This window comes from Rutilus rutilus (genome assembly GCF_951802725.1).
Source record: "Rutilus rutilus genome assembly, chromosome: 19".
Taxonomy (NCBI): domain Eukaryota; kingdom Metazoa; phylum Chordata; class Actinopteri; order Cypriniformes; family Leuciscidae; genus Rutilus; species Rutilus rutilus.
Genome location: NC_140232.1, coordinates 17316455 through 17437840, shown reverse-complemented (window position 1 = coordinate 17437840; position 121386 = coordinate 17316455). Strand labels below are relative to the sequence as shown.

At 37.8% G+C, this 121386-nt stretch overlaps 2 protein-coding genes and 1 long non-coding RNA gene across 5 annotated transcripts in view; 1 reads left to right on the top strand and 2 right to left on the bottom strand.

Annotated features, from left to right (window-relative positions):
• Positions 1 to 491: 491 nt before the first annotated feature.
• lmx1bb (LIM homeobox transcription factor 1, beta b) lies at positions 492 to 70160 on the bottom strand. The gene is made up of 9 exons (XM_084389165.1): positions 69905 to 70160; positions 69548 to 69672; positions 68345 to 68531; positions 11348 to 11580; positions 9344 to 9519; positions 8486 to 8563; positions 7964 to 8030; positions 4155 to 4313; positions 492 to 1758 (listed from the first exon to the last, which is right to left on the bottom strand). Exons 2-9 carry the CDS (start codon positions 69615 to 69617, stop codon positions 1601 to 1603), a joined length of 1128 nt encoding a protein of 375 aa, XP_084245291.1. The 5' UTR covers positions 69618 to 69672; positions 69905 to 70160; the 3' UTR covers positions 492 to 1600.
• A 22327-nt stretch (positions 70161 to 92487) lies between these two features.
• The window catches only part of mvb12bb (multivesicular body subunit 12Bb), a 56817-nt gene continuing 27918 nt past the window's right edge, over positions 92488 to 121386 (bottom strand). For 2 of the 3 annotated variants that reach the window (XM_084388478.1, XM_084388479.1), the window contains exons 7-10: positions 120912 to 121003; positions 102054 to 102112; positions 101548 to 101607; positions 92497 to 93158 (exon numbers count right to left, since the gene is read on the bottom strand). In XM_084388478.1, coding sequence (XP_084244604.1) covers positions 93111 to 93158; positions 101548 to 101607; positions 102054 to 102112; positions 120912 to 121003 — 259 coding nt within the window. In that variant the 3' untranslated portion in view covers positions 92497 to 93110. Of the gene's footprint in view, positions 93159 to 101547; positions 101608 to 102053; positions 102113 to 120911; positions 121004 to 121386 lie in introns of all 3 variants that reach the window. The other variant, XM_084388477.1, reaches the window with a different exon arrangement.
• LOC311277971 lies at positions 93776 to 97948 on the top strand. The gene is made up of 5 exons (XR_014625363.1): positions 93776 to 94293; positions 94526 to 94557; positions 94712 to 94953; positions 95358 to 95521; positions 97462 to 97948. It is a non-coding gene; the product is annotated as an uncharacterized lncRNA (long non-coding RNA).

Genomic DNA, 121386 nt, shown 5'->3' with positions numbered 1-121386 from the left:
TTATTATATTTGAAGGGATGTTTTAAACTTAACATCAATTAACTACATTTCCATTAATTAAACAGTTATTTATAATTATAATATTAATATTAATTAATTAATAAATTCATTCTAAAGTGACACATTTATCACCTAATATATACTAATTAATTAATAAATAAATATTATTAAATAATTGTTACAACTATAAATAAGAATAACATTTCTGAAAAATCAGAATAGTAAATTTACCAGGCATTGTTTCCATTCTGTTGTTTTAGTACCATTGATATACTATAGATTTTGTCAATATTCTTTTTTCATTTTAATTTCAGTAAAATGTTTAATAATTGTTTTAGTTTCTAGTTCATTAAGTTCCATCACAAAACAAAATCAAAATCATCCGGTAAATATTAAAATAAAAATAAAATGTTAATAACAAAAATAGAAGTAAAAGAAAAAAAAAACATTATTAATAATGTACACAAATAGCCTTGTGGACACTAGAAAATCAAGGAGAAAAGGACTTTATTCATTCTACCAACAGACTTTGGCAAATTAGCGATCTTCGCATTTGGAAATGTATTTTTCGGCAATGTCAGGGCTGAAACAAATAAATAGCAAATTTTTTTTGTACATTTCTGGAATAAAGATACATTGTTTTTTCTAATTAAAACACATACAAGAATGACGTGAAATTAATGTATCAGCTACTTAAACATGATTTTCTCCTTTTTAAATAAAGCTTTTCAGTTTCTTAAGTACCTTCAAAAGCATGTTTTAGTTAAATAAATAGAATGATCTCCATTTTTAACATGCACAACAGATTTGTTTGGGAAAAGTATATATACACATGGTTCTAGCTTTCAATGACAGTACCTTACCATTTCACACACACACACACACACACACGCACACACGCACACACACACACAGGCCGAGTTGACTGGAACACACACATACACGCACTCACACTCACACTCACACACACTAACATACTTACAAATGCAGATACACTATACATATCACCCCTCTAAGCTTTTCTAAATTGTCTTTCAGAGGGCTAACCTATTAAAGTGATAAAAATGCAATGCTGAACATAATGAAAATAAGGAAATTATGAGTCCGAACATCACATTTTAACATCTGAACAACACAATATTTTTTTTCTCCATTTTTTTTTAAAACGTAACAATCACAAAGATATGGATTCATGCATTATGAGCTTTGTGTCTTGATCTTCTGCCTCTCCTGGCAGGAAATCATGAGTCGAGGCTTGATGCTTCAGTGACGTCAAACTGTACATCAATACTCTTTTTCAATGAGGATAAGGTGAAATGCTACTTCTGAGAAAGTCATGTACAAACAATCTACAAGTAACTAGAAAAAAAATCTCAGCCTCAGGCGCCCGGGCGTCCAGAGCTGGCACTTCACTGCAGAGAAATATGGACCGTAAGTCTTCAAGTTCACTTGTCTTTTCTGTTTTTGCCTGCTTGTCTATCTTAGATGTCTCGTCTTTAAGCTTTGTTGACGATTCCGTTGTATTTCCTTGATAGGTGGCGTCTGACTAGTGAGCTGCAGCGAGTGACCCACTCTTGCATTTCCTTGTCTGTTTAGGTTTTCATGAAGCAAAGTAGGAGCTCTGCATGGAATAGAGTCGGTCGATGGGGTTCCCCACTCTCGCTTGCATTGAGCCCGCCTCGGATGAGGCCAAGAAGCAGTCACTAAGGCTGGTCAACGAAGTGTCACTGTCAATGTCGTGGAATATCGAGTCATTTCCTGTGGTAAGAGGAAAGAGAAAACGGGTCAATGTTTATCTGTATTAAAAAAATGCGTAATAAAATCAGACATACAATGACCTGAATACCTCTTCTATAATGAGAATGTTAAATTAAATAATATTAACAATTATTATTATTATTAAATATTTTAATGTGGTGCAACCAACTGTGCAGTACCTTATGAGCAAGTGATTTTATGAAGGAAAGGTTAGTTCAGGTTGTAAAATGTCATATGGTGTGACTTTCCAAAAAACATTTGTATTTATGAGAAAATATGTACACACACATGGTGCGAGCTTTCAATGACAGTACCTTACCATCGTGCGCGCACACACACATACACACACACACACACACGCACAATGTACATTTGAAAGAAGTAAATTTGAACTTCTTTGGAAAGTTAATGATCATAGACCCTTACATTAAAAGTCTCTTTTCAAATAAACAACATTAAATTTATGACTGTTCAATTATGTATTTGTTATGGGATTCCATTCCAGACAATCGGATATTGCTAAACTGAATGGTTTCTCTCTAACAACCGAGCTAATAGCAAATGTTTACTTCTGAGCTAATCTTCCCGCTCTATCATTTTCCTTGTGGGCACAGTTAGCTGTAATACGCTTTGCAGTACTTAATGACACCATTCCGCAAGACAGTGACAGGTTGATGGCCTATGGTTTTTTAATGAGCTGGCAATGTTGTCTGTCCCTGCTGTTCTCCCATAAAACCCAAGCTGGAGTGTGATGAGACCGGGGATTTGGGCCTTGCCATTCAGGAGAATGAATGACAAGACACTTGGGACCTGTTTTTAGGCTGGCTGTGACCGATGTCTCCAGATTTATGTGGCTAATGCTTGAAGTTAATGTCAATAATACCGAGAACAATTGTAGTTGTCCAGAAACCGCCTCACTCTGAGGAATTAATGTTCGCTTCCTACCCAAACGTTATACCAGATTTCGACGACTGCGAATGTCACTGGTTTTGCTCATTGTGTTGTTTTGCTAGCAGACCCATGGATGCTGACCCATGGTACAGTGATATAACAGTCCTGATAACATAATGAAATAAAAAAGCTTCATTAAAATGAATGAAAAATTTAATTATTGAAAAGAAAACTTAGACAGTTTAACAGAATAATGTTTTTTTTTAAATGAATATGGTGCAACTAACATGCAAAAAAAGAGATAAAAAAGTTATAAAAGTATACCTTAAGAGAGGACCCTTGAAGTCCCCCAAAAGCCTATGCTAAGGTGCCTTTTTTCACAGAAAAATCTGATAATTTAAAGTTTTTAAGAAGGAACCTGAACGTTCAGGTTTTAAAATGTCATGGGGTTCAATTCTCCAAAAACATAATGGCATTTATGAATTAATAATTGATGCTATTTGTTTTCTGACAAATGTGGCTAGCTAGCTCTCAATGGTTTTGCTCATTTTGTTGTTTTGCTAGCAGACCCATGCTTTGACCGATGTCTCCAGATTTATGTGGCTAATGCTTGAAGGTAATGTCAATAATACAGAGAACAATTGTAGTTGTCCAGAAACCGCCTCACTCTGAGGAATTAATGTTCGCTTCCTAAACAAACGTTATACCAGATTTTGACGGAGGCGAATGTCACTGGTTTTGCTCATTGTGTTGTTTTGCTAGCAGACAGAAAACTTAGGCAGTTTAACATAATAATGTTTTTTTTTTATTAATATGGTGCAACTAACATGCAAAAAAAAGAGATAAAAAGGTAAAAAAGGAAGTGATACCTTAAGAGAGGACCCTTGACGTCCCCCAAAAGCCTATGCTAAGGTGCCTTTTTTCACAAAAAAATTCGATAATTTAAGGTTTTTAAGAAGGAACCTGAACGTTTAGGTTTTAAAATGTCATGGGGTTCAATTCTCCAAAAAACATAATGGCATTTATAAATTACTAATTGATGCTATTTGTTTTTTGACAAATGCGCATGTGGCTAGCTAGCTCTCAATGGTCTTGCTCATTTTGTTGTTTTGCTAGCAGACCCATGCTTTCCCATGGTACTTTAAACGTCAGTCATCATGGTTAACCATTGTTGTTTTTACATGCCGCACCACAGATCATCGTTCGGCTCTTTACCAAACATCCAATAGACAGTGTCACACAGCATAACAGACTACACCATTAATCCCTACGAGACCCAGAGCGAATAAACCGAACGGGTAGCTCTGGGAACAGTGGATAGGGCGAGTATGGTTTTGAAACATGCTGAATTCATTTGGAAGGAATACTTCAAAATAAAGGGGTGTGCTTGCGTAATCTCATGAGGAAAGAAGGGTGGTGTGGTCGCATTCTGTGAACCTTGTGGTCCAAACACATGCCCCAGCTTCAGGGAGCAAACATGACAGAGCTCATGGGTTGATGCTCACCATATGGGTTCATGTGGTCACCGGGCATTTGAGGAGGGGTGAGGCCCTGCTGGAATGGATCGGTGCTGTAACCGTTCTCCATGGCAACCATCTGTTGCTGGGCTGGAGCCAATGGTGTGTAGGAGTTCATCATTCCCTCCATCCGATTGGACATCACCTCTGGAAGGGGAGAAAAATAAGACATTGATCAGCCCTTGCGACATTCTCACGGTAGAGATGACTGACATCATCTCTGCAAACTGGAGGCCGTAGTTAGTTTAACAACTGTACATAATGCAAAACATTAATGTTTCGTTTTGTAAGCATTGTACTTTCTGTGGATTGGGTTTCTCCAAAAATCAAGGCTGGGTCTGGTATCTGGCCTCAAAATCAAGTTGAATTTCATGAAAACCAACAAACAAGAAACACTCTCGTTCTGTAGTGGGAGAAGACGCTGTGACACCAGCCCTGTAGGGCAGTTCTCTATGAGTCACACACAATGCCGAGGGTTAGGAATGACTCTTGTGGCTTCCAGTCTGGAGCCCACCATCTCAGCCCTCTGCTTTTGAGTGGTGAGCTCTCGCAAGAAAGATGTCTGCAGTTCATTTCTACAGGCTTCCACAAGTTTCCATTACATCTTCTACTCTGATGCAAAGACATCTGATGCTGAGTTTCACCACACTGACACTTTTCTAACCCATAATCCAGGATTTTTCTGAGTATCATAAAATAAAAATAAAATACTGTGATGCTTTTTTCTTTTTGGCCCTTTCTAAAAACAATATTGAAAAAAAATATGAAAACTGCTTCACAGCTTATAAACATAAAAATTGTCCACCAAATCAAACGTGGTCCAACCAACATGCAGGGGAAAAAACAGACTCTCATGACTGTATCAATAAGGTCAATAAGTCTCCTATGTGGTGTTTTTAATAGGCTTTAAGCAAACCATGCACAAATTCATCAGTCAACACAGTTGAGTATTTTCTTCTTAAAATGGCGGTGATCTAAAGACAGTCTCAAAAACGCGGTTTGAAATCGCTGGTGTTTCTTACGTCACAAACCTTATAACCAATCATGTCAAAATTTGGGGCGTGCTTTAGCATTTCATTACCAGCTGCAAAGCAGGGGAGTCTCAAGAGAAGCTAGGTTATCCCGCTATGTTTCTGTTGATTTGAAAATTGGGTACATTTAGCAATATAGCATGTGACTTCTGTATATGATGTATATTTCTATGTTATGATGAACTATATGCCTTTCTCCTCTGACATCCTAAGTTGTTCAAAGCGTTTCTAAGAATGCTGATTTTTAGAAGGCGGCTCTCTGACTCTGAGATGGCGAACGGGAACATGGTTTGTGTTACATTAGCTGTTTGATAACGCAGTTAAGCAAAAGGCTGATCATAATAATTACCATTATGTGTCCGACATTGCAGAGAGCGATATATAAAACGCATTACCATTCCGATACATCAATTTGTAGAAGAGCCAGTATAATTCAATTTAAACCTTTTTTAAATGGTTTTAAAGGTTTCATGACCATCCACAAAGTATTTTCAAAGAAAAACTTTTATTTTTAATGTACGATTTTTTTAATCACATTTTTTTCCCTCCTTTTCTTTCTGTCTGTGACCTACATAAAGTTGTAAGATGTCAGGAAATCTTATAAATGCCCTTGAACCACAAAATGACACAGCACAGTCTTTTCTAGAATGTTTTCACACCAATCACTGGCCCCACAGCTGAAGCTATTGGAAAGCTGACACTTATAACCAAGACAGATAGGATTTACGATAACAAATATAACGATGTATTAACCATGGGGCTCCATCGGATGACATATTCCAGCCCAATTCCATGATTCATGACATCATGGCCTCGCTTTGGTATTTCCCAAAGGGGAGTCTGACTTCACAAAACTTCTCAGTATCTCAGACCACCAGAATAGTTCATCTACACCTAGCTGTCTCTCTCTCCCCATCACCCTATCATTTTCTTTTGTTTCTCTGAGAAAAGATTTCTATTGGTTCATGAGGGTAGGGTTCATGACCAAAGATGGATCACTATCTGACTTGAATTATCCCATTAAATGTGACACAGCCAAAGACCACAAAAGTGCTGAAGCAAACGCAGAGAAACTAGTGTCAATGTGATGACTTTACACTTCTGATGTTCGGCAGTGATCTTTTTGCTCTACACAGCAGAGTCAAAGCTCCATAAATGAATGCATCATGAGAATAGTCCAACATCGGTCTATAAAATAAAAGTATTATTGCTTGTGGTTTATCACTGAAGATGATTCAATGATCGTCTGGATTATGGCTTTGCAGGGGAGCAGGCATAAGGGAGTTTGTTCAGCAATAAAATGTCAATATAAACCCTCAGTTTTCCAGAAAATTAAGACAGGAAGACAAGCTCTTATCTCAAAGAACAAAACTCATGTTTATATGTCTCTTTAAGGATCTAAAATGCAAATAAAATGTGTTAAGGTCTTAAGCAATATTATTAGGCACATACATTCAGTAGAATTAACATGTTTGATTATTAAAATGTAGTCTTCCTAAGTACCAATAAAAATGTATTGCTATAAGGATATAGAATGTAAACAGACTTTGTGTAAACATTAAATTAAAGGTCTTAAATTTATTAAGCAATGTTTTTAGCCATAAACCTACAGTCAAGTTGGCTTTAAATGTTTTGATTATTAAAATTTAAGCCTTAAGTACAATAAGGTGTATATTTTATCCAACACAGCCATAAGAGGGAAATGTGTTCTCTGTATTCAAACTTTATCTCTAAAATAAAACTGCATTATGATGATTTCCACAGTCTCTAAAGAGAAACGCAGAAAGAGCGAATAAATAAATATGACTGATGGAGGAATGGACTCCACTGCCTTACAACAAATATTTGTACAGGAATTAAGACTCTTGAGCTGTAGAGGAAACATTTGTCCTCCTCCGTAGAGCTTGGAATAATATTCTTCACGTTTCCATTTTCCAGACAGTCTCATCCAAACTCATCTGTTACAGAAGCCCAGTTGGATAGTCACAGCAACATATTAACTGTCGAAAAGACACTACTTAACGGATTAGATCTTTAACACTCGAAAATGAAAAATTAGCCTTGTTGCATTGCTGAAAAATGGTATTAATACATGGAATGTTGCCAAGCATGATCAGCAACTTAAAAACATGAAGGCCGTGAATTTGTGAAGATCACAGACGCACAGTGGCTCATCCTTTGCCCCCGGCTGCATGGCAACTTGAGACAACCGTTTTACTAAAACTAGGATGCTGGGTCACTTCCAGCAGGGGAGGGAACGGGAAAGTGGAGGCAACTTCAATGCGCTTATGCCGTAAATTAATTCATCCACCTCCACACTTCCATCCACACACAAGGGTTGCACTCGTTTTTCGACCTAATCTACAGCGACCAGTGGTCAGCGTCAGGGTGGACACAACTCACACTGCAAGGGATGATGTGGAAGGAGGTCAGATGGGATACCTCACTTTCTACCCTTGGATATTCTTTCAAACCAGTTACAGCTAGATGGAGTAAAACTCCCTGTAAGACGCCCGCACTGAATCTGCGCTCACTGAAATCAGCAGAAAATTCTACAGTTAAAATTCTACAAATGTGTTCTTTATTAAATGCTTTGGCTAATCTGATTTCCAGATGCATTTAAAACATTTCAATTACAAAAACGCAACAAAACGTCTGGAGATTGGAGATAAATGCTATTTATGTTTGTTGATTTTCAACAAATCAACTTAGAGTTGTATTTCGGACCAATCTGGTTGCCTTCGGGTTCATATTAGGACATTTTACCTTGGCCCAGCCTTTGGGAGTTCTGCTGCTCCTGTTGCTGCTGCTGTCTCCGCGCCAACTTCTTCATCTGAAAAAATAACGATAAAAGCACAATCAGAAAACTTCGCGACTCCCCAGACCAACTCTCGGCTATCTAAAGAGAGATGCTCCTTGTTGTTCACCTCTGCTTGAACTACGCCAAGCTTGATCTGGCTGCATTATATTATCCGCAGCCTTTTGAAGATAAAATCAGTGCTCTGAGGTGGGTTTCAGACGCTAACGTAAGAGCAGGATGGATGTGAATACATCTCTCTCGAACTCTTGGGGAGTTTTTTGTGGAATGCGTCGAGAGGTTAAGCTTCAGGCAGATAGCGACTGAGATTTGCTGTCTCGAGCCTCACTCGCTCTTTCCCTTTTGGCAGCGGTTGCGAGGACTTTAGTGCGTTGTTGGAGGATTATTTGCAAATTGTTGTGTTATCTGGTCCTTGGATGTACATTATCAGGTTTGTGCGGGTAATACTGGATGATTAATAAGGTAGTCACCTTAGCTCTTTGGTTCTGGAACCACACTTGAACCACGCGCACGCTCAGGCCTGTCTCCGCAGCCAGCGTCTCTCTTACCTAGATTACACACACACAAAAAATCATTTATGTCTTTAGTGAAGAGTCTGTATATTATATATGGACACCCATTTCAGAGAGCTCAGAATTATCTCTCACTATTGAGACTTTATCTCAAACAATGTGACTGTGCAATTGCAACTTTTTTGGTTAGTGCAACTTGACCTTACAATTGCAACTTCATATCTAACAATAGCATCTTGATATTTCACAATTGCAACATTTTCTTGTTAATTTCACTATTTATTGCAATGTGACTTGACATCTCACAATTGCAACTTCATTTATCACAATTGTAACTATTTTAAGGTTACTATATATTACAAGTGCGACTCAATTGCAACTTCATGTCTTAAAATTACTACGTTAAATAAAAACTATTTCATGCAATTGCGACTACATTGCAACTGCATGTTTTGTCATTGCAACTCTTTCTCATAAATGTGACTTCATGTCTTACAATTGCAATTTTATTTCACATAATTGCGACTTGATATCTCATAATAGTGACTTCATATCCCACAACTGATTTCATTTGTTGAAATTTTGACTATTTTGACTAACTTTATGTGACTACATGTTACAGTGTGACCATATATCACAACTACGAGTAAAACATTTTAACTTCATATATTGTTAACAAAACGTTATTTCACGTAATTGTGACTATCACAACTGCAACTTTATATCTCACAATGAGACTATTTCCTATATTAAACTTTATCTCATAATATGACTTCCATAGAAAGAGAAAGGAAAGTCATATCTAGAGGAACTCACCTTCCGGCAGGGTTTGGAAGACACCTCAAACGATGCCTTGAATGCGCGTCTCTGCTGCGTGGTGAGGATGGTACGTGGTCGCTTGGGTCTTCTTGGGTCTTTCCCATCATCTCCTTTCCCAGTGCCTCCTGAGCCCTTTTCCGGCTTGATATCCAGTTCCTCATCTTCGCTTTTCTCTGGAAGGAAATCCATCATTCAGAAGAATCAGTATTTACTTTTAAAACTCTGCAACTTTTTGACAACCTACTGATAAATAGATGTTTTTGTTCTTTTCAATTTTCGGAGATTCAGTCACAGTGCATCCATAATGAAAGGAGACACATGTGGTTTTAATTCTTTTGTTATCAATTTATTAGTGCACGAGTGGGCCACATCCACTGCAAGACTGCAACTCTGACTGTGAAGTATGTGAATTTGTCATTGGACTGGACATTGTGTCATTTCAAATTAATAGCGCACAGCTTTGGCTGTATTACACTATATAAATCTTTGATAAGAATCCAACACACAGCGGATACAACGTTTTGGGGGAAGGTATGAAAGTGGAGTACTTATGGGAAATGAGGTCTAATATCCAGGGGAAGTGAAACAGATAGCAAAACCACAAATTCAAACAGTGTACATGCTCACAGAACATAGGGCAAAAAAAGTCAAATCAAACTATACAAGCACAATTTAAGCTCACAGATCCAATAAGTTCAATTTGATATCTCGCCTCATATCACAAAATGTACACTGCCTGTTCATATGAACTAATCAAAGTGTCTCAATTAGTCTTAGGTGATCCTCGGGCGGGTTAATCAAGCCTGCCCTGTGTCGTGGTAATCTCTCTCAGTAGGTCCAGCTAATGTGCCATATTCACAAAATGGCTCCTGGCTTTCATACTGTAATTATTATAGTCAAACGGGGGATTGTCTTTATTGTTCAGTGGGTGGAGGTTTCATCCAATAAGCCACATCAGCTTGTGTTTTATTGAATAATAATAGTAATTAAAAAAAAAAGGTGCCAAACTCCATAACGTGGCCCAGTTCAAAAGATAAAAACCCAAATGGGCACGTTCCCAGCGTGACTCTTTTTCGAGATTAAGGGCTTCTGCAATTTGGCACCAGTGGCTTTTGTGGCATCAGCAGTGAACATCTCTGGCGATTAGGTCTGCAAATGGTTTGGCCTTTTTAAGTAATCAGTGGGAGATACAAACATGATGGGCCGATTTGGTCCTCTCTCGCATCTGTTTCTGATCTCTTTTTTTGTCAGTAGTGTGGTGTGCTGCAAACCAAATGAATTCCTTGCAATTGCACTTCACTTCTTGTGTTCAGGTCAACTTAAAACCCAAACACACATACAAAAAAAAATAAAAAAAAAATCTAACATTATAAATGAAGAATAGAAAAGATACAAACGTCATAGAAAGTCAACACAGTCTTGGTGAAGCATCTAGCAAATTTCTCTGCGTTTAAGAGAGTTTGCTGCGTGCTTGCGCACGTTTAAATGAAATCCACATGGGGATGTTAAAAGTGAGGCTTGGCGAGATGCATCATTACGGTGAAGTGAGGGAAAGGGCATCCGATAAGGAGTGAGGGGATGTTGGTGAGCAGGGCCTGATATCCCTCTTGTCACTCAGAGATTCAAGCTCATCTTTTTCCAGCAACTTAACTTGCCAACATCAGACAGCACAGTGTGGCTTCTCTCTGTCAGAACTGCTCTTCCTCCACTTATAGTTGTTTAAAGGGGCCATATTCTACACTTTTTGCACACATTTCCCCCCTTTCTTTTTCTTCTGTAGAACGTTTTTATTGCCCATACAATGAAAGTCAATTGAAATAACAGTCAGCTGTCTTGAACCCCACTGGCTTTCATTGTAAAAAAAAATTCTTCAGAATATCATCTTCTGTATTTGCAAAAGAAAGAAAGTCTTCGGATGAGAATGATATCTCCCCTAATAATAATGTTTATGAATACATTGACATCATGGTCTATGGTGTATAGAACAGCCTTTATTTCTACCTGAATCTGAGTCATCAGGACTGACGGAGCCGAGCAGGTCTTTCTCCCTCTCATAGTCGCTCTTGCACAGCAGCTGTCCGTCCTTCAGGACAAACTCATCCCCTTTCCGTAGCTGTCGGTCACACACACAGCAGCAGAAGCAGTTGAGGTGGTACACGCACTCCAGCGCCCGCATCACAAACTCTGTGGGGGCGATCTTCTCCAGACACCCGTTGCATTTGGTCGCAAATAACCTGAGAAAGTGACAGACAAAAAATTATAAAAACTCAAAAAAACAAATAAAGTAAATACAAGGTCAATACTTTCTTTTGAACCCATCGATCAAACATTTGGGGTCGGTAAGATTTTTTAAATGCTTTCGAAAGAAGTTTCTTATGCTCATCAAAGCTGCATTTATTTGATAAAAAAAAATACAGTAAAACTGTACTACTTCAAATAACTGTTTGCTATTTAAAAATTATAAAATGTAACCAATTCTTGTGATGGCAAAGCTGAATTTTGAGCAGTTATTACTCCAGTCTTCAGTGTCACACTGTCAGAAATCATGCTAATATGCTGATTCGGTGAAGAAACGTCCTATTATTATGATCAATGTTGAAAACAATATATTTTTGTAGAAAGTAGGACAGCATTTATTTGAATTTAAATTATAGATAAATTACAATAAGGTTTCATCTGTTAACATTAGTTAACTTCATTAGTTAATGTTAAGCTCATCATTTACTAATACATGTATCTGTTAACATTAGTTAATGCACTGTGATCTATCATGAACATTTTATTAGATTAATATATGGTGTAGGAATATATTGTTCATAGTTAGTTCATGTAAACTAATGTATTAACTAATGTTAATAAAATGATACCTTATTGTAAAGTGTTACCAAAATAGAACTTCATAAATGTCTTAACTGTCAATTTTGATCTATTTAGTTACACTTTATTGTGTCATTGTTACAATGTAATTATATATTTAAGTAATGAGTAATATTAATTATAAACATGTACTTACAGTGCTATAGAGTTAGGGTATGATTAGGATTTGGTTGAGGGTTAGTTGCATGTAATTATGCATAATCTACAGGTATTGCAATGGTAAGTATACATGTAACATATGTAACAAGGACACTGTAAAATAAAGTGTGTTTTTTTTTATCTCACTGACAACTTTTGGGAGTAATACCTGTACACGTAGCAAACAAACAAATAAATATATATTTAGACTACTTTTATGGTGAAAAAATAACCACATACAGGTTTGAAACGACATGACGTGACGCGAGTAAATAATGACTTCTAACATAAGAGTAAAGAGTCAGAAGGCATCACAGCACTGTGAATGTCTTTACATATGCTTGTCCATCATAGTTTGGTGATTAAGGGGGCAGGGGGCATGAGGCTGAGCCCCTGAGCGATCTGCTTTGACACTGGCTCATCTGTTAATGCAGCCTGCATAACCCCTCAACGCTTCAGCAGAACCCAATGGGAGGAAATACGGGATCACCTCTCGACCCAACGCACCAGCAAACCTCAATCAGCGGCGTGGGCCCTCAGCTCCACTGGCTTTACCCCACTCACTGCAGTGATTAGACAGGCTCCACCCAGGGGCGGATCTACTGGGGTGGCACGGGGTGGCAGCTGCCACCCCTAGTAAAGGTCTTGCCACCCCAGCTGCCACCCCATTGATGTCAGCCAGGCCGGCTGAAAATAAGACGGCATTTACGGTAAAAACCTTTGTTTCCTGGGCGCCCCTAAACGCATCATCACTTGAGTAGAAAATACTTAACGTCCCTGATTCAAACGTGCAGAGCGGCGTTCGCTCAGTCTGGCTCACACACAGCGAGTCTGCTGCGGTGCGGTGGCCCTGCAACCCGACTGGAGAGACTGAGCTGCACCAGAGCCTCTGAAGGTGAAGTGAGTTTCCCCAGGTGTAGTTTAAACACACGTTTAACTTAAAGTTACTTTTGTATTGAATGTATTGTATGCTAAAGACGATTCAGCATCAGCAAAAACAGCGAGTCTATTACGTTAGCCAAAATCAGCGGTCAAATCGCTCCCTCGTGATTTGTAAGATAATAATAATAAAAAAAAATATATAAAATATTGTTTGTGTTTACTGATGGTCGCCGTTACGTTACAACACACCGTGTCAGTTAGGAGATCGATCATTTGATTAGCTAAGCAGTCCTATTAATTTCAGTTCCTCTCAGATATCACAGCAATGAAACCAGGTTACAACTGGGGAAATAACAAATACAATAGGATTAGTCTAAACATAGCCTAACTGGTGTGTGCATGTGATCTGTCTGATTTTATATTTGTTATTGAGGACAGAACTAAACATTTAAATGGTTACACTTTCTGTGATATTAAACAAATTTTATTTTAGATTTAGATTTTGGCTTCCAATGATTATAAAAAATAATATATTTGTGGTATAGCTGCATTCTGTCTAGCGCAACTTCCTTCCCTTCACAGCGGTGCGCTGTCATCTCCCTAAAACCCAAACATAACATCACAATTTGCATGATCGGTGATTGTTGTAAAATGTAGTCTATACTGTTGCCAAACTGCGGGACGCGTTTGATAATAAAAGGCTATTAAAAGTACCAAAATTGACGCAATAGACGCTGTTCCAAATGCGGCGCGCGCTCCAAAACACAGCGCAACGAGAAGTAACGTATATTTTGGGCTTCGTGTGCACATCTAAACGATCAAATATGTCAAAATGGCTGTCTTGGAGATTCACTTAAACAGTTTATTCACTTAAATACAGTTTATGTCTTTAATGGGCGTTAATAGTTGGGAGAAAATATGATGCGTAATAATGATTAGATCTGCATTTGGTCTTAAAGAGGCAGCAGTCTAATAAACCTGCGGACGATTGCTCCATTAATGTGAATCAAACAACAAAAGGCAAAGAGAAAATCAGTCGCAGCTCTTGAATGAATAATTTTGGCTTTTATAACTTTAATCTATCTATGAATGCAGTGCTATTTTAAATCTGACTTTATTAGATGTCTTTTTAGCCCATATTACTCCTGAACAGTAATGTCAGTAGACATTACTGAAATTAAAGCACTGGGTATATAATTTGTATATTTGTTTAATTGTATACTTTTTTTGTTTGACCATATGTTTGTACTTTGTTTTTGGTGTCCTATGTCTTCTGAATATAAAACAGAAAACCCTGCACCCTTCTGCATAACATGCATGTTTTATTTGTTTTGTTAAAGCATTGCTTTTTCTTTTGCTATATATATTAATTTTACATTTCAAAATATAAAGCAATATTAATTGTGTTCTAAATAAGTGGGTGGTCAAAGGCAACAGGTAGGATTTAAAGTGTGACGTCCACGCATGTAGGCTAGATTCCCGGTGGGTCGCGTGCTTTTTGGGCCGATACATCTAATAGACGTTTTTTTTTTAAAGGCCCATAAAACTCGTACATCTGTGGCCCATTCGTTTTGTTTTGTTTTGCTTAATTGGCGACGCTGGGTTTGTGCCGTTGTTATGCATTGGCCAAAAAAAAAGTCAGCGTTAGGTTTTTTTGACATTATTAATTAAACACGTAGATCAGCGGCCCATTGGTTCTTTTATTGATTGACACTGGGCTTGCCCAATCACATCTTTAATGTGAAGTATAGAAATTAGTACAAAACTAATTATGAAAGTTTCCTTTATTTTTCAGTGCATTTGTTTTGCAATATATGGCGATTACTATCATGGGATTAATATTATAACTATTATTATGTAGGCTAGTAGTGTAATCTAGACTGTTACTGTTACTAAAAAAAGGTTTGAATTTTTCTTTGTTTAATTTGCACACTGAATATGGGTTGGAGCTTTTAATTTTGAACTCTCAAAGTGCACCAGATTGATGAATTCAACATTAAAAAGCACAAAATTTTCTTATGGGGGAGCATGCCCCCGAACCCCCCTAGAGGGGACAGAGGTACACTCAACAGGGAATTCATCACTGTGAAGTATAGTTCACAGATATTATGAAATTACAATTTTGTACTGTCTGTTAACTATCACATTACAAGGCACAGTTATTTATTTCTTTTGTTGTTGTTGTTGTTGTTGTTTTTTTGGGTGGGGGGAGCAATTCATTTTTGCTGCATACCCCTCTGACACTGGGTGGTTGCGCCACTGAGTATCGGTAAGAGTAGTAATAGGCCTACCGTTAAAACCTTAACGATACCCATACCTATTGGCAGCAATGAATTACAAGTTATGGCCAATTTAACTGTGATTAAATTCAGTATACGTCTGCCATATGTTGCCACCCCTCAAAAATTCCTGCCCCCCTCTCGCCACCCCATAAATATTTTTCTAGATCCGCCCCTGGCTCCACCGCCACTCACACAATGATACTGAATCGGGAAGTTATTTCTTAGAGAAGATGGCTTAAAAAGTGTTTGCATTTTATTTCACGAGATATCGGCTAGTAATCAAACAACAACCCTATTGATCTGAGAAAAAATACTATAATAAAATTGTATGCAAATTTACACTATATCGTTGTGAACCTGCATCTTCATCTCCCGTCAGATATACTCTAAAATCATACGCCGTGCCACAATACATGTCTGTTTACATAACAGACCACGGCCGCCCCCGCAGCCTTCATTTCCTCCTAAGGGTGTCGATAAAATCATTTTGCTTTCATTACAGGCAGAGATATTGCCATCTCGCTCTCATCTTCTGAGGTTCAGCGGGAGCCCACCTCTACAGGAAGCGGGTGTGTGTGACAGTGTCCAGCCCATAAAAGCTGATTTATTAGCCTTGGTTCTTTTGTTTGATCTGGCTGGTAGGACAGCTGCCCCGGCGCTTGTGCGTATCTCTACGTTTCATCTGTGGCATTGTTCATCGGGGAGGGAGAGACAGGGAGAATGCCCATCATCATATTCTGTTGATGGTGGACAGGGTTGGTTGACAGTGATGAATATGTGTTAATATGAGTCCAGATGAATATGTGTAAATATGGTGGGTTTTGTGATGGTAATTTCATTGTGAGATGGTGATGGGGGACTGATAATGACAGCCCGCTGGACACACGACCAGCTGCATCGCTGTTTGTTGGAGTTTGTATAGCTGGGTACTTTTTTTTTTGTCGCTACTGTTGTTGTGCACGTCAGAGATTCTACGGGCGTCCTTTGAGCTGTCACGAGAATAAACCGACGTAGCATATAGTGGAAATGCCTTGTCATTTATGGAGCTGCATCATTATTAATGTAGGGAAAATCACTGGCAAATGCTCATTGGAGGATACTGTAGGTATTATAAACTTATGCTTTATGATTATTTCAGTTTCTGTTAAACTTGTATTTCAGAGATATGGGAATTTTCAAATTGGTGTCCACTAGATTTCTATGAAAACATCCCAAATCCCACAGATGTATTTACATGACAGATTTAGATACTATACATAGTAACTATACAATACTTTACAATATACTATACAAGTTAGTAACTATTTTCCAGATTACAATATAAATGTGTATAATTTTTCCCACCATAAATGGGTCTTTATACATCAACATACACAGCTGCCATGAGATTTTAGCTTTTAGCTTAGTTGGTCATCATATTTAGGGGGTTTTGGCATCAAAAAGTTTAACAACCTCTTTTTTTTTGGAGTATAACAATATGGAGCAGGCTGTACATAAGCTTATAATCTTTTATTTATTGTTGGACAATAAGAAGATTAGAAGATTTTGATTTGCCAGAGGAAAACTATTAATCCTAACCAAACTGTTGGCATGTCGACAATTCTCTTGTGCTCATGGGATATTCGTCTACCTGGCTCCGTTTCTCCAATCTGAGCGAAGGAAGCAAATGAATATTTCTAAGGAATACACCTTCATCATTGTGTGTTTAAACACAGCCTGATCTGTTGTGGTTACTCCCTATTGTTAAAGCAATTATGTCCATACAGATTTCATTAATCACATGAAAATACATATATTTTTTTTCCACAACAAATCATGTATTGAGCAAGTACTGAAGATTAGCATGGTTGTCATTTTTGGCATGAAGACCACAGCACTATGATATGATCTTCTGAAACATCTGTAAAGAACATTAAAAAAAGATGAGTGGGTAACAATAACAAGATGATTTTGCATATTCCATCATATTTATGGAATCTCTGCTATCTAAACACATCCAAACACACACAACTTTCATATTAACCGATGGCTGACACAGTATTTTGACTAGATTAACCAGTTACATGCCAGATCTGTCAAACAAGTCAAACAGAATAATGGATCTGTCATGACTCAGTCCCAATCAAATGTTTATTCAACAATGTGAATCCGTGTCAAAGATTCCAGGGCGATAAAGGCCGGAAAGCACAGGAAATGAACCCTATTGAGCAGTGGTGACACTTTCTAGTTTCGCCCGCTCACCTCGACGCCGCCCCGCTCTCAGGATCCTTCTCATCCAAATGAAAACATTCCCTTTCATCCGCCTCTTTTCTTCTCACCTCCTTTTCCCCCACCCGTCCTAATCTTGTAAGCCATTATTTTTCTATTTCCCCTCTCTGTCACTTTGCATTATTTTTGCTGCTGTAATTCCCATTTGTTCCTTCTGGAATCTTCCTGTCCTGGCTTTGTCCCGACATCTAATCCGGACTTTTTGGCTGTCGTCAGCCCCCCTGACCCGTTCCCCATTCTCAGCGGGACCTCTGATGGAATAGCCATGCATGACGCCCCTGCTATAGCAACCACACCTCCGCAGGAAGGCGACGGCTAACTTTTCGGATGGGCAGAGAAAGCCTTTCACAAGCTGGCAGCAGAAGTAAATCCTTCTTGGAGGAACAAGGGGAATTAGCAGGGAGCAGTGGAGTAGGGATTTAACCCTACCCCTTTTTTTTCCTTTTGAAAGGCACAGTCACTTCAACTCCCACTGATCGCCACAATCAAACAGGGCAGAGGAGGGGGTAAAAGAAAAAGAGAGAGAGGGGGTGAAAGAGAGCAGCCCAGTGAATGACACAAGCACTGGATTGTGGAGGAGCCCCTAATCCCACTTTAATACCTTTCCAAGTTCAGCGCCGAAAGAATGCGCTTTAAAACAACACCGCAGTGTGAGCAGGCGAAGGCCAACCAGGTTGGGGGGTGGAGGGGTTTGCTTTCAATCCCCCGTAACATTACCTGATTAGCCTGGGCGAGCAACAGAGTATGGCCGCGGAGGGGAACACCAGACCGGACAGATAGGATGGACATACTAGGATGCTACGCGTCCTCTGGAGGGGATTTCTGTCCTGTGGTCTGAGATGAAAGCACAAGAGAGACTAGAGTGTAGAATACGCAGTTGAGACACATCTGGGCCTTTTTAAACGATCTGCCTCTACAAACTCAATGAGGAAAAGTACTACCATCGGACACAAAACACAAGATCGTGTTTGTCTGTAGGGCTACAGATCTCCCCTTTCCTACTCTTGGTCTTGAGTAGCAAAACGATTCCGAAGAGTCATTTACATTACGTATTAGCGGACACTACTGCTCAGTTCCTAAATCGAATCGGCTGCTTGTTAAGACTGTTAAGATGCCTTCTAAAATACCTCAATAATAATAATTTTGTATAGCACCTTCTAACAAATCAATTTGAAATCAATCAGGAGTCGAGTCACCAGTGCAGAGCGCTAGAGCAAATCAGTTTTCATTCTATAGGAAGGTAATGTACAGCAAGGCGGCTGACTAGGTTAATAAACAGAGCTTATTGTGAATCCTATGATGAGAGTGAATGTGTGTATGATGAATCATTAAGGTGAAATTACAGTGCCAAGACTATGTCAAGTCTATTGAGTTACTAATTCAAATTACAACGAAAAAAGACTCAGACTAAACAGGATTGGGGAGGGGGAGACTTTAAAGTCCTTTAGACACCCAATTTGTTTGTCTTGAGGATGTCCGCTCCCCACCAAACACCTGAGCGCACAGATTAGCAGATAAGACCCTCACATTTGGATCAACAGGCACAATTCATGCAGCGCGGTGCCAATATTGATTCAGACCCTCCCAGACCAAGACCCCACAAGTCAAATCAGAGATAATCCACACAGATGACTTTGGGAAAGATCATTATGTGCTTCCAGACTCTCATACTTCAGTGTAGTCGCTGGTTGATCATGGATTAAGACTGCATGTTCAGCCAGAAGAAATGTCCACCATTGGAATCTCAGTGCAACAGGTGCTCTATCACCAGAAATCACAATGAAGTAAACTACATTTATATGTATAGTCAAACCAAAATTTATTCAGACACCTTCAACATTTCTCACATTTTCACAGTTTATTCGCTATAGTTTAGATAATGGCAATAAAATATGACAAGAACTCAGTTGATATTTCACTGGTTTTGGCCATCCTTCTGTTAGACTGTCTCACAAATGAATTAGGTTGAATAGCTGTAAGTTGTTAGCTGTTAAATTTAAGTACACAATTAAATAATACCAATTTAGATCAACCAATTATCAAGCAATGCTTAATTGTGTTCAGTCTGTGGTGTAAAAAGGTCGCATTAGCAATTAAAGAGTAAACACTTGGTCAGGTCAAAGTGTCTGAATAATTTTTGTTCCCAAATTTGCATACATTTTTCTGATAGTCCACGGTGTGAAGAATTTTTGGGTATTATATGTCACAGTTTACTTTATTTTGCTATCCTCACTTACATAAATTAACTATAATGTCCTGCACCCACTAGTAAACAAAAATATACAAAATTATGTCAGAATAAATTTTCAATAAAAAATAATCAATAAAAAATAATTATGGGCACTGTGCCTACAGCATGTGCTCATTGGGACGCAGGTTCGAATCTGGCTTGCGTTAAGTGCCGACCTCATTCCCCCGTTAAAGGCAAAGTATCCCCAAAATACTGCATACTGATCTTTACATTCCCTGTTTTCTGGCATGATATTTTCCCTGCAGGCTTTCTGCGTCTTGCACGGACAGAGCGTTTGACAGCTCATCAGAGGAAGAAATTTCTGTGAGAAGAAAAAAAAACGAAACAGGCCCAGAGTCTAGGCCCTCTTCTTCCAATTCCTCACAGAGCGGTTGCCGTCGGAGTACGCATATTCTCTTTGAACAGCTTATGAGCAACTTAAAGTGTGACAACATCTCAAAGCTTTCACCACATGTTGCCAATGATTTCCCGACCACTAAAGACCTTTCCCTCATTGCCTCTAACTCGCTGATAAGGATCACATACCCAGAGGAGATTAAAGATGAGTCTAGAGAAGGGAGAGAGGTGTGGGGGAGTGTGCGGCTCGATAATCGTCGTACATTTAGCAACACATGCTCTCATCCCCACCTATCCTCTTGTCGGTACTGAACATGCAGGGGAACGAGAAAAAAAAGAAGAAGCCTGTAACGATTTCGGAAAGGATTCTTATATCACCACATTTCCATCAAAGGCTCTGTCTAACAGCTGTAAACAATCACTTTGAAGACAGTGAGTCCCCCCCAGGCTTCTTCAACCGAGCCCCCCAGGCCTGCGATGTGTTCTGGTCGTGTCAATCATGAAGACACAAACGCTGAGGTGTTGAAGAAGGGGGCCGGTTGAAGGAGACTTGTCAGACTCTGCGTCAGGGAGCTACCTGGTTACAGGCAATATGGCTTTCATGAGCTTTAAAAAAAAAAAAAAAAAATGTGACATAGATCCCAGGCTATTTTGTCTCCTGGATACCAACACAGAAAGAGAGAGACAAAGAAAAAGAGTAAAAGAGAGCAATTTAGGGCAGCTTCACAGTTACAGATTCAATTTGAAAGACGTGTGAAGTGGTACAATCATTTTGGGATGCTAAAAATCCTTTGGGAAATATTATTCTCATGCTGTACCTTGTATTTTTGAAAATTCAAGAATTAGATATAAGGTGAAGCAATGTTGTGTAACATTTTATAGACTGTTTTTGTGTCTCATTGTCCTATTTACAAAAAAAAAAAAAAAAAAAAAAAAACCAAGAGATGCATTCTGGGAAATGTAGTGTTCTTTCATCCAAAATTGAAATATGATAAAATATGTACACTAAATACAAACATCTAGAGAGGGCCTTTCAGCCATCCATTTACCTACACCATCCATCCATCCATCCATCCATCCATCCATCCATCCATCCATTTACCTACACAATCCATCCATCCATCCATCCATCCATCCATCCATCCATCCATCCATCCATCCATCCATCCATTCATCCATCCATCCATCCATCCATCCATCCATCCATGGATATACTGCACATTTTTGTAATTTATAATCTAAAAGAGCATAACATTTAAATACATTTATATTACTTAAGTAAATATGAGCACAAAAAAATGCAGCATGTGAAACTGAGTACAACTCCAAGCCAAAACCATGACTTGGTTGTGAACGACCAACATAGATAAAGTTTCTACTGGTTTAGAGTGCCATAAAATCATTGCTCTTTAATATTCTTTAAGAATAACTGCAACACTTTTAGCAATTCGGGGGCAGAGATTAAATGCAATTGATCATAATTCAAGTCCTTAAACTTTAAACACAGACTAAAAAATGCTGTTTCATTAGACAAATACCATAATCATTAAAGTAAAACTTCTCTTTAATAATCCATGAGGAAATGGGCCTCTATTACTGCTTAGTATCAGCGTTTCTTTTCGGCGTGGAGAGATTACAGTGTGAACTAATGAAGGCAAATAAAGAGTGTCTTCTCGATACTCCCCTGGGCAAGCTCAAGTCAACGCTAAGAGCTGCTTAATCACCTCCCTCTCTATACTAAATTAGCATAGTAATGGGCTTTAAATTGAGGCTCTTTGTTTTTTAATTAAACTCCCAGCAGGTAAAAGTAAAACACATTAGACAAGAATCTGCACCTTCATTACTGGCCCAGAGGTGTTTTCCTCCATCAAACAATCTTTGGGCTCTCCCTCTCTCTCTTGAAGAACACTGTGGGAAGATCTCAGAAGACACGTTTCATCTCTCATTTTGTCCCCTGTACGTTTAAAATATCTATCAAATTAGAAGCAAACCGTTTTTGAAGCTTGTGGGGTGTTGATGATATGCCTTGTGGCTAACAAATGGCTCGTAAGCCGCTGTATGAGTCACCATATCGGCAAAGAACGTTCTGTGATCATCTACCTCGTCGTGATGGATAAGCGGATTTGTCTAGACAGGTTCTCCTTTGGTCTATGACACCATTGTCTTATGCATCTAAGAATGCTGGGAGGTTTTTAGCGCAGGTAGGTGGCTGGCTGGCTGCAGGGATTGTTATTCATATTTGTTTTGCAACAGCTGATTTATTACTCTTCAGAATTCAACACCTGAATTGCTATATGCGGTACAAAGGAGCTCACATGAATTCCCACAATCATGAATCTGCCATTTAAGACTATTGAAACAATCAATGAGGTTCACAACACATACTACAACTAATCACTGCAATCAATGTGAAAAAGAATAAACATCGATGTCGCTTTACGCATGCCAAAATCAGCTTTACGGCTATCAGCATTATCATCATACGCATTACACTGGAAACTCTCATATATAACATATTTCATGACCAATCTGTGTTTTCGAGTGTGCTTTAGATCTAAAAATCTATGTGATGTTTGAGGAGGACTTCAGTGAAATTACTGCCTCAGGGTTCTGTCCTATTCCTTTGGAAAGTGATTGTGTGACATGTTAAATTTTCTCTTTCTGTTCACAGAAACACATGTTTTGTGCGGCTCCTGTTATACATCTGACAGGATAATATTCCACGCATGGCTGAAACTCCTTTATTGATCTGACAAACTGAGCGGTATCACACAACAGGAGGAGATATATTCAAATATACGGCGCATTTTCTACCTGGTTGAGCGGTTAAATTATTCTCAGGCGCGATCATCAAAAATGTCCATGAGTAATGTTATGCTTTCTGCTCCGATGAACTGAAAGACGAAGAAACTCGAGGGGTCATTCGCAAAGGTGGGAGGCACGGCTGAGGGAAAGTATCAGTGTCCAAACACGTCTACACGCTTACCTCAATGCCTCTCAGCGAAACACAGGGCCAAGTGCAACATTCACAGACTCAAGCTGTCTTAACATATTTTTGTCAGAAAAGTCCATTTATTACTCCATCTATAAATTCCTGTAGTTCCTTTATAAGTTCCCATAAATAGCTCTGTTTCAAGACCTAGAGAGCCAGCTTGTTGCCTGTATAGGCAGCTGCCTTCTAAGGTGGCATCAGACACATAATGGGACACCACAAATGACTGATTTATTAAAGTTTTTTCCTCTAAGCTTGTCACAAATATTATATACAATATATTATATATATATATAATTACAATAATAGTATTTTCACACAATATAAACAAGGTCAAAAGTGGAAAACAATGATCAAAAACACACATTTACACAGAAACTGACCACCAACCGCAACTTTCTTTATGTTTTAGCTCAACTTTTACAGAATGGAACACACAGGATTGTGGGAAGGATACATCTATGCTCTATCAGAAATTCTATCAGATAAAGGTATATGTCAGAAGACAGGAAGTGAAGCTAACATTGGATTCGGACATGTCTTGATGCCTTACTTCCTTGCTTTTGTCCTCCGAAGGCAGCATTTGTCAGCTTTTGGACGCAGCCAACATGCAGATGCCGCCTATACTTTCTGGAACAGCTTTTACTTTTATCATGCTTTAAATGCTGCCTATACTATACTAGCATACTAGGTTTCAAGTGGCACACTATTCAAAGAAATAAGAAATCTGACCACATAGTTTAGTATTTGCATGATAACGTGTGGTACAAAAGTTTCGGGTCAGTTTTGAATATTGTATCCCTATGCTCACCAAGGCTGCAATTATTCGATAAAAAATACAGTAAAACTGTAATATTGTGAAATGTAATTTATTCCTGTGATGGCAAAGCTACATTTTCAGCATCATTACTCCAGTCTTCAGTGTCACATGATCCTTCAGAAATCATTATAATATGTTGATTTGGTGCTTAGAAAATATTTCTTATTATTATCAATATTGAAAACAGTTGTGCTGCTTAACATTTTTTGTGGAAACTGTAATACATTTTTTTTTCAGGATTATTTGATGAATAGAAAGTTCAAAAGAACAGCATTTATTTGAAATAATCTTTTGTAACTTTAAAAATGTCTTTACTGTCACTTTTAATATGGAAGATTGTTTCCGCCATGGAATAAAAAAAAAAATTATTGAGTTTTTCTTTTATCTCACAATTCTGACTTTATATGTCAAAATGTTGACTTTTATTCAAATTAATGCAGTTCCAATTTATATTTTCACAACTCAAACCACAAAAGTCAGAATTATAATAATTGTAATTTATAAATGATTTTAAACGATAATTATAAACAAGTCAACGGAACTGTGAGATATAATTTCAGAATTGTGAGATATGAAATTGCAATTGAGGGGGAAAAGTAGGAATTGTGAGACAAACAGTCGCAAGTACCCTTTTAACCTATTTATTTCATGGCAGAAACAAGCTTCCAAACATTTCATGTGTTCTTGCTAAATAAAGTATTCATTGGAAAAATCAGAGAGAAGGATGAGTGTGGAAAGATGGCCACACTGATATGAAAAGGATATGTGAGCGTTGGAGGTTGAGTACACAGCTAAGCCTGGGCATCAGGCAGACAGGTACACAGTGTGTGTTTGGACAGCTGTAGATCTCAAGTGAGCATGCTCAATGCAGAACCACATCTCCTGTGTACAAACAGACAGTGCTGCTTCTTACAAAACATGAAAGAAAAGAGGGATTGAGTGGGCGCGAGCACGAGGAAACTTATGCAAGAACTGACCTGAGTCAGATTTACAATAAGTCAAATAGTCAAAAGAGTTTTGAGACTTTCTGATTACAATATTAGATGATCAAACAGCATTCATAACCTTTCTAGAAAGTAAAGAAAGATTAAAGAAGCCTAAAGTTGTTAACCGGTCTATTTTGATGGTTTTAGAGGGACACTAGCCTGGTTATTGGTCTTAAAGGGATAGTTGACCCAAAAATGAAAATTAGCCCAAGATTTACTCACCCCCAAGTCATCCTAGGTGTGTATGACATTCTTCTTTCAGACAAATACAATCGGAGTTATATTAAAAAAAAGTCCTGGCTCTTCCAAGCTTTATAATGGCAGTGAATGGCCGCTTCTGATCTATCCATCATAAAAGTAATCCATACGGCTCCGGGGGGGTTAATAAAGGCCTTCTGAAGCAAAGGGATGCGTTTGTATAAGAAAAATATATTTAAAACTTTATAAAGTAAAATAACTAGCTTCCGGCCAAACGAACATACCATGTAAGTCTAAAGCGCAACCTATGCGAGTCATGCGACGTACTGCTGATATTTACGCTACGCCTTGACGTACTACGCTACTTCCGACGTCACAAGTTGCGTAAGTTGCATTTTAGGCGTAAGTGGCCGTATGGCCGTTTGACCGGAAGCTAGAATTGTACTTTGTAACGTGATAAATATGAATATTTTTCTTACACAAACTCATCGTTTCGCTTCAGAAGGCCTTTATTAACCCCCGGAGCAGTGTGGATCACTTTTATGATGGATAGATGCACTTTTATGAATTTCAAAATAGAAACAGCCATTCACTGCCATTATAAAGCCTGGAAGAGCCAGGACATTAACTCCAATTGTATTCGTCTGAAAGGAGAACCTAGGATAACTTGAGGGCGAGTAAATCATGGGCTAATTTTCATTTTTGGGTGAACTGTCCCTTTAAATGGTATAAGCTGGTCTCTTAACCCAATAGAGCTGATGTTTAGCTAATTTAACTGGCTGGATTCTCAGCCTGGACATCTAAAAATGTGCTCCTGTAAAAACCATCAATACAGACCAACCTAATGAGCTTGGCTAGGCTGGGAGACCATCCTAAACAACTTATGACCAGATTTTAAGAGGTCTCTTTCAGCATGGAAAAGAAGAGATTCATAGATATAAAGATCAGTGAATTTCCCCCCTTTTAGCATCTCCCAGACCCTTTGTCATTGTGCTACAGCGTGTTCCCTTGTAAAGGAGGCAGAAGGGCGTGAGTTATGGGCAGAGCTCTGCAGACTGCTCTGCTTCTCATCACAGTGTTCTGCTCTGTAACTCTAGCCTGCAGTAATGCTCATCTCCTCTCTGGCCCCGTTGGAGACCTGACATCTTTACAGCACATGCACTGCAAATGAGAGAGCATCTGAAAGAGAGAGAAAGGGGGGAAGCGAGGACTCTTGATTCAACTCTATATTTGAAAAAGTATACGGGTAAAAAAAAAAACACTCAATGAGGGGAAAAAATGGAAGGAACAAAAGAAAAATGACAGAGGAAAGAGATTTTGTAAAGCAAACAGACAAAGGACTCCCTGTAAAGTTTTCTGTACCCATTTAATAATGCTAATAACTCAGTGGTTCACCCTTCCAAGCCACTTTAAATGAGGTCTAACAGGCCTTCTTGCTGTGCAGGCCACTGCAGACAATCTGCTTATAGTGGGACTAATAACTCTCAGATGGCATAACGTATGCTATGAGCCATAACTTCCTATAGATAGCCTATAATGAAAGGAATATTGGTCAGACCAAATCCTCGGTATTAGCGCCAGTCCCTGGTGGATGCCTTTAGATGAGGAGCATGGACAATGATTGACCACCATTTAATTATGACACTTACAGACTGGACATATGGTGAAATATTATTTTAAAAAAATATTAATAATAATATTATTAAATATTATATAATCAAAAGTCAAATTGGAATATATATATATATATATATATATATAATTATTATTATTATGATTAATGTTTTTGAAATAAGTGTTATGCTCACCGAGCCTGCATTTATTTGATCAAAAATACAGAAAAATCTGTAATACCATGAAATAGTATTACAATTTAAAATAATGGTTTTCAATTGTAACATATTTTAAAATATCATTTATTTCTGTAACGCAAATCTGAATTTTCACTAGCCATTACTCCTGTCTTCAGTGCCACATGATCCTTCAAAAATCCTAAAAATACTTTTATTCAGCAAGGATGTGTTAAATTGATAAAAAGTGATCAAAGTGGCAATGTGACTATATATATATATATATATATATATATTTTTTTTATGTGATTTTATATATGTCCATCTAATATTTAGGGGCCAAGCCCCGAAGGGGCAAGGCACCTATTGTTACTACTATATTTGTAGTTAACTTAAACTATTAAATTCAATTAAATATATGAATAATATATAAATAAATATATTATACCTAAACATACATTTAAATACATACAACATCTAACAAAAATGCATTCTGGCATTCACATGTTTTATAAAAATGTATCATGAGGTATATCAAAGTACCACTTTATATCACCAATGATATGGTGCACAGATCTGAAATACTGATCTAGCATACTGTTCCCATCCGTTCCAGAGACGCACTTGAGAAGGAAAACAAAGAGTGGAATTCTTCAGCGCTGAAGTGGTTAAAAAGCAACATTTGGAGTAGAGGGCTTCATAATTACTATTGACCCTGGAGGGCCTTCTTCTGAGAAATAAAACAAACAGTAATATAAGGTGTTCTGAAGCGAGGGCTCTGCAAATATGCAAAGGCAGGATTCGGTGGAGAACGTCACGCGTTGGCTCCTTTTCAGGGCAGCCTAATCTGTGGGCCTACACAATATTAAGATGGCTTTGGAGCCACTTGTGACCCAGCTGTTCACTAATGAAAAATTCCTTAGCTCCATACAGAGGCTGGAGAAGCTTGTCTGCTAACTCACCCCAACCCCCTACTCTTCCATGGAGAACCATGCCCTGTCCATCTTGAGGAGTTTACCCGGAATGAATAAATAGTGGATTACCAAAAGCAGAGTCTGGAAAGATGCTTGTGTGCGTATGTGTGTCCTCCCCTCCCCTCCCTTCTCTCCGACCCCCTAACTCCCAAAAAAAGTGAAAAAGAAGGAGTGTTTACCTTGGTTTTAATTAGCAGGAATGACCCTGTCATTATTTGGATGCTAGCACGCTGAGGTGGGGGGTCTGTTTACGTGACAGAGACTTAGTTTAAGCTGGAAATCAAGAGAATGCGTGGTGACAAGGGCTTAGTCGACGTGGAGATGAACCCGGACTCGTTTGTTTGCACTGTCACTTATTTCTTTATTCCTATAGATTTCTTCTCCTGTTTCAAATGGGGGAAATTCTCCACACCCGCTAAGTCAACTGTGACTGTGAAAAAGAATATCACTGTTTATTTCTTTATTATGCCCACTTTTTAATTAAAAACACTTTCATTTGGTAAACTGGTCATGCTGATTGGAATATTATTCACTGTTTTAATAAAGCCGAAAAAAAAAAAAAAAACGTTCTCTTCATGTTCCCACCATCATTTGAAACCAATATGACATTCATTCATAAAAAAAAGAGAAGATATTTCAAGAAAGTTGACTGTTTTTGTCAAGTCAAAGGTTGTTGTTTTTTCGACCCTATTGACTATCATTGTATGGACAAACACTTTATTTCTCAAAATGTACAGAAAGAAGAAAGAAAGTCACACAGGTTTGGAAGCACATGACGGTAAGTAAATTACAACAGAATTTTCATTTTTGGGTGAAACACTGAAATCAAGCTTCACGCGGTTTCTTCTGTGATTTAAGATTGCACTTATCCAATGTGACAAGGAAAAATCATTGATAGGCTTATCTTCAGTTTTGTCTTTTACAACTGACATTCAATGAATAATACAATCTTAATGTAACTGTAATATTACATGTGCTTTTACAATCTTGCATAGGACTGTAAGGATAAAGAATAAAAAGAGAAAGAATATGTGACTGTAAAAGTCAATTTAGTCCCTCTTCCCTATTCTTCAACTCTATAATGACACTTAGCGAGATATATTTCAGCGGACTTGACAAGAGCATTCCAAACTTGTGTACCCCCTTCCCTGGCTGTCTTGTCACTGTCTGGCTGAGATGTGGCGAATGCACATTTAATAGACCTGTTTAAAGTCGGTAGCTAGCTGTGAAACGGCAGGCTCTGCAGAGTTATAAAGTCAACAGCTGCTCTCTTGACCCCATGAAAAGCTGCTGAAGAGGCCCATGTCAGTTCACGGGGCAGCGGAAGAGATAGGAGCCGTGGAAAAATGCACGATTTACTGACAGATCGCCACTGGACGATTTTGTAAGGATAATCTCTACTGTGTTCTGAAGGTGCACTTGCAAGGTTTTTAAGGTTTTAACCATTTTGTCACAAGCACTGCTAACAAAAGTGCTTAAACTAGCCTGACCTGGTTTGCCGGTGACAAGTCAAGATTACCCTGGCTAAAAAAAACCCTGCTCAAATCAGTCTAATCTGGTTTGCTGGTTTGAGAGGTGAAATATTATAAATTAATAACTTTAAATTTGTAAACTGGTCATGCAGATGGAATATTATCCACTGTTTTAAAGACATAGTTCACAGAAAACTTTTCTTTTGTCAAGTCAACTTTGATAATTAATGTGGTTCAGATAACATAATATTTTGAGTTTCTATTTATTAAACCAATCTCCTTCATTGTATCAACTCAAATTTTTAATTTCAATGAACTCAAACTTACTTTTTTAAGTCAAACCAACAGTATTTTTTTAATTACATTTTGATAATAATTTAAAAATATATATTTCATTTGTAATAATATTTCAGGTCTGGGAAACCAGCTAAAACATCTTAAACCATTAATCCACCTAAAACCAAGTTATTTCAGAATGGTTGTTGTATTGTGGCCATTTAGGTTCGGGTTGGTTAGCAGTTCATTACTGTCACATTCATATTGTACATTTACAATGTACTCTGCCATTCAAATTGTACTTAACAGCTCCGTAGCTGATACAACGACGTTGTAAATGTTGCCCTGGCTTCTATAGCTCAACAAAAGAGGCCAAAATGCCTCGAGAACTTAACCTGAGAGTAACACTCTTAGGTTAGAGATTGTTTTGTACAGAGCCTTGTTGCCATGGCATCACTGGCAGGCTCACTAACATTAAAGCCACCAGTGATGAATGAGGAAAAGAAGCTCGGTGTGCGAGAAAGAGCCGGGAGGGTATAGTCAGCGCAAGGAGAGAGCACACATCCTCCATGATGGATATGTTAGTAGTTGCGGGCACATATTAACCAAGGCAGTGTCTGGGCGGCTTGATGGCTAAAAGTACATGCTAAGACCAGCTGCTACAGGGGAGTAGAGGGCAAAGTTCATGAAGGGATCCTAGTCTTGGTGCATTGCTGCGTTTCACTATGGGAACACAGGTCTGATGGAAATTTGGTGGTGGAAGAAAAATCGGTTTCTGCTGGTAAAGAATGCTACTTTTGAGGGGGAAGTGCTTGAGAAAATGAAAAACAAACAAGGTTTTTTTTTGTGTTTTCTTGACAGGATGTTTCGGGACCCAAAGGCTGGAGGATTACCAGCCAGATTAGCATAGAGAAACTATATTTGAATTTGTGCTCAGCAGGCCCCTTCAAAAAGCTCAATTCCAGATTAGGAGGTGTTATGCTGAAAAGCGTCTTTCATTGTGGGGCCGAGTTACACTAGCCAAACAAATATGTCTGCAGTGTGTGGGGCTGGCATGAAATGTGTAGATGTCGCCATGGCAACGATGGCAAAACTGGGAGCGCATGCAGCGGAGTGAAGAGCGATGGTGGAATGCGGGAAAAAGACACACAAACACACACAAGAGACAATCGGAGACCACCAATGAACAAAGGATGTTTTCCTCTCTTGCTTTTGTTGCATTTTGATGATTTTCTTTGCTGTTCTTCTGACTTATATGACAAACATATACTTGTATTGTTGAGGAGGACCCTGGCTATAGTTGTCACATGGAGATAATGTCACAATGGCTATATCTCAGTAAATATAAGGCTTTGAGTCAAAAATGTAAAAACATTATAAAACCAGTATGTGGCATTTATATAAAACAATTAGAACAGCGTTTTAATGACAATATTTTTGCACGCTATCTTTTGTCTTTTTTTATTTTTCTGCTTGGTGAATTGTTTTACCATTTAAATTGAACTGGAAAGTCTTATAATAGGCAGGTTCCCAATGTGACAACTTACCCCACATATAGTGTGACAACCACAGTTGCCAGGTTTGTGTAACAAAACCGGCACAATTGTTCTTCAAAATTTGTGATAATGGTGGAAATGTATGGATAATGGCTACTTTGTAGCCATGACTTTAAGGCATGTGTCTATACTATATTATAATAATAAATAAATAATAATAATATAAGTTAACTTTCAAAAATAAACCTACCCTGAGCAAAAGTATTCAGACTCTGAGACCCCAAAACCTAGAATGAAATATGAAAAGAATGAATTATTTTTGGCTACTTAAGTCTTATTATTTTCACGATAATAAATTTGAGATTTAGTGCTTAAAAATAATCAGCGCTGCATGTTTTTAAAAGTGAGAGAAATGCTCACAGGGTCTGCTCTGGATACTTTTGTGAAGGACTGTATCTGTAAAACAGCAGGTGTGTGTGATAGGAGGCATCCAACAATTGTTACGACTGGCCAGAATAATGTCCAGAAAGGAGGAGTCAGTCTCTCTTCTGCTCTCTCTGCCCTGAGTCTGGGCCAGTTGGAGAGGCTCCAGGCGTGACGGGGAGCTGGCTGGGTTTGAAAGCCCATCCTCGAGCTGCAGAGGACAGGGTCAGATGTGGAGATGCCCCTGAACTCCTCTGGTATGTGAGGGAGAAAGCAGGAAGAGCACAGTGGTAAAGGATCCACCTGGACGCAGAGCAAGGCAAGAGGCAACGGCAGGTCTTCACGCTGAAAGATCCTCATGCCATAACATTCTGATAATGATACCGTAGCACCTATAGTAAATGATTATGTAAAGTCTCTTTCCTCTAAAACAGAAAAAAAAAAAAAACCAGTAATGTCACCATATTCAATTCATCTGAAATCAAGCAGAACAATACTTCTGAAGGCCGTCATGCATGACCTTTTGTTTGAAAAGAGCCAGGCCTTCAGATCTTTGTTAAAGAAATTCCACATGGCTGGCACAGGCAGGATGAAATGAAATCCCCTGCTGGCACAGACTGGCGCTGGTGCGTGGGCACCGGGCTATCACATGTCCCATGGGACAAGGCACGTGCCAAACCGACAGACTTCCCCTCCAATCAGCCACTTACTAAAGGATCTCCATTTCAGCCCACAAAGCCACTCTGAACACACACACACTCTCGCACACAAATTCGCATACACAGATGGAGTTGGCCGCAGCTGACTGAATTACAGTTACAAATGCAATTGGAGAAGACTTTCCAGTTTGATTCAGAAAGAATTTCCCTGGTAGTAAACTCACTCCTCATGCTCAGCTATTCTATATACTGTGTGTTCTGATGCAATATGGTATATTTTTAACGACACCAGAGTTTTTGGAAACTAACATTGATAATATGATTTTGATAATAAACATTTTTTTATATTAATAAAATACCTTAAACAGCAAACAAATTGCTTAGCCGGAATATATAAGATAAAATGCTGCACTGATACCAATAAGCCGAAGTTTATATTTAACCAATAAATGTCTGATGCAAAAATTCTATATTATTTTGTCATAAAATAAATAAATAACAAACATCTAGACACCACAACATTGCAGTAATTGCATAATCAGAATGAAAATGGATTTCTTATGAGTTTTGATAAAGATTACAGTGTTATTAAAATTATTAGTAGCTTCGCTTTAGGTCAGCATTAGATGATGAAAAAGTAATCTAATTGTTAAAAACAGAGAAAATGAAAATGAAGTTAAATATCCAACTAATACCGCTACAAAAAAACAATAACAATCCAGAACCGATATATTGTGCAACCCTAATGAAATATTGTGATTTGAACAAAATAAATGACAACAAAAGCAACATCGTGATTGTCTTTTGTTCGCCACTAATAAACTGTTGACCAAAATTTTATTTAACATCATTTAATCAAAATAAACTTACATTCCCATATCTGATTGCCACTGATTATAACGTTTCAAACCCAGTCGAATTCCTCAGCTCCCTGATCCTACGTGAGATCATTGCGTCATTGCGGCAACAAAACAACAACACACCGGTTCAGATGAGTTCATATCAAAAAATCCTTTTCATCTTAGAGGTGGTAGAGCAGCGAACCCAACACATCGTAACGTCTAGACATTACACCATAAATACTAAAGCAGAAAAACAACAGGCCAAAAAGAACAATAAATTAATTGTATAAAACCTTGCTTGCTTAAACACGTCCAGTGTATCTGATCTGGAGGGATGCTTTATCTCTATCATCGCAATGGGGATTTCACCCGTACCATCTAACGTTACTATTCTAGTCTTCTCATCCCTGTGTGTTCAACTATGTATTTTGCCTCAAGTGATCTGGCAGTGAATGTGACAGGAAACCCTCCATTTCCAAAGTGCACTGTTTAACTGAATGTGGGAATTTCTACCTCAGCCCTTATATAACAGCGCTGAGATTCAATACAAATATATCATTGAACTGAAATAACAATTACAAGCCCAAAAGAGCTGACAATGTATGACGGACACATGTTGATCCGCGCACAGCTGAGTTCTGTCCCGCCAGCTGTCTGAAGCACAGCTCATGCAAGCCCACAGGAGGGGCGGCTCCGTCAACTCCCTACACGGTGCGAATCCTCGTGTTGATCAGATATGCCGTCTCTTTATATTGTTACACACAGACAACACACTCCCTTTAACAAATGCCTGGTGGCGGAGGGAGTGTATGCGTATTCATGAGCCAATTGGACACCCTTTGACTTTGGGAGTGTGCGTGGTGTATTCATGGGCTGATTTTACACAGTCTTGGCCTGTTTTGTTCATTTCGGCGTGGGCCATTGTTTACTCACATAGCCTGTCGAAAAGCAGCTGCTTCTATAGTGCAAAGGCAGCACTTTATGCCACATAGTGACTAATGGCTGGCAGTGAGAATGATTGGCACGCACAAACACACAGCAAGGCTTCGGGGATAAGAAGAATCAATGACATAAGAGTGTGCATGATGAATAAAAGGAAACACTTTTTAAAATCCTAGAAGTATATATTTTTTTGTTTTTATATATGTTTCATAGATAAATGTTTCAACAGCTGAAATGGCACGTGATTATCAATCAAGTGAAAACTAACACATTTTCCTTACACAATGAAAGCACATCTTAAACATTATTTTCTAAAAAGGCTTTTAAAGTTAAAAAGTATATTTTACAAATATCATGAAATATTAATTCATAAATATCAGAAAATTACATTGACATTGACTGTTCTATAAGATAAGTATGGAGGCTTGTTCCCGCCATGGGAAAAAATACAAATAAAAAAGGTAATCACAACGTTTTATCTCGCAATTATGAGTTTATATCTCTCAATTCTGACTTTATATCTCACAATTGTGCATTTATATATCACAATTCTGAGAAAATATGCCAAAATTTAAGGTATTTAAACTCTGCGAGTATGTAAAAATTTCAACTTTTTTATTTTCTATATATATATTTTTTTTGGCATAAACAAGCTTACATAAGGGTCTGCAGGGATCCTGTCTATTACATTTTTTTTTTTTTTTTTGCATTAGTTGGGTTTTGCTAGGGTTAATTATTCTAAAATAATAAAGTAATTTATTAAAAAAAATTATAATAAAATTATAAAAAATAAAAATAAATCATTTTAATCATAGAAGACATGTATTTGAAATTATCTATTTTTTGTATAAATTAACATTTAAGATAAAATTAGGATAAATTATTATCATTGACTCACAAACAATAACAGAAAGTGGCAAATAAATAAAAAAATACAGCAGCATGCATAGTGTTTGAATGGAACTAGCGAACACCAGCAAGTCAAAAAGTCAGATGTGTGATTGATTCTACTAACATGTCCCACCAACCCTGGGCTGGTCTCTGGTGTCCCTCGACCCCACTGTGGCTCTTTGGTACCCAATGACCCGAGGGCTGTCATCAACCTCCAACCCTTGTCGAATGACAGCGCCTCCGGGCCCCGTCCAAACCCCCGACCCCTCTCCCCTTCCTCCAGGTGTCTGTCAGTGGGGTCCCCTGCTCCGTGACAGTACCGTCACCCGTCCTATGAAAGCCCTCCCCCTGTGCAGTGTCTCCCCGGCCCTCAGGCCAGCCTTTGATATGACCTGCCTCGGTGTCATTGTGTGAGGGCCGCTTGAATAAGCCTATTATTTCAACTCAATTTAGTGTGAGTAAACTCTGAATGATGAGGCTATCCCTCACACGCTCATTCTTACCCTCTACCCCTCCTCTCTCGCTCTCTCAGGCTGACCGTAGCGCTATAATACACACAGACGACAAATCGCCTCTCTTATACCCTCTCTCTATCATTCTCTCCACAGTCTCACTCTCGGATTCAAGCCCAAAGTGGAGGACAAGTGCCAAGAGGACAAGTGAGGAGGCAAGACTATAATTAACGGTAAACAATAAAATAAAAAATAAGGATACACTGAATTTTTTTTAGCAACAATTTTCAATCAGAAATTCCTAGTAAATTTCAGAAAATCAGAAAAAAATGAAATAGTGCTTTTCAGTTCCATATTATTGCTCCAATGTTCAATGTTTTTTTTTTTTTTTTTTTTTTTGTGGAGTAAAACAAAGCAAAATCAATGTAATTGGTCATTCAAGGGATAGTTCGCCCCCCCAAAAATAAAAAAATTATGTCATTATTAATCACCCTCATGTTGTTTCAAAACATGTAGGACTCTCTTTCATCTGTGGAACACAAAAGATGTTGCGAAGAATGTTTAACAGTATTTCTGTCCAAACAATGAAAGTCAGTGGGGTCCAAAACAACATTGATTCAAAATATCTTCTTTTGTGTTTCACAAAGGAAAGACATTCATACAGGTTTTAAAAACCACATGATGTTGAGTAAATGATGACAGAATTTTAATTTTTGGTTTATCTATCTCTTTTAAGGGATAGATTATTTATAGAAGGGAAAGTCCAAAATCTTGATAGCAAACAATTAAAAATTCTGTTTCAACCTGTTCAGTTTGCCACTTAACCTGCCAAATTTACCTCAGCATAAAAACACAAACCCCTGAACTGTGATAAACATGAGGCACAAATCCTAAAAGCATAAATGTGCTGTCTGATCCATTTTATAAGAAAAAGTTCCCATTTAAAGAGTGTTAAAGAGCCTTTATTTGCAAAAGGCTGCAGTAGTATGTCTTAATTACAGCGAATTAGAGGCTCGCTTTAAGTGGCGGCCGTTTGTACTGTAAGTCTATGGAGTGTGTGTGTGTGTGTGTGTGTGTGTGTAGTAACATGATTACCGGCTATGTGCTTTATCTTGGGCCGAAAGAGGCTGACACAGTGCTAGAAACTAATGTGATAAACGCCAACGCTATCAGGGCTCCACTCACGGATCTTAAAGCTAACTGTTTATGACAAGCTAATAACGTGGCATGCAAAAGTCAGGCCCGTAAATTGGTTAGTTAGGAGCATGATGGATGAGGGCTAGCCTAACCTTATTTCCAATAGTGCCGCTTGATTTCCAGACCTGCGGATAATGAATTTGATTTAATTAGCCTGTCCCTCATCTAATTAAGAAGGTAAAAAATCTGACCCCGATTGTAGTCGCAGCACACTCTGCAAAACCAACATAACATACTCTCTCTGGCAAGAGAAAGTTTTGAATGACTGTACAGGCCAGACATATTTCTATCTGATGATTGGCAGTATCTGAACCCTTGGGCAAAAATTCTCTCTTTTGCTTGACTGCACTGTTTATTTCATTAGGCACACATAATGGCAGGGGACTTTTCTTTGGTGGTTCTCATGCTATGTGGTAAAAGTGAGCTATTTTTTTAAGACATTTCTTGAGAAGATCTGACACAATATCCAGTGCACGCAATTTCTTTTCTTTCAAGCTTCCAAGCCATCCTGATGCTGCGTTTTACAGATGAAAATTAGCATTAAATCAAGGTTATGCCCTATTAGTATAATAGTAGCCTGTGCAGTGGATCAATACAGTAGTGCCAAATACAAATTCAGCACCATGAGCAATTTACAGAAGTTCATTTTTTCCTGAACGTGCAGGATCCAGACCACAGAAAAAGTTACAATAACTTACAATTATTTAAAATATAATCATTATTTAGTTTTCACATTTTGATATTCACTCTATTAACTGTACTCAGCGCAGTTTTTACTTACTGTATAAACTGGTTCTTTTCAATTAATAAAAAAAAAAAAAAAAAAAAACGTACCACTCCTTCCAGTGATAATTTCAATACTGGACATATGTGCTGTGCTGTGAAAATCAGTAACGCCACTTACAGCAGTGAAAAACGCACTTGTATTGCAACTGAGAAATTAATTTGGTTCCTTTGGTTTATTTTAGGAGCCAGTAGATCATCTTGATCATCAGTAGATCATCCTCACCTGGTCATCTTTTTTTAGTCTGAAGCCCTGTAATAAGTGCTTGATTTCAACAAACGACTAGTAGCTAAACAAACAATCAATCAATCTTCAATTCTATGACAAACACTTAAGCTGACAATGATTGATGGGTTCCATGACTATAGGAACTGTGGAGACCTGCCGTTTTACCTGGCTGTTTCCCCCCCCCCCCGCTCTTGTGAAATGATTTATTTTCAGAGTTTATTCACTTGGAGTCATGCTGAACCCCTCAAACTGTTTTTGTGTTCTCCACTACTGTACATGAGAATTCATAGTTCCATTCAAACACTATGCATGCTGCTGTATTTCTTTGTTTGATTTGCCACTTTCTCTTATTGTTTTTGAGTCAACTAACCCTCATCAAATGTCATGACATTCTGACACTGGAGGTCCACAGTAGAAAAAAAACACATAGTCTTTTGGTCTTTACCTGAAGTTAGCTCTGCAGCTTTGTAAATCTAATTACCTCCAATGCACACTTCAGTTTATCTCTTTGCAGGTCATTATCTAAATTGACGACATATCATTAGAGTGCTCGGTTGTGAAGTGCCCCTTTGTGTGAATGTTGCACGCGTGTCGATGTGTACTTGTGAGTGTGTTTACGTTTTCTCTATCTCCTAATAGGGCCCAAAGGGAGGGTGTAGTTTGGTAATTAATCCTCTGTAGGCCATATAGGAATGGCTTCGTAACTGTTTTAAAGACTGCAAGCATAGAGCTGAACACGGCCTTTATGCAGTGAACGCAAACGCCGCTATCATGAGACACAGAATAGCCTCTTGTTGCCTGACTTGTGAGAAGCATTCATTAAGCGATATTCTGAGGGAAAGCAGCTTAGACTTTAGTCGGTACGCTCATTACATTAGAAAATGTTCAAGAGAAAGACATGACTGATGTTGCTCAGGGTTTTTTATAGTGGAAGATAAAGCAGCTGAATGACTGAGCAATCTTATGTTTTAGCTATTTCAATCAAATTAGCATTAAATATTTAAATCTTTGCCAATTAAAAAAAGTTTTATACATGAAGAAAGAAAAAAAAAACATAAAAAATGAGGTGAAGACCCCAGCTGTTTAATTCTAAACGAGCTGTGTCCCAATTCAGAGGCTGCATCCTTCGAAAGCTGCATTAGAAGACTGAATGCGTCATACCAACGCAACCAAGGCTGTCCCAATTCGAAGGCTCCTTCAAATGCATCTTTCATTTCCCAGGCCATGAATGATACAACAGATGGATCCTTCACGGCCCAGACTATCACAAGATCACGAGAGAACGTCAGCTTACATAGTTGCAAGATGACGAGAGCAATCCTCTGTAGGCAAGAGAGTCCCATTAAACAACGCCCAGTCCTTCGAAGGATGCAGCCTCTGAATTGGGACACACCTATGGAGTGGGTCGCCCCGTCATGGGTGCTGCCATTTTGGCAACACATTAATTTCACATGGCATCTACTAAATTTAACATAAATCATAAAAACAGAGCAAACGATTTGGAATAAATGCAGGGCATCAAGCGCTGAGCATTAACTCAAAATAGTCACAGCTGTTGCACCACAAAACAAGTGGAAAGCATCCAATAAACTTCATACATCCAAACCAATAGGTGTCAGTATAGAGCACAAAAACAGTGCTACTTTTGGAACGATACAAGCCAGCCTGGCACAAGCAAAAACTTACTGAGTGCATCAATAAGTTACACATAATATAATAAGCGAACTGTAAACTGTACATAAATCAATCTATATTTTGTACAGTTTACAGTTCCTCAATGATTGAACGGGAGAACAGGAGTTTTTTAATATATATATTAAAAAAGTTAAATACATTTTTTATCTCAATGATACTAAAATAACTGCATGATATTGTCATATTTTGCTAATTGAACCAGTGTGATAAAATCTGTAACTAGTGGGGAAATAATACATTTTTCAAATGGCCTCAGCCTCATTTAAAAAAAACATTTACCCTGAAACCCAACACAGCTCAGTTGAATTGTGATAAAAGGAAATACACCATAAACACTCCAACACAACGGCAATATCACAAATCAAATCTGAAATGGACAAAATACCAGAAATCCATACATATAATAATTCAGAGAATAAATCAAAAAACCTGAAACATCTGATCGCTACCCAGCATCGTTTTTCTTTTTTCTTTTTTACAAACCCTGGATATGGGAGTGAAATTATTGCTGTCCTCTGAGCCAACTGGCCCCAATGACTCAGTATATCATGTAGAGAGATAAAGGCTTCATGTCAGTCCCACTCTTAAAAACAAAACCACTATGGTGTTGGCGCTCCGCAGCATTCCCACTTTGAGGTTGTTTTCGCTCTTTGCCTTATGTAACCCCATGCCAAGCAACCCTACGGGAACTACGGCATGAACTACAGCTACTGCTGTTACAATAAGATCAGGCCTGGCTGGGATTTGTACACGTCATTCAGGAATTTCGGAGTGATCCTTGTCCTGAGACATTAGATTAAATTTCACTGAAGGAACGCTTGCGAAAGGGCCTTGTGTACCGTTTTTGTGTACGCACGGACGGATTGTCGCCACTGGTGTGTTTATTGGTAACATAATCACAAGGGCGAAGCGTGGAAGGGGGAGCGGCCTCGTGTCCACAGAGAGGTCCGTGGGCAATAACACTCTCGTCTGACAGATAGACAGCTAGATTAGAAGGAGTGACAGGCAAACAGACAGAGATCAAGCCGTATTCCCCTTGCCCGTCATCCGGCTATGCTTTTCTTAGGTCAGTAAAGCTAATTTAATTCCATCGGTCCTCCTCCAAAAGGCAAGTGCCACTCAGGAGAAGCGACGAAGGTGAGAGTGGGAAGGATGAAGAGAGCGCGAGAGAGAGAGAGGGCATTGAATAATTATGAATCAAGGGAGCTTAACCTTCTGGAGAGTTAATTTGAAGAGTGTCAGTGATGGGTAGTTTGAGTGTGTGTGTGAAAGAGAGAGAGAGAGCGAGAGAGAGAGAGAGAGAGAGAGAGAGAGAGAGAGAGAGACAGAGAGAGAGAGAGAGAGAGAGACAGCTTATTTCCCATGGGTGTCCCTATAGCCTTTTGTGTGAGTATGAAGAGATCAGAGCGCACAGCAATATTATGTCTGTTAGCAACCATATGACGAGCTGACCCCGGCAACCTGCCCTGGCGACCGCACCTGCCATCATCATGGCTAATTTGTTAAACAAATCAATAGCGCTCTATTGGCCCGTTTACACCCGCCCCCGTCTCTTCCCCGCCTGATTTCATCCCTCTGTTCAGACCAGTATCGAGTGCCAGTCAGTCTGTCAAGAGCAATCCACAGGTTCAGTTTCATGCAGATACAAAACCACATTTGGCTAGCCGTAACTTATTTAAAGCAAATCGTTCTAGCATTTTCAAATATCATATTTACACACAACAAAACCTGAAGGCAAAATATGCCTCCAGAAAATTCTCGCAAAGCAAATCAGATTGAATATTTATAATTACAGACGACTGAACTGGTGCTGATTGGAGCTGGTAAATAATAGCTGTAAAAACATAATGGTAGATTTACAGGATATTTCTGGCTACTAATTGCAGTGCTTTCTATGGAAGCTTGTTTCCGCCAATGAATAATAAATAAATAATAATAATTGCGACTTTTTATCTCACAATTCTGACTTTTTTCCTCACAATTGCGAGATATGAAGTCAGAATTGCACGATATAAAGTCGCAATTGCGTGTTATAAAGTCAGAATTGTGAGATATAAACTATTCCGAGGTAAAAAAAAAAGTCTGTCTTTTTTTTCTTAGAACTGGACTTTATATCTCACAATTCTGAGAAAATATGTCAGAATTGCGAGATATAAACTCGCAATTGCGTGTTATAAAGTCGCAATTATTTTTTTTTAAGTTTTATTTTGTGGCGGAAACAAGCTTCCATAGCTTTCACTGCAGTTTACATCTACATTTTTTTCACAATTAAATGACAACCGCAAATGGAAATGACTGATCATGAAACACTGATTAACTGTGACTAATTGACATAGTGATGACTTCAAACCAAACTATTTAAGCAACACCTTTTTTTTTCTTTTTTTTTTTACTAACAGTAGTTAATTTTCACAGTAAATGACCTGCAGACATTAATTTCACAGAATACATTATATTTGCTATATTTACATTAGCTATTAATGCTGCCATCAAGGTTTTCAAACACCAATTCAAACATCAATGCACACTGACTAAGCACTTCTGGTTATGAAGACCTATGTTTGCTAGAAAAGAGATTAAAATATTGCCTATATCCATCACTGGTTCTGAGATTATTTCGTGATAAATGTTCTAAATGTTAAGAAGGATAATCATTTTGCAAACTGGCTTTTCATAACCTAATAATAATAATAAAGTCAAAATTAATTTACTTTCAACATCTTTGTGGCCCTAAAACATTTGCCGCTATCCAAAAAAAAAAAAAAAAAAAAAAAAAAAAATCATGATTACAGCCCCTTCAGCCCAGGTCTAGCGACACATCTGGTGCTACACCTCAGTCAGAGCGGATAAATCAGAATGTATTTCTTTTCTCTTTTTTTTTTTCCACCACACTCTCTCCCGCAAATTCAATCACATTCCTCTGATCTGCCACAAAGATCGAATTAGGGCAGAAAGTCGCTTTGGGGAGCGAAGGAGGGATAGAGCTGAACAGAAAGGCGGAGATGAGGAGAAAAGAGGGGGAGAAGGATGAGACGAGACAGATGGGAAAGCAGAAAGAGAGAAAGAAAGTACTAGAACTGAAAGCAAGAGAAAAGGGAGATACAGAGGAACAAAGTGATAAAACAAGGCAACTTCAGCACTGGTTAGCCCACCTTATGACTCGACCACAGCTCTGGGCTTTGACATTACTGAAACGAGTCGGAGAGTTCTTCTGGTTTATTGTGGCGACTTGGCTCGGCAGCACCGCTGGGCTCCAGCACGTCTCACGGTGATGTGTGTGGTGCTGTGCGGGCTGAGACAGGGGCAGGAGGGAACGGAGGCCCTGCTGAGAGACACTCTAGCAGTCTGGTCAGGGCCCTGTGGCAGCCCACATCTGCTTCCAGTTTGGCACAAACCGGCTAAAAAGAGGGCCCGCTCTGCCAAGGGGAATCACAGGCCTTTGATTGTGCAGCTCTTTTGACTTAGTCTAATTGTCATCTCCCATTATACAGTCAAAAGGTGCAAAGACAGAGCAGCATGATGGGGAGGCAGCAATGTTTTCAAAGTCTTGGGATGGATGGATGGATGGATGGATAGATAGATCCTCTTACCCTACAAAGTTACACCAAATACTGCAAGAGACAAGACAGAAAAACTCTTCACTGTGTTATTTGTTCTAGAACATATATTCATCAAAAGCAAAACATTCAATGAATTAACAAGGGCGTGAGAATTAGTGGAAGAGACACATCAATTGTGAAAGACATCGCTGAATGAATTCTATTGGGAGTGGTGAAGTTTCATACCAGTAGCAACTGCTGGAATGACTGACAATCAAAACAATATGTTTACAGTATTTAAATGACACTCTGGCCTGTCATAAAGACTTATTTTGACAAGATGTGCATTTACACTGGCTTTTAACACTCAAGTATGCAAGAACCATTTCCCGACAGCCAAGAGAAAAATCAGCTGATGCAGCCAATCACCACTTAATGTCTGAACAGACTTTGTCTATTAGTCCAGAGCTTCTCATCTTTTTATGTTGTTCCACAAAAAAAACATGTAGAACTGTTACCGTATTCCTTCACAGTCAATTTGAACCACATTCCCAAGAGCATCATACTACAATGAATCACTGTCACCAACATCTGATATCCTTTTTGAATTATTTGCCATTGGAAGAGACAATGGTATGAAGATATAAGAGTCGAAAATGGATTAGAAAAGGAAGAGTCTCTGGCTCCACATGAGACCTCCTTTGTTTTGGCCCCCATGGCTCTGCGGTTTCTCCTTACTCTTCTTAAACTCTTAATTTATTATGCTGTAATTGCAATACAAAGAAGCCACATTAAGTGGAGCACTTCTGAAAAGTCTTCTCAGGTGTTCGCAAAGACTACGTGCTCAGTGCTTAATGAGTCCAAAGGTTGGCTCTTACCTCAAGGTGTTAAAATAACCATCAACACAGAAGCCTTCAATTACAGCCGGGTAATCCCTCCAGCGATGGCAGGTATGTATCAGGTGAGAACAGGTTAAGTTGCACACACACACACACACACACGGCTGACAGGCTAGGGTGTTGCCCTTCTTTGAAGTGTAGCCAGTTTGTTTGAGAAACACACTTGAGCTGCTGTGACGTGCCCGAGAGATCACCCCACAGATGATATGTCCCTTGTCTGCACCACCTTGACATCCTGGGAATCTTACACACACGCACGCACACACGCACACACACATATATATATATATATATATACACACACACACACACACACACACACATGTTGTGTTTTCATGTTTAATGGGGACTTTCCATTGATATGATGATTTTTATACCTTACAAACTGTATATATTCTATCATCTACCCATCACAGAAAACTTTCTGCATTTTTACATTTTCAAAAAAAAAACATCACTTAGTATGATTTATAAGCTGTTTTCCTCAAGGGGACCAAAACATGTCAAGGATTTTCGAAATTGCTATCTTTTTTGGGTACATCACACACACCAATACACTGTTGTTTGACTGCCAGCTTTGACCTGTATTACCAATATTTTAGACTGTTTACAAAAAACTAAATGCATGTACTGTTTCTGTGCCTGCAACAGAAGTAGAGAGACAATTTCTTCAACAACGGGCACTTTTGGACCTGTGGACTTTAAGAAAATAAACTCATTCAAAACACATCTTTGGAGTCAGTGGAACAAAATGGCCAATTTTATACTATGGAGCTCTATGGAACAAAATTGCCAATTTTTGCTAGGCTAATTAAGGGTAATTTAATAGCTAGCATTTCATGTATCCTAAAAGCACAATACAATTAAATAACAATTTTTTTGCACTTTTGCATAATTATTGCAGGACATTTCCAATCAAGCAGCAATTTTCTTTACACATTACACCTAATTTTTAACCGACAGGGTGTTGTGAGGTTTTGAGCCAGCTTCTTCTTCAGCTCCGACTTCGCGTGCAGCCGTGCATGAGCACAAAACCTCACAATACCCACCCCTGTCGGTGATTGGTTGGAACACTATTTGTTTTGGTTTTGAGTGGTTGGTGAAATCAATTGTTTTTGTGTGCAGATCTCAGAGCCTAGGCTGCCTACAGAGCCGCGTTTTTTTGACGGCATGCTTATGGGGTGGGCAGCTAGCGGATCGTTAGGAAAGATTAGATGAATGTGATCTTTTTTTTTTTGGGCCTGAAATCACTGATACAACCTTTAATCGATTCACTGACACTACTGTTGCTAAAACTTCATTAGACAAAATTGTTGGTTGTGGTGAAAATTACACGATCACGGAGAGAAAATCTATATGTTTTAAGTGTATATATATATACACACTAATTATATTTATCATTATATAATCTGTTAGTTTCAATAAAAATCAACCCCATGAATATCAACATCCAGTGCCCACAGTTGAAGAAACACCCAATTATGCTTATCCATCCCTGGCATTCTCAGTCATAGTTGACAGGAACTATTGCTCTAATCTCTTTTCAGGTTGGTTGCAAAGAGCACATTTCTTTTTTTCCCCTCTCTCTGCCTCTCTGTTTGTCAAGCGTGCCATCAGATTAGCCTGCGCTCTGGTTTCAGTGCTAATTGTGCTCGTCCACTTAAAAAGCTGACAGACTCTCGAGTGTGGAAAATCGCAGGCCTTGGGTGGCTTACCGCTCATCCATCATCAGCAAATAGATCCCTCACAAGAGCTGCACACCATCACCATTAGCACGCGGCACACCATCACTATTAACCTGCAGTGTGCTCCCCATCAGCTAGCGCTCAAACACGTCCAGCGTGGCTTGCGTACGAGACATAGATGGGAAGATTTATGCATGTTTAAGAATAAAAACGAACAAATGAACTGGTAAAAATGTTAACGTTGAGAATGTTTGGAGATTTGAAGCTGAAGTAACCTTGTTTTCATGCAAATCCTAACTGTAGACGTTCAGTGGCATGAATAATTCCCTCCTTTATTTTAACGGTATCTTTAGAAAAGAAAAAAGGTTCTTCATGGTATTCCAATCAATAATTTCTTTATTTTCCTTATGTGATGTTTTCACCATTTTGTCTGTGTTGCTATACATCCTATCGGAGGCTTAGCTTCCTGTTTCTTACTCTGAAATACAATACAACTGTAATTTCATATTTCACAATGACAGAAAACCAAGGCAAGGATTTTTAATTAAAAACCGAATGAGTGAAATGAAAGTGGGAGGAGAGACAATAAAAGCAGGAATGTGCACATCCGCGGACAGATTCCCAACGTTTAGGTTTTTTTTATTTTTTTTTATTTAAGACCCGTGCCTGTGCGCTAACAGCATTAATGACATTATAAAGAATTATGAGCAGAAATCGAATTTGCTTCGCCACTTGAGCGCCACTAAAATGCCAAACAATAAACTACCAGATTGCAAATTAGATCAGTAAAAATATCAAACACATTGCGGTGGTGGGGGAGAGATCGAAAAGGAAGAGGGAGGGGAAAAAAAAATCCATAATTGTGTTTAGCGTCTGGACCCCAGGGAGCACAGACACTAAAGATCATCAGGGCCCGGCGTGCGAGCCTGCTATTGACAGTGTGCTAAAAATCGACAGGCTAACTAAATAAACACTGCAGGCTCCATTAAATATTCAACAGCTGAGATTTGACTAAATCGGTTGTTTCGCTTCTGTGCGTCCCCCTTGGAATCGCTACTCTCTCCTGTTTTGCCTCTCCTTCTCGCTCTCTCTCCCCATCTCTCGCACTCTCAACTCATCACCCCGTCTTTTTTCTTTCCCTGACTCTTGACAGCAATAAATGATGTGGAGCCTGAGGGCCTGACTCCAAGGGGAGAGAGCCGAGGCCTCAGCCTGCTCAGAAAAAGCAATAGAGGAGAAACAGCCAATGACCAATGCTCATCACGCCAGCACTGAGGCGAAGATCAGTGACATTAAATAAAGGCTCCGAACACCTCCCGCTACCAAGATGGAGGACCTGTCATGGGCGCACACATCCACAAAATCTACCCAGCATGCACTCTGTGCAGGGAAGACTGGATGGATGCACACCGTCAAAGAAACCGGGAACCATTTTGGCAATGCAGATGTTTATGATGGCTGCCATACAAGGTCTTATATTCAGGTTAAACAAATAGAGTTGTTAACCGTTTGAGAGAACGTGTTTGATCATACCAGCAGTAGCTGGTTGGGTTCAAAGTGTGTGAACGGAATGGAGTGATTGCAATTTTCTGTGATCACTCCAGTTTTAGCTCCCTTCCAGGTTTTCTCACTCGCTGAATAGAGCACTGCTCTGAGTTCACTCAAACTCACTCTAAATTGGGCTCAGTAACAACCAAATCGTAAAGTTCTTTCAACGCATTTTACATAATACACCTGAGTACAAAGGAGTGAAATCGTGTTTGTGCAATTTCTGTACAGTTACGATGGATGGATCATTAGTATGAATCATTTTGAAAACCGTGAAATTTTGAAGAAAGACTAAAATAGTATATTTTGGTAAAATGTATTCCAATAATCTTTATTTGCAACTTAAATATTTTGACAACTGACATATATATATATTTGTGTAATATTCCACTATTTCCATCTTTCTTTTATTTGAACTGCTATAAACAACATGGGTAGCCTAAGGTTTAGCTTGTGGTTGTACATTTTGGAAAAACCCAACGATTTCGCCATCGCGCACAAATCATGACTTTTAATGCGACTAGGTTGACTAAATCTATTAACACTGTGACATAGTGAAGTCTTGTGTAAATGTTATTGCATTATGGGCTATTAACCTGTTATGCTCATGATAGAGTGGTATTAGAGCGAGAGAGTACACAGACGGTCGCATACTATGGTTGAGAACTAATACATCAGAATTTCAATGAAGCCACATGATCTCAATTGACATTCAAGGGCAGCTGCATTGCACCATGACAGACCACTTGAAGACCATCACCTCACATACGTTATAATCATATCAGCATCCTACTCGATCTCCTGTCCCTCTCCTAACATCCTAGCATTCAACTGCTGCCCACAGCATTATATCTCTGTATATTTCTAGGGGAATACATCAGGACAGATGACGGCCTGAGCCGAACCCGTTAATCTGAACTGAAAACCAAACTCCTCCAGGTTTCTCCTCCTCTGTCTGTGCTCATCTGCTCCCGCGAGAGTGGAGAAGCACTTATGCAAATGAGCAGTGACAGCATTATTGTGGAAGGAATATCAATGGAGTAATTACAGCACAGCCAGCACTCCTTTCCCCACCACCCCTGCCCGACTTCATCTCGCAGCCCATGCTATGGCTCTCCCCGAGGGGGGAGGAGGAGACAGCAGCCACACTCTCTGGATCCAGAGCTAATAATCGAGGCACAGGTACAGGCACTGAGGGAGTCAGCCCGGGGGTCCTGAGACACAGACGTGGCTAAACGTGGCCCGAGGTCCCAGAGAGTGATGATCACAACACCAGTCTAATGATTAATGTGCAGTGAGCTGTGTTTAAAAGCTCGAAATAGGAAATTGTGTATGTGTTTCTCTCCATGTGTATGTAAATCTATGTATTCTTGAGTGGATTGAGGTGGTGAGTTTTGAAGGCACTTGCGCTTCTGAAGGATGTCAAGTCACAATTGTAAACACAATTGTTAACTTTGTAATTGCAAACATTAGTTAATGTGTAAGGCATTTCATATCTGTTGAGGTCATCTATAGGGATATATGATGTCGATATCATCGGTTATTTAAGAATTTTTTAATTGATATCGTTTTTTTTTTTTCGTTTTTTTTTTTTTTCAGATTACCAATGCCCACAAAAAGTTAATATTTAACACTAATAAATGAATACAACTATTAAGTGTAATCTTTAGAAAATCTCAAAATGAATGTCCATTTTTTATACAGTAAATTATAATGCATTGATGCATAAATGGCCTTTTTATCATCAGTGCATCCCTACAACTTCTAGAAAATGTAACTTTTAGCAGATATACTCATTCATAATAATATATAAATTCTCTTCAATATAAAAAGAGTCCAAAAATATCAGTGACTCATCTTGCACTTACCAACGTTTCCAAGTTTGTGTCCAATAAATTGTAGCATGCGAATGTCCATCCCACTAATGCCAATTAGTAAATAATGGTTTACTACTGACATATACAAGTAAGGCTATTTTGAGGCTAAAAAAGGGACAAGCCCTTCAATTTGTGGAATGTCCCATCCCGACTTCCTGTTTCAATACATCAGCACAATAAAACTGTGCTCGTAAAGCCATTTCACAGGCTTCTCAAAAGAGTGTTGATAGTTACATGAGCAATCTGCAACTGCACATGTCACAAATAATCAGGACTTCACGTTGGCGTGAGTGAATTACATCCAACATTAAGCTTCTGCAGTGAACTCCAAGGGATAGGAGAAAAGTCTTCGTAACTATCCATGAAATGTCAAAGCATTCCCGCAGACTGAAAATATACAGCTCAAAACAAGATTTACTCTAGCCTAAAAGAGAATATAACAGGGTCTAGATCTTAGCATACTTATGCTTGCTTACAGGATTAGCGTTCATCAGTGAATCTAAGGTGATTTACTCTGACAGGCTCTGGAAACAAGCTGGCGATTGTCCAATGAGCAAACACTTTTGGCATGTAAGAGTTGTCTAATTTAATGCTCAAATTTGTCTCTTTGTGCTTAGGGAAAGCACTCCTAGCCCCATTAATCCATGTGAAACAAAAGTCATGCACGCCTGAAAACCAGTAATCTTTCATCCTCACCATCTATTCACAGGTGAAGGATGGGTATGGCTATAAATAACGAGGGGGAGAAGAAAAGAGGAGGAAGGAGGGATCAGACGAAAGCTGGGAAACGAGACCAGAAAAAGCAAGGGAGAGAAAACTAAGGGGAAAGAGGCGATAGCTTCAAAGCCGCCACATTCTTTAATACCCCCCTAAGGCTGAGCATTAACACGGCCAGGGCTGGAATGCTCCCGTGGTTCTATCACTAGCATGAGCGATACCCCCAAAAACACAACAGTAAACACTCGATTGCAGGTAAAGCTTCACGAAAGTGTCAAAAGTTACCGGGAGTTTCACAAATCTGCTCGATAAATAAGAGAAGGGATGAGGAATTAATAAATGTGCAAGAGATCAGGAGACATCTTCAGAGGGCAAGAGGAGTGGAGTAAGGGTCACGCCCAAGACCCCGAACACATTCTGTTACTGCACGGCACTGGCGATGTCCAAGCACCTCATAGATCAGAGCAAGCTTATCCACACACTTATCTCACCAGCAATAACTCCCAATTAAAACTCAGAGAGAGTAAAACAGATGAAGTGAGAGACAGGAACCAGAGGTTTCTGAGGCCATTCGCCCCTTCCGTCCGCGCCAGCCTCTTCATTCACGTGTTCGCACTCCAACGGACAGCCAAAACAAATCGCTCGCGACCCCACTGGCATATAAATTTTGATTATAGGGGTGAAATGTGCTTGAGGATTCCCTACCACACATTTCTGAGGTCTGTGTGGCCTTAATAAATCAGAGAATCATGCCTAGTAGTTTTGCTCGATCCTTCCATAAAAAAAAAATGCTTTCTAGCAAAAACCAATGTTTTGCTTCAGATGGGAATCGGTTTACTGGCCTAGTGGTAAATGTGTTGGAAGATGCCATGGGGATACAAAAAAACAGTTGTGTTTTTTATAATGATAATGATTTGAGAACAGATATACGATTGCATAGCAATCAGGTCAATTAAGGCTCAGTGAAAATGAAAGGATTGGCATTATTGCGAATACCAGCCTGACACACATCATATCATTTATACAGCAGATTGATGAATGTTTCCATGCAGAGCTAACCTGAAAAATAAACAAATATTATGGTGAACGTAGGAAAGAAATAAGCAGCTGTCAAGTGTGATCTTCATTCGCTCACTGGCCTTTCAGAGTTCACAATAAAAAAAACTATGCAGAAATAGGATATAGGTCTGTGGTGTGAAGTTTCGTGTTTCTTTTTTCATGTTCATTTTTAACTGCCATTGTTCTTATGTTTAAGAGGTCTGTTTTGCATTCTCTCAGTTTTATTTTTCTTCACGGCAATAAAAATAACGAATTAAAATAACGGGCAACTCTCCACAGCATGAGCCCCCGCCGTGGGAGGAGCCGTAAAGTCGATGCTAACATGATTAACAGTGTTGACAATGAAAAAATAAAGAGTAAGAAAAAACGTGCCCTCTCTATTTATTTTTCCTGTTCCCTTCTATGGTGCTCTTTCCTGCTTTTCTTTGATCCTGCGGGTCTTATGAACCTTCCACATAAACTGCTACGTGCGAAGGACACTTTAAGTGCAGCCTGGATTTGATGCAATGCATCTGCATGGATGTCGCCAGAATCACAAATCTCGAGGATGAAACGGACATCTACACTCATGCAACCACTGGAAAATGACATCTCTTTCTATCTGAAATATCTTAAGAATAGGTTACAAGCTCCCAGTCTAGCACCTAAATGCATTTGGAGTATAGCAAGTGAGCGCAGGCTTTGAAATATCAACCACTTGCGCAATTACCTACAGGCCTCTGGTGGTTTGCAGCCACAGGGCGATGTCCATCTCGAGGAGGACAGCCTAGACACGAAAACCGAGATAAAGAATGTGCACCTTGCAGAAATCAGTCTCTGATGTTCACATCCCACCATACAATACCCTGGAATATAATCAAATATAGCATTAAAAGAACCAAGGACTAATAATGACGTGGTACTGATTTATAGGTAAGCGGGGAATTGCACACGTAGGACATTTTTGAAACACATAAAAGTTCTTTAAAGTCCCCCTGTAGTCAATAACTGTCTCACTTAAAACTTATCTTTGATCACCAAAATGACATATTTAAATTTCTTGAAAAAATAATCGTCATGCCTTAAAAATAGCTTGAATGTAACTCTACACCATTTAGTATATGAGGTTCTATGAATATGCAAATTAGCCCCGCCTCCACTCACTCGCACCAGCTCAGAGATCCACTCATTGACGATCACACGTTGATCTGATTGGCTACAAGGTATTTTGTGACGTCAGAAACACCATCGATTTCAAACCGCGTTTTTGAGACTGTCTTTGGTACACTGCATTTTTAAAGAGAAAATACTCAGCAATGGTGTTGAATTATGCATTTGCACATGGTTTGTCTTAAAGCATATTAAAAACACCACATAGACATATAAACAACATTAAAAGCATGATTTTCACTCTATTGATGTTTTTGTCTATATAATGAAAGACAAAACGATTTAAAACAACTTTGGACCCCACTGACTTGTATGAACAAAACACTGAGATATTCTTCAAAATATCTTCTTTTGTGTGCCACATAAGTAAGAAAGACAAACAGGTTTGAAATGATGTTTGGTGAGTAAATAGGTTTGTTCTATTATTATCTATCAACCCTCTATGGACACACTGAAGCTCGAGTCGCCATTGGCTAGCAATTTTATTTTTATTTACTCGGCAGATTTTTTTAGATGGAATGCAAGGATGCTAATAAAAAAATATATTATATACATTTTAAACACTATTAAAGTCAAGTAAACATTTCGTAATAAAATAAGGACAACTAACCAAACTATAAACAATAGCACAAATAAACAATATGACAAAGATGCAAATTAAATAAACACTGCATAGTCTTTGTTTGATTAACATTAAAAACACAGGCAGTAGTAGGAATATTAGGCTACTGTCACTTTAAGACACAATGCACAGATCCAATATACTGATACTGTACACATGCATTTTCTTTCTCAACTGTTTATGTTCACGTAAGACATAGCCGACTGTTTACTAGAATACTCGCCAAGGACAGTCATTTTGACAATTTTGTGTGAAATTGCGAGAAGACGTAAAAGAGAGCTCAATTCAGTATTTACGTCACATGCTGTCAGATGCGGCTTTCTGGGTGCATGCTTCGGATGTATTTGGTGACACATTTAACTGTGTTTGGTGAAACTTATTTTTTGCCTCTGACTCAATTACATGTGACTGTAATCATACAATTTAGAAGCCATTGGCTAATTAATGACATTTTAGTCGCCTCTTGTGAAATTTGGTTGCAAATGCGAGTGATTTACTCGCATTTTAGAGGATTGTCTATGCACATTGGACTAATTGGGCTTGCCATTGTGCATGTGCACCAAATGTCTACTGTAAAGCAAAACTATACCATTAAACCAGTTTATACACACAAACACACACATAAAAAAACCCTGCAAATACTTTGACTTTCCACTTATACTACCGTCAAAAGACACCTCTGGACAAGCTATTGCTCCGACAAGCACCCATTAGAGATGACTTAACTTTCTCCATCAAATTTCCATGTCTTTGACATCACAGATATGAAAGACTCAGGGTTAAATAACTAATTAAATAAAAACGAAGGAAACAAAAATACAGATTCAACCAGAGAAGAAATGAACACTGATTGCAGAGGCCAAATAAGAGTTTCCATTCGGGGTTGCCAAAGCACCGTTAAATATTATGGGCACATCAGAGTGCAAAGAGAGCCTGTTGGTCAGCTCAGAGGGGAGTATGACATCTGACACAGAGCAGAGGCGTTCTGGACCACGCAGACCCCATGCTTCAAAAGAACTGCATGGGAAACAGACAACACTGCTACATTTGGGTCACAAATGGGCCTCCAGCAGAAAACGTGAAGAACAGGTATCATGAGGAGCACAATCACAAGTTATACAATCCTAGTCTTCGCTGAACTCAAGCAAAAACACATCCTAACGAAGTCACATGAAACCTTAGAGCAAGCGTATACTTATTTATCTTGCTTTGACTTTCAACAACTGCGGTTGAACTCAAACCCACGGGCCCCAAGAGTTGTCGGGTCTTAGATGCAGTATGGCTTGAGGGGCCGATCTCCAATGCTGTGTCAGGGCTTTTTCTCCAGTTGTCGTTTCACTTTTATAGCTTCCTTGAAATATCTTTAAAAGAGGAGCTATGAGCTAAAGAAAACTGCTTTAAAACATTAGGGTGTAAATCTCTTTTAATACTACAGAACCCTGTGTTAATGCTGCCTTCAGAAACCACTCACCATATTTCTCTCCTTCTCTTTCCCTGTTTTTTTTTCCTCGCAGCTCTCCGCTCATTACATATGATGTGGAACTGAAAGACCACATCTTCAAATTCTGCACAACTAAAAGTGTTTTTCAGATACACCACGTGAACTCGGGCCAAAAGGCCAAAAAGTCTTCCTGTTTGGCTCTCAAGCTGCTCGTTTGTCTTTCTCTCACCGGTCAGAAAGACGTAACATTTCAATTACGAAAAACAGAAATACTTCTTTTATAATCTTTGACGAATGTCCACTGAGGTTCATCCGATGGCTGGCAAAAGAGTTTCTTCGCAGCTGCTCGCATGTCTCCCACGGAGGGGAAAAAAAACCCTACATGGGTGGGAGATACTTGGAGTTCTCAAAAAATGATGACGCTTGAGCCTTTTGATTGATCATACATCTCTCCCTGGAGAATGATACAGTTTTTGGGAGACATTAAAAACCTGACAGAGAAAAAAATACAGATTCAGTGCAGAGACAGCAGAGGATGGGCCCGTGGTCGGCATCGTGAAAATGTGCTGGAGGAATGCAAGGCCTGTTGGAGCAACAGACGGTGTGTGAAAAGAAATAAAACTTCATGTTTTACCTGTGCTGATGACATCACTAGAAAAGAACAATCGAGCAAAAAAGGAACGTTGGGACGTAGCAAGCAAAAACTTGGTGGAAAAATCAAGGCCAGTTTTTCCTTTTCTTAAACTCTCAGGGCTGCGGTGAGCTTCAACCCTATAATAAAATAATGCACAGCAGTGTGTGTAGTGGATCTCTGTTTGAAAAATACTTGTGGAGCAAAAGAAAAACACATGGTGCGTAGTGTGGCACAAAACATATTTCATGCATGACTTTGGAGAATGTTAATAAGGATTAGAAACATACTTCAACTAATGTTCGGGTTCCCTCGTGGGGCCATGACTGATTTTTACTCATGTTTTTCAAATGGGGGAGACATAACATCTGAGGTAAAAGTTAACATTTTTAAAAACAAAAAAAGGTAGAAAACACTTTTAGGGGTATCATTTGTGAGCACGGTACAGAGAAAAGGAATCATTCTTCTCTCTTAATAGCTAATTCTGAGCGGTTCTCTTGCATTCGCTCTCTTTCTGCAGTCTTTATTTCATTAGGATGTCATGTCAGGGGCCCTCAAGTCTCCCTCTGACCCCACACTCCGAGCACGGCTTCTGGTTAATGTTACATCGATATGGCTCTTGTAAAAAAAATGCTTTAACGTAAAATGTATCTTAGGTTTCCAAGGAAAGATGGACCAATTAATCTGATTATAGTCTCAAATCCGACAACATGTGTACGCGTGTATCTAAGCATGTGGGATGCAGATGTGCGGCGCGTATGCGTGCCTGCAAGCGTGTAACCGGCGGATCAGGCCAAAATGTTGAGAGGATACAGCAGCTGCCCTTCCATTGCGAACAGACCGAATGTCAGCTCTGCAAAAAAAAAAAAAAAAAAAAAAACTCTACAGCCTGTCAGATACAGAAACATCAGCACTACTTGAAAACCACGAAGCAAATACGCCACCAGGCTCAGCCACTTTGTTAAAAAGGCAAACACCCACACCACAATGACAGAGAGGGTGTCTTTTTTACAGCGCATGTGTCCGTGTGAGAGCATCATATGGCTTGTGGGAGTATTTTTCAAAATTAGGTTGCAGATTTGTTGCGGGCAAAACAATGCTAAATGTAAATAATTTACCGCAACCAACCATGTAATCATGTATAGTAATGACAGAACAATAGGGTTTAAATGAGAGGATGAACCTTTCCCCATAGGATATACGTACAATCAAACTAATATTTTGATAAAGCCATCATTTTAATTTTGGCCTGTGCAGTTCAATATTGATACATTTTAATGACTGACTTTTGTTCCATTTTGTACAATAAAGAATTTCGCTACAAATCTGCATCCCAAAGCAAAGCCAGTTGAGATGGTTCATTGTGACTGAATCCACTCTTGTTCGTCACATGTACTCAGCAACTATATGCAAATACAGCCCACATGTGAGTGACAGACAGCTGCCCTGAGACTGGGAAATAACGACAGGAAAAAGCCATGAAAGGGATACAGAAGTGAAATCATAAACCTCTGTCTGAGCCTTCATGCTCCATTTGATATCATAACACTAAAGCACTTAACACTTCAGAGCAGATCATTTGTTCTTCTCCGCTTACATCACTGGGTCCAACGTTACGGATGATGTGTTTGCTGAGCTCTCTTTTTGAAAACTATGACACATTACTGACCTTGCTTTGATTGTGCTTTGCTAATAGTATGTAAATTGGTTGGGAGAGCATCTTATCTAGACCAGTCATTCTCAAGTGGTGTTTTGTGACCCATGTCTATTCGGATGTATTAGAATGAAGGGGAACAAACAATGCTAAAATACAAATTAATGATGAATGACAAAATGGGAGAACAGAACAGAAAACAGCAAAATAAGAAGGTGGCACACACTCTCTAAATCAGTGGTTCCCAATTCCAGTCCTCGTGACCCACTGCTCTGCACATTTTGTAGGTCTCTCTTATCTGACACACTCAGTTCAGTTCATGGAGTCTCTCCTAATGAGCTGATGATCTGGTTCAGGTGTGTTAAATAAGGGAGACATACAAAATGTGCAGAGCAGTGGGTCACGAGGACTGGAATTGGGAACCACTGCTCTAAAGCATTTCCAAAAGATGTATTCACATGACACTGCACTAAATTGTTGTAGCAGAATCAAATGCTAAATGTAATGTTGCCAACCTACAGCGCCATCTTTTAAACAGCGTCCATCTTTTAAGCAGAATCTTTTAAGCAAGCCATTTTCAGGATTCGTTGAACAACTTGCTCGGTTTTAGCATAAGTCCCAGTACAAATTTACTGATAAATCCTTGTTTTACCTTGTTTATTCGCCGCCGAATTAAAACAAATAATAATAATTGCGACTTTTATCTTGCAATTCTGACTTTTTTTTTCGGAGAATTGCATGATATAAACTCGCAATTGTGAGTTATAAAGTCAGATTTGCGTGATATAAACTCGCAATTGCGAGTTATAGAGAATTCAGTCAGAATTGTGAGATAGAAACTCGCAATTTTGAGAAAAGAAGTCAAAATTCCGAGATATCACGCAATTCTTTGGTTTAGCTCCTGGGTATTTAACGGAACTTCTATCGCCCAACAATCCATCGCGCTCTTTAAGATCACTAAATTCGAGGCTTCTGGTCATTCCTAGGATATCTAAGTCCACTAAAGGAGGGAGGGCGTTTTCACATTTAGCTCCTAAACTCTGGAATGGCCTTCCTGATATTGTTCGAGGCTCAGACTCGCTGTCCCAGTTTAAAACTAGATTAAAGACGCATCTCTTTAGCCAAACATTCACATAATACTTACCTTTTATACTACAGTTGAATCAGATTGAATGCATTAATATTATGAACAGCAGCTACGCTAATTTTTTCCCATCGCCAGTCCCGAGGTAAATACAGATCGTCAGCTCCAGTTTGTATCCAGCCTCCCATGGAAACTACAGATGCCCCAACACCCGTGCAGAGACGACTCGACGCCTGTGAAGAGACGACTCGACGCTGGCGATATGTTTATGCCCTAAATTAATACATGATTAACTAACTGTATGTACATTTCTGAAATGCACTTTCTGTAAAGCTGCTTTGAAACAATATGTATTGTGAAAAGCGCTATACAAATAAATTTGAATTGAATTGAATTCTGACTTTATAACTCGCAATTGCATGTTTATATCTCGGAATTCTGAGATTGAGTTTCTGAGAGAATGGAGAAAAGAGTGCTGGATTGAGTAGAATATTTATCAACAAACCACTGGAAATGCTCTCATTTGACAGCGATGAAGAAGGTCGTTAGAAAGTTTGGCACATGCATGTGAAACTTGAACGACCAAAACAGTATCAAAGCATTAACAGAGCAAAAAAAGCATTTAAGATGTTGAGTTATTGGACATGTACCTTGGAGTACTTTGGAGTATTAAATACTATGGTATCAATGGATTGAATGCCCTGGATATAATATTTGAGAAATAAATCATTAAATCATTATTTTGTCACAGATACCAAACCCTCTGTATACTAATAAATCCGCCAACCCATAGCCTCAAAACTAATAGGAATGCTCTATAAAATGAAATCTCATTTCTGTATTTGAATACAGTCTGCTTTTATTCCACACCATATTTGAATGTGTATTATTTTAGATATTATGTAACCTAATGTATAACACTATATTTTAATCCTTTAACTCGAGTACTTATGCAAACGAGGATGAATGTGACAGTAAATTGTTTGGATTGTAGCAGACTGTTCATCTCACAGATGGAGATGTTTTTGGGTGCGTGGGGTGTTCAGGCTTTGCCCTCAGGTGGTTTGGCACCGTGTCCCACCACTACAGAGCAGAAGAAGGAGGGCAGAGAGGAGTCTGGCGCACGGTGTGATGTGGAGCTGGAGGTCAGGGCTCTGCCGCCTCTCCAGCTGAGCACCAAGCGCCACACACCGGCTCTGGTTTCATGTTCTGGGCCGGGGGTCAGGATCGCTTTCCCCCTGCTAACTGCAGGGGCAGGGGCCGCTCCTCACGCCTGACAACAGACAGACGCCCACCTCGGGAGGGGGGAATGGACTTATTCACTCACTCCCGAGAAAAAACAACAGAAGCAGGGAAGCCAGGAGAAGAGATGGATTGGTCTGAGATGGAGAACAAGTTTGAGGCCATAACAGAAATGTTTGACTCCAAAGCCAATCTTTTTAGGGGCAAAAAATGCAAAAGTCAGGTCTATCTATTTTCCATATGTGACTCAAGTGAGTTTAGCTATGTTTCTCAACCAGTCCTTACTGCTGAATAAGCAATTCTAAGGTTCAGTGTTTCTTCGAAAACACTATTATGTCTGAACAGCATGTTTGTGTTTGTGGTTATGAATCCTGCCAAAAAAAGATGGGCATCGGGGGGACTGGTAAAAAGTGTACAGTCAAAACAACAGCATTCTCAAGGTAAAACAATAAAGTGAATGCATTGTTTGACACTAAAACAAAGAACATGTAATATCTCAATATTAATCAGACAATATATTAGGTTTTTTGGTATCGCTCGTAAGTAAACAAAGACACATGAGTCTTCATTAAAATGGCACTATGGAATAAATCATTTTCCTTTATTCGATTTTCAGAAATCCTCAATATTTCATTCCCTCATCCACCTTTTTTTAGACTAGCAGATCATTTTGCTGCACTTGTGAGTCGTGGAAATTTCCAGGAAGATGTATTATGGCTCTTTTCAGAGAAATATTAGCATCCAGAAGGATAGCGGAGAGAGGGGGGTGGGGGTTAGGGTGGGTGAGGAGGAAAAAGGCACAGACGATCAGTATTATACTTTTAGGAATCTTTTTTCTTTCTTTTTTTGGGCTCACAAAGGTTGCATCCCTGCATAAAAAAGCAAGAAGAGACCTGACCTAAATATGACATCACAACGTCCTCGGCTGAAACCTTCTCTAAAACAAAACTGTTAAAATTATAAAAAGAAAACTATTTTTATCTGTTCTGCTTCATATAAAATTGGTTCAATACAATATATATAATCATTTTTACAATGCAAGTGAATAGGGCCAATTCTCACAGGATAAAAAAAAAAAAAAAAAATGTAAAGCATATCATTTTACAAAAGCTTTTATATAAATTGTTCTGTTGATATACTAGTCTTGTATTTTATTTTAGCTGTAGTTGATCTTGAATTTGTTCTTGTCATTATTAAGGTTTACTGGCTATACTTTTGAAACAGAGAGAGCTTTTACAATGCTTAAACATTGGCCCTATTTAATTTCCTTGGCAAGTGCCTCACTACGATTTTTCTCCCGTTTATTTGTTCTTTTTTAAGAAAAGGAGGGACAAGCAGCTTTGTAGATCTCAACATCATGCCGCAAATATTGTCAACCAATCTCAACTTGCACTGAACCCAGAATATTCCTTTAATTCCAATGAGTGTGAAATTAAAACTGTGTGTTTAACTCCTCGGAATCTTCTGACAGAGGATTATTAAAATTTTGAAACATCTGCAATCCAGTTAGCTGCTTTTTCCTGTCATTCCATTCTCTATCACTGTGCCTCTCATTGACTCCGCCTAACATCCAAATATTTCCACTCTCCACTTTTTGAAGCCGCCATGGGTCTTTTGACCTCCAGCACAAATCATTTTAGCTGCTTGCGGGGGGCTCGCAGTCCCATGGAGGTATGGAAATACGATCCCCCCCATCTCCTGCTCACGTTTGTTTTCCTTGGTCCAGTCAGCGATGGGCCGATCAGCGGTGATCCCCATCGCAACAGAAGATCAGGACCGTGGGTGGGGAAACAGGAGGTCTTGCTGGTTGGAACGCTGTTTTGTTCAGTTTACTTTAACCTGCCTCCTACTTCAGCTTCCCCACAACCCTGAGAGGGAGATTAGGAATATTTAGACCGCTACATTTAGGATTCAGGATTTCGTCCCGGATACACACACACACACACTGAGCAATGACACTCCTTCTCTGATGCACAGCTTATTTCTTTTACTTCAAGCAAACTTTCTGAATAACAGTTTAGACATTGTAGTACAATTCTGAATTCTTCTCTAAAATCTTCAGTGATAAGTGAGCGATCTTGAGCATTTTGTCACATAACTTAAAAATGTCCTTCATACATAAACAGATCTCAATAGGTCCAGAAAAATATTTCATAGACTCAATTAACGAAATACATTTTTAAGGGTCAAATCAGTTAGAAAAAGCTTCTTAAAGTAACAACGACACCTTTTTTATATATATTTTTTTATTAGTTAAGATAGATAAGATCATTTTTGTTCTTTTGTTCAATTTCTGGGGAAAACACCTCCTAATAGGATAAAGCCATTTAATTTTCATGCACCAATGAAAGACACATATAAACCACGACTCATATTTTCATATACAAGAGGTCAATGAGGTTTTAGAAATCAGCTTCTGTTTTCATGGTTTTGAGCAGAAGCTTACAATGAGGCATTTAATGGGGCATTCAATGAGTTAATGGGGCCAATATCTGAAGGATTTAAAAGCATACATTTAAAGCTTATAATTTTTATAAAAGCACTGACTGCCTGTAAAAAATTATATGATCAATAAGTTATGATAACATGTTTTTACATTGCTTTAACTTATCAAATTAAGTTAAGCAATTTTCAACTTTATACAAGATTCAACCCATTTTTTAAAAGTCAGTTTAATGTAATTTAAGTTGAATGACTTAAACATCCAAGTTGATTGTACTTAAATATTTAAAGTGGGAGAGAGGCCGCACTATGCTTAAATATATTTTTATTTTTATTTGCACAGACGCGTTTAGAAGGCACGCGCCGAAGCGCGTCTGTGAAAATAAAAATAAATATATATTTAAGCACATTGCGGCCTCTCACCCACTTTATGTATTATAATTATCTAGGCCAGCACTCTTAAAGTTGACAAGTATACACATCGAGTGAAGCCTGCTCCTATCCACATTTACTTAAATATTTAAGGCATCAACCTTTTTCCAGTGTGTATAACTTGTATTTTATTTTATTTAACTGTAGAACAAGCAGAACAACTTTACGCTTCTGCTCAAAACCATTGTTTGATCAAAAAAAAAAAAAAAAAAAAAAATTATGATTCCATCAATAATGTTTATTGTTTCAACCACACAAAGCATTTTAGCCAACCAAAACGCAAACTGTCATGTTCACCTTCAAACATCAGTAGTGCTGTATGGTAGGGATTCAATTGCTAGCCAGAGTGACGTTTCCAATATTTATGTTTAATTTTCCTGAAAAGTCCGTCCAAGTACCTTGGTGGTATGACAGCATTCAAGATCGTTCTAACTGCTACTCTTCTCTTTCCCTTTGTAACGAAAATGAAGAAATATCACAATCTGGCTTTAGAACTGTGGTCGCAAGGAGGAAGGTAATTGGCTGGTTGAGGTAATCAGATCGTTTCAGAGCATCTGATCTGCAGTCTAACAGACTTCCAACTAGTTGAATGAGTAAATAAAGAACTGTGGGAGCTCCATCCGAAGACAGATTACCTCTAGCTCCAGGAGGGTCCGACCCAGAGAAAGCTTATTCCACGTGAAGGAAAACTGAGCGGGCGCAAAAGACCACAAAGCATCCAGCAAGAACCAGCAAAAGTCATTCTTTCAAATGACCCCTAAAACACCCTGAAATGGGGCCCATACATGGCGAGGCGAGTTTTGACATTTAAAGATTAAAATCTGTCATCATTTACTCACCCTCATGTCGTTCCAAAACTGTGTGACTTTCTTTTGTCTGTGGAACACAAAAGAAGATGTTTTGTAGAATGTTAAAGTCCAAACAAAGTTCTTCAAAGAACACTGAGACAGTCTTTTGTGTTCCACAGAAGAAAGAGCGTCACACGTTTGTATGCACGAGAGGGCAAGTAAAAGTTTGCCATTTTTGGTGAGCATCCTTTGGTACATGAACACCTGCCAGAATTCTTTAATTTGTGCTGAAATGCTACTGAGATATGTTCTATTTATAAACCATCAAGAGCTTTGTACTTTATGAAAATGCATTCCGAACAAGGGTTAAATGGAGGGAGCAAACTGCTTAATGCATGTGCGACTGTGCCTGTCTGCGAGCCTGAGCCCCATAAGATCCCTCTCATGCTCACTTGGCTGTGAGAGAGGGCTCAGAGGGAGGAAGTGGCAGTGGTCCCATTCCAAAGCACTGTCCCATTCCACCTCATTCTTCCCTCTTTTCTCCCTCTGACACAAATAAGAGGATTAGGGCACACAGCTTCCGTCAGTCCCTCCATTCAAGACAATGCGGCAAAGAGCTTAGTAAGATAGCCTTGGATAGCGGAGCAGACCTGTCATTCAAATCAGCTAGTACTATGGCTGTTGGGAGGCTAATCTCATTAGGATATGAAAAAAGAAAGAGAGGGAGAGACAGAGTCTGAAAGTCCAAGATGAGATTTGATTATCATCCTCATAACTCGCATCTAAGACATGCGCCAAGCTTAAATCTTCTTGTCTATGACAAGACAGTTGAAACACTCTCGCAAGACAACTTAATAGTCCAGGATTATTTTGGAGGATGCGGAGACTTTGAAAGACACCAATAATTGTTATATCACTGGATTATGTCGCTGCTGGTTTTGCATTCATGAATTCTAGTTTATTTCCAGCTTTATTTTAATGATGTAGGTTATTTCGCGAACTCAAGATTCAAAACCCACTTGCGTAATGTCTTCATGGATAGGTAGAATGTGTTAGGTGGAGATAGTGATGCCCCGTGGCACCACTTACCACCCCAGTGCTAGTGTTTTCTAGCGTATACCTGTGAAAAGCCTGTTTTTAGGAATAACACTGTGGAGACACTGAGCTTCATCACTATGTTGAGAACACTGTGGAATAATGAGCCTATAGCAACATTGAAGAGAAATTATGGAAAGGTGTCATGATTTTGGCTTCTTAGTATTTTTCTTACTAAGATATCCGTTTATTCCCATGAAAAAACACTGTGGCTCAGCATCCCAACCAGTCCAACACAAACACATCTTAAATGCAGCCTTATCTGTTTGTCTGACCAATGGTTGACGAGGGGAGTGTTCCTGACATTATTTCTGCAATTTTGTTTGGTGATGTTATAGTGGTGATAAAAAATTACACACAGATTGATTATTCAATTCGGGATAATGAACCAATGTTTAAAATTGTACGTTAGAAATGTCTTAATAAATTAGTGGGTAACACTTTACAATAAGGTTCATTAGTTACCATTATGTATTAACTAACATGAACTAACCATGAGCAATACATTTGTTACAGTATTTATTAATCTTTGTTAACATTAGTTAATAAAAATAAAGCTGTTCATTGTTTGCTCATGTTAGTTCACGGTGCATTAACTAATGTTAACAAGATTTTAATAAGGTATTAGTAAATGTTGAAATTAACATTAACAAATATTAATAAATGCTGTATAAGTGCAGTTTGTTATTAGTTCATGCAAACTAATGTAGTTAACTAACGTAAACGAACCTTACTGTAAAGTGTTTATTGTAAAATATTTAATTTAGTTTTAGTAGTTTCATGAGATGAATAATATATCCTCATTATGATGCTATAGTAACATCCATCAAAAATGTTAGCTTATTTGTACCAATTATTATATAAATATATATATATATATAAATAATAAGGCAAATTTGAAATATGTATGTAAATACATAAATATAAACATTAATATATGCAGTTGAAGTATTTAATAATTTGATCAAATGGATTAATAATTCAGTTTAGGTAAAAACACAACTTTTAAAAATCATAGTCAAGCTTTAAAAATCCTTAAGTGTGTCAACAAAACATCAGTGTTTCGAGGTCAGTTCAAATAAATGATAACTAGTGTTCGAGACGACATTTTCATATTATCACATAATGCAAAGAATGGCTCAAGAAATATAGCTTCTGCTTGAACTGTATTTATAATAGCAAAATAAATATCCTTTAAAGTTGTCTCTGGCTGGCACATTAAACATAGACATATAGCACACATCGTTTCTATGGTTAAATACTATCACAGCTGTGGAGTTACATGTCAAGGACATTTACTAACACATCTAAAAGAGAAGAGACCTGTATAGAGAAAACTAAATAATCTATTCCATGAATGAATTTAAAAGCAAAACCCAGCCATCTAACGCTCCCCTCTACACCAGAATAACATCCCGTTAGGTCAAAGCGTTAAACGTCTGGTGGTGGGGTATGTGTGTGGCACAAGTCGAGATGACAGATGATTGCATCATTCTAATGCTGCCAGGAGAGGCTGGGCTAATGTTGACACAAAACCTAATACTTCCTTGCAGAGGAACAGGCTGGCTCAGGCTCGGCCTCATCCCAGAGCAGGGCGCTATACAAGGGCCTTCAATACTGCAAGCAAAAAAAAAAACCTGAACGCTGCAGGATTAGGACCCGGCGTCCTCGCTTCTCTAAACGTGCGATACCTTTTCTCACACTTTCATTAAAGCAGCTTTCATTTTTATATTTATACAACTAGCGAAACAAGTATTCAAGAACATTACAAATCATTTGAAACAATGATAATATGGGAGAGTAAAGGCATTCTGGGTTAAAACACGATGTCAGGGTGTATTGGGAGGGTGTATACGGCTCCAGTCATGTAGAAAACACACTGCAAGGACCAAAATCCACTCATGTCAGCGGGAATATGGCATCCTGCTCGCAAAGCAGAGCTAATTAAAAAACAACACATCGCAGGAGGATGCCCCCACGGTGCTAAAATAGAACTATCAGCACACCAGGGGATCGTCCACAACTTCCTACTTTGAGCAAATTATCCCTGGACCAAGACTAACAACAGACTTGAGCCAGGTTCCACTGACAAGGGCCAAAGGGGAACATTCAAACAATTCAGCATTCAAATAATGCAGTATACTGTTAAATAACAGTCTAGCCTATCTTGCACACACACTGAGTGCACACACATCCTACTCCCCTTGCATGTGGTACAGAAATCCTAATGTCTATTTGAGAATAATTCAATTCACGAGTTATACAGCCACAAAAGCCATCTTTGCCGAAAACTTCTTCTGCCTACATGCGTTTTAAACAACATTAAAATAAAACTTAGCCTAATTAAAAAAGTGTTTACAGTTTTTCTGATTTTAAAAGTTAATGTTCTGATAACAAAAGATAAAAGATTCCAAACTTTGGAATGAGAGATTGAATAGTCTGTATTATAGTCTAATTTAGAGAATTAATAATAGTCTATTGAGGTTATTTAACATTTATTTTCCTGTCTCATTTGAGCAAGCAAGCAAAAAAAAAAAAAAAAAAAAAAAAAAAGAGAAGGAAATGTAAACAATAGTGCAGGCTGCTGGCTATATATTGTAGACTAGTGGCGTTGCAATTCAAATGAATTCCGATGAATTTACAATACAGTAGCCTAACGAGAATTCCCAATAATAGCTTGAAAACACAATTATATTTCCATAACCTGTGCCTTTAATTGGCACTAACGCAAAGGTCTGCTGAGCCATTTAAAGAACATTATATGCAGATCGTAATTCCAAAGCTAATCCTCTAATAACGAAAGGCTGTTATTCCAAGTTACTCTTGAGCTACAGCGAGGTGAAATTTCCGCGCCAAAACAAGCTATAAATTCCCGCCGGTAAGCTTGTGCTGTAAATAGCTGACAGAGAGGTGTGAATATGAACGTTTGCCCAACGTCGTGATTTACGGTTCCAATGATTATAGGGCATGAATCAATTGATGCTAGCATGTCATTAGGCGGAGTTCCACCAGTAACGGCCAAAGGCTTCAACTTGGAGCCACGGGCGCTTTGCGGGGTTGACAAGTACAACCTAAATGAACGTCATAAAAGTCAAAAAGGTGCCAATTACATCTACTAAGTGGCCTGCCATTGAGAAATAAATAAACAAATATTACTGCTAGCTACCTTTGTAGCACGCGCGTGAAAGGACCTCCATTGCAGGTGAATATGCCGGAACGAAACTGCTGTTTGTGAAATGGCAGGTTTTGTAATGCGGGCAAAAAGAGATCAGACAGGAAAATATGATTTACACTAACCTAACATCTGACTGACATCCAGTCTTAGAAATCATAACAGAGTTAAGATTACAAAAAGAAAAAGAATTAAAAAAAGGAGAGAACTCCAAAGACAAGCAGCCTATAGGCTGAATCTAAACAGCCCTTCTATAGATAATATACTCAGAAAACCTCTTTCCCATGTTTGGCATGTCTTGCGCTAGCTGCCGTCTCCAGGGTAATGGAATATAAGACCAAAGCTATGAAATTAATTTGGTTAACACTAACTCTTCACGGTCAACCTGGAAAAATCGGCGACTATTAAAGTCAGGCGGTAGATATGGCCTTTTAATTGTTGCTTGGTGTCCGATAGGGACCTCCCAGTTATCACCATGAGAGAGGGAGCGATATTTCAAAACCCCATGACACAAAAGCTATATAGAGTAGAGACAAACACGGGAAGAAGAAGACATGCAACATAAGGAGCCCTGCGGTCGGTCCACACTCACAGCTTCAGGACCGGGTGAAGATCAACACAGCACTCACACACTGAGCACATTCAAACTATCCCATATCATGACCAGGCCTTCATCATTTTATAGAAAAGATGAATAAGAAGTCCGATTCGAGCAGAATGTAATGGTTGTACACGATGTTAAAATATAGGCCTTTTTTTTTTCTTTTTTTTTTTTAACATTCATGATGGTAGCCTCATGGTTCAAACGCATTCTGTAATAGAACAATAGAAACAACCACGAGTGCATAACACAACAACAACAACAACAACAATAGCCTAATAATACTAATACTAATATATATATATATATATATATATATAATGCTATTATAGGCTACTTATTATTAATAGGCCTAACAACAATTATAAATTACCTTAATAAATTAATGAAAAAATTTGATGAATTAATAAATAAGTAAATAAGTAGGAAAAATAATAGTGCGTTTATTTTCTGCGAGCAGACAAGAAATTAAAGAATATATATATATTCCAGAAATATATAACGCGGAATGTCTCATTTAGGCCTAAATATTTTCTGGCGATTTACCATTGGCATGTAAATAAAGGTAAAATAAAGATAGGCCTACATTAATAATCTGTGGTGACCATCAGCATTAATCTGCGTTAAACAAACCTACTGTGTGAACGACAGGTGATCAAATAATTATGTCGGCCTGGATTAATCGAAATAAACGAAGAAACGACCACTTTAAATGAAATCGCTTAATTTTCATTCCCATTGCGTTGCAAAATATCACAGCCCAGAAGTTCCTTCAAAATCACAGGAGTGACTTGGCCGATCTCAGTTTAGAAATAAGAAAAAAGAACAAGACAACGCAGGAAATACAAACTAAATTCATTAGGCTATTTATAACTATATCTTAAAGGTCTAAAAATATAAGGACTAATCTTCACTGCTCCACAGTACACTTGGTGGCTCAATTGTAAAACTAACACCATTTTAAGACGTTGACAAGTTCAACAAAATCATACCACCAACTCCACCATACAGTCCAACTTTACGAACGGAAAGACTAGAAGAATTAGCTCGTGCGTAAAAAGGAAAATTGTGTCATGTCTTTGCTTGATCACAGTTGAATAAAAAACTAAAGCAATGAACCTGCGCGCGTGTTACACACAGAAAAAAAAAAAAAAAAATCCATGCCCTTACTGTTGGTAGTCATGTTTGCAGTAAAGTTTCCTCTCCCGGAAGTAGCAGCTGGTGGTGAGCGGTTGTTGACACACGGCGCATTGCAAACACTCCTCGTGCCATGAAGACTCGTTGACGCGCATCAGAAAGCGGTCAGATATCGGCCGCTGGCACCCCTCACACACCGCCTGGTGATGGCACTCCGTCCCTGGAGGGCAAAAGCATCATTTTAATAATAACACACTGACTGCATCTGAATTTTTAAAATAAGGATTTATAAATGGGCTACTGAATAGGGGGCTATGAAATATTTTCTAATAGGTTACTATTGCCATATTAAATAATATGTCACGGTAAGAAAACAAAACAAAACAAATGGTGTGTGAATAACTATCAATTTACCACCATACTGTATGTACGATGGGATTTACTATTATTATTATTATAATTATTAATCATCATTATTATATACGCTCGAAATTCAAATAACTTTCAGCCAAAACTAAATATTAAAAAAGTATAGCCCAGGTCTACATGATTGCGACGATTATAGCCATGTGTGATGCAAAATAATTGACAATATAATATTTGTACTTTTTGTTTATATAGCCTACATACAAAAACATTTGGAACAAAAAAACAACAACTATAGAATTATGTAGCAGGTTTTTGTTGTAGTTGTTGCTTGTCTGTCTGTTTGCTTGCTTGTGTGTGTGTGTGTGGGTGTGTGTGTGTGTGTGTGTGTGTGTGTGTGTGTCAATTTAATTAGGCCTGTTTTTATTTTTTACCATAAGCTTTTTATTTATTCGCCAGGATTTAGACGTTCAATTTGTAGTTCAAATGAAGCAGTTATAATAAGATATATTCTATAGGTGTGAGAGTGAGAAATAAGTAACCGTTTGTATCATGAAACTGCCCATTTTGAAGCATGGAAATAAATGCATTACGTTGTGCATAATGTAAGAGAAATGGATGTTTTACATCAGTTGTGTACATGGGGTTATTTTATCTGGGAAATAACTTTGATAATTGGACAGATATGCGGCCGGCCGGTAAAATGCACGACACATGAGGAGGATGCATCCCAGCCGCTTGCATAGCTCGACTGCCACAGTTCCAGTTGTAGTTCTCTTCAACATCTTGTTTTAAAAAAGCATTATACAATTCTCAGAAATGATCTTTTCGTATCCTCCGAATATATACTGAAGACACTGAATCACTTACCCAGCATAACTCCAAGTGTTGCCTGTCCCGACCGCAGCGGATGGTCTTCGATTTTTATACCGTCCAACATCTTTAAATATTCCCACTGTTACGTGCAAGGAAACTCCGTCCTAGTGACTCGGGACCTGTTGTAATATCCATAACAACACATTTGTCAGAGTTGTCCACGCTTTAAATCCCCAAACTACAGCACACAACATCAGTTGATATTACAGAAATCTCAATCTAAGATGGCCAGCTCAAGAAAACTTTTCATTGCAATTGCCACTTGCAAGATTACTATATGCTCTTGATCAAACCTTGGTACAGAAGCACAACAACACATAACTATAAAACTTAAAACACGCACTAAATCACCTGTTAATTACCGGCCGAGTCAGTCTAGACGTTTTCTGCACGAAGCGTAAAGTTTGTATCCCGGCAGTGCGCGCTATCACGAGCTGCAAGGGAAGATCCTCCCTTTCCTACACCGTGCACAAGTCGCCTCGACCCGCAAAACTTTTCAGGAAATTAGTACAAATCCACGAAAATATAAAGGAGATGTCTAAACGTTAACTCTTAAATTAGTGCGCCATTCGGCTCCCTGCAGCTTGAGAAATCTCAAAACTGAGATAGGCTTGAGAGAAAGCACCCTCCCCTTTTGGTCGCGTCACTTTGCAGACTATTGACTGACATAAGGATGCTATTGGTGCGCCAGTGTTCGTGCACTCTGCCGAGTGGAACTAAATGCGTTCCGCCTTCCAAATCGCATTGCCTTCCAAACTAGAGGCGCACAAGGATGGTAAACAACGTTACGAAAACTGTGGTGAAAACAAACGAGTCTGAAAACACAGTCTAATTCAAACTAAAGCTTTGCCTAAAGAAAGAAAGAAAGAAAGAAAGAAAGAAAGAAAGAAAGAAAGAAAGAAAGAAAGAAAGAAAGAAAGAAAGAAAGAAAGAAAGAAAGAAAGAAAGATGTGAAATGCGCGCGACTGTTCTGTCTATAAATGTATTACTTAAAAAAGAAAAATGTTGAGGGCTCAAAATGCTACATTTATACATCTGTGGGAATCAACATCCATATCTGAAGTGATAAAAAAGAGAGAAAGAAAGAGCTGTTAAGTCAATATAGTGTATGTTGAAACAATTTTATGTAGATTCATATTTATAACTTCAAATATGGATGTTGATGCCCCACAGACTATATATAGGCTATGTAGAATATATATATATATATATTTTAAAAGCGGGAATACATTTAGCCTATAGGACAGTCGCGCCTTTTTTTTTTTTTTTTTTTTGACAATATATGATTTGCGTGAACAACTCCTATCAATTTAACGAAATTACGACGCAAAAAAATAAAACAGAAGAAAAAAGCAACATGTATTTTATCTGTTAACAAAACAACATCAATAATAGGCTAACTGTTATTTTTATTGTTCATTATTTTAGTAGCAGAAGTATCCCACACTTTGCATCGCAGCAATGTTCCAATGTGATTCCGATGAATACAGAAGAAAACAAGTCATTTGTATAATCTGTGGCTCTGTTTGCAATTAGCCTACGCGTTATTTCTTTTGTAATTAATCACAATAACGGCAAATTTGTAACATGCGTATTGTAATGTAAAATGTTACTGTTATTGTTGTTGTCGTAAATAGAGCTCTTTGGTTTCCCCCCCTCTCCTCTCCTCTCATGCAGAGGCTGCTGGCTTTGATATCAGGTAGCGGAGCATCACGCCTGCCCCGTCCGCGTGCTTTGTGCTTTTGTGTCCATTATGAAGCCTCGAACCTTCTGACCCTCGTCCACGATGCACCTGGAGATCAGGGCCGATAACCACAGACAGCGGATGACAGAGTCAGATCAAATAAAATGCAGTCCTATTGGATGTCTGGGATAGAGTAATAATACTACCGATTAAACAGAAAAGATAAAAATCGAGCTAATTTTATTTAGTGCGCTTTGTTTGTTTCGTTCCGGCGGGACCGCTCTGGATAGATCTATTCTCATCCAAGACCAATAAACCAATCAAAAGAGGACGCATCTGAACAAATGAAATGATGCAACAGATAAGTGATGAATCTTTTATACATTTATTAAAATGTGTAGCTTCTTTGATTATTCTGTTACCCTGGCAATTTATTTAGGGGAGTAAATTCCAGTAACTCTAACCATTAAGGCATTTCGTTCTTATTAAAAACAACGAAGAATCGTTTAACTCAATTTTGCACAGCATAATTTATAGCGGTATTGTAAAGAAACTTTTTTTTTTTGCTCACCGTTTTGATCATGAGGGAAAACAATAAATCAGCTGTATTTATGGCAGCCCAATGCTTCACAAATGTTTGAGACAGACTAACGATAGCCATGACTACCAATGATATACATTGACTACCTATTGAGAGCAATTGTTAGGATCCCAGTGCTGGATATTTTGGTTGAGACCCACTAATGGTTGCGCCTTTCATCTTCAGGTCTTTATTAATTGCACGTGTCCTCAGTTGTTGCTGAGATAAACTACATAGTCAAGTTGTCGTTCTCCCTCTATTTATTTGAAAATTAAAAATAAATTAAAAATACACTCTCTAAGTATAGAAAGCCTCTGTTAAAATGTTCACAAAAATTGATTTAGCTCATTGCATAGGCTAATAGGATTTGGCCAGTCAAACGTCAGTTTTTAATATAACTAAAAACAACGACTTGCCTCCAACGCCTCAAGTCATGTAGGCTACTCAAGCATGGGAGTTAACACGCTCTTTTCCAAACATCATATAGCCTACACTGAGAGGGAGGAATGCACGCGCTTAACTCCTCGCGCTATACATAATTCGTCACGCTCCCCTGTTACCGCCTCACTCCCGGGATTCCGTACTACCTCCGAGCCATTTAGGAGACTTCAAGCAGTCGCCAAGTGAGATACCTATGACGACCCCTCATTATAGAGTAGCCTAACCCCCACCAGCCCAACACCTTTAAAAATAAATGTCTTCAGTTGACACTCGGAAAACCATAGGCCACGGCGGCCAGTTCATTACAGTCCTCTAAACGGTTTATTCTCGGTCGAACTCATCTGATAATGAATTTTTAGTACTTTCTCCATTACACTGCAGAATGCCGATCAAATCACCGATCAAATACTCAATCAATCTAAAGACAGGAGGAGAGTCAAAGGACGAACTGTATATAATAACAATGATAAATGGGCTGAGATTACAGGAAAACAATGAAATAGTCATTACACCATCGTACACCAACAACTGGATACTAGTGACCTATTTAAAGCTTAAAATAAATAATAACAAATAATAATAATAATAATAACAACAACAATAATAGCTATCAATGTAAAAAAAAAAAGTTGCTGTCTTAATTTTTTTAAGTAGCCTACAATCAACGTGTATGTTTAAGTCATTTCAACTTAAATTAGGCCTGCATTAAATTGACTTTAAAAATGAGTTTACAAAAAGTTGACAATTGCTTAATTTATTTTGATGCGTTAAAGCAATGTAAAAACTTATTGATCATATTATTTTTTACAGTAATAACAAAAAATAGGCTAATTTTCTTTAATGCTGTTGTTAAAGATGTAGCTACTGTAAAATATGTAGGCTACTGTATAAAAACCAACCGAACAAACAACTTTTACAACCAAATAAACGATTTTTTTTTCTGAAAATGTGTTTAAAATAATCAAGTGGAAGATTTCATTATTTTACATTTACATATTTGCTGCCATAATGCGATCACATTACCTGCAAAACATCATTATTTAACATCTATTATTCAACATTTCAGGTTTCAGAATAAAATAATTCGCTATTCGGTCGCAGGAAATTCGAAAATGTTCACGTTTATGCTGCATCCTTGCAGATATAGGTCTAATTTCATGTAATCGAGTACAGTTGGAACAGAGGGACAGATGAAACACCTTAAATAACTTGCGTGCGCATCACTTCTTACCCGTGATTTTTTTTCCCTCCATACTTGCATGGTAATTTTCCACGATCAAAAAGGATGCTATACGCATGTGTGGAGGAGAAAAATCACGGGTAAGAAGAGATGCGCACGCTAGTTATTTAAGGTGCTTCAACTCCCTCTGTTACTCAGTCTACATGAGTGCATTTCTAATGAAATAAAAATAAAATAACGATTTCACTATTTTCAAATTTAATGTTAAAAAACCTTGTGACTCACCATCATTAGAAAAGATCGATGCATCATTTACCTTGATTGAGGTTCACTGAACATCCTTTGTAATGAAACTAGAGCCCGAGGGTCGTTTTTGTGCCTAAACAAGATTTGTGAAAGGCTCCCCCTTGCGTTTCAATAATGATCTGCAGAGAAACGGCTAGGCCTAATGACAGACAGATTGCAGAGACAATCTTTAGAAAATCAAACTTATTATTATAAAGACGATTGTATAAAGATGTCTGGTTTAAGAGCAATTAATATAGAGATTGCATAACATGTTTGATGCTCTTGATATATTGGAAATTCACAAATATCTGCTCTTGCATCACAGTTTAAACACAAGACATGTCTGTTAAAAATCAGCTTGCGAACCAGCTAAGTCCAGGAAACTAACTTAGGCTTGGTTAAGATGTTTTCTTTCCCCAGCAGGGATGTGCTGCTATGAAGAAAGTAATTGCCGCAGAGAGGAATGAACTGTGTCCAAGGCCGTCAGCAATGAGCTGGTGGCGTGACTTGTGTGTTTTAGGGACTTGGCCTTTTGTTTGGAACTCTGGTTTACGAAGTGTTTCATAAAGACGGATCTCATTGGACAAGCATGAAAGGCAATCAGAGCGAACGCCTTACATGTTTCGAGTCCCTTAAAAGTCGTTCGACTTCCGCCACTGGTGGCGCAAAGGCCCAAATTTTGTGCCCACAAAAGTTGAAAGGGTTTTAGTGTGCGCACGAGATGGGTTCTGAACTTTGGTCTCTAAAGAATTTTGACAAGGAGGCCCAAAGCAAAGAAACGCAAATACATGTGATTTATGCAATGTTGCTTGAGAAACTCTCTTTAATTGTTTTCTTTTAGACACCCCTCCCTCTCTCTCTCTCTCTGAGCAGCAGGTGTGTGGCACGTGCACCACAGTGAGTGAGAGAGAGGGTGAAAAAGCCAATCTAAACTCAATAAATGTTTGCAAGCTTTGCTACACTGTTTTAGTTAAACAACGCGGATAATTCGACCACAAGGTAAGAACAACGCAACATGCATTAAGAGGACTTAAACTGCTTGTTTATAAAAGAAACGAAAAGAATGAAAAAAAAGAACAGAAAAAAAGAACGTTATTACAGTTTCCTATAGTAGCCTACTGTTTATTTGTAAATATGTACAGCGGCAATGCAAATATTTATTATATAATATTATTTATTTATTATTACTTGTAAATATGTAGCCTATATGTATATGAAATAACTGATCACAGGACAATTAAGAAACATATCAGGGTTTGGTTATTGTGCCCGGTCGCAATAATGTTTTGTATGAAAAACAGGTAAAAAGCTCGTAATGTAGGCTCTCTCTATCCATCCAATCAATGATTACTGACAGGTTAAAAATTTAAATTTTACGCCCAAGAAACGAAATGATAAAATACAAACGAAGGATATAGGCCCTATTTTGTTAATTGCAGTGTTTCCATTTCAAAATAAATAAAATCAGATTGAGATTCCCTCAAGTAATGCGACATCGAATTAACGGCGAGTTAATAATATTAATCATATAGAACGTTTTACAACAAATAGCCTAATAAATGTTCCTGATGTAAACAAAACCAAAAGCAACAACATCAATATAACAAAATTACGCCATCAGCAACAACAATAATATCCCTAATAATAATAGTAATAATAATAATAATAATATAGTAGGCCTACTCTGTATATGAATGTGCACAAAACTAGTGTCAATTATGAATCTGTAAATGAATGTATGAACTGAAGTATTGTCATCTAAGATCTCCTTTTAAATGATAGCAGTGTGGTGTTCAGAGTTGAGGCGATGAGACGCGCTCTGAGAGCATCACTGCCATCTAACGATGCTTCGCTTTTGATCGCAACGAAGGAACGTCATCGAAATAGATTTATATATTTATTATTGTAGTATCAATCGACAAATTTAGCTAAATGCATTTAAAAGGATTTGCAAAAGAAAAAAAAATAATAAAAACAAAAATAAATGCTGGACTACTTCTGGACAGCGTTCTTTACTTACGAGATGACAATATAATCAATAATAATAATAATAATAACAATATAAAAAAACAATTCGTTTAATATCGGAAATGTACATAGAGAGGCTGATTTTGAAGAAGTAAAAAAAAAAAACATTGTCAAACTCGTACTACAATTCTTTATAATAGCCTACCGTGTTATCTATCCGATTCTGCGCTTTTAACATAGCCTAGCCTATAGCTAATTATGTCTTAAAGTGAAAATTATAAAAAATAAATAAAAAAAAGTCTGGTTTTAATCTCCCTATTCTTTATTTTAAAGTAGCCTATATTTTTCTTTAAGTCTCACAATTTGCGCATATATGTTAATATAGCAAGGCTACTGCACATTAAGAACGTTGTCAAGAAACATACCTTATGCTACACACAATTTGAGTTTCGTATCGGATAAATCTTAGAGCTGTTTGGAGCTTACAGGTTAATCCTTCACTTATCTTAACAAATCCTGAAAAATAAAGCAACCCCTGCTAATGGCAGTGAGAAGCAGACATACAGTAAATTGTACGTGGCAGTGAACTTTCATGTTTGGTTCCACTTTGATCTTTTAATGAGTGTTTGCTATAATGAACCTTTCAGAGACATAAGATAAAAGGCAGCTTTACGTTATTTTCACTCATTTGAAAATATGCATGACAAAAGCCAATGAACAAGAATTAAATACTAATTAATAATTGAACAATAATCAATTCTACCATTCGGCGCAGCTTGTAATAATTGTAATACATTTTTCTTTACAAAGTTCTTTTACAGAAATATTCGTTATAATGTACACACATTGTTGTGTAAGATTATTTTAGGCTAACAATAAATAATACAATAAAATAGGCCTAATATTAATGAACAATTTACATTACAACGAATGCAACACATGTGCGTGTTGTGATGAACAGATACTTTAGCCTACTTTAATGTAGCCCTTGTCATGACTCGTCATAAAACTTTTATTAGGCCTAATATATTTTCTATATTTCAAGTTTTGAAATATTAAACACATTAATATTGATGAATGACTTGTATACTGTAGGTCTTATTTCTTAAGCGCCGAGAGCAGTTCAGTATAACCTACCGTTTACCCTCGATGGACTCTTGATGGTATCTCAATTTTCAGTGTTATAAAGAGGGTCAATATCGCCCTCCAGTGGCCACTTGACTTACTCAGGATGAAACAAATCTATTTTTGAGCCGTCTAGTTCAGATTTATTAATTACGGCACTAAACATATTTAACTTACGGTAGCGGTAAGTTACCGTCAATAGTGTTAACAGTCACGTGGTCTGAGTTTGCAAGGTTTTTTTTGTTGTTGTTGTTGCATAATCAGTATGCACTAGTGCAAAGAATCACATTCTGTGTTTTAAACAGAAAATAACAGATAGGTAACAACATCTTTGTATTTAAAAAAAAAATAAATAAATTACAACCAATTTGTTTGTAATATGAAAAAATATAGATAGATAGATAGATAGATAGATAGATAGATAGATAGATAGATAGATAGATAGATAGATAGATAGATAGATAGATAGATAGATAGATAGATAGATAGATAGATAGATATGAAATATAAACACATATTAAATCCATGAAACATATAATTTACATTTAACTTATAATAACATATAGCCTAAGTTACTTTAAAGTTAGGATAGAGACAATGGGACAGAGCTTTTTCTCTGGTCAAATTTACATGCTAATGGTAAAACATGGAACAATAAAATACAACAATAATCTAAAATAAAGCTAAACTGACAAGTAATAGTCTCTATTGAGACGAGGACTAAGCAAGAGTTCATTGCAGCTACTTTTATAAGAACTTTAAATAAAGTTAGCACATCATGTCCATTCCAACTGTCTAAAATTGACTGTGCCTTTAAAAGTTGATGAACTTTCTAAAAGTGCCAGAGTCCTCTTATCAAAGGTCAGGATCTGAAGCAGATCAAAGTTAGCTTAAGATGAAACAGACTATTTTTAGGTAAAGCTAACAAAGGCACTATGTTGAGAGAAGATGTGTTTGATTTCTCCATTGAATCTGGAAAATGTCACATGAAAACGCTTGCGGATTCATTCCAACATTTTTATCCTTTTAATGCTAAAGAAATACTCGCACACACAGGTTTGATATAACAGAGAGGCAATGGTAATGCACTCAGAATAATGATAATAATAACACAATTAATCTATTAGCATTTGCAGTGCTGTTATGGAAAAGAGTGCTACGATTTTTGTGAGGCCTGCAACTCCTTATAGAGCAACTGAAGGGATGGTAACGTTTCCCAAACCAGAAGAGATTTATGATGCTTTTCAGCAGATGGTTGTCTTGTTCATTCGGTTCTTCTCCAGACTGATTTATTCATCCCATGGCAAAGCAGGCTCAGTGGCGGCTCCGAGTCTGATTTTAGGATGCGTGCCATTTACAACATACATCCCCTGTTTCTCTTTTGTGGGAGGAATAACTTCAGTAAGAGCTCTTGAAATGAAAAGTGTGTAACCAGTTTTGCGGCGTGAAAATTGAGATGTTCTAAATAGATTTCGAGTTGCGACACTGAGGGGAGCTGATGTCTGAAAATGTGTCACTGGTTTGTAATTATGGCAGTGTGCTGTGAAGATTAAAGGGGAAACGTGGGGATCAAGGTAATGGCTTAATGGTTCACATCAAGACTTCAAGTAAAAATTTCAGGTGCTTTGATGAATGACAGCCCTTTGGTCTCTTTCTTTTTATTTTCAACCTATAGTTAGTACAACTCTCACACAGATAATAATAATAATAATAATATTAATAAAGATAGCTGACGCATGTCTGTGAACCATACTAATGTATGAAGGTATATCTTATATTATCATCATTATTATTATCTTACTTTAGATACCGTGGATGGTGCGGTATGGATGGTTTTGATTTTTGCCAATAGCTAATTTTAGATTTTGGTCTTGTGGTGTGACAAATTCATTTTTAGAAATACTAATATTCCATGTAGTCTGTCAATGAACATGAAGTTATAAATCAATATGAATAACAATTTGGTTACACTTTATTTTAAGGTGAGGGATAGTTACTTTTTAGTTACAGTTAATTAACTATAGTGTACTTACTATAGAGTTACGGTTAGAGTTTGGTTTAGGGTTAATTATGCATAATTTACTGTTATTACAATAGTAAGTACATGTAGTAACGTGTAACTACGTTAACTTAAAATAAAGTGTTTCCCAATTTATTTATTTTTTTTATTTTTAATTTAACAGTTTTAGATGGAATATTGCATGTCATACCTCAGGACATACAACATTTCTTCTTCTTCTTCTAATAATAATAATAATGATAATAACAAATATTATTAATATTTAGTGCTGTCAAATTGATGAATCACATCTAACTAAGTTTTTGTATGTATTATGTATGTATATATATATATATATATATATATATATATATATATATATACACACACACACACGTACATACAGTATATATATGAAGAGTTCAGATGCAAAAGCCTCTAAGTGCCATCTGAAATTTTCTTCTAGAATGATCATTTTTATCAAGCTCGTATATTTAAATTCAGTAATTTCACTTAAATGGCAATGAAAATGACCTATTTATTGTAATTTAAGTGAAATTACTGAACTTAAATACAAGCTTGATAAAAATGATCATTCCAGAAGAAAATTTCAGATGGCACTTAGAGGCTTTTGCATCTGAACTCTTCATATATATATATATATATATATATATAAACTTTTATCTTAGATGCGATTAATCGATTTGACAGCACTATTATTAATATGTAATTGTAACAAATTCATAGACCGCATTCGCCGTTGCCGTGCTATAAATGCAACTCAGAACACATCTCTCAGGGTCTGCGTCTGAGTGGGGATCCCTCCAGATGTTCCTCAGCTGGCTGGATCTGGAGATGAAGATCTGTGCAGCGTCTGTCAAAAGCTGGCGTTTCGAATCTATCCAGCACCCCCTCATCTCTATCAACACGTTCAATGCTCCCTGCATGTGCTGACCCGGGGGTCTCCATGCATCCCATGAGAGCAAAAAATTACTTTCAGAGCACTGAAACAGGTCCAAACACTGAACCTTTTCCCCGTGTGTATAAGATCACGGATAAATAATGACCTGGAGTGGAGCTGTTGATCTCTGTTTTATGTTGTAACCAAAAATGTTACAGACATTTTTTTTGAATTCAGCTGAAATCAAAAATATGCCAAGATGTGGAAGACATAATACAAAAACAAGCATATAAGCAAATCATAGTCCAAATTTCACTTCACATCAGAAGTGTAAGGGTAGAAAAAAGCCTTTCCAGCGAGCTATGTTTCATCTCATGAGCACTTAAACTCTTCAGATTTGTAGCCGTGTCTTGGCCATCATTTACTGGTCCATGTGCTCGGCTATTAGAGCCTGCAGTTTTGAACCCTCTGAATGGTCAAATGTAGTTACCGGGCTGAAACATGAAGGTGTGAGTGGATTCTGCCCAGGATTTATTGCTGTGGTCTCCCTCATCAAAGGTCAGCGTGGAAGATGGGTTACAGCCTAGAAAAGAACAGACCTGCGGCATTAGAGCTGTGAAGTTCTCAGTCTTATGTAGTTACCAGCTGTCTAATTAACTATTTGAAATAGTGTAGCTCAGTCAGAATCAAGACTTTGGGTAACCGAAGTTATATAATATTTATATATTACATATTATATTATACATAGTATATATAATTGAGTTTTATTATTTATACATAATATATATATCAAGTATACATATATACATATTAGTGATGTCAAATCGATTAATTGCGATTAATCGAATCTAACATAAAAGTTTGTTAACAAAATATATATATTATATATATATTATTTATATATATAAAATATATGTCTGTGTATGTATACTGTATGTGTGTGTATATATATATATATATACACTGTACACACACACACACACACACACACACACACAAACACACACACACATATATATTAGTGCTGTCAAATCGATTAATCATGATTACATAATATATATTTGTGTGTGTATATATATATATATGTGTGTGTGTGTGTGTCTGTTTATACTGTATATATATATATATATATATACACACATACACACACATATATTTATACATATATTTACGTATATATATATATATATATATATAGCTTATATATATATATATATATATAGCCTATATATATTCAAAGATTTATATATTCAAAGATTGAAAAAAAATATGTCTAATGTCTAAGATGTATAGATATTTGGTTTATTTCAGTGCAAAATTATTATGTAATTTAAAAGATAATAATTGTCTTTGCCATTAAATGTATGATTTAAGCTACAAGGTCTGACCAGAGACCTATATATCAATGAACAGGAAGTATGTCAATACTAATGAAGTTATTAGAGCACCCCCACCTGGATCTGGACACAAGGGGCTTTGACCCGCTGCACTTTAATTTACAAACTTTTAATGGCATTTAGCTGATTCATTTCTTGAACAAGATCTCACAAATATGATTCCCGTATACAAAATTAAACCTAAAACCATACTGACCGGTCATCAAATCAGCTTGAACCATCAACCAACCATAATTAAGCACAGTTTAAAAAACATCTAAATCAGTCCTGTTCTCTGTGTGGGTTTTAGTCAGGGAAAGAGGAGGGAAAACAGCTCTCTGGGGGAGTGTTGGGAGTAACAAGAAAACAAGCTCCCTCTACAAAATCCCTCTCTGTAGTTGTCAGTGTTTTCCCCCTGGACCACTTTCTGAATCATAAACATCTTAACAGGGCCTGCCTCCCCCGGGAGCCTCTGAGAGTTTCCTACAAGCAGGCTCAGGAGCTGCGCTCTTATTGCATCCAGGTGGCCATGGTAAAAAGCGCTGGTCTACCATAAATGTCCCATAAAATGCAAGTGGCACCTCCAGAGGTGGATAGGGTCACTGCACCTGTCTGTGGACTGAGACTCGATGTTTCCTCTTCCGACTCCACTCTCACGCTCCCTCACTCCTGTTCTGACACTTTGTTTCTCTCTTTTACTGCCTCGTATCGGCTATCATAATTCCATTATATAATCAAAGTATTTACCTGAAATAATATAATAATATATAACCTCTATTACCCAAAGTTTTCATTCTAAAAGAGCAAAACTATTATAATATAATAAATATATATATTAATATAATAACGTTATTTAAAATTAATTTCAGGTTAAGAACATTCAAATTCAATAGTCTAAATTTAGATGTGGACGAATATACAATTTATTTTGATAACACTTTACTTCTTACTATCGGTGTTGGGTAAGTTACTCTATAAAAGTAACTCATTACAGCTACAGTGCTGGTCAGAATTATTTGCCCCTTGGTAAATATGATCAAAGATGGCTGTAAAAAATTAATTTGCATTGTTTATCCTTTTGATCTTTCATTCAAAAAATGTGCACAAATCTAACCTTTCATTGAAGTAAAATAATTGAAAGTTGGGGGTAAATCACATTATGAAATAAATGTTTTTCTCCAAAATACGTTGGGAACAATTATTTGCCCCCTTTTATTAAATACTTTTTGCAACTTCCTTTAAGATAACAGCTCTGAGTCTTCTCCTATAATGCCTGATGAGTTTGGAGAACATCTGACAAGAGATCAGAGACCATTTCTTCATACAGAATCTCTCCAGATCCTCCAGATTCCCAGATCCATGTTGTGCTGCTTCTCCTCAGTTCAGCCCACTCATCTTCTATGTCAGGGACTGGGATCAGTGGGATGTCCATTGCAGATGCTTGGTTTTGTACTCAGTGACCCATTTTTGTTTTGATTTTAACGTTTGTTTTTGGATCACTGTCCCGTTGAAAGATCCGAACATGGCCCGTTATAAGATTTCTAGCAGAGGTTGTCAGGATTTGATTTTTTATCTGTTGGTATTTGATCTAATCCATGATGCCATGTATCTGAACAAGATGTCCAGGACCTCAGGCAGAAAATTAGGCCCACAGCATTAAAGATACAGCAGAGTATTTCATTTTACACATGGGGTACTTTTTTATCCCTGTATGAACCAAACCCGTGTTTGCTGCCAAAAAAGCTTCTTTTTTTTTTTTATCGGCATTTATTATATTTGTACTTTTATATTTGGCTAAATAAATATACACAGGAACCTGCATTTCTCATGATATACAGTACAACAACTATGACTCCCAATAGGTATTGAGAAGTTTTGTGTTGCTGGCCTCTAAAATAACACTATTCATTGTATCAAACGATCAGTATACAAATTTGTGGCGTTTTTATAGCATATTGCTAAATCCGTAGCATGTGTCCAGTGGTGATTGGTCCATGGGGACCAGCATCCTTCTGGTCAGGTTTAATTGGCCCTCATGTCTGGACATGGGGCCACGTTGCTTTGATCTCACTTAAAAGGAGCTAATTGATCTCTGTGTTCAAACCACTTTGTGGTGTCCCAAGGGGGAGAAAAGAACGGACAAAAGAATCAAAGCTTCTTTTTTTAAGGAGATGAAAATTATGACTTTTCTAGAGGAGAATGAAGAAAAAGAATGGGTAAAAACATCAAATACCATGTCTTGAAAGTTAAACTTCCAGACTTAGACAAAGGTGGGATGGTAAAGTGTGTGGGACAGTGAACAAAAAGCGAGAGAGGGAGAGAGGGAGAGAGAGAGAGAAAGATCACCTCACGCCTGGGCCCATTGCTCCTCAATTACTCTAATGTGACTCATATGGCCGAGGTATTCTGACAGAGAGCGATAAAGAACCCTTGCACTTGCCTTGCTCTTTGATATCACTCTTTGCTCTGTGCCAGATCCAGACGTGATGGTTTACGTTCCCCCCTTGAGTCCAGTTTGAGCTTGTTAAAGGAGAAGTGCAGCGAAGACCACACGTTTCAATCTCCCTCCACGCTTCTCCTGCAACGGCATGCTGCTCTCTTAACCTTAGATGATGTCATCAACACGGAAAAGCATGGAAATAAATGTACAGATGCTTTATGGCTTTTCACAATAACCCTTGTTAAAGGTGATTGGTAAATGAGGAGTCTATGGATGTGTGTGTTGAGCAACGAAGTCCACGGCAATCATTCAGTGCTCGATCCTTACATATATAACTTTCTGGCGAATCTACGCCATTCAATGTTATTTTAAACACTTTTTTTTTGGAGGGGAGAGGACAGGCAATAATAGGGGGGTTGGTTAACTAAACGCAATTTGAACTCTTGCACCATACATATAGGCCTATACACAACAAAACACTAAGCCACGCCTCCAATATCAGAAATATTAAAGGGGGCATATCATGAAAATCTGACTATTTCCGTGTTTAAGTGCATAATCGGGTGCAAACCCAGAAAACGTGAAAAGTGACAACCCAGTAACTTTGTTTTGGTAAGCCTTTCTCTGCAAGCATGTCCAAAAATAAGCCCATCAGATTTCACTCCCCTTCTGACATAGGAAGGGGATCTTATTATAATATTACCGCCCCTTAATCTGCACGTTTCCACCCACGGCGCCACCATTTGGTTTCCGCAGGCGACAACAGTGTAACCAGTTCTAATGCAATGGCAAAAGTTCGAGCAAAGCATACAAACTGTTCTGTCTTATAAAAACCAAAGGGAACTGTGTCAACTTGTTTAAAAGTTAAACATGACGGTACATGCAAGTGACGAAATCAATGTAACTCCACAACAACTACATAAATGTATCCACTAACCATTCAAAAAAGTCCAGGTGCAGTCTAAAAGTTGCAACCTCTTCCTTGGATATTTACCTGTCGCAATAATATAAAACTCTCCTGATATTAGAGTAACAATTAAAGAATAATAAATTAAAGCATATTTTGTTACCTTTTGGAGCATCATCACTGTCCTCTTCAGAGCTCATTTCCCAGTACATTCAGCATCTGGCGCATCCTTTTCAACATCTTCAAAATCAATATTTTGATCGCTGATAGCTTCTTCACCAGATCCACCATCAAGTGACAGTGACACTAAAGAGTTCAGTACTTGCTCTGCAGTAAATCGCTGAGCCATATTTAAAGTTTTGCTGATGATATTTCCTATTCTTTTGTTTTCTGCCTCTGGTAACTGTGTGTGAAACGTCACTTGTCTGGTACATCATTGTGCACCAGATATCGCCATGTGGAATAAAGGTGAATTGCACTTATTCAGTCATCAAAGATTTAGTTATTGTTGTGCAGAAAAAATATAGGCCTACTTACACTGTTACACGCCTTGGGTCATTATTAAAAACCCTATATAATTTTTACAAAAACTTAATGGAAAAAACTGGTATCCTTTTATAATTGTATTATTTTGTCTTGTTATATTGTTTATAATGAATAGATTGAGGAAGGTTAAGAATGTCTAACTTTTAATGAGGAGGATAGTAGGACATCCAAGGTCACTATAAACACCCGAGGTATGCATTTAAGGGTTAAAGTTTTCCACATTGTTTTTGTATGTATATAAAAAGTATAAAAATATCTATCTTTATTTTTTATTTATCATACACACGTTGGGATTTGGGGTTATATCAAAACTCTCCATATGCATAGACATAATAATTTTCTACTGTAAAATCGTAACAATCTATTAACCATTGCAGGAAACTTTCTGCATTTTTACATAAAAATAATAATAAGTTAGTATTACATACTGTTTTCATCATGGGGACCAACATGACCAAAAAGCAGAACAACTGTTTTCAACATTGATAATAATAAACGTTTCTTGAGCACAAAATTATTTCAGAAGGATCATGTGACACTAAAGACAGGAGTAATGGCTGCTAAAAATTCAGATTTACCATCACAGTAATACATTATATTGTAAAATATATTTCAATAGAAAACTTTTAAGTAATAACAATATTTGAAAACATTCCTGTTTTTACTGTAGTTTTGATCAAATAAATGCAGCCTGGATGAGCACAGGAGACTGGATAAAAAATGTTTTAATATATTTTAATAATGTATTAGTAAATGATCAAATTAACATTAAGATTAATAAATGCTTTAGATGTATTTTTAAACGTTAGTTCATGTTAACTAATGTAGTTTCATTAACTATTAACAAATGGAACCTTATTGTAAAGTATTACAAAAAAATCTCACCGACCTCAAACTTTTGTCTTTTGAACAGTATATTTAATCTTAAAAATCATGGGGCATTGTGGTAAGATCTGATATCACATAAAAAAAAAAAAAAAAAAATATATATATATATATATATATATACACTGAATGAAAATGACTACACCCTACTTTTTTAGGGTCAGGTCAGGTAGAAATAGCTCTTTATCTGCACACTTTTGACATCTTTAGACTGTGCGCACCTGTAATTTGAAAGAGGATTTTACATTTTACAGTCATTAGCCACATCCAAACAGTGCATCGATTTTATGATACACATCCGATTGCATGTTTCATGAGAACCCACAAACTTGGCCTGACTACTATAGCGCTATACACTACAAGAAGAGCTACACAATCGTGTCCACAAGCTTTTGTCATGTAGTACTATACATGTCTAATGCATATACATGGAGAGTTCAGCCTGTGTTTTATCAACGGTTTAAACTCTGTAAATTTCATTATGTGTAGGTTCCTCCTCAGAGACCCTGTCCATCCGAAGGCATGAAAGACCCATCACGGGATTCCAGCTTATTCTCATGGACAAGTTTCCATGTATTCGCCTATGTCTTACTTTGTGTGTGAGTGTCTGTGAAAAGAAAAGAGAGACTAACAAGGTTGAGTCCACGTGCCCAGCGATGGATGGCTCCCTCTGCTCTTCTCTACATTGGAAGCAGATGACTGTATCAGCGGCCTACAAAAACACAGTCCTGTCTGTTCATGCACACCGAGCCATGGTCTGACAAACCTCTCATCTCTTTCTCTCTCCATCTTCTATAAAATAGAGAAATATAGAAAGACATAGAGAGAACTAGAAACAGAAACATACCAATTTATCATAATGAATGTGCTCATTGATCAACTAGACCTATATATATATATAAGGAGTTTGTTTTCTAATTACAAGCATAAAGATAAATAGACTAGCCGAGAATAGTTCGCCTCTATATTTCATGCCAAACCATTCCCTTCAAACACACATGGATTAATCACACTAAAGGCTCTGACCAATGAGAGAACCAGTCCTTTTCATTTTATAGTGCGGTCTCAGGATATTATTATTATTTTCCCTATCATAAAGCCATAGCGCGGCTGAAAGTAAAACCATGTGAGGTGGTTGTTTGAAGAGGGAGTGATGCTGTGGGAGTGGGAGTTGTGGTTCTGAGAAAGACCCCATATTCAGCCCCATCTGGAGGTGAGGGTCCATGGCGAAGTGACTGTTGACTGGATTTTCATTGCACTTATTTAATTGCAATAAGAGCGTTATATTTTCACCATAGAGTAAGAAAAAAAAAGTTGTTATGGGACCACTGACGTAACAATGAGTACATTAAGTTATGATGACCACCTATTACTCATCATCACTAGTGTGAACAACACTGATACATAGTTAACCAAACATAATAGAGAAATTCTAAGATTCTTAAAGGTACAGAAGCAAACCGTTGCTGCTGGGCAAAAACCTTTTATTTATTTTCATGAATCATTACTATTGGTCAGCCTTCACATGTTTCTGTGGGTCTTGAAAAAACGTAACCAATGAAAAGTATTAAAAAGAGCTTTTGACTAAACCTCTTAACTCCATTGGCTCCTCGAATTGTCAGTCAAACCTCATAACTCCACACGCCTTTATCGTGAACGAACTGCCTCACGCAGTTTGGACTGTCTCTTCTTGTTTGTGGTGCAAAAGTATATAATAAAGAACTGTTTGTTTGAACAAGTACAGCGTTTTCTTAACTCAAGAAACACTATATAATATAAAGACTAATGTTTTATGTATTTGAGGAACGGAGAAGAATGCCTTAGTCTAGCATTTGTCATCGAGTCTTAGCCAATGCTGTCTTAAATAGCCTGTGTGAAGCACTTTGTCTTTAATAACTTGAGATTTGGGCGAAATGACGAGAATACAGAAAAAACTGGCTGATCGCATAGCTACAGTGAACTTATAACCTGGAAGTTGATGAAAATGTAATGTGATGCACTTATGGCCTCAGATCCGGCCGATCTAATGACGGACAAAACAAGCAGGTTTGAAATTCGCGGGTCAAAACCCTCTTAATTTGAGCTTGATTTTGATAATATGTTAATAATATAATGACACAGGCAAGTGTCTGACTTGTATATAAAGCCATAATATCAGCTTTGACAACGCAGTTTAATTATAAAAAATAAAAAAAATAGTGTTTTTTTCCATTTCTTGAAAAGTAGCGTTTTTGGAGAGACCAGGTTTCTGCCCATCAGCGATGAAATATAGCCTGATAAATTCTACAGGTCACAGGGAGGGTTAAAAAAGATTATGATAAACTAAATTACAACTGTTTTCGGTACAAAACACCTTTACTAACATAGTGGATAAAATATAGGGATGCATAATCAATAAAAAGCCAATATAAAAATGATATTCCATCATGTATAACGTTCAAAACAAGACTAAAACCGAATCGTTTTTAATGCCACAAGTCACAACATTATATTGTACAGTATGAAAATGGATATCAATTTTGATATTCGCTAAAGATAACATTTAACGGTGCTATTAGTGTTTTTAAAGATTAACTTTGAGTGAGTGCAATAGCTGACGCTGAAGGTAATCTAACATGTATAAATACATGAGCAATTAAATACCATATGTTAATAACAATATACTAATAAGGATTACTAATAATATACACAAAAAGAAACCCCACTACATTATAGTGAGCTGTGGTAAACCTCCAAGTAGGTGCCGTCAAGTATGCTCTCCATCTTCACCAGTCCAGTCATCCAGTTAGAAACTAGACTTCCCAGCATCCCTCCTGTCCCTCACCTGCACCTGCCCCTCATCAGGACCTGAATAAAAGCACACACCTCACAGTCACTCTTTGTCTGGTCTCCAATACGGCTGTATTACTACTTACCAGTGAAATCTCCTTGTGATACTGTAGCGAACTCCTGGAAGCTAATGTTTGGAACATTACACTTACCTGTCTACTCACCCTACTCCGCCAAGAGGTGTGTGCTCTCTCGACTCTTCACGCTCCAGTCACCACCAGTCCCCCGTTACCCTGGTAAAAAGGAAAGAGAACCTGTTAGTCAGTATTCATCTGCTCATTATACTGTCTGCTTCATTACTCGCCTGCTTAACTGTGCATATCATCTCTGTCAATGAATACCTGTTTGGGATGAACTAACTCTCTCTGTCTCTGAATCTGGTAGTCCCTGACTGCAGCACGATGACTATATATATATATACACAGGGGTTGGCCAATGAATCAAACACCTGGTTTTAGACTATAATTTATTAGTATGGTGTAGGGCCTCCTTTTTTGCAGCCAATACAGCATCAGTTCATCTTGGGAATGACAGATACAAGTCCTTTGCAGAGGCCAGAGGGATTTTAAGCCATTCCTCTTCCAGAACAGTGGTCAGGTCACAATGTGATGCTGGTGGAGGAAAACGTTTTTTTTGACTTGCTCCTCTAAAACACCCCAAAGTGGCTCAATAATATTCAGATCTGGTGACTGTGCAGGCCATGGGAGGTGTTCAACTTCACTTTCATGTTCAACAAACCATTCTGTCACATGTTTTGCTATGTGTTTTAGTGCATTATCGTGCTGATACATGGCACCACCTTCAGGGTACAATGTTTGAACTATTAGGTTCACATGGTCCTCCAGAATGGTTCAGTAGTCCTTGGAAGCGATGCGCCCATCAAGCACAGTAGAGAATACTCCAGGGGCTTCACTACCATACGATGCATCGTTGAAGAAATCATCCAGCTGTCGGCACCGATAGCCTCATGGGCAGCGTGCTGACATATGGTGCTGTTGTGCTTCAGGTGACCCGAGTTCGAATCCCGGCTCGTGGACCTTTCCTGATCCCGTCCCCCGTCTCTCTCCCACCTTGCTTCCTGTCCACTCTATACTATCCTATCACAATAAAGGCAAAAATCACCCAAAAAAAAAAAAAGAAAGAAATCATCCAGCTACTCACGACTGTTTCCCGAAACCATACTGTCGCAAATTGGTCGTTCAACCACGTTGGTTAATGATGTCATGCACGTGGTGGAGTAATAACTACTTTTAATGAATCTGTTTGAGATCGAATTAATGCAAGATGTTTTGCTATAAATGACTGACATGGCATCTGAGGACTATTTCTCATTTCTTATTTTTCTTTATTTCCAGATTCAATCATAGACTCATTCTTGCGTATTAGAGCACATTCGCACTCTTCAAAAACAGTGCTATAAATCTCTTGATGAGCTAAAAGACATAAATGACATTTGTATGTATTCTAAATAAAAGACACAGGTTGTACTGAATGTCAGCTTGCTTATTTTGCTCAAGATAAGGATTTATTGAGTACACATGTCATGCAAACAAAGAACTATGATTCTAACCACAGGTCGAGAGCTGTCGTTCCACACAACTTAACGATTTGCGAATGTTCATTGGAACTATGGTTTCGGGAAACACTGACTTGTTGAACTACGCTGATAACGCCGGAACTTGCGATCATAGTTGGCTAACGATGCTTTTGGGAAACGCACCCCAGAATGATTCAGTAGTCCTTGGAAGTGATGCGCCCATCATGCACATAATACTGTGATATTGCAGCCCAAACCATCATTGATCCTCCCCCGTACTTCACTCTGGGCAGCAACTGTCCGGGTGTTAAGGCTCTTTGTGGCTCATCCACACCGTAACTCCCACGGATGTGAGAAAGACAGTGAAGGTGGAATCATCAGAGAACAATACATGTTTCACATTGTCCACAGCCCAAGATTTCCTCTGCTGGCACCATTGAAATCAACGTTTGACATTGGCACGGGTGACCAAAGGTTTGGCTATGGCAGCCCGACCATGAGTATTGACCCTATGGAGCTCCCGATGATCAATTTTGGTGGAAACAGGAGAGTCGAGGTGCACATTTAATTCTGCAGTGATTTTGGCAGCTGTGGCTTTGTTTTTTGGATACAATCCATGTTAGTACCTGGACATCCCCTTCAGACAGCTTCCTCTTGCGTTGACAGTTACTCCTGTTGGAGTCCTTCGTGGAGGTATGCCGACATTACCCTGGACACGTGGCTCTCGATACACCACAAAGACTTGCTGTCCTGGGGCCTACACTATGATGGTAATTGAACAATCTCAGGGTTACTGGATTAGTTTCAAGTTGACAAAACCAACCCAATTCAATCAGGCTTAGTTTGTACCATGATGCTGATCATCAACTTTGTATGTCAACTCAGGCTTTGATCCTGAGTTTATGGAGCATGTGCACATGAAAGTGTGGCATCAGTAGCAAACAGCCAAATGCAAGTCATTAAACAAAGAGAAACTGCAATTCACTTCTCGCGAGAGAATCAGCGAGGTTTATTTTTCTCTTCTGCCGAAGATTGAGATTAATGAATATGAAGTACATAAATGCATCTCAAAACAATTCGCAAAGGTTTCAATTTTGTTTCGAAGACATCCATAACTAGTGCTAAGATAAAAAAAAATACTTCTATTAATATTATATAGAGATCCTTTGAATACTTACGTCAAACAGCGGGGTCTTCAAGTCAAAATGCTTGATAACCACTGCTCCAGATTGTGTTTACCTGACATGTCTTGGTTAGTGGATGAGTTGACTGGGAAACTAAACCCAAGCCTAGTCCCAGACTAAAATGCATGTTTGAGTTGTAACTGAAAGCGACTTGCACTGACAAATCTTAGACTATATCAGTGCGATTGTTTTGTCTCAAGATAACTGTCGCCAGTAATGTTTTTTTTTCTACGGCACATTTAAAAAGCTACTTAAATGTCCTATTTGAACTAAGACCTAATCCTGGCTTAATCTAAGCCATGTCTATGAAACCAGGCCTATATGTTCTACCTGCTCAAAGGAGTGTGAAGTTGACAGGAAGGACAGCCATGAGACCGTCCTGTCTCCGCAGCTCATGATGCCTAAACGGGCCAGTGAGACAGAACCTGTGCCTGTGTGTCTCCTGTTGCTGCTGTGTGTTACTACAATCATCAACACACCAGTGACTCTGACACCCACACACTCTAGAAACCCCTATTAGTTTGTCTGGGGAAAAGAGCAAGAGTGACAAGAACAAAGACAGCCAAAATGCATCTGTGGTCACAAATAAGAGAGAAGCGTCTTGGAGAGCTAAAAGTCATTAACACGTTTTTTTCTTTTTTTTCTGTAAAATTAAACACAAAAGCGGGGCTCTCTGGGATTAATGGAGGTTGATGTGCTGTAATGTTGTGCCAAGGGATATCAGGGTCCTTGTTAAACTGTTCTATTTAAAAAAATAAATAAATTTTTTAGATGCCTGTTATTGCAAACTACTGTATTTCATATGTCAGGCTTTACAGTGTAAAGCATAAAGTGTACCTCAAGTTATTGGAAATGAGACGGAAAACAAATCCTAGGATGAAGGCTCATAAGAGTGGGGTTAGGTGTGTCCCTTTACTGAATATTTTCTCAGGGTGGGTAATTGGAAAAAAAGAAAAAGAAAAAAGTAACACAATAAGATAAAAGCATTTTCCACATAGTTAAAAACAATTATATCTCACTGAGTATGTTGTGGTGCAAGTACAAATGAAAATACATTCTAAAATGAGTTCTATGAGTTCATTCTAAAAACTTTATTTTTGTTTTGTTTCAAAGAACTGAATAAAACAACATTCATGGTAAGACATTCATATCTGTGTACATTTAGACTAGTTACTGTTGTTTAAAAATCTACATAATAATTAAAAAAAATATTTAAAAGAAAATCATAATGAAGTTGTTTAAATTAGGCTACGTTTTTTTGGCAGATTATAATATTAAAATTACATTTTCTGGATTACAAATCCATCTGTTTAAAATAAAAACAGTATTTTAGCCTGCCTTTAACCAGCCTGCCTTTCATTTGAAACAGTATATTCAATAAGAAAAATGCTGGATGTACTTGATTTTTAGCCATTTGATCATGTAAAATCTTTATATGGCACGGAGGTGAGAAGTTTTGCATAATGCGCATGACGCCACCGTTTCCACATTTTTGTGACATGTAAATGAACAGTCAATGAAAAGTTTTCAGTTTTTAGTTAAAAATAGTGTCGTGTAAACGGCCCTTAAGTCTGCATAAACTCTGATCTTTGGATTGCTAGATGAAATAAAATGAGGGCTTCACTACACTGTTTGCTTCTTTATACCAGTGTTTCTGGTGAATCTTCACTCTCTAGAGTCACTGGGTTTATGGGAAGGCTGCAGCGCTGTGTTCATTGTTGAAACAATAGTTGTACTGTAAAAAAACAGAAAAAAAAGAAAGAATTATGACTTTGACAATTCAACAGCAAAAAACAATGTCGACAATGCTATTAACAATGATAATATTTTTGTGTGTTGCATTGTATTGCAACTCCCTTCTAGACTGAATGCAGCATAAAATTCACCATTGCATAATTTCATCTAATAGCAACTATAACACAATTTGTTTTATTGCCCCTCTTACAGATCAAATAGGTATTTACCCAGTAAATGCTGCTGAATGGCGCCCCCTTTAGTACGTGACCAAAAACACAGCCACTGAATTATGAAGGCAAACTAATGAACTGCTTTCCACAAAACACAATATCTCATGACTTATCACTCATTTAAGCCTTTTCCTTCTCTCATAAATACATTTATTACATCTAAATGCCCTGACATTATGTCCAAATACAGTGCAAGAAGTAGTCTGTTACATGTATATCTTTAAGACTAGGCAAAACTCAAATAAAGACATACAAAGGATTTTGAGAAATAATGTGTTCACTCAATTAAAAATAAAGAATTCACAGAATCACTTACCCCTGCTTTAATCTTCAGTTACATTTTGAATAAATAATTAATATAAATGAATAATTATAGCCTATAATACACTGTAAAACTTTACTGTAAATTTACAGCGAATTTCCTACAGAATTGTACTGTATTTCCATAATACAGTATTTGGCTGTATCTTTTACAGAACAGCTGTAAATATACAGCACATTTCTGTTTTCAACCCGATAAATTCGTAATACAGTATCATACTGTAAAAGCACTGCATTGTGGGATTGATTTCTTTCGCGCTCAATTCAGTTCAAATGTGACGCGAGCAGACAGTAGCTACTACAGGCAAACTTGATTTGTCAGCGGGATTCAACTGAACAGAATAATCATTCCTGTTATCAAGATAAACAGTGTCTGCGAATCTGTGAGCAATTTTTAAGCTTTTGTGAGCTTCGGTTCGTGTTTCAAACATTAGTTGCCTGTGACGCAGCAGAAAATGGGAGACATTAACTTTACATGAAGACGGATGGAAGAATTTGTCATCTGAATAACCTACGCCTGTGACGATTAGTGGGATTTAGAGTTTGAGAAGATGGAAAATTGTTCAACAACTGAGTGATACGGTAAGCCAATATATATATATATATATTTTTTTTTTTGCGTTCGCATTTCTAACATACGTTGATTTCACGAATGCTTATTTGGTTTGATTCTGCCGCGGCCGCGCAAACAATTTACTCTGTTCCACCTGTTTACCAAGTAACGTTAACGTTAACTTCGATATTTCACATAATAGGCAACATATACCATGTTATTTGCATGACCTGCTTTTGATATATATATTTTTCGTTTCAGGCTTTGTAATCTGATGACGGTCCAGTGCTAATGTAAGTACTTTTAAGTAGTGTTACAATTATAGTCTATGTGGTAAAAAAAAAATGCTATCAAATGCTGTCAGTTCTGTGATCGTGCTTTTGAATCGTTGTCATAATTTTGCTAGCACAAGAAAATCCATGTTCCTAAAGCTGTTTTCAAATGTAGTATTCCTGATTGCCATGCCATGGTCCTACAACTAAGTTACAATTCAAAGAGAAGTTAGACGGTGTTATCCTTCAAGCAGATAAGTAGAGATTATTCAACAAATCTCATTAATCTGTAATATTTTTTATGTTTTGGTTCTGTTGATCATGGCTGTGCTGTCCTTTTTAAAAATTGTTTCAGGAATTTGCATAGCTGATGTCCAGCAATCTACACTTGCCAGAGAGTCCACGCCTTATTTCCTGGTATGTAAACATTAAAGGGGTAGTTTAAACCTAAAATGAAAAGCCATCATTTACTCACTCCACTGCAAAATATATTTTTCTTAATTAGTGTTTTTTTCTTGTTTCCAGTCCAGATATATAAAATTCTTACATGAAGAAGCATTTAATAGACAAGTAAAAATTGTCTTGTTTTCTGAAAGAATATGTCAAAATTTAGTGAGTTTATGCTTAAAACAAGCAAAATAATATGGCAGTGCGTTTTAACGTTCTAACCCTAATCAATTTACATTTTTAGGTGAAAATGGTAATTTATAGAACTATGAATAGATAGACAACTACATCGAACCACAGTGGAACCCACAATAGTTATTTTAATTATTAATATTATTTATTAATTCATTTTATTATTATTTTTTCAATTACAGGTCAATCTCTAAGCAACCAGTGCTGGACATTACGTTTGGAAGGTCAAGGTGTGTGTGGAAAGGATAACAGCATCTTCATCACTGGCCTGGCAGCGCTGTTTGCCTCCTCCTATAACTTCAGCTTGCAGTACCAGGAAGAGGCAGCACTTTGAGTTTGTTCAGAGGTTAGTCATTAGCATATTTGCCATTCATATAAATATTAGACTGAATTGTGACTTGTCTTGACAGTATTTATTATGTTGACTACTGGTATGAACAATATGGCCCTGGTTTCCATACTGGGCTTAGCTTAAGACAGGTCTAGGCCTTAATAAAATTAGGGTATTTAAGCAGCTTTTATAAAAATGTCTAATAAAAAAAAAAAAAAAACATTACTGGTGTGCATCTTGAGACAAAACAGTGACAGTCACATATTTCAGATATGTCAGTGCAAGTTGTTTTCAGTTGAAGGATTAGTGAAAATTCTGTCATTAATTACTCACCCTCATGTCGTTCCAAACCTGTAAGACCTTCATTCATCTTCAGAACACAAATGAAGATATTTTTGATGAAATCTGAGAGGTTTCTGAACCACCCATAGACAGAAACATCTTTGTAACTTTCAAGGCCCAGAAAGCTAGTAAAAACATTGTTTAAATAATCCATGTAACTACAGTGGTGCAACCTTAATATTATGAAGCGATGAGAATACCTTTTGTGCACAAAAAACCCCAAATAACGACATTATTCAACAATCTCTACTCTATCACGTCATTCTCCTACGCTGTTGACGTAGTGTAAACAGTGTCAAGTCACCTTCATTTATATAGCGCTTTTAACAATATAGATTGTTTCAAAGCAGCTTTACAGTGATTATAGAAAATTACAGTAACATAGATTGTTTTGGCTTTACAGCAGCTCAAGAATAAAGTTATTAGATCGACTATTTTTGACTGTCAAAATGCAGGCGGACACAGTTTCCGTGAGTTGTTCAAAATCTTTCTTTTTAGTAAACTGTGTACACAAACAATGTTCTCAATGCTGGAGTTCATGTGTAGAGTCTCTGGTGATACTGAGAGCACAGTTTCATGTTGTGTCGAGCCTTCTTAGTGTTGAAAAAAATAGCGATTTTTGATGCTATCATAGTCGTGCCACAAGCACTCCCATTCAAAAGGCAATTTGACCGAAAACGAAAATACGGTCAAACTTAAAAGTGGCGTTTCCATCCTAATTATGCTTTTAAACGAAGGTTTGCCTCGGGTAGATTAACAAAAAGACCCTAGGTTGCATTTTGGCAAGAGTTATCCTTTAATACACTCCGGCCCACTCATCCTCACAAAACAGTGTAGGAGAATGACATGTAAAAGAAGAGATTATTCAACAATGTCGTTATTTTGGGGTTATTTTGCACACAAAAAGTATTCTCGTCACTTCATAATATTAAGGTTGAACCACTGTAGTTATATGTACTATTTACCAATGTTTTTACCACCTTTCTGGGCTTTGACAGTTGCAATGACATTGATGTCAATGGAGGGACAGAAACCTCCCAGATTTCATCAAAAATATCTTAATTTGTGTTCCGAAGATGAACGAAAGTCTTAAGGATGAGCAATAATGACAGAATTTTCATTTTTGGGTGCAAACATGCATTTTAGTCTGGTAAATGTCATGTTTAACATTATCATGTAGTCATGTATGCAATAAACATGGCAAGGCTTGCAATTAAAGTTAAATTATTTCTTTTTTGGGTTTGGGCTGGATTCTGGCAATGTGTGCTCTATATAAACAGAGTCTATGGCTGCCTTTCCACTGATACTCTGATGGGACCTGATGAGGGGATGAAAGTTCCACTTCCAGTTTAGTTAGTTGACAGTGCACATGTAAACAGACACATTGAGTTGATGTATTTTAACCAGGGCAGAAAAAATATCAGTTATTGATCACAACATCCAACATTGCATTTTTTTTTTCATGTTGTTCAGTTTTATCCAAACAGTTTAGTCGTTAAAACCAATATCTGGTTTTTATTTACACATCTTTTGTGTTTTCTCTCTTTGTCAAAATATATAAACTCAGTCCATAATATTTCATTGTTTTTTTTCCTTTCTTTTCTGCCTTTTAGACGATTTCCTGACATCAATCCTGAACGTGGATCAAAAACAAAGAAAGGACAAGTAACTTCAAAGAAAACTGGCCAAGTTGTGCAAAACAAGAACACTGTAAGCCTACAGGTGTCCTCACTTCTGCGAAAACTTGAAGACTTTGAATGGGATTTCGTTTGCACTTGTATGGACTTCAAAACAGAAACAGCAATTCACTGCCATTATAAAGCTTGGAAGAGCCAGGACATTTTTTAATATAACTCCGATTGTATTCGTCTGAAAGAAGAATGTCATGTAGACCTAGGATGACTTGAGGGTGAGTAAATCATGAGCTAATTTAAATTTTTGGGTGAATTATCCCTTTAATTAAGTGCTAAGTGTTACCTGTTTGTTGTTAAGTGTTAAAATTGCATTTTATGTTTAAAAAAAATTCAGCCAACATGTTCACAGAAGGCAATTTTCTGATCTTTGCTTTTAACCAAAATAAATGTTTTAAAACCCAGAAAATGTTGTTTTCTTTTTCATAGTGTGACTACTATACAATTTATTGCTGTAGACAAGTTTAATATTGTAAAATTATGTGGTATATACTGTATTTGGTAATTACAGTGGAGTACTGTAAATGCTGTTTACTGTACTAGTGCTGTAAAAATACAGTATGTGGCTGGCAACCCAGCTGCCAGTATTTTACTGTAAATTTACAGTACAACGTTTTACAGTACAATACTGTAAATGCTGTTTACAGTACTAGTTCTGTAAAAATACAGTATGTGGCTGGCAACCCAGCTGCCAGTATTTTACTGTAAATTTACAGTGAAAAGTTTTACAGTGTATAATTACTGTATAGCCTGTTGTTTAAATAATTAGCCTGTTATATCTTAAATTTTTATAGTGACTAAAATAGGAGGATTGGGATTTACATCATATAAAAGTACATTAGTAATCACATCTATAGTAATCACATCTAAAAATAAAAATAAAGACAGAAATCATTTATTCCTTTAACGTTTTTTAAAAATAAATATGATTGAAAATAAGGACTTGCTTTTAAGCTTCATAAAATGCCCTTGTAAGGTGTTATGCTGAATCGCAGCACTAGGTGATGCTGGAGGATCACACAACAACACTGTTCTTCCTTCCAGAAATCTCTCTTTCTCTCCCTTTCATCTACCTGAAGCAAAACTGCAAGTTCCACCAACATGTCACACGTCACACGCCGCTTAGTTATAATAAAAAGTCACACACAACACCTGAGTAATAAATAAGCAAGTACGTGCGTGTATGTGCGCGCATGTATAAATGATGGATGGATAGGAATAGGCTGTTATCACAGAGTGCATGAATCACTGCCTGCCATTTTTACACAGGCCCGTGACAGGACAGTGACATGCGGAACATGGGCGGCAGCCTCCGAGATGAGCAGATCTTCATTTCCTGTTCCTGCTCAGCGCAGGTGAAAATATGTGACATGTTGTCTTCATTAATTCCCCCTTCATTTGAATTTCTCCCCGCCTGGATGTCCTATCAGTCTCTTTCTCCCTCACATGACCATATGTACAGTCACACACACACACTCACACGTCCATTATAGCATGTTATAGGTCTGGTTTAAAGCCATGCATGACATCACATATTGTGCATCTTTATATTCCGTGTTTTATCGTATATTCTAGGTAGCTGAAAACACGCGTGCACACACACACACACATCCTGAATCATTAGCCTCCCTTCAATAACATTTTTCAGCTGTGCAAACTACATAAAGACGTCAGCTCAAATCACTAACTAATTAACACTTAAAAAGACACAAATTAGATATGCGTGGCTAAAAGCAATTATAATCTCTACGAGTTTTGCAAATCATTTGGGAAATGAAAAGAATGCGTAATTGCTGGAACCAACATCTTCAAAAAAAAAAAAAAAAAATGGCTCAAGTGATGCTTGTTAGGGAGCGGTCTTATCGACGGACCCGATTGTGATTACGACGCTTTTCCGCAATTACATGTGCATATGTTTAATGTCACAAAATGCCTCTTTTTAATGAATGTGTTTTTAATAGAATTAGCAATCAGTCAATTACGATGTGCATCAAGGCCCCGAGCAGAGAAGTTATCATCCAGAGACTAATGAAAGAATACGTGCAGATTCCTACTGGAAATATGTATTCAGCTCCTGGTCTATAAATGCAACTGATTTATATTATACGCTCACTTAAAACTACAACTTTTGCAACACTCTACATGACAGAATCCATGTTATACTCATTACTTATTTCTAAAAAGAATTACTGCAGTAATGACAATTACAATATGTGATAACAAATAGGACTACAAAATTATTACATTACCATAGATATTATTTAGTAATAGATCAGTACTGGCACAGAACTATAAAATAAAAAATACAAATACCAAAAATAAAACTTTTTTTTGTCACTTCATTGCAGCTGCCTACTCTATAAACAATTATTAACATAATTATCTTTATTTTTGGAGCTCAATTACACTGCATACTGAAGAGGAAATAAATAGAAATATTATGTATTATGTTTTATACATCAACAGGAAATCAATAGGAACATTACCAAAATATTTCATTTAAACATGTAATAATAATTACTGATAATATTTATAATTTATAATTTTTGAAGCTGACTTACACCACATACCAAAGAAGAAATCAATAGGATAATTACTTAAAATGTAATATATACACACATACATACACACAAATGTATAGTATTCTATATATATATATATATATATATATATATATAGTATAAAATATATACATTTGTGTGTATGTATGTGTGTATATATTACATTTTTAGGTCATTCTCCTATTGATTTCTTCTTTGGTAAGTCAGCTACAAAAATTATAAATGTAAAATTATAAATTATATATATATATATATATATATATATATATATATATATATATATATATATATATATATATATATATGCATTTAAGCATGAGCATAAAATGTTATATATAACTGTGTAAGAACAATAATAAAAATAATAATAATAATAATAATATATTTCCGATTTTTTTATTTATTTTAATTTAATTTTAATTTGTTATGTCACAGGGTCATACACAAGCAATATTCGACCAACAGTGACTGATTCAGAGCAAGAGCATCCCGGCTTGCATTTTTGACAGGATGGCAGGGAAACTGCGTTCCAGGTCGAAGATGCGGTTGAAGAACAATAGCTGTGGATGCTCTCACACTGATTCTAATTATCAGGGCAGTCGCCGTCAGCCCTCGCTTCTCCATTAATCTTGTGCTGTCGCGCACCTCACTAAACCCAGTGCTGTTACACTATCTCTGCTTTACTTCATCTGCTGTAATTAATGAATCCCCCCTCCTCGTGTGGGTCTGCTGCTTCTAATCACAGCCTGCTTCGCCATGGAAAGTGTTGATGGGGAGGGGGGGTCAATGCGATAGTAAATATGTATAACTAAACAAAGAGAAACTGCCATTTTAAAACAAAATCCTGTTGTTTTCACATAATTTATTCTAGATATTCTGTAATGACTTGTAATGAAATGAAAGCCATTATCAGTCTTGCGTATCACCAAGTTCATTTTCTTTGAACTGTCTATAAACTGACTTGCACTACTGCCTCCTTGCACTACATTCTTATGGCATTATTGCTGTAACTATATTCATTAATATTACTCAATTTTTTTACAATAATAATAATAATACTTATTTGTCACTTCATTGCAGCTGCCTATACGCTCTCAAAATTATCATGCGATTTTTAGAGCTCACTTACACCACATCAACAGGAAATCCAAAGTAAAATTACCTAAATATATTCATTTAAAAATGTAACTAATTACTAATAATATTTATCATTTATCATTTTTTAAGCTGACTCACACCACATACTACCTAAAATGTGATAGTAATAATAAAAATATTTCTAAATATCACTGTATCGTCAAAAATCTTGTCTGCTTAGTATGTCTGCAATGACTGAGAGCACATACAGAAAAGCGTTACAACACAAATGTAATACAATAGAAAACAATGTGCGCATGTACAGTATGTTAGCCATACTCTCAGGGCACCTAAGCATATTTAAACTTACTTCCTCCTCAATCTCTTGTGGTGATTTGATGGCAATGCTCAAGAAATGGACTGGCTCTTTCTGAAAAAAATAAATAAAAAAGAACATATGAAAACAGAGAGGGGAAACATTACCGTGGCGCTCATGGTTAAGTAAGCATGATTAAGATCTTTAATCCTCTCGCTCTCATTCTCTCTCTGACAATAAGAGCAGAGCACTTGTGACAGGGGCCAAATGGCCCTCCGTGAGCCAGCTCTGTCTGTCTGCGCGTATTCATCAGCTGCAGATCCGTTACAGGGTTGGGCAGCATCTGGGTGGGATGGGGGGGTCTAGCAAAAGTTTGATTGCATAAGTAGCACAGCGACAGATTTGTTTGAGCATCGGGATCAGCCCAACATCGCAAGACTGGCTCAACCACTGAAGCTCAACCTATCTGTCTCTGTCCAACCAATGAAAGTCAGGGGAAGGGTTTTGGAAATTTGTTTGAAAAACTATGATTATTATTTTCCTTTAAAAAAAAAACTTACTTCATCTCTGGTTGTGGAGGTAGATTTTTTGGAGATCATAAAGGGTATATCATCCATAGCTGGAAAGAGAGAACAATATATAAGTGATAATGAAGTGGTTATTACTGAAAAACCAAACCTGGACTGGACAACTGCAGCTTATTACACCAAAAACTAAAATAACTAGACATCCCTGCAGAACAAAACTCAGCTAAAACCAGCCTAAGCTGGTTGGCTGGTTTAAGATGGTCTCCCAGCCTGACCAGCCGTACCAAACCAGCCTGCTAAACCAGAAATGACCAGGCTGGAAGACCAGCTATGACCAGCCAAACAGCTTATTATTTTATCAGAGAAGAAAAAGATTGAAGAGACATGAAACTAGTAGAGTGCAGGAAATTGTTTGCAAGGGACAACGGTCAAATACACATTTTACCCAGACAGCAATATAGTGTCGGCCCAGATCCGGTCCACATCTGGACCATGTGGAATCCAAGTGTACCAGATGTGGGCCAGATCTGGGCCGACACCACGTTGCTGTCTGGGTAACGTTCATTGTACAAAAATGACTTGACAACTCCACTATGGACAAATTAAGAGAGCACTGTAATAAAATTCAAAATAATAATAATGATAATAAAAATAAAACCAAACAAGTAATATTCCAAACAAACATCTGCAATATTCTGTACTGTTTTCTATGTTCTGAAAATGCATTTGACTTAATCTAATGGCCGCAAATAGCAGAAGACGGAAAGTTCCCGAATCCCCTCGGAAACTCGCTCAGACAAAGCGAGATGAAAGCCTTTTTTATCCTCCACTGTATCCCCCCCCCCATTCGCTCTCCTCCCTCTTTCCCTGTTAATTACTCTTGATTATTCCTGATCCTGTCTTGTCAGGGAGACGTTCGACTCCAAAAACAAAGCCCCACTCGCACACGTCGAAAGAAAAAGGGGAAAGAGAGAGACAAAACATTCGCCGGATATCAATTTGCATGAAAATGAGCCAGAGTGTTCGGCTCTCGGAGAGAAAGCGAGAGCGGGAAAGAAAGAGAGAGGTGGATTGAAAGAGGACTTGCCAAGAGTGCGGTGGTATAATTAGCATTCTACCAAACAAACGAGCTTCAACAGAGCTATAATTAAGCAGGCCTGTAATTAAGTGTATGCCCTTTATCATAATGATCATGGTTAAAGCGCCTTTGATGGCTGCCAGTGGGTTATTAACGGCGTAACCCTGCGCCACACGGCGCCCACGCAAGAATCAGGGTGTCACGACTGTCAGGCTAAAGAGCGCCCCTTTGTTTATCAAATACATTAGAGCCCAAATTAACACAGGGTGACACGAGCGCACAATAGCTCCCATTGACTGAACTGAAGAAAATGTCCATCCCCTCAAAAAAAAAATTGGAAAGTGCCTGAGTTTGCTCATGGAAAACATATTGAGTATGGCAACTAACAGCAGCGCTATATATTTACAACAGCACATGGGATCTGCTGGCATGGAAGGAGGAAACCAGAGGACTTCTTCTCATAAGTTACCTGGAGGTCGACAGTGTAACATTTACTAAAGGCAGGAAGAATATCTTAAACTGTCATACGGTTTCATTACTTTGGCAAAAGCTGAATGCTTCTTTGTCCCCAACTTTTCCACAATTTGTCCATTTTTCTTAATAAATATCTGAACACACGTAGGATGTCTTGGGGAAAAGGTGAACATGTTATAAATGACGACAAAGTCCCCCAATCATGAGCTCAGTCCACCCTGGCAAAGGTTGGCACTGCATAATTCACAAACTATTTGTATTTGGGTAATGATGTGATGCTTTTTTTTTTTGTAGTCATTTATTCGAAAATATAAATAAAATGTGGTTCATACATACAATTATTTAAATACATCTCTTCTATGATGGGCACGTTTCATAATAAAATTAAATCGTTTTTTTCATAATATATTTTTTTGGGTGGGGGGTGGGGGCTGGGTACTAATATCAGTTGGATCAGTAAGGATAAGTAGTTTGGCATTATTTATTTATTATTTACAAAATAACAAAACAATTACACTACTTATTGGAATATGAATAAAGTTCGTCCACAAAATCAAAGTCATGTGATAAACCAAAAAATGTCAAAAACATATGGGATTTTGAAATAGGATTTTGTATATTGCCATCCTTGCATTACCACACACACACGCACACGCGCGCACACATACACACACACTTTAGCTGCAAAAAAATATTTTACACTTTTAATTTGTTACATCTGGAAATTTTACTGTGTTTTAAACTAGATTCTACTTAATAGACACAGTGTATGTATGTATGTATATATATATATATATATATATATATATATATACACTGCCAACCATACATCTCACCCTAAGAAACCTAAAACCTTAAAGCTAAAGGAGGGCCCGACTCATTCTGACTTATCATACAAGCTCTAAAATCAAGAGAATGATATACAAGGTTAAATTACTTCACCACAGCCATCAACGACCTACTCAAATAGCCCCTTCGGGCTTCCCTTATGGATATATTTTTAACATAGTTTTGGATACTACCTTTACGGCCATTAGACAGGCCTCTGGGAATGTATCACTCAGCTTTAGAATGGACTATTGAACAACAAAACGCTTCAAGAGGTCATTTTACCAGCAGGGCTCGGGTAATTGAAAGGAGGATGATAACGACTTGTTTCGGTCCATAAAAACAAGTGAATAAACATGTGCTAAAGCATCACTGAACAACAGCGTGGGGGGAGAGAGCAAGGCTGGCGGGGACTGCATTTGAATCAACATATAGGCGCTAGGAAGGCTTTGATGAAACGAGAATGCGTCGGATGAATGAAGGTGGGACTTGAAGGCCGGAGCATTCCCTTTTATTGTTCAAGCATTGCGGTTTCAATCAGATCGCACTTAGTATTCGCCCGCCATTCATACTGGGTGTCCCACACTAATACACACATAAATGCACACGCTTTTTGCACACGCTCATGGCCTGATGGTAAGATTTGGGGGGCGATTGTGAGGAAAGAAAAATGGATGTGAGTTTGGGGTCATGTTGGGGAGGAGTGTTAAGGTAATGTTTGTCCAGACTGGACTGAAGTCGTAAAGGTGAAGTATGGTGCCTGGCAGATTCTACTCAAGTAGGTTAGACCACAGGCAGCCTGATATGTACTCTCTTCTGGAAGAGCATAACTGAGATTATAGAAGCAGCTTGAAATGTCTGTAGGTACTAAACCACCAAAATGCCAGTGTTCAGGAAATATACACCTATAAATGCAAAGTGTCGGGTGAGATCACATTATGGAACTTTGGGTCTTTGTGCTCCAAGTAAAGCATTTAAAACAATTAACTTGCCCATCTAGCCACTTCATTTAATTTCCAGTAGGTACAACAGCAATCAAACCCATGACCTTGGATTTGCCCCCATTACAAGCACAATGCTCTACTAGCTGTGACCAAAACACCTTGTGCAGGTCGAAAAGAGCTCATTGATCTTCACAAGGTTGATGGACACAGATGTGCAGTTCAATGATGCATGATATCTGTTTATTCAAAACAAATACTACAATAGGGATTTTCAGTCTGCCAATACTTGATATGCGATTAGACCTGGTCCACAGGTACCATCATTTCATTCATTGCTGATTAGAGTGGTGCGTTCAGCACTGGGATCGGTTAGAGTGAGTGAATGATGAGGGAGTGCTGAAGTGAGTATGAGTGTGGCTATGAGGATCATTGCCTTATTAATAGCAGTGTCAGGTGTTGTGAAAAATTTCGGCATTGTCATCCCCACAGCCCCCGAACCCTGACGGATGGTTGCTGCAGGCAGAGAAGACTTCCCTTACATGCTGCTATGAGCTCTAATCCTTCACACTTCCATTGTTGGATGCACTCTCACATAGGACTTCCGCCAGCCACGCTCGCCACACCGACTCGCACACACATCAGATTTATACGTAGGCTAATGCTAAAAGACTGACAGATGGAGGACTCGGTCAGCCAGTACAGCACAGTTCATGAAACAAAAAAATAATTTCTTCCCCAGAGGATGAGGGTGGGGGTGGCGTGGGTTCGCGAAAGGTGAGAAAGAGAAATTCAGTAAGTTTGAAATGATATATGGCGAAATAACAAGTCTGATGGGGAGTGGAAAACCTAACCCAACTACAATTTGTACACTAGTTTTTAAAAGTTTAGGGTCAGTAAGATTTTTTTGTTTAACCCTTTCACACGTAAGTTTAAAATATTCTAGCAGACCCCCCAGCGTGAGTTTTTCAAGGCGACTGTTATTTAGAATGTGTCACTTTATGGTTTCCATGGTGACGCGTCATTGCTTGTCACGTGACGCACCGCAGCAACAACTGAATGAATGATGATCTGCTTTTATGTCATTTTTCCTTTTTTATTCAAAATATTCACAAATTTGTTAGATATGGCATGGAATATCTGATATTCCGATTGTCAAATATATGCAAGGGGAAGTGTTTTGTTGTTTAAACACCTTTATAACGATCGCGTTAGTTGAGCTATATGCGCGATGGGCGCCGCCATCTTAGTTTGCGTCAGCTGCTGATGCTATGGGGACGTGCCCTTTATGGAACCCAGTGTCTCAGGCACGTGTAGAAACACACCATACAATGGTCGATGCAGTGCGATGATGTCGCAAGGTGCGCCTCAGTGTATAAGAAGGGTGCCTGACAACACATCATCAGCTTCTTTGTCTTCAGTAAGCCGCTTGTTTGAGTGCTGTGTGAAGATAGCAGTGTGTGAAGAAAGGTTAGAAGGTAACCAGAATAATGGCAAGAAGACAACTCAAGCGCTGTGTTCCTCTGTGCCCGCGTTTGCAGTGAAGAGCCCAACGGCTCTAGCTCCACGTTTGCTGAGGCTACGATCAAGGGAATCTCATGCAGAACTTGTAGAGGGAGTTCCCCTCTCCTCTCCTGCTGGCTCCATTGACTTTGTGCCAGAAGCGAAAGCCCTCTCAGCGGTTTCTTCCGTGGAAAGTGAGGACTCATTGCTTGTCTGTGATTCTGATATAATAGATGTGGTGTCAGTAGAAATGGATATATTTAATAGATCTGTTTCTTGCTCAACTCAGTAAACCGCTGAATACGGTGAGCTGGTAAAACTTATGAGTCGTGCTACAGCCAGACTGAGTTTAAACTGGTCCGGCTCGAAGTGCGAAACTGCGGAAGGTCATTTAGGCCCTGTATCGTTTTGGTCGATTGGATCACAAGTAGACGAGGGAGGCACTTTCCCGTTTACACCTAATATGTCTCTTTTGTCCACTTTCAGACAGTTCTGTCATGATTTCTTTGAGGGGAGGGTCGATGGGCGAGTAAATGTATGTTTTTTTCAGATCTTTCATTCTAATGGACAAAATAAACCCACGCAGTTTACATATGAACGTGCCTGGAGACAACATACGGAAAGCATTAGCTTTCAATTCTGCTCTGATAGCCTCAAGACCACACCGAACACTGTGAATGCGTGTTAGAAATCAGGAATGGTGAGAGAACATTGTACCTGGTTCAAACTAAACTTGGGTCTCCAGCCAACAAAGTTTAAATCCTGGCTAGCAAGCTTCCTATAATGTTAATGAATTAAGTCAGTAAGCGGAGAGTAGGCTGCTCGAACACATTCAACCACATGAGTGTCTACATTGAAAGCAATCCGGTCTAATGTGTTTTCGCCTACCTCTGAAAGTTGAAAGGGGACAAGCTCAAAATGTTTTAGACCCCGTTTACACCTGTATTTAGTATCGTTGACTTGTGATCTGATCAACCAAAATGCATCTCAATACCAGTTGTAAACAGGGTCTTAGATGAACGATATCTCCGGACTCATAAGTGTGCAGCTCCAGTGAGCCTTCCCCTTCTCCCAGACCTGCACAGCATGTTGTCAGCTGTGTGGAGACATCCATACTCTGCCTACATGGTCCATTCAGCTTCGAGTTATTTGAATCTAGAGGCGCTGAGCGAGCAGGGTAATCGGTGGATGCCTTGGGTGGAAAGAAATTTAGCGAATTACCTTTCTCCGGGGACAAAGGCGCAATAGGAGAAAGTCATTCACATATATGGGCGCTGTTGGTGTGATGAAGAAGTGGAGGATGTTTGAGCAGGGCTAAGGCCCAAGCTCTCAGCCCACTTTTTCATTTTTTTCAGCTCCTTAGATCGTCTGTGCCCTTTCCAGGAACAAATTCCTGGGGAGAAGAGAAAAAGGCGAGTGTAGCTAAAGCTAGCTCTCCTTCTGAGGAAGCGAATCAAGTCACACACAGATCTGGGTGCTGAAAAAAAGAGAGTGATTGAGCAGGGACGCTGTTTAAGCATGCCCCCTTTTCATTATTTTTCCTTTCTTTTAGTCTCGAAAGGGAACATCTAGGGTTACGTATGTAACCCCAATTCCAAAGAAAGGGAACAAGAAGCTGCTGAAGGATCAGGTGACACTGAAGACTGGAGTATTAGCTGCTGAAAATTCAGCTTTGCCATCACATGAATAAATTACATTTTAAATTAAATTAAAACAGAAAATAGTTATTTTAAATTGTAATAATATTTTACAATTAATTTATATACTATAATATACAAATGTATTATTAATGCTCACAGTTAACACGTATTGGTGAAAATAAAATAATACAAAATACTATAGATTATAATACATATTAACAACAACAAGAACAACAATACACTTTTTTATTAGTAGTATTAGTTTTATTTTAGTATTATATGTGTACATTATATTACATTAATATAGACTTTCCCTTGCCATGCACTGTTATATTTAAACATTTGACAAAAAGTTATTATTATCAATATATAGCTATATTTATATATTTATTTTTGTATTATGTATCCTGGGTGAGGAATTATGTATATTTTGTATTCTGTGTTGTACAGGTTTTGGGTTTAAATGTAACATGCAAAACATCATTATTTTCCCTACATTCAGGCTCTGTAAAGTAATTAATGCTCTATCCATTCAACTATTCAGTCCTTCCCCTAACCTTACCTTTTCACCCCATAACATGCATTTAATCTCCTCACACCCACAGCTCACACTGACAACATCCAGCCAAACCACAGGAGAGCAACAGCCGACTGCAAGTCTGACTCACTGCAGCAGCAGGTCATGCATAAAGGACAATAGTGCAAGTGGATGTGAAAACTGGAGAAGTTGATAGAAAGGGAGGGATACCCAGTGGGTGTGAACTGCAGATTAGACACAGTGATACACGGGATAAGGACCAGGGCTAAGATGGGACGCTTTAACCCTTTGGATATCCCAACAGCTCTCCCATCAAGCAGACATTCCTTCTTGCTTTTAAAGAAAAATTGTGCCCGCTGCCTAAAGACATCTTAGAGACATATTGTCGTTTATTTTGTCGCCTGGGTTTGCCATCTGTGCCGTTCCAATAGAGGCTGCTGCCTGGTGAAGCCAGAGCCTGGGCGAGGAGGTCTGCCCGAGCCCCTCCAAAGCCCAGCCTGGTCATTAGTCAAATTGCCTAATGAGAGAGAATACAAATGGCCCCCTGCCCTGACAGGAGGAGTTTTGGAAGTGTCAGCGCTCCTGACCCGTGAGAACAGATGATGGCTCGCTGCTATTTTCAGCACCTTTTAATGACTCTGTCGTGGCCCTTGCCATTCCTCCTCTTTTTGTCTGATTTTCTTCATTTATTCATTTTCCATCTTGACTTTGTATCACTGTGCATTGTACTAATGCATGATTGAAGTGAGAAGAATCAATATTTTGCTTTAGAGCAACATGGTGCCTGAACTTGCCGAACAGAAAACCCAAATGAAATGTAAGTAAGACAGAGATCTTATAAACAAGTACAACCACATGAGCTATTCTTTTGTTGTAAGACTGTATGAGATTTTTTTACGAGCCATTCTGAGAAATACGGCAACACAACATTTTAATGTACTAGTTTGGACAAAAACTAAAAATCTGTCATTATATGCTCGCCCTCAAGTTGTTCCAAACCCATTTGAGTTTCTTTCACATTTTGGATAAACATACTGGTTGCTGTTTTCCATGCCATTACAACAAACAGGGCCAGAGGCTTCACATAGGACACTATAATCCTATATATGTCTTTTAATAGCTTTGTGTGAGAAACTGGAAAAATCTTCCACACCATTGGGCTGTTCACAGATGCGATTAAATCACTGAGTTAAACTTAACAATAATTTTGATTAAAAAGAAAAGAGTCGCCAGGAGATTCTTAAAAATTCACCTTTCGTAATGGACGGAAAGTTCTACAGGTTTGAAACGCCATGAGGTGGAGTAAATTGTTGGGTTTAAGTTTTTGGGTGAAGTGCACAAAAAGTGAAAGAGCGAGAGAGGGAGATTAGAGAGATAAGGGGGCAGGGGGGAGATTTATTAAGTTTATTTAGAAGAGAATTGTTATTTTTCCATCTGGGTGACAAGTGGCCCTTGAAATCTGGTAGAGGGTGCCAGCAGGCATCACCCACTGGGCACTGATCTATCTGTCTTCCAGAGTGAAAGAAGAGCCAAATGCTCCAACTGAATCCTGGCAATAAGCACATAGCTCAGAAATACTGTAACGTAATGCAGTCCCAGCACCTATCACCTGTTCCATTCCATAAAGAAGGTAAAGAAACATTAGCTTTAGATAAAAATAATCTCTAATAATGTTTTTTATTCCTCCATGTAATGATAAAGAATGCACATTTACACAGAGAGAAATACTAAATACTAAAGTATGCTTTCATATGATGCTTACAAGGTATTGGTGTCCAGTTCATATGGTTTCTAAGCAACTCAGTCCATTTGAAAAGGTGGTCTGGAGTATGGTTCAAGTAAACGACAGTACTGTTCACAGTTAGTATGAACACTCTCTGTCCTAATTTACTAATTATTGTTGTTGCACCTGGAAACATTTGGTCACACTTTAGATAATGGTCCAATTCTCACTATTAACTAACTATTAACTAAGACTTTTGCCTCAGTAAACTCCTGATTACTGCTTATTAATAGTTAGTAAAGTAGTTGTTATGTTTAGGTGTTATATTTAGGGATATAGAATATGGTCATGCAGAATAAGGCATTAATATGTGATTTCTAAGTACTAATAAACAGCCAATATCCTAGTAATATATGCATGCTAATTAGCAACTAGTTAATAGTGAGAATTAACCCTAAACTAAAGTGCTACCATGCATTTTTCTAAGCTTTTATCTCAGAATAAATTGTCTTCAAAGAGTAAGTATTAAAAATAAATACAATAACTGAGTAAATAAAAATGAAGCAATATAAAATAAAAGCAATATTAAAAAACACAAAATAAAAACAAAACAAAACACAAGAAATAACATAAAAACAATAAAATAAAATACACATAAAAATAAAAACACAATAAAACAAATTACAATAAACAGAATAAGACACTGAAGTAAAAAAAAAAAAAAAAAAAAAACAGACAATAAAAAATGTAATAAAATACAACTCAAAACATAAAATGTAAAATATAATAATAATAAACATTTTATATATAAATGCGGGGGTAGGAATTGAACTGATTTGGACCAAGTGATCTATAGATTAGTCTATTGTACTAGAGAGATTAGTACTAGCTCTGGCATGTGAGAGGTCTAGTGGTGCTGTAATTCTAGCACAGTGATCTGAAGTTGTTTTGAGACTCTGAGCAAATGAGCTCGGCCTCTCCAGAGCATGCATGAGGGGCAGAGCTGGCAATGGACCCGCCGCTAAATTGCGTGTGCCGGATGGGCCGCAGCAGAAGGCACAATTACATCAAATCCCCTCTTAATTAGCGGTTCTGTGGGTATGCTAACTCACCATGCTGAAGCAGGAGGTAGGGCGTTCTTGGAAAGGGATGTTGAACCATAAAAGAAAGAGAAGCAAATTAAGGCAAGAAAGTGGTGTTAGGGTCACGCAATAGGGTCAGTGCCCGTATTTGTGGGCTACAGTCAGCGTGAGAGCTATTTTGAGCTGAGCTAGCATCCCATACCTCTACTTAAGTTGCACTAGCACTCTACAGTAGACAATCACTGGCATGGAGCCCCAATAGATCCCCTCAAAGCTGGGGAGTGTTATTAAGTTTTCCATGTTGGCGGCTGCAGGGCGATGTAAAGTGGCACCTCGGCCTGGTGAGTAATGATGTGTGCCAGGACTCAGGCAGGAGGGATGACAGCATGAGAGGCCTCGTTGGCAGCCACTGGTGCAGCCATCGGACCATTCATCATCTCTTTAAACCAATCTACCAATGCCGCACCGCCATTCCTCATTAATTATGCTAAGCATCGTAGCATTACGTTCGCCGTGACATGAGGCTCAGTAGACACTGTAGCTTAGTTGTGTCATTGAGAGATGAGAGTATGTGCATAAGGTTTGACAGCTGCAGTTTGGCCTAACAAACAGTGCAGCTACAACACTGAGCCCTGAATGAAGTAGCCAATCGTGGTTATGATGCAATAGCCTGATTGACTTTAGATGGCTAGATGTCCATTTCAGGAACTATAAAGTGCATGGAGCATAGACCACTGATATAGTAAATAAAAATAATAATAATACTAAAAAAAAAAAAAGCAAAAAGAAACAAAGCAAACAGAAGCAAAACCAAGAACAAATAAAACATCAAAAACAAAATCAAAAACAAACAAAATACCAAAAACAACATGAAGCAAAACAAAACAAAACATAACATAACATAACAAAACAAAACAAAACAAAAAACATAACATAACATAACATAACATAACATAAAACAAAACAAAACAAAACAAAACAAAACAAAACAAAACAAAACAAAACAAAACAAAACAAAACAAAACAAAAAACAAAAACAAAACTGGAAATTCTAGAGAAGACCCCTAGAGAGCCTCATGACTGTCAAGGTCAACTCTGTTAATATTTTAAAAACCGTTTTACTCAGTCAGAGTTGGTTTAGATTGTAAAATATCATGTGTTATGACTCTCCCCCCCAAAAAATATAATCTAGAAAAATAGAAAATTAAATAAATAAATAAATAAATACATACAACAATTTTGACAACACATACAATAGCATGCTGTCTATAAGCATTTATTTTTGTGAACATGGGTGTGGGAATTTGGTCAGTGTTTTAGAAAAGAAACTCTTCATACAGCTGTAGATGAGTCTCTTAATATATTTAGAGACAAAGCAGGCAGCACACTTTCAAAACAGCCTTTGGGGGGCCCACTTCCCCCTTATCAGAAATGGCTCCATTCCCCGGAATCTCATTGAGAGTTTAAATCGCACTATGTATTAGGGGCTCGTTAATAACCAACTTAACGAGTCCACAGACCCATTAAAAGATCTTTAAGAGCATATTTGATCATAAATCTCCTTAACCTATATTTAATGGCTGGATTTCGAGGGAAATATTTTTATCAAGTTCTAATTAGATGTGCGATAACAAAGACTGCTGAACATGAGGGCAATGGGAAGGCTAGACAGGCCCATCTATTGAGGACGGCCATGTTTGATAGGCTGGAGACTAATGAAGGAACAGTTCTTATTCTGGGCTGGGAGATGGACGGCTGAGAAATGATACCCCGGACTGTGATTAGGCCCACAGGCACGTGGTTCTCATTAGTCTTACAATTGACTTAAATCTCCAAGAAACTTACAGACATATTTAGAAAATAATAGAAGAGCACATTTATATTTTTAGCATGAATAGAAAAGTAAAAGACTAAATATTTCTCCACTGGTAATGATAAGAAAGGGGATATTAATGGGATATTAATTGTAATGCTAATTGTATGTTAATGCTAAATAAATAAATATCACATTAGAGTCTCGTGTACCTGCCCAACAGCAGCAGTACTCTGTCAATTATTGTTAGATGTATGGATGGATGGATGAAAACTTCAGCCAAGTAAACCTAAAAGGTTTTCATTATGTTTCATGTTTCATTAGCCCCTTTCACACATACAGTCTTTACTGGTAAATTACCGGTAAATTAACAGACCATGTGTGAACCGGACCTTTTCAAATACACCGGTAAATTGGTTCCGGCAATTTACCAGTAATCAAAGTTGTAACATTACCAGTTAATTACCGGTATATGCGCTGTTTGAACGTGGAATGAAGATTACCGGTATTGTGCACATACGAGGTCAGAATGCGCTGAAGCAAGAAGTGATTTGGGCCAATCAGAAGCCGTTGAAAGAGCAACGGCTCTAAGCCATTCATAAAATTATGATGCAGGAGACATGTTGAAATGTCTTCAAATTGGAGTAATACCAAAACTAAAGCGCTTCTCCTCGTCAACAGCAGTTAGCGATACTGTCAGGTATGATAAAATAACTAGCCTTCTTCGGGAAAAAGGCCTGAACTTCCGGTTAATGACACCATCACAGAGTTTCAGAACGCTGTTGCTTGTGTGAACAGCACATTTTTGAATTTACCGGTAAAGACGTTCTGGCAATTTTATGGTAATTTACCAGGATTGCTGTGTGAAAGTGGCTATTGACACTACGGAATTAAAATGAATAGGGTAAAACTAAAATGTACTTTACTCTGACAATAATTATTCTAATTCTAATGTCGAAGACCCTTGGTCTCCCCCTGAAGGAAGACTGAGAGTAAAGATTCTTAAATCTGGATTAATCCAGAAACAAACATTTGGAAGCACCATCAGTCACAGGTTTAGTGGTATACGCTATCATGCACGCAAGCCAAGCAAGTTGTAAACCGACTCTACATTTTCCTCAGGCTCCCTCTACGTAGTCCACGAGAATAAATCATTAATGGCTTTTTTGGAAAAGAAGCTGTATGCAGTCTTTCATGCCCTGTCGCCAACCTGAAGTCCTTGGCTCCCTTTCAGAACGGTTTTATTGCCCCGAAATTGCACGGCTTAAATCGTGTACCCATCGAAAGTAAAACACAGCTGTAAATCTGGTCTATGTCTATCCCCCTCCTAGTCCCCCCACCACCACCCATCAAATATCCATACACAATTCATTTAGGGCAATTTAGCTGATGCTAAACAGAATCAAGGTGAACTTTCAATGGGCCCTCAGCTATGAGAGAGGAGGAGCAGAAAAATGGTGGCCTAGCTTTGGGGGGTTTTAATCAACTAGCTCCTCAAGGCTAGCCATCCAGCCATGGAGCAGCCGCACTTAGCAGATGAGTTTTTGTGTCGCTAGCCCGAGTGCGTGTTCTCTAATCCTTCAGCCTAAAGTGTTTTGGTATTGTAAAATATGGCCACACGGGTCTAGAGAGCTGCTGGGCTACACGAGATTAGAGTCACGATTAAAAGCCTACGGGATCCTCCTCGACTGCCAAGCGCTAGCTGGAGTGCTAGTCAACGGCGCAGTCTGCACCCGGAGATAAGATGGAACTTTTGTTTGAAACCTGATGAGAGGATTCCTAATGAAAGTGCTGGCCCAAAAATAATCTTTTTTCTCTGTGTTAGTCAATCAAAAAAACAGTGTGGTCGGAGATGGTTAAAAAAAAAAAAAAAAGTGGGGAAAAAGAGAAGTCATTTTGCATAATCAGTGAGCACCATCTGGAACAATTAACGAAATTCCACAGAACTCGGAGGATCAGTCATATTGGCTTATTAAAGATCCTGAATTATAGGAGCAATAAATCCGTGGAAAAATGAAGCGTACCCCGGCCTGTCATCACTATTTTAACTTCAAATACGCACGACTATTCGATAAGGCTGAAAAGAAGAGATTAATATATGCAAATTAAGTCAAGCATTTAAAAAAAAAAAGCCAACAACTGTCTGCCATTTTTTTCCTGTCTCTTATTACGAGCCTTTATGTTTTATTCATACACCAGCTCACCTGTCATTTCATAAGCTCTAATATTATGGGGGTATTATTAAAGTGCGTAAAGTGGCGCTTTAATTGGAAAGCTCTGTTGCATTTTCCAATTATTTGGAGCAAATTAAAAGCAGATGCACATACTTTAATAAGGGGAATAATATCAGTTCCGGAAAATCAAAAAATCATTGTCATTTGCTCTGATATTTTGCAAAGGTAATACTGAAACATCTCTGTATTTTCATCTCTCTCTCCAATCACCTCTTAATTGATCTTCCTTTAATGCACTAAAGAATAACTGATTGGCACTCTATATTATATTTAATAAAGGGCATTGTCATACTTTTTTGATTAATGTAATAGATATGTTAATGCAAGTTAACTAGAGGATATTGGATATCTGTGAATATTTTATTATGAGTGTTTTTTATAGACATGGATGAAAATAAAAAAGGGGCAAAAGTCAAGCTCCTAACCACATATAATACTTACAAAAGACATTATCAATTTGATGTTACCATTTAGAGAGTCACAGCTCATATGACCACACAACGCTCATTTCTGAGACTTCATTAATACTCCCCAAAAAAAGAATATATTCAAATCCGTCGCCTCACAGATGTTGCAAACGGACTCTTTTTTTTCACACTGATTCCTTCGCTAATTAGGAAATATTTCTTTCAACCCATCAAGCTAAATGAAAAATAAATGACACCAAAAATCTGCTCAGCTTCAAAGAGGCGGTGGTGAAACAAAGTAAGAGGTTGAGAAGTCTAGAAAGACCCAACTTGTTAAAATGAGCGTGGACTGTCAAGTGAATGAAGTTTGCCAAATCTATGTGAATTAGTTTTTAATACTCTGGTAATAAATGTCAAAACACCTGCACCTCAAATCCACACATAATGTGGCTGACGATGACAGATTCCCCGACATGTCGAGTCTCCTACGCTGGGATAGTCTTTAATGCGCTGGTCCTTTTTTTTTTTTTTTTTTTGCATGTGTGTGTTTTGTTGGGAAGTGACGGAAGGTTTAATCAAGAAAGCAGGCAATTCATCAATCCTGAAGGAGCTGGTGCTACGAGCCTGACAAGAGCACACATGGTTTTAGCCCAGCTCAAACCTGGCCAGCTGTCAACATCCACACACATACATATATGCGCATATGCGTGCATGCGGAGTCCCCAACGATTAAGGTAAATCCAGCTGTCTGTTCAAAACCCCACATTTGCTCCTCAGGTCAACTCAATTAATGGATATAATGTGTATATGTATATAATATAATGTGGATATAATCAAACAATATAATGCATAATTATATTGCATATATATATATATATAAAATGCATAATTCTATAGAAAATATATACATTTATAATATATAATTACAATTAAATATTATATAATATTTTGTATACTACTAGATGTGTGTGTGTGTGTGTGTTTTTGTGTATATGTATATATATAAATAAAAATAAAAATATATACACACATATTTACACACACACACACACACACACACACACACACACACACACACACACACACACACACACACACACACACACACACACACACACACACACACACACACACACACACACACACACACACACACACTGTAATCATGATCATGATTTTAACAATAAAAACTGTAAAAAAATTCAATGGTAAAACAACAGTAAATTTCCTTACTATATATGATAAATAAATGTAATAGATCTAACCTTACATTAAATGAACATTTTGAGTTAAATACTGTTAAATTTACAGTTTTTAAAAGTAAAACGTAATTTGTAAAACGTATATTGACATTTCCAGAATTCCCTGCGTGACACATACAAGTGATGTATTTTCGTTGAAGTAACTATGTTTCTCCTCAGTTTTTATGTAGGCTACATTAGGGTTTTATATTACATCTAATGTTGTTAAATTAATGTTTTTTTGCATTATTTTAGTGTCATGTGTGTTACCATGATGGTCTTGATACCACCTGTTTTTGGTGGTTGTCAGTGTATTACAAAGGTACAAAACAGATATTAGTACTTATGTTGATATATTAACATTATATCAGTTAATGAAGTATGTTTTTATTTAAAGGGTTAGTTCCCCCAAAAATGAAAAATCTGTCAATTTATTAATAAGACATTCGTTTATCTTCATATCACAAATTAAGATATTTTTGAAGAAATCTGAGTGCTTTCTGCAGTCTATGGGGGTCAGAAAGCTCTCTGATTTCATCAAAAATATCTTAATTTGTGTTCCGAAGATGAACAAAGGTCTTACCGGTTTGGAACGACATGAGGGTGTGTAATTAATGACAGAATTTTCATTTTTGGTTGAGCTAACCCTTTAAATTAAATCTGTAAAACCTAAAATGTTGCTACCATATTTTAGATTTCTGGCAACCACAGCTGCCTTTGCTTTTTCCCCCACTGAATATACACACATATATTCAAATGTATTATTATGTCTATCTTATTTATGTATAAGATATAAGCCTAAAATATCTACTTCATCAGAGCTGCTGCAGAAATGTTGATTCACATTCCCTCTCTACTATCTCCATTCAATAAAAATACCCAAATATCCACTCAATAACTATACTGAACTGCTGCTGAGCTCGTCTGTGAACATAGTTACTGACGGTTACAGAGACGTTGCTAAAGGAGGATCAATAGAACACACTACTTGTGGTGACAGAGTGATGATTGGTGGCAGAGCATGTGTCTGCCTGTCAGTCAAATGGCATTACCATGGCGACATGGAAGCAGAATGCATCAGCCTTCGTGCTGACAGAACCTTTCCTTTCTCTTTGGCCTCACTTGAGATGAACAAGTCAATCTGCTGTCACTTTAACCACGTCAAAGGAAAGTGGCAGAGTTTAATGTGTCAGTCACTTATTTTAACCACTGAAACCTTGATATGATCGGCGTCCCTGTAATCATGTAATTACATTATGCATAAAATCTATACATGGCTGACTGAAATTTTTGAGGCTGTGTTAAAATCAAAGAGCCTGAAAATGCGAAACATAATTAATTCCGAGCGTAAAAAGTTGACGATCTCGCCTGAGAGCCCAATTCGTCAGTCGTTCTGACGTAACGTCGAACGTGACTGGCTGAAAGGAAACAAAAAGTGTTTCTATAGCGAATCACCAATTGCACCTTAAAAAAACGCTTTTGATGAGGCACGTGGAAATTTGTCTGATCCTTGACGAGATCGCAGACAGCAGCGCAAAGTTGATTCTGCGCTAAATTGATCTAATATTAAACGTTTTTTTTTAAATGTTGTAGATTTATGTAGCAAATGAGAATCGATAACATTGATGTCTACATATAAAGGTCTTGTTATTGATTTTCAGTTTTGTTCAAGGTAAATAAAGCAACAGTTTTTCAATATCGGAAGAATATGTAAAAGTATGGTATTTGGGGTAAAGGCACAATATTTACCATAACACCGTGTCCTAACTACACGCGACGCGACGCCGCGACACGCGATAAAAGGTATCTTTTCCATGTTAATCAGAGTTTTTGTCCTAACCAGGCGCGACGGCGACACGCGACGATTCTATTTTAGAAACGGTTTCTGTTTTTCTGCGACGTCGCGCTGGAACAACAAACACAAAGTGTGGCAATGATAATCTCAGGTACTATTTATGTGCTTTATTTAATGTTAAAAGCGTGACATGTGACTTTGAATATCATTTAGTGCTCCAGCTTTGTAGCTGTAAAAGCAACAATGGATATAATTCACCTCAGATCTTGAAATTAAACAAATGTGAACAAGAACGTTAAAACTGTGAACAAACAAGTGTATTATTTGACAAAGATTGTTTTAGTAACTCAGTAGCCTATGTATTTTTTAAATGGATATGTATTTTTTAAATGTAATATTTGTGAATTTGATTATGTAGCTACTTATCCATTTTCTTGCGAGTGCCGTCAAGATTACTCTCTAGTGCTGTGCACTTGACTCCGCCCACATGCTGTTCTGATTGGCTGTGATTTTTGATAGACGTTGTGGCTTTTGTCCCACACTGGTGAGCCTTTTACCCCTTGTGTGGGGTAAAAGGCCCCCCTCGCCAACAGATTTTTAAACAAACCACTTTTATAATTTATTTTCACACAAAACCTGTTGCTCCATCAATGTTCAATATTATTTTTTTTTTAACAATCTGCAATCATAAACTATGGGAGTAGTGAAAAGCACATTTTTCTTAGAGTGTGCTTTTAGCCCCGTTGTACACTTCATAAAAAAAAAAAAAAAAATGTATAACTCAAAAACAGCACATAAGAAATATCGATAACACTTTACTTAAAGCCTTACTGTATAATGGATTATAAAGGTATTCATAGTGTATGTTATAATGCATTATATCTTTTCATAAATAATTGAAACCAAAGTTAAAATGCATTATAATATGTGCAGATTCCTTGTTACATCCAAGACTGGCTGTTTGTCGTGTGCTTTAATGCATTCTACTTTCTAAAGGCCTAACATGAGTATTATAATATATTATAACTGTGGTTACAATTATTCATTAGACCAAACGATGCATTATAAGGTGAATTACAAGGCATTATTCATGCATAAAAATACTGCATTATATATAAAGGTGTTACCGAAATATCTGTGGCTGGTGAATTCACACCACAGGTGTGACCAAATGTTTCTTTTGGACCTGAATGCACCTCAGTACAGGAAGATATCTTTCCCTGTACTATAGATAAGCTCATCCTCACCACATGGTGTCTCTCTCCAGCCAGAAAAAAAGCACATGAGCATGCCTTCACAGTCTGAACTCAGAGTTATATTTTGGACCTAAAAGACAGATCTGCAGGACGGTGGTGGTCAGTGGGATTTCCTGAAGTACACAAATCTCATTCCCCTAATGTTCGCATAGAAGTGCACATGTCGTGGTGTGACGGTGTAATTTTCACCTAAACGTTAGCAATAGTCCTAGGGGTGTTGCAAAAGTTTATTCAAGACAATGGAAGGTTGTGTAGTGACGCTGTTAACTCCAACACAACAGTGTTGACAAAATGTTGCAATTTCAAGATAAGAAAAGTTACATTGTAGAGGGACTGACCTGATTTGGTGTATATGTTGTAGATTTGGTGTTCATAATCTGGCCTGACGATGTTCCTTTTAGTTGGACTGGCCGGAGATTCTGGGAATTGTCTAGGAAAGAGAGGCAAAACTAAACAATGTGCAAAGGCAGGAAATAATGAATATATCATTTCAAATGAAACACTGTATTCAATGTAAAGATTCTAGAAGGAGATATCACAGACAGTGATATATAGAAAAGTTTTTGCTTTCTAGAATTTCAGTGTTCACTGATAGAACTGTTTATTTGCACATGCTGCCTGAGGAATTATGAGGGAATTATGCGAATCAGGTAACAACGCAAACACATGCTGCAAAATCTGTCATGAATGCAATTTACACCGTGCAGTTCAAAGTGTCTACGAAGTGCTAAGTTGTGAATGATGCATCAAAACTGCTGAGATCTGGCATACTTTACTGGGACTGTACAATATAACTGTGATCCACACCTTAAT

What these genes read in the sequence shown, in the direction of transcription:
- lmx1bb (XM_084389165.1), bottom strand. Translation starts at nt 69,617, where the DNA reads ATGTTGGACGGTATAAAAATCGAAGACCATCCGCTGCGGTCGGGACAG. An exon ending in TCCTGATGACTCAGATTCAG is followed by an intron (nt 9,520 to 11,347) that starts GTAGAAATAAAG and finishes ATTTCCTTCCAG; the next exon opens with AGAAAAGCGAAGATGAGGAA. An exon ending in CTCCCAAAGGCTGGGCCAAG is followed by an intron (nt 4,314 to 7,963) that starts GTAAAATGTCCT and finishes CTCCCCTTCCAG; the next exon opens with AGGTGATGTCCAATCGGATG.